Consider the following 119235-nt stretch of genomic DNA (forward strand, 5'->3'; position numbering starts at 1 on the left):
TAGTTCCCCAGAAGAGTTGAGTCAGTCACTTCTGTTTGTAAGTATCACAACTGGAGAAAGCGGGAGCAGGTGAGTCCAGCTGTGTATTGACAGGGGTCCTGTTGTATATTGACAGTCCAGTGTTTTTTTGGCTTCAATCGAGTGATCAGGGACGTGCAATTAGTTTTCCTTCACAGAAAATAAATTCGTGCAACACATTGGAGAGAAAATATCTTCAGTTATCAGATTTACAACAGAAGTGCAACGCTATTTGGCTGGCAGCCACACAAGTAGGCTAAATTAGATTACAATGAAAAAGCAAGGTATTTTTATTGCATATTTCTGTTTATTATAAAGAATGTAACCAGCTACTTTTCCTAATGTTTTTCTTAAAGTTAGAAATTACAATAAGCATTTTAGATCTGCGTTTACAAAACAAAGCAAGATATTTCTTATGAGTTCAATATTTTTTTTCCTGCATGAAAAATGAAGAATTCTGAAAGTTAAACTAAGTTATCTAAGTGGCTGGATTAATAAGGTGACGGGGGAATCATATTGTGTTGGTTTTCTGCCATGTTTGAGAAGTCAAAGCTCTTTGGATGAGTTATCTGTACAGCTGCCACTGCTAGCTTTTCAGCCTGTCTGCACCTCCCCCTTGCCCTAGCGACCAGACTCCACAGACACAGCATGTAAAAATGCTGCTCCAGAGCCAGTACTGTTCATTTGCTCAATGTCTCTCGTTCACATTTGCTTGTAAATGTCCAAACTCACCAAAAATTACATTCGGTAGCTCCTACCTATATATGTATAACTTTATGACTCCCTTTGACAGTTAATTTGACATACCAGAGCTACCTACACCTTGTGAATTTACCCCAAAACATAGACAAACAGGTGTAATTGTGTTTATTTCAGCTAAATACTTCCATGTATAGAGGAAAACCGACAGAAATACAGCAGTTTATTCATTTGTGGCGTCTTTGAGGCACACTTATAATAAAATCCTCCTATTGGTCTGTTAAATACACAATAAAATAACATTTCCGGCTTGAATAAAAGCAAAACTTCATAAAATTTTTTATCTTCAAAGACACACAAAGACAATCAGAATATATACTGAACAAAACGAAACATGTAAAGTCCCATGTTTCATGAGCTGAAATAAAAGATACCATATATATTGTTTAAATTCCTTTTTGTGAGCATTTCTCCTTTGTCAAGATAATTCATCCACCTGACAGGTGTGGCATATCAAGAAGCTGATTAAACAGCATGATCATTACACAGGTGCTGGGGACAATAAAAGGCCACTTTAAAATGTTTAGTTTTGCCACAGATGTCTCCAGTTTTGAGGGAGAACGCAATTGTCATGCTGACTGCAGGAATGTCCACCAGAGCTGTTGCCAGATAATTACATGTTAATTTCTCTACCATAAGACATCATTTTAGAGAATTTGGCAGTACGTCCAACCGGCCTCACAACCGCAGACCACGCCAGCAGACCACGCCAGCATCTGGCTTCTTCACCTGCGGGATCGCCTGAGGGGGGAGGAGGGGTGCTGAGGAGTATTTCTGTCTGTCATAAAGACCTTTTGTGCGGAAAAACACATTCTGATTGGCTGGACCTGGCTCCAGTGGTGCAGGCAAGGGTGCAGGCCCACCCATGGCTGCACCCCTGCCCAGTCAAGTGAAATCCATAGATTAGGGCCAGTTGAATTTACTTAAATTGACTGAATTCCTTCTATGAACTGTAACACAGTAAAATCTTTGAAATTGTTGCATTTATATATTTGTTCAGTATACATGAAAAAGGCTTGCTGGAGTAGTCAGTTTGATATGATTTTACATAAAGTCAGTGTTGCCGACAACTTTGGCATACGTGTAGAAATCCCTTGTGTTAAAACATACATTTAAAAAAATTATAATAAACTAACAATTAAAAAGTTGAGAGAGAAACAGTGTAAAAGGCGTGTGTAGATGTATAAATAGCTACTTGCTGTATAAAGAACATGTGTTGCTATGGTAATCGGCCCCAGAGGTCAGTTCTCGCTCATTAAGCCACAGTCATGAATATTGCAATGTTAAGGCAAGCTGTTCTCATGCACGGGCCATTTTGGTCCACTGATCTTTTACATCACACTAGGTTACACCAACTGCTCTGTTGTTGCACACTACCAAAATATAGAGCTTTGTAGATCCGATAGCATGTAACGGCTTGCCTAAATCTGATTCTCCATTTCAAGTGGGGACCCCTTAGGAATTCTAGCTCAATACAACTGATTCAACAAATCAAGCCTTTGATTTGTTGAATCAGGGGAGTTAGTGCTAGGCTAGAACCAAAATGGTCCCCCCAAGGAATGGATTGAGAGACACTATCATAAGTGCATCCTAGACCAGTACACATATCGTCATCTTCTGTTTGCATGGCACAGTGGTAGATCCCATGACTAAACGGGTTGCTGGAATATGATGACACTGGGTGGCAGAGACTAGACCCCTCCCTCCCTTTTCCTTCTCTTCGTGTTCTACTCTCAGTAGGGCTCTGCCTTCAAACTCCGATATAGACAGCAAGTAAACACCATCCCCACAATCTGAGAGAGAGAAGAGAGAGAGGAGATAAATACACACACACACACACACACACACACAGTTGAAGTCGGAAGTTTACATACACTTAGGTTTGAGTCATTAAAACTCATTTTTCTACCACTCCACACATTTCTCCACAACAATTGTATACAGACAGATTATTTCACTTAAAATGCACTGTATCACAATTCCAGTGGGTCAGAAGTTTACATACACTAAGCTGACTGTGCCTTTAAACAGCTTGGAAAATTCCAGAAAATTATGTCATGGCTTTAGAAGCTTCTGATAGGCTAATTGACATAATTTGAGTCAATTGGAGGTGTACCTGTGGATGTATTTCAAGGCCTACCTTCAAACTCAGTGCCTCTTTGCTTGACATCATAGGAAAATCAAAAGAAATCAGCCAAGACCTCAGAAAAAAATTGTAGACCTCCACAAGTCTGGTTCATCCTTGGGAGCAATTTCCAAATGCCTGAAGGTACCACGTTCATCTATACAAACAATAGTATGCAAGTATAAACACCATGGGACCAAGCAGCCATCATACCACTCAGGAAGGAGACGGGTTCTGTCCTAGAGATGAACTTACTTTGGTGCAAACAACAGCAAAGGACCTTGTGAAGATGCTGGAGGAAACAGGTACAAAAGTATCTATATCCACAGTAAAACAAGTCCTATATCGACATAACCTGAAAGGCCGCTCAGCAAGGAAGAAGCCACTGCTCCAAAACCGCCATAAAAAACCCAGACTATGGTTTGCAACTGCACATGGGGACAAAGATCGTACTTTTTTGAGAAATGTCCTCTGGTCTGATGAAACAAAAATAGAACTGTTTGGCCATAATGACTATCGTCATGTTTGGAGGAAAAAGAGGGAGGCTTGCAAGCCGAAGAACACCACCCCAACCGTGAAGCACGGTTGTGGGGGTGCTTTGCTGCAGGAGGGACTGGTGCACTTCACAAATTAGATGGCATCATGAAGTTGGAAAATGTTGTGGATATATTGAAGCAACATCTCAAGACATCAGTCAGGAAGTTAAAGCTTGGTCGCAAATGGGTCTTCCAAATGGACAATGACCCCAAGCATACTTCCAAAGTTGTGGCAAAATGGCTTAAGGACAACAAAGTCAAGGTATTGGAGTGGCCATCACAAAGCCCTGACCACAAAGCCCTGACCTCAATCCTATAGAAAATGTGTGGGTAGAACTGAAAAAGCGTGTGCGAGCAAGGAGGCCTACAAACCTGACTCAGTTACACCAGGTCTGTCAGGAAGAATGGGCCAAAATTCACCCAACTTATTGTGGGAAGCTGGTGGAAGGCTACCCGAAACGTTTGACACAAAGTTAAACAATTTAAAGGCAATGCTACCAAATACTAATTGAGTGCATGTGAACTTCTGACCCACTGGGAATGTGATGAAAGAAATAAAAGCTGAAATAAATAATTCTCTATTATTCTGACATTTCACATTCCTAATATAAAGTGGTGATCCTAACTGAACGAAAACAGGGAATTTTTACTCTGATTAAATGTCAGGAATTGTGAAAAACTGAGTTTAAATGTATCTGGCTAAGGTGCATGTAAACTTCTGACTTCAAATGTACATGTTTCAGTTGGTGCCAGCACATTTCAACATATATGTCTGAGGCCACATAAGAATACATGCTTAAGTGTGTCAGTGTCCACATAATTCAGAATGAAACTCAAAAATTACTTTGGGTTGCTTTACACTTCTACAATTACCCCTGAATTTCCAGAGACCAGAATTTCCAGAGACCAGGGCAAGGATTCTGATGTTTATGGTGGCCATCTTGGGTTATCTCTGTGCTGTAAAACAGTGAAATGGCTTCTTTTTGCTAACCTGTACACAGGCGATGCCCACGCCCACCGCTCCAATGATCTTCAGGTGGTCCAAAATGAAGTTTTCCAGTTTAGTGATACAACCCCCCTGGAGAGAGAGGAAAGGTGCGTGTGACTTTCAAGAAGACTTTCACTCTTGATGGGTGCTGCAGCACCCCCTGAAAAATCTGAATTAAAAAGTTATATTAACAATAAAAAATATATACTGGTACTGTAGAATTGTTTTGTTTTACTAAAGTAGTGCACTGGGCCTTTACTAGTATTAGTGGACCGATATAGATCTCTGTAGCACGGGCAAAAACATATTTTCAGCATCTGGGCTTTGTCAAAAAAGGTAGTTGTATAATTAAGAACAGTATCTTGCAGGTTTCAATAGTTGGAATTGTAATAGTCATTGCCCTGTCTCTTTCTCTGTAATTGTCATTCTAATGGTATCCATCCAGAAAGTACAAAACCCTGTCCTCAAACATTTACATCAAAGGGTGCATTATGGGCAAAAGACACAAAACATCCACATCAAATATTTTAATGCAGTATTAATTTACCATCCTTACAAACCACTTTACATAGGCTGGTCATCTAGGTGTGTACCTGTATCACCATGAACAATGCACAACAGAGAAATTGAGTACAATGAGACATCAAGTGGTTTGTGATGATGTGGCTCAGTTGGTAGAGCATGGCACTTGCAACGCTAGGATTGGGGGTTCGATCCCAGGGGGGGACCAGTACGAAAAAGTATGAACATTTATGTACTCACTACTGTAATTTGCTCTGGATGAGAGCATCTACTAAAATGTAAAAGGACTGAATAGACCATTTCAGTTTACAAATAGAAATAAGCTGCATTTGCAAAGTATTTCAAGAAACTAGAAAACATATATCAGGCAAGTATTTTTATATTCCACATGTATTATCAGATTACAGTGGTGTAGAGTACTTAAGTAAAAGTACAACTTAAGTAGTTTTTGGGGGGGTATCTGTATTTTACTATTTATATTTTGACAACTTTTACTCCACTACATTCCTAAAGAAAATAATGTACTTTTAACTCCATTCATTTACCCTGACACCCAAAAGTACTTGTTACATTTCGAATGCTTAGCAGGACTGGAAAATGGTCCAATTCACGCACTTATCAAGAGAACATCCCTGCTCATCTGTACTGCCTCAGATCTGGCGGACTCACTAAACACAACTGCTTCGTTAGTAACTGACTGTCTAAGTGTTGAAGTGTGCCCCTGGCTATCCCTAAAAAATAATAATAATTGTGCCGTCTGTTTTACTTAATATAAGCAATATGAAATGATTTAAACCTTATACCTTTACTTTTGATTCTTAGCTAAATTTAACCCCCACCCCACCCAACGAAAAAAATGACAGGACACCAACCCCCAAACTACTTCCCGCAGCTATGATCTTGATACACAAACCTGAACTCAAGCAGAATTTGCACTAGGAATTGCAAGCACAATAACACTCAACGACACCAGCTGCTCTCAGTATCGGACACTCACCTCCACCTTGTAGATGTTTGATGGGTGGTCCCTGTGGCCGCAGCCCAGCGTCTGGGTCTTACAGCAGCTGTCCGGCACCAACCTGCCATCCGCCTCATTGGTGCGGATCCACACGCTCTCGCCCCAGTCCGACGAGCTGTTGCTGCCACAGCACTTAAACTGGCGGGAGAGGGAGAGGAGGAGGAGGGCAAACAGGGTGGCGGATGTTTTTCCAGTTGCCTTGCAGTTGTTTCAGAAGACGAGCTGAATGATATTCCGTTCATGAACCAAATCCTTATACAAAACAACGGGCTATCTTTCAAATCACAAGGTTTCATAATGACGAGTTACATGTAGGGCTATAACATACTGCAACCACGCATAATGAAAACACATAACTGTGCCAGCGGAAATAATAGTAGATTCAATGAAAGTTAAAATAAAATAAAAAGATTATTAATGCACATTGGAGAAAATCGACTAATTCCCACATGAATATTTCCAAAAACTTCCAACCAAACTCTTCAAGTCTGCCTTCTCTTACTTCCTGCTGCAGCTTGTCCACTGCTTTGGTGATGTGCTCCTGCTCTGGCTGCCTGTACTTCTGCACCATGGTCTCCCGCAGGTTCTGTTTCAGCTCCTCATTGAGCTGCAGAGGAAGACGGGACACAGGGGATATGAGAGAACGGACACAGTAAACATGACCTTGGTCAGACTACAACACAGCTATCCAGCAGACGGTAGAAATAGAAGCATATACAATACCGAGGAAGGGGAAACTACGGTATTTGAGCGCAGGATTTTGTTCTAGCCTAACTCTAACACACCCTGTTGATGACTTAAATCAGGTATGTTAGCACTAAGCTGGAACAAAAAGGGACATTGTCTTTCTGAATAGGAAGCATGTACATTGAGAACAAGGTAGTGGGAGAAGCAGACATAAGCTCACCAATGACTGTGAATCTTCTATCAGTAAAATAATACTTGAAGGAATGTAATTCCTCTCATTGTCGATTTAATCGAATGGAATGATCCACTGTATCAAAGGTCCAGAATAGCTAAAAGTGTAATTACAGAAGGAACTCCTCTTGAAAGGGGAAAGGATACACATGAAGGTAAGAAGAAGTACATTTTCATTCATTTATAACAGTAGCGCAAAACTTAGGCAAGAGCATGGGCCTACATCTAGCTGGTCCACAGTTGCTATGGCAACCACAGAATGTAGAGCCAAGTCAGAACGTAAAGGACAGATCAAGGGAATAAATGAACGAGGGACAGAGAGGGGGGGAGGAAGAGAGAGAAATATAATAGGTTTTTATTTGACCTGTTGACAGCGTGGGAAACACTGCAGCAGTGAGATGAAATCAGGGTGAAAGGCCTTAGGAACATGAGCAGACAATTACAGTTCAAATGATACACAACCAGCTGGTAGGATAACATTCCTTCAGGTCTAACATCTACACAGCAGGGGTATGTGGTAGTGACAAGGATAGTAGTGGGAATCACATCTTAGTGATATTATCACAATACAAAAATGCTACAACAAGATGTGGCAGGCGTGGGAAAGCAGAGCGGGAGAGAGAGAGAGAGAGAGAGAGAGAGAGAAAAGCAACAGATGGAGAAAGAGAGTCGGGAATTATCCGTGAACCTTCCCTTGTTTGGGTTTCAGTTTGTACAAACAAACAAACACTCTGTCTCTGGGCAGGCTCTGGGAATAGATAGTGTTCCTGGCGGTGGAATCAGGTGGTGAGTCAAGTCATTCATTACCTGCTGGTAATAGATGTAGGCCAGGACACCGGCGAGGATCTCCAGCAGGAAGACACACAGCAGCAGGACAAAGTACTGTGGGGAGACAATGAAAGGTAGGGGATTAGGTTGAAATGGATTTCCCCTGGCCCTCTGTTTATGGACTTCACAGTTAAAACAGGCAAATCTAATTTAGACGAGCTGGAGTTCAATTTAGCAGAGCTGTCGATTTGGTGGTACTGGGGGTCACCGTTGTCGTTTTGTTATTTTGAGAAAATGAACTAAGAATGTTCGCCAATCATAGTTTTAATTTGTGGCGTATTGATTATGTGGTGAAATGTCAACGGAGCCGTACAAACAGTATGCCGCCCTTAAAGGGATGCTTCAGGATTTTGGCAATGTTGTTATAAATAGCAGATGCAATTTTTTCCAGTAACATTTAAAACAAACACATAAAGTAAAAGTGCTGCCACCATGCCGAACTTGCCGGTCGCCATCTTGTGCAACCCAAGATTACCTCGTGAATAAGTCAAGGGGTGTGAATACTTTCTGAAGGCACTGTAGCAATAACCGATTGCCCTCTTAATATGGGAATAAAAAAATAAATCAAATCCCCTGTCCCTTTTAAGAAGGAAGCACAGTCCTTGTCTGTTCATTTAGGAATGTAGCGGTCCAATAAAATTTTAAACCCTTAGTGCTTAATGTAGATACAAAAATATCCCATCAACTCGTGTGTAGCTCTGGAAGGATTGATTAGGTACTAGCAATATGTTCATAGCTCTACCTTGCCCTCTAACAGGCTAGGTGGAATTTTCACTTGGTACCCATCAAATCCTTACAAATCTACACAAGAGCCAAGCTGGTAAGGGTAAGATCCTAGGGGGTCTGTGGCAGTATATTGTATGTGGTCCTTCAATGTGTGCTCTGCATTTGCCCTGCAAATGGACTACATTTAAACTGTATGGATGCCTTGTACTTTGAGGGAGGCCATTTCCTTTCAGTCACAGAGTTAGATTAGAGTTTTATCTCCCATCTGATTTAAGCAGACACAGGAGGTAGGGCACGGGCAGGTCTGCATTCACCGCCAAGTTCCTTTAGCGTTAGACAGACGGGGAGATCAAATATCGGGGAAAACCTTGACCCAAATCTCCTGGCTCACCGCTGATCTTTGGTGTTAAGTGGAGTTGGTCTTTGTCTTTTCTCAAAGTGGCTCTGATCTTGAAGGCTGAGTAAGCGGACTGATCAATGCCTGTTGATGCGGTCACAATGGTGTTGAAGAAACACACACAAACACACTAGGGTTGGGCGATATTACGATCGCGTAGGCTAAACCATCGCCTGTCACCTCACGATGTCGTCACCATCGACAATGGCTGTCAATCATCGTGATATGACAGACGATGGTTGGCGCCCTGCAGGAAAGAACGGTGTCTCGCAGTGCAAAGCAGGGCAGCACACAAGTGACGTTCCGTGTAATTTGCCTATTCCTACTTGCGATTACCTTTTTAATATGTGATACAGAATGCTAGAGAGCAATGTAGGCCAGACAGAGCGGAGAATTCCGCCAAAGAAGCGCATAATGTCCAATATTGTTCCTTTCTCTTTCTGTTGGATGCATGGACTTTACACTATAGCTTAAACGTATTCATTTTTTTAATGTATAAATGTACACTCCTTGACCATCTTGTGTTAAGCCGCTAAAAAAAAAACGCAGCCGATATTCCCTTCTCTCTCTCCATTCGATAGGCTATATGAATATGACTGAAGGCTACGCTTCATCGTTTTATGCAATGGCTATCTCCCCAAAAGTGATTTGAATAGCCTAAAAAACGTAACGTAGACAGGGGACGAATAACGATCGAGAACAAACAATATCAATAGCCTATAGAAAAATCGAATTACAAGTTTAATCAAGTTGCGGGCGGGGAAAATCCTTCCAAGTGTGGTTGAAAACCAAATGGCCAATAACCTATCCTAAAAGCTTTATTTCAAGTTAAAGTTATGAACAGTTGGCTTGGGCGGTATACCGTATATACCTTAAACAGGGGTATTTGGGAAAAAAAGCCACGGGATAGTTTTTCAAAACCATCAAGACAACTTATTTGAAGTTTTTCAATAAACTGGAATATTTGTAGCTACTTTAAGTTAATACCTCCAGTCAATTTGTGCAATAAGTTAGGAGATAAAGCGTTCTTCATTTGACCCGTCACATTATTTTATATTATGAAGCTTACCATAGTACCCCAGAACAGTCGTGTTTGTTTGTAAAAAGCCTAGGCTATTCTCAATAAAAGTTTTATGATAGAACAAACTAAATTATTTGTAAAAAAAATAAGGAAAGTGGTGCTAGGGTACACAATAATAGGACTTCGTAGATAGAAGGTGCTCTTTGGTAAAAGGGGTCAATTTGTCATCAAAAAGAAAGGAGGATCAAGGCACTCTTCATATAATGAATTAAAATACCTTTATTTGTACGGCATGTTCAATGGAACAAAGATTTAAAAACTCCAGCGCAGTTCAGCTGCATGGCCGGAGATACGCTGAAACAAAGTCTTCTTTCGAACCAAGCATTTTCCACCCCTGATTGAGGGAGTGGTTACAGAACAGCCAAAATTCATTACACAACACCTTGTAAACAACACTATACATTCGAAAGTGAAAAAAGATATGTTATCAAACTGCACATCAAGGTCAGAAGCATTAGAACTAGAAAAAAATAAGTAGTTGAATTGAATAGAAGTGGACCAAATAGTGAGAATAGAGAGCCATACATTTCATACACTGAACAAAAACAAACGCAACGCAAAGTGTTGTTCCCATGTTTCAAATAAAAGATCCCAGAAATGTGGTTCTCATATCTATTTGAAAACAATATTTAATTTTTATTCTTTTATGAGGTAAATAAAGCACTAATTATCCAGTTCTGAAGACGGTAGACCAGTCATATATACAGTTAAAGTCGGAAGTTTACATACACCTTAGGCAAATACATTTAAACTCAGTTCTTCACAATTCCTGACATTTAATCCTAGTAAAAATTCCCCGTCTTAGGTCAGTTAGGATCACCACTTTATTTTAAGAATGTGAAATGTCAGAATAACAGTAGAGAGAATTATTTATTTCAGCTTTTATTTCTTTCATCACATTCCTAGTGGGTCAGAAGTTTACATACACTCAATTAGTATTTGGGAGCATTGCCTTTAAATTGTTTAACTTTGGGTAAAACGTTTCAGGTAGCCTTCCACAACCTTCCCACATTAAGTTGGATGAATTTTGGCCCATTCCTCCTGACAGAGCTGGTGTAACTGAGTCAGGTTTGTAGGCCTTGCTCGCACACACTTTTTTAGTTCTGCCCACAAATGTTCTATAGGATTGAGGTCAGGGCTTTGTGATGGCCACGCCAATACCTTGACTTTGTTGTCCTTAAGCCATTTTGCCACAACTTTGGAAGTATGCTTGTGGTCATTGTACATTTGGAAGATCCATTTGTTACCAGGCTTTAACTTCCTGACTGATGTCTTGAGATGTTGCTTCAATACATCCACATAATCTTCTTTCCTCGTGATGCCATCATTTTGTGAAGTCCACCAGTCCCTTCTGCAGCAAAGCACTCCCACAACAAGATGCTGCCAAACATAACGATGGCCATTATGGCCAAACAGTTACATTTTTGTTTCATAAGACCAGAGGACATTTCTCCAAAAAGTACGATTGTTGTCCCCATGTGCAGTTGCAAACCGTAGTCTGGCTTTTTTTAATGGCGGTTTTGCAGCAGTGGCTTCTTCCTTGCTGAGCAGCCTTTCAGGTTATGTCGATATAGGACTCGTTTTACTGTGGATATAGATACTTTGTACCGGTTTCCTCCAGCATCTTCACAAGGACCTTCGCTGATGTTCTGGGATTGATTTGCACTTTTCGCACCAAAGTACGTTCATCTCTAGGAGACAGAACGCGTCTCCTTCCTGAGCAGTATGACGGCAACGTGGTCCCATGGTGTTTATACTTGCGTACTATTGTTTGTACAGATGAACGTGGTACCTTTCAGGCGTTTGGAAATTGCTCCCAAGGATGAACCAGACTTGTGGAGGTGTACAATTTGTTTCTGAGGTCTTGGCTGATTTCTTTTGATTTTCCTATGATGTCAAGCAAAGAGGCACTGAGTTTGAAGGTAGGCCTTGAAATACATCCACAGGTACACCTCCAATTGATTCATTATGCCAATTAGCCTATCAGAAGCTTCTAAAGCCATTGCATAATTTTCAGGAATTTTCCAAGCTGTTTAAAGGCACAGTCAGCTTAGTGTATGTAAACTTCTGACCCACTGGAATTGTGACAGTGAATTATAAGTGAAATAATCTGTCTGTAAACAATTGTTGGAAAAATCACTTGTGTCATGCACAAAGTAGATGTCCTAACCGACTTGCCAAAACTATAATTTGTGAACAAGAAATTTGTGGAGTGGTTGAAAAACGAGTTTGAATGACTTTCCGGCTTCAACTGTATACTGTAGATATGGGTCTGCGGTAGATTGCTTCCATCCAGCCCACGTCACTACGGTAACACAGCCCATTCCTCATCAGACAGTCACTGCTCCATCCCAGCACGCCACACTTACACACACACGCTCCATGCTAACCCTCCTCCACCAGAACGCAATATTAGAAAAGATGTGCCTGCAATTATCCTCTGGCTTTCAACAACATTATCTTTCATCCAGTTGCATTCGATTTCCTCACTGTAGCCTACTTTAATTTAAGCAGTTTTTTTTCCATACTTATAAATATATAATTTGGGGGGGTTGGCCAATAGGGGGCGATAGCATCGTATATCACAATGTTTTATTGGTACATAATCATGATAGGAAAAGACTGATATTGCCCAACCCTAACACGCACACAGAGAGACACACACACACATTGTTTTGAATTATTTTTGTTGTATTAATGCTATTTAATCTCTCCTCAGACTAATATTATTCTGTTTGTCCTGTGGGTACCTTTGCCACTGTTCCACCCCTTGTGTGTTGCGCTGTCATGGTGTATCACACCTGTGATATACATGGAGTTTGACAGAAAGGCGATATAGTTGCCGAGGCAAACATCGGAGGTAGTTCACACAGATTCGAGCTCCTTCAATGGTCTCCTTCTGCTCTCTCACTCTCCTTCTGTGCTCTCCTTCTGCGAGCTCTCTCCTTCTGTGCTCTCCTCCTGCGAGCTCCCTCTCTCCTTCTGTGCTCTCCTGTGCTCTCCTCCTGCGAGCTCTCTCTCTCCTTCTGTGCTCTCCTCCTGCGAGCTCTCTCTCTCCTTCTGTGCTCTCCTTCTGCGAGCTCTCTCTCTCCTTCTGTGCTCTCCTTCTGCGAGCTCTCTCCTTCTGTGCTCTCTCTCCTTCTGTGCTCTCTCTCCTTCTGTGCTCTCTCTCCTTCTGTGCTCTCTCTCCTTCTGTGCTCTCTCTCCTTCTGCGAGCTCTCCTTCTGTGCTCTCTTTCTGTGAGCTCTCTCTCCTGTGCGCTCCTTCTGCAAGCTCTCTCTAGGCATAGGCTAAAGATGCAATAGATAGTATAGAATACAGTATAAACACTACAGTTCAAAAGTTTGGGGTCACTTAGAAATGTCCTTGTTTTTGAAAGAAAAGCAAATTTTTTGTCCATTAAAATAACATCAAATTGATCAGAAGGCCAGCATCCCGGAGTCGCCTCTTCACTGTTGACGTCTATTTTGTATCTCTGACAGAGTAGAGATATTCTTCCAATTTGTATTCTCTTTTGAGCAATTTAGTTAATTCTGTGTTTTTGTTACATTTTTCAAATTTGTCAAATAGGTTGTCAATTTGGTTCTGTTTTTTTTTATTTTTTATTGTGTGTTCTAGGGAGCTGAGTTTTCTTGCATACTTTTTTGGTTTAAAAGTAAAGTCTTCTGATGGAATTATTCCATAGCGACTTTCAAAGTGATCTTCCCAAATGTTGCCATTTTAAATGGCTAGGTCCTTTCTCTATTTTCCATTTACACCATTTCATTTCTCCCAGAACTGGTTTCCATCAATGGAGTCTTCAAACCTCTGAAAGAGTGTTCTCAAAATTCTTACATCATAGGTTTTGATGGTATTCTTTCAATGTGTCACAATATTGTTGCCGAACGTCTCTATCTTGTAACTGGTGATGTTTTCTATTTGACAAAGATCTACAGTCCCTGCCGCTGACAAACGTCCCCAAAGCATGATGCTGCCACCACCATGATTCACCGTAGAGATGGTGCCTGGTTTACTCCAGACGGGACGCTTGGCATTCAGGCCAAAGAGTTCAATCTTGGTTTCATCAGACCAGAGAATCTTGTTTCTCATGGTCTGAGAGTCTTTAGGTGCCATTTGGCAAACTTCAAGCGGGCTGTCATGTGGCTTTTACAGAGGAGTGGCTTCCGTCTGGCCATTCTACCATAAACGCCTGATTGGTGGAGTGCTGCAGAGATGGTTGTCCCATCTCCACAGAGGAACTCTAGAGCTCTGTGAGAGTGACCATTGGGTTCTTGGTCACCTCCCTGACCAAGGCCCTTCTCCCCCAATTGCTCAGTTTGGCCAGATCTAGGAAGAGTCTAGGTGGTTCCAAACTTCTTTCATTTAATAATGATGGAGGCCACTGTGTTCTTGGGGACCTCCAATGCTGCAGAAATGTTTTGGTACACTTCCCTAGATCTGTGCCTCGACAATCCTCTCGGAGCTCTACGGACAATTCCTTCGACCTCATGGCTTGGTTTTTGCTCTGACATGCACTGTCAACGGTTGGACCTTATATAGACAGGTGAGTACCTTCCAAATCATGTCCAATCAATTGAATTTACCACAGGTGGACTCCAATCAAGTTGTAGAAACATCTCAAGGATGATCAATGGGAACAGGATGCAGCTGAGCTCAATTTCGAGTCTCAAAGCAAACGGTCTGAATATTTATGTAAATAAAGTATGTTTTTTATTTTTAATACATTTGCCAAAAAAATCTTAAAACCTGTTTTCTCTGTCATTATGGGGTGCTGTGTGTAGATTGCTGTAGATTTTTATTTATTTAATCCATTTTAGAATAAGGCTGTAACGTAACAAAATGTGGAAAGTCAAGGGGTCTGAATACTTTCCGAAGGCACTGTATATCTATATATTATTTGGTTAGAGTAAAGTACATAGGAAAATATATACACAAATATATAACAGGACAATCCAAATGTGTGTGTGTGAGAACCCCCCCCCAAAAACTACAGAATCTTATTTTTTATTTTAGATAATAAAATAGAAAAGGTGTGTGTGTGTGTGGAATAATATATTTTTTAAAGGTTGTGGTGTGTGTGTGTGTGTGTGTGAAATACATAAACACAAAAATAAAATAAAAAGGGTTGTGTGTGTGGGTGTGCGTGTGTGTTTTCCAGCAGTTGATGTGTCAGAGGATATATTAAGTATGGTATTTCTCTTGTATTGTGTGTGTGGTTGATGCACCCCCACAATACTTAGACTAAGCTCACCAACCATGCCCAACGCAAGACTACATGTTGTGCTGTTTGTGTTTCAACAAAGAGCATTCTTCAGTAGCAGGAAAGAAAGATTATATAAATAGTAAACAATAAAATTATAACATATGTGACAAGTGTTGACTAAATCTACATGTCATTTTAATTTATAGAATGAATGTTTTCTGATAAGGTCCAATACATTGGCTTTTGTCTAATCTAGGAGTTTGCACATAAGCTTCAGCAGTTGACGCACCTCTCCGATGGCTGAAGGGTCGATATGTCGCTTACCGGAGTTATCCACTATCATTTCTTATGACCGACAACAAATCGAACACCAGATGGGAAGTTACCTACCTCAATTCAGGCTTCAACTTCGACTCATCTGCCCTGGGCTCTTTGTGTACCCACGACCCAATCTACCCAAGACGAAACGCAGGAGAGAGGGCGTCCTTATGAAACAAGCAAGCATACAAGGCCCTCCCTCGTCCCCCCTTCAGCAAACAGATCATGACTCTATTCTCCTGCTTACTGTTTGCAAACAGAAGCTCAAACAGGAAGTACTTGTGATACGCTCCGTAGAGAAATGGTCCACCGAAGCGGAGGCTATGATGCAGGACTGCTTTACTAGCACTGACTGGAATATATTCTAAGACTCCACCAAAAGCATCAACGAGCTAACCACCTCTGTCACCGGCTTCATTAGGAAATGCATCGCCGACGTTGTCCCCACAGTGAAGGTTCGATACTTCCCCAATCAAAAGCCCTCGATTAACAAAGAAGTACATGCTAAGCTAAAGGACAGAGCTACCGCACACAGGGCTATCGCAGACAACCCCGAGGCTACGGCTTAGGAACGTGAACAAAAAGTCTAGGTACAACATCCGCAAAGCCATCAAACAGGCAAAAGGATGATATAGGGCCTCCCGAGTGGCGCAGTGACCTAAGGCACTGCATCGTAGTGCTAGCTGTGCCACTAGAGATTCTAGGTTCGAGTCCAGGCTCTGTCGCAGCCGGCCGCGAACAGGAGACCCATGGGGCAGCGCACAATTGGCCCAGCGTCGTCCGGGTTAGGGGAGGGTTTGGCCGGCAGGGATGTCATTGTCCCATCGCGCACTAGCGACTCCTGTGGCAGGCCGGGCGCAGTGCATGCTGACACGGTCGCCAGGTGTACGATGTTTCCTCCGACACATTAGTGCGGCTGGTTTCCGGGTTAAGTGGGCATTGTGTCAAGAAGCAGTGCGGCTTGGTTGGGTTGTGTTTCGGAGGATGCACGGCTCTCGACCTTCGCATCTCCATGAGACAATTGGATACCACGAAATTGGGGAGAAAAGGGGGTAAATAAGTATGAAGAATACAATTGAACAAAGCTCAATAAAAATTATATTTTCTCCAAACGATTTGAGGGAGTGGGCAAACAAAGCTATTTTGTGTTGAGCAGTTAACAAAGAAATAGGTATTCAGATATGCTTAATTTAGAGTTATTAATGTAACTTTAGTTGTTCTACAAACGTTGGGCTATATGTTTTGATTTAATACATTGTAAGGCTGCATGATGTGACTAAAGATGTTTTGAAAAAAGTTGTTTGAAAGGTTTTTTGCACAGGCTGTACATCAGTCACTCATTCACAATTTGACTTGCACTTGATAATGCCTAGAATTTCACAGCGGCATCCCCTTTGTATGGCCGTAATGCACCCTAAAAACATTCATGCCCTTTGCGGCCAATGGCCGTTGTGCCCTTCTCCCTAAGTGCTGCACACTCCATCACGTGATCGGGTCTCTCTCACAGGCTACAAGTGAAGACAGACACATCGGAGACGCAACTGCGCGCATCCTTATCCAATTCCGAGGTGCATATTGAAGACATTGGAAGAACTGTCCACATTTACTTTTCGTCAGCCAACAAGATGTGTAGGCTTAACGAACAGCAAAAGCACTAGCCTATGTCAATCTACTATCCCCCATAGTACAAAGGTCGACCTATTCTATGCGAGAAATAAATATTCCAAACTTAGTCTGACAGTTGTGGGATGCGATAGATCAAATTAATACAACCACAAGTATCAAAAAAACTTTTTTATGCAATGTGGCTGATGCAACAGATCAGAACTTTTAGCTTGAAATGTTTATAAACTATTAGGCTATTTCTTTACATTGCAATGCGCACATGGTAGTAGGCTATAAGCGCAAATGTTTTATTAGCGCAAAACACCATTATCAAAAGTGACAGCAAATGCAATTATGCATGTAATACTTTTATTATAAAAGCGCATTATGGTGAAAAGGATCTTCCCCAAACTTGAAACTCACTCGCTGCTTATATATGCCAGTTAGGCAATACATCCCTTGTAAAGCAGATTAACGTTCTTAATTTTAAGAAATTATTTGGCCACTTTAGTTGTGATACAAACCTTATTAAAACATAGAGGCCTATGGGCTAAGCTACATGAGGTGTGCGACTATGATTAGAAAAAGTCGCCAAAAAAAAGGCATTGTTTCTTATGCTGGGCATCATTCACAAGTGATAATATATAATTCACAAGTGATAGGCTAATATTGTCAACCATCAGACTATTCTTGATTTAATCTTGTCTTTACATATACTAAATAAAATGTGTTAAATTTGTTTTGATTTAGAATGGACCATTATCATGCACCTGTATCGAAACAGGAGCAGGGGGGAAAAATACATGTCATCTATGCACTTAAATAGCGAATGGAGGACAGTTCTCCCCGTGGTTTATTTCATGCCAGCCAGGTAGGCTATAGTTCTCTTGTAAATATGTGCTTAATATTAGGAAAGTTGAGAAATAAATATTTTAGTCCTAGCCTATAGAAAGCTGATCCTCCTCTTTTTACTAGGGGCCATCACTCTGTTTTCTCCCGCAACTGCATAGCCTATTGAAATGTTGAACAACATGAGCTCATGGACTCTCATGAAGTGTTTGATTAGATTTGAGTACATTTGCATTGATGTCAGAGTGATTAGAAAAACAAGAGTGCTGAGTACCAGGTAGTTAGCAAGTTTGGTAGGCTACTAATGACCATCAGCAGCATCAGAGCTTGGAGAAGCCTAATTACCGTGATTAAACGATCACGTGGTATTTGACTGCCTTCATGACTCATGACCACCGGTGTGGCGGTAATACGGTCACCGCAACAGCCCTAGTAACAACACCTCTGCCATGCTGACCCTCAACATGGGCCTGCCCTGGGGTGTGCTTAGCCCCGTCCTCTACTCCCTGTTTACCCACGACTGTGTGGCCACACACGACTCCAACTCCATCATCAAGGTTGCTGATGACGCGGTGGTGGTATGCCTGATCACAATCGATGAGACAGCCTACAAGGAGGAGGTCAATGACCTCTCTGTCAACGTCAGCAAGACCAAGGGGCTGATCATGTACTACAGGGAACAGTGGGGGTGTACACCCCCATCCACAGGGCTGCAGTGGAGAGGGTCAAGAGCTTCAAGTTCCTCTGTGTCCACATCACTGAGGACCTAACATGGTCCACTCACACCAGCACAGTCGTGGAGAAGGCCCTCGACCGGAAGGCCCAACAGAGGGTGATGCGAACGACCCAGCACATCACTGGGGGTGATCTCCCAGTCATCCAGGACGTACATGCCAGATGATATTTGAGAAAGGCCTAAAAAATTGCCAAAGACTCCAGCCACTTGAGACATGGACAGTTCTCCATGCTCCCGTCCGGCAGGCGGTACCAGTGCATCAAGGCACAGACCAACAGATTTTATTCCCTGGCCACAAGACTTAAATGGCTAACAACGACTGATCTCCCTCTCCCACAGCCTAGCCCCACTTACTATGCCCATCCACAGGTCTCTACCCATTTATACACACACACATTCACTGTCACGCACATACTCACACACACATTCACTGACGCTTTTCAGACCTGTTTCTATGTATATCCTGCTACCAGTCACTTTTATGTATAAACCTACCTCAACCACCCCAGTCTCCCTGCACATTGAATAAGGTACTGGCTCTGACATGTATATACTTGCATTCTTGTGTTTGAGTTTCTTACGTGTTTATTATATTCTTGATTATTATCTATATCATTCTTATCACTACATTGTTGGGGAAGAGCTCTCAAGGTAAGAATTTTACACCTGTTGTGTCCTGTGCATGCCGCAAATAAACTTTTATATATGTTACGGTGTGGAGGATTGGAAGTTTGCGTCCCGGTTGGAACAGAATTTCCACTTGTGTCACACGTGTGTGTGTGTGTGTGTGTGTGTGTGTGTGTGTGTGTGTGTGTGTGTGTGTGTGTGCGCAAATGTTTGTGCATAATTGAGGGTCACCACTCACCACTCTCAGCAGCCTCCTCTGCTCCTTGAAGGTGGCGCAGCAGCCCAGCACTCCCGTCACCATGACGATGGCCCCGGCTAGGATCAGGATGTAGGCGGAGGCGGCGTAGGTCGCGGAGGAGAGCAGGCTGATGTAGTCGCTCTTCTCCACCAGCGTCCAGATGCCCACCGCCATCACCACGCCCCCTGCCAGCTGGGAGGACAAAGATTTCACATTGTAGAACTGCATAAGTGTTGCTCTCCACTTTCTGGAGGACCAAGTTATGAAATCAGTGGAATCAAAATTCTGCCGTTTGATTACAAATATGCAGACGGAGTCGAAAAGAGAACACACAAGACTGTTGTATAAAACACCTGTCTCCGGATTATATCTTCAAACTAAAGGGCAACCATGGCATCCGTGACAGAGCGGGAGAAGTGTCCATCCATGTATACAGTTAAGATAGTTGTTTTCAATTCAAGTTTAAAGTGTACTATTACCTAGCTAGCTAAAGTTAGCTGGCTGGCTCACTAGCTAAAGTTACGAATAATATAACTACACAGATCATGCACGTATCTCAGAGCCATTTGTATTGCTAGTTATAGCTAACATTTAACCTGGTTGGTTAGCTACCTGCAGATTCATGCAGGGTAGTAACGTTATGAGTTGGGATTGTGGTTCATGTCTAAACAAAAAAGACTCCACTATGCAAGTAACCATTTTATTACAAATAGAATGTTCATGATGTCACTGTGACAACTGCCGATAGACGTGACTGGTAAATTCGCTCTGGCTATCTACTTTGATTTCAGAGCACTCTCTTCTGTGTGCCAGAGCGCAGAATAACTGACGAATTTACGAACGATCAACATCCATTGAATATGGCCAGTGTCAGTAAACGTTGGCCAAAAAAGCGTAAATAAATTGTTGCCAGCAGCACAGTTGCAGTCACCAATGCTCTGGATAACATAAAAACAGCCTAACCAGCTCTGCTAGGGTGAGTAAAATGGTCAGTGAGCTGTTCTCTCATTTGTGTGGAAGTAGCTAGCAAACTATCCAACATCAGCCAGTTAGCTTGGGTGCCTGACTGCTGTCGTTAGTTCAGAATGATCGGATCAATCCTAGGCCTCAGCCAGATGTGAATCCTTAAAGAGATGGGTGGGACTAAGGCTTTAGAGGGTGTGAACGATGGTGAATAGGTGTTGACAAAGTGCTTTCCAGTAGGTGTACCTAAACATTCAAGGGCCATTTTCGCAAATACATTTGCTGAAAGATCTAAAATCCTGTTTTTGCTTAGTCATTAAGGGGTGTTGTATGTAGATTGATGAGGGAATTGTTTTTATTTTATACATTTTAGAATAAGCCTGTAACATAACAAAAAGTGGAAAAAGGGGTCGGAATACATTCCGAATGCAATGTATGCTAGCATGGAGGTTTAAAAACCGACAGCTGCATTTGCATATTAGCCAATACATATGACATAGCCTACACATATAGCATACCTTGCAATAAAATATTCTCTAAAAACTGTTGTACAATGGGCTCCGCAATAAGATAACCAGAGTTTGGTTTCTAAACCAGAGGAGTCCTCAAATAGCAGCTGGTCAATACCATGGTTGGCATTGCATGATGTCGGATGCATTGGAATATAAGCAATAGAGAATGATAAAGAGCCTGTAGGATTATTGAAAAAGGAGTTGAGAAACTAATGTTTGAGTTTCAAATACTAAAATGTTCAGTATGTTTACATGCACACTAATAATTTGATATTAATCTGATTATGGCATTAGTCATGTAGACACCTTACTCTGCTTATCTTAAATCACATAAGGTCATAATCGAAGTAAGCATATGCTGATTAAAACCAGTTTTTCTGAGCAATCTTTTGAATTATTAGGACATGTAAACACCTAAATCAGAGTTACAGTGGCTTGTGAAAGTATTCACCCCCTTGGCATTTTTCCTATTTTGTGCCTTCCAACTTGGAATTCTTTGGGGGTTTGTATTATTTGATTAACACAACATGCCTACCAACATGCCTACCCCCCCCCCCCCCGCCCCAAAGTCAATACTTTGTAGAGCCACCTTTTGCAGCATTTACAGCTGCAAGTGTCTTGGGGTGTCTCTATAAGCTTAGCAAATCTAGCCACCGGGATTTTTGCCCATTCTTCAAGGCAAAACTGCTCCAGCTCCTTCAAGTTGGATGGGTTCCGCTGGTGTACAGCAATCTTTAAGTCATACCACAGATTGTCAATTGGATTGAGGTCTGGCCTTTGACTAGGCCATTCCAATACATTTAAATGTTTACCCTTAAACTACTCGAATGTGCTTCTGAAGTATTCTTAGGGTCATTGTCCTGCTGGAAGGTGAACCTCCGTCCTCATGCTCAAATCTCTGGAAGACAGAAACAGGTTTCCCTCAAGAATTTCACTGTATTTAGCACCATCAATCATTCCTTCAATTCGGACTAGTTTCCCAGTCCCTGCCGATGAAAAACATCCCCACAGCAGGATGCTGCCACCACCATGCTTCACTGTGGGGATGGGGTTCTCGGGGTGATGAGAGGTGTTGGGTTTGCGCCAGACATAGTGTTTTCCTTGATGGCCAAAAAGCAAAATTTTTATCTCATCTAACCAGAGTACCTTCTTCTATATGTTTGGGGAGTGTCCCACATGCCTTTTGGCGAACACCAAATGTGTTTGCTTCTTTTTTTCTTTAAGCAATGGCTTTTTTTGGCCACTCTTCCGTAAAGCCCAGCTCTTTGGAATGTACAGCTTAAAGTGGTCCTATGGACAGATACTCCAATCTCTGCTGTGGAGCTTTGCAGCTCCTTCAGGGTCATCTTTGGTCTCTTTGTTGCGCCTCTGATTAATGTCCTACCTGCCTGGTCCGTGTGTTTTGGTGGGCGGCCATCTCTCGGCAGGTTTGTTGTGGTGCCATATTCTTTCAATTTTTTTATAATGGATTTAACGGTGCACCATGGGATGTTCAATGTTTCTGATATTTTTTTATAACACAACCCTGATCTGTACTTCTCCACAACTTTGTCCCTAACCTGTTTGGAGCTCTTTGGTCTTCATGGTGCCGCTTGCTTGGTGGTGCCCCTTGCTTTGCGGTGTTGCAGACTCTAGGGCCTTTCAGTACAGGTGTATCCGTTATACTGGGTTTATCACAGTAGAACTGGTGAGGTTAATGTGTACAATCGTGGCCAAAGGTTTTGAGAATGACAAATATTAATTTCCTCAATTTACTGCTTCAGTGTCTTTAGATATTTTTGTCAGATGTTACTATGGAATACTGAAGTATAATTACAAGCATTTCATAAGTGTCAAAGGCTTTTATTGACAATTACATGAAGTTGATGCAAAGAGTCAATATTTGCAGTGTTGACCCTTCTTTTTCAAGACCTCTGCAATCTGCCCTGGCATGCTGTCAATTAACTTCTGGGCCACATCCTGACTGATGGCAGCCCATTCTTGCATAATCAATGCTTGGAGTTTGTCAGAATTTGTGGGGTTTTGCTTGTCCACCTACCTCTTGAGGATTGCCCACAAGTTCTCAATGGGATTCAGGTCTGGGGAGTTTCCTGGCCATGGACCCAAAATATCAATGTTTTGTTCCCTGAGCCACTTAGTGATACCTTTTGCCTTATGGCAAGGTGCTCCATCATGCTGTAAAAGGCATTGTTTGTCACCAAACTGTTCCTGGATGGTTGGGAGAAGTTGCTCTCAGAGGATGTGTTGGTACCATTCTTTATTCATGGCTGTGTTCTTAGGCAAAATTGTGAGTGAGCCCAGTCCCTTGGCTGAGAAGCAACCCCACACATGAATGGTCTCAGGATGCTTTACTGTTGGCATGACACAGGACTGATTGTAAGCGCTCACCTTGTCTTCTCCGGACAAGCTTTTTTCCGGATGCCCCAAACAAATGGAAAGGGGATTCATCAGAGAAAATGACTTTACCCCAGTCCTCAGCAGTCCAATCCCTGTACCTTTTGCAGGATATCAGTCTGTCCCTGCTTGCTGGACTTTCTTGGGCCCCCTGAAGCCTTCTTCACAACAATTGAACCGCTCTCCTTGAAGTTCTTGATGATCCGATAAATGGTTGATTTAGGTGCAATCTTACTGGCAGCAATATCCTTGCCTGTGAAGCCCTTTTTGTGCAAAGCAATGATGACGGCATGTGTTTCCTTGCAGGGAACCATGGTTGACAGAGGAAGAACAATGATTCAAAGCACCACCCTCCTTTTGAAGCTTCCAGTCTTATTCGAACTCGATCAGCATGAGAGAGTGATCTCCAGCCTTGTGCTCGTCAACACTCACACACACCTGTGTCAACTTCTTATGGCTGCAAGGGCAGTATTGAGTAGCTTGGATGAAAGGTGCACAGGGGTGCCCAGAGTAAACGGCCTGCTCCTCAGTCATAGTTGCTAATATATGCATATTATTATTAGTATTGGATAGGAAACACTCTGAAGTTTCTAAAACTGTTTGAATTATGTCTGTGAGTATAACAGAACTCATATGTCAGGCAAAAACCTGAGAAAAAATCCAAACAGGAAGTGGAAATTCTGAGGCTGGTCGATTTTCAACCAAGATCCTATTGAAATCACAGCGAGATATGGATGAGTTTGCACTTCATACGGCTTCCACTAGATGTCAACAGTCTGTAGAACCTTGTTTGATGCCTCTACTGTGAAGGGGGGCTGAATGAGAGGGGAATTAGTCAGGTCTGCCATGACCTGACCATTCTTTGACCATGCGCGTTCACATGAGAGGGAGCTCTGTTCCATCGCTCATCTGAAGTCAATGTAATTCTCCGGTTGGAACGTTATTCAAGATTTATGTTAAAAACATTCTAAAGATTGATTCAATACATCGTTTGACATGTTTCTACTGACTGTTACGGAACTTTTTGACATTTAGTCAGCTTTTAGTGAACTCGCTTCCTGACTTTGGATTTGTTTACCAAACACGCTACAAAAATAGCTATTTGGACATAAATGATGGACATTACCGAACAAAACAAACATTTCTTGTGGAAGTGGGAGTTCTGGGATTGCATTCCGACGAAGATCAGCAAAGGTAAGTGAAGATTTATAATGCGTTTTATGAGTTTTGTTGACTGCACAATTTGGCGCGTAACTGTATGGCTTGCTTTTGTGGCTGAAAGCTGTTTTCAGATTATTGAGTTTTGCCGTAAATCTTTTTGAAATCTGACACAGCGGTTGCATTAAGAACAAGTGTATCATTAATTCTATGTAAAACATGTATCTTTCATCAAAGTTTATGATGAGTATTTCTGTTATGACGTGGCTCCGGATATTTTGGAGGCATTTCTGAACATGGCGCCAATGTAAACTGAGGTTTTTGGATATAAATATGAACTTAATCGAACAAGACATATATGTATTGTGTAACATGAAGTCCTATGAGTGTCATCTGATGAAGATCATCAAAGGTTAGTGATTAATTGTATCTCTATTTCTGCTTTTTGTGACTCCTCTCTTTGGCTGAAAAAATGGCTGAATTTGTCTTTGAGTTGGTGGTGACCTAACAATCGTTTGTGGTGCTTTCGCTGAAAAGCCTATTTGAAATCGAACACGTTGGTGGGATTAACAACAAGATTACCTTTAAAATGGTATAAGACACATGTATGTTTGAGGAATTGTAATGATGAGATTTCTGTTGTTTGAATTTGGCGCCCTGCACTTTCACTGGCTGTTGTCATATCGATCCCATTAACGGGATTGCAGCCATAAGAAGTTAACGAGAGAATCACTGACATGATGTCAATTGGTCCTTTTGTGGCAGGGCTGAAATGCAGTGGAAATGTTTTTGGGGGATACAGTTCATTTGCATGGCAAAGAGGGACTTTGCAATTAATTGCAATTCATCTGATCACTCTTCATAACATTCTGGGGTATATGCAAATTGCCATCATAGAAACTGAGGCAGCAGACTTTGTGAAAATTAATATTTGTGTCATTCTCAAAACATTTGGCCACGACTGTAGAGCAAGGGACTAGAGCGCAAGTGATCTTGCGAGAACACTCGGCTTGGTGAAGTTCAAATTATAACGTGTAATGTTTTGATAAAAAAAATTGATAAATGAGGTAAACAGGTATACCTTGGGTTACTATTGTGAGGTGTTATTGTGAGTGTTTTGATATTCCTGGTACTTAGAAAATACGAGGTAAGATTGGATTTTTGGGACCGTGTTACATAGTTAGATAGGAGACGTGGGTACTCCGTAGGTAGTTTTGCACATTTAGATATAGATTCTTACATCTACCACAGTAATCGCAGCAGGCGATATCCCAGTGTGGACACAACACTTGTTTTGGGACCACTAATTAGGCAATATTTTGATAATGGTATGGGTTTCCCTGTTCATATAGACAGGGTTTGATATCTGAAAACAGCACTAACTGGTTTTCCCTCTTGCCCGTCTCATTCCCCTGTGTGTCCTGTGTTTGTGAATGTGAGTGTGGAAATAAGTGTTAAATCTGAAGTTTAGATAAGATATAGAAATGAGTAAAATAAGTTGATTTCAATTTGGATTCGATATGTAGCGTTATCTATAATTTCTGGAAGTCTAGAAAACCGTTGAGGATATGTGTGGAGCATTAATCCCATGAACGGCCGGGCAGCGCCCGGGAAACTAACGTTTTTTTTGGGTTCCACTGGGAGTACGGCGATGGAGAGTCATTGAAAACGCACATGGAATGGTTAATGTGAGTACCTAAGATTTCCTACGTTATACATGGACTCTGTACACGAACCAATTAAACTATAACCGCTTATGGGATTTTCTCTGTCCGGGTAATACATTTAAATAAAATAGCCAATACGGCTTGAAGTTTTTTGGGGGACAATGATGAGATCACCGGAAAGGGTATCTCCGATTGTTTACTTTAGAAGGTGTCTATTCCACTTAATGGAACACCATTATCTGATGTGTTTTGAGTAGGATTCTTTCTTCCAGGACTGATGGAAGTCCACTACAGTATGTATGTTAAGGGAGCTCCCACATTAAATAAGGCCTGGCAAATTGTTTGTTTTTACCCTATATTGTGAATATTTGTTATTGTTTTTAATGCCATGTCTGCCTTATTGTGAGGGGTCCATTTCATTTGGTTTTAGTGGGTTTTTCACAGATTAGAGCTGAGATATCTAAAAGGGGCACAATTTGAAGTGTAAAAAAATGTGTAAATTGAACACGTTAATTATTTTTGATAAGACATGTACTGAAGAAATTACTGTAACCTGGGATACGAAATGTATGAAATGTTTGACTGTTTTTAAATAATTTGTCTAATCGGGAAAGAAACGCTTATTTGAAGGGTTTGAATGACCTCTGACCTGACATTCTAGTGTGGTTTGATCGCCCTCACTGGAAAGCCAAGAGACATTGGGTGATGATTTAAAGGTAATTTGTAATACTGATTTGAAGGTCATTTGTAATACTCATAATGACAGAGAAGTTTATAATTAATAGTTATCTGTGTGATTCGGACCACGAAAAGGATAGACCTGTCTCTAGTCTATTTTTCTATTCCTTGAATCAAGTTATGGGTAGAAAAAAAAAAAAAATCTATGGAGTTAATGGTAGTAATTTTCATTTGATTTGCCGTGTTGGTTTTTAAACATTAATCACGTTGTGAGTCATGTGTCAAAATGGGGGAATTACCAGTCCTTCGAGGTTTTTGGATTGAAGTTCACACCTCGAGCGATATATGAAGTGTATTGAGTGATATATGAAGGAGTGTATTGTTGCGTTGTTTGTTTGTTTCGATACAAAGCTCACCAGATTGCATCTGCTGGATGCTCAGGATTTCTCCCTAAGGATTAGGCCTCTAACTCCCTGACCCGGTGACTCCGGCGGTTAGGTCGACACTGTGATAGGGGAGTATAAGCCAATTTGAGAAGGAAAATTCAACAGTGTTGTTATTTTCTTTGACATTGGTCTTAGAAATTTGCATTGAGAATATTGGTTGTAGTAATAATTTGGCATACAGTAAACCATTTGTTTGGATTTCTTGAAATCAGAATAGCCCAAACTAAAATAGTTGTTCTGATCTATCCTCTTTTGAGATTATGGCAAAGGTAACTACAGATGGTATGCATGGAAGGGACAATTTGACCAAAATTGGACCTCAAAACCTTCTCTAACCGGCTGAAGAAATGGTGTTCAATACGTCCATGTCCTGCACCACTTCTATTGAGAGACCTGAGTCCAAGCCAGCAACCTGTACACAGCATCCAGTCGAAGCTGTCAACTGCCTTTTCTCTCGTCCTTTTCTCCAAGGAGTGCGACAGTAGTCCACGTGGAGTGAGCATGGAGAGAGATCCGTTCCAAAACTTCTCATGTTGCTGGTATACTGGTTGGCAAATGGACAAGACATAATGGGTAGTAAAGGTGGTGGCGGCTCAGGTGAGACATTGAAATTGAGACATTATCATGGGCCATCCACTTTGAACTGTGAAGCTATCTGAAGAAGACAATGAAGAGACACCAGAAGACTGAGTGCTCAGGGAAAGGGGGGGGGGGTTGATCAAATGTGCCTGTAATTGATTTAGACTTGTCCAAAATTGTTATTTAGGGGGTATCAGGTTGATTGTGGAAGTCTACACACTGCTAAATGTATAGTAATTTAGACTAAGAATGCATTGAGATACTGATCTGTAATTATAGTCGTGATGAGAAAGTTAACCACTAGAATTATAAGATTCATATTTTGTATGTTAATATAAATGTACATTCTGTCAGTGTGGATGTGTGTTAAATTGAGGGTTTTAACTTCTGTTCTACCACTCAATGTGAATCACTGAGCAATGTCATCCTAAAAATGTGGGTTGGATAATTGTGTTTTGATTATGATTTGTTAACTGAATGACTTTTAAAAGTGACTAATTGATTTGAGTAAATTGTTAGTATGGTAATAACTAAATTCAGCAAAAAAAGAAACGTCCTCTCACTGTCAACTGCGTTTATTTTCAGGAAACTTAACGTGTAAATATTTGTATGAACATAAAATTCAACAACAGACGTAAACTGAACTAGTTTCACAGACATTTTACATTTACATTTTTAGTCATTTAGCAGACGCTCTTATCCAGAGCGACTTACAGTAGAGTGCATACATTTTATTACATTTTTACATACTGAGACAAGGATATCCCTACCGGCCAAGAGCAGACGCTCTTATCCAGAGCGACTTACAGTAGAGTGCATACATTTTATTACATTTTTTTTTTATACATACTGAGACAAGGATCCCTACCCCTACCGGCAAACCCTCCCTAACCCGGACGACGCTATGCCAATTGTGCGTCGCCCCACGGATCTCCCGGTTGCGGCCGGCTGCGACAGAGCCTGGGCGCGAACCCAGAGACTCTGGTGGCGCAGCTAGCACTGCGATGCAGTGCCCTAGACCACTGCGCCACCCGGGAGACTGAATAAGTTACACAGACATAAACTGAATAAGTTACACAGACATGTGACTAACAGAAATTGAATCATTTGTCCCGGAACAAAGGGGGGGGGTGGGGGTCAAAATCAATAGTAACAGTCAGTATCTGGTGTGGCCACCAGCTGCATTAAGTACTGCAGTGCATCTCCTCCTCATGGCCTACACCAGATTTGCCAGTTATTGCTGCGAGATGTTACCCCACCCTTCCACCAAGGCACTTGCAAGTTCACGGACATTTCTGGGGGGAATGGCCCTAGCCCTACTCTCCGATCCAGCAGGTCCCAGACATGCTCAATGGGATTGAGATCCGGGCTCTTCGCTGGACATGGCAGAACACTGACATTCCTGTCTTGCAGGAAATCAGGCACAGAATGAGCAGTACGGCTGGTGGCATTGTCATGCTGGAGGGTAATGTCAGGATGAGCCTGCAGTAAGGGTACCACACGAAGGAGGAGGATGTCTTCTTTGTAACGCACAGCGTTGAGATTGCCTGCAATGACAACAAGCTCAGTCCGATGATGCTTTGACACACCGCCCCAGACCATGATGGACCCTTCACCTCCAAAATCGATCCCGCTCCAGAATACAGGCCTCGGTGTAACGCTCATTCTTTCGACGATAAACGCAAATCCGACCATCACCCCTGGTGAGACAAAACCCAACTCGTCAGTGAAGAGCACTTTTTGCCAGTCCTGTCTGGTCCAGCGACGGTGGGTTTGTGCCCATAGGCGACGTTGTTTCCCAGTGATGTCTGGTGAGGACCTGCCTTACAACAGGCCTACAAGCCCTCAGTCCAGCCTCTCTCAGCCTATTGCGGACAGTCTGAGCAATGATGGAGGGATTGTGCGTTCCTGGTGTAACTCGGGCAGTTGTTGTTGCCATCCAGTACCTGTCCCGCAGGTGTGAAGTTCGGATGTACCGATCCTGTGCAGGTGTTGTTACACGTGGTCTGCCACTGCGAGGACGATCAGCTGTCCGTCCTTTCTCCCTGTAGCGCCGTCTTAGGCGTCTCACAGTACGGACATTGCAATTTATTGCCCTGGCCACATCTGCAGTCCTCATGCCTCCTTGCAGCATGCCTAAGGCACGTTCACGCAGATGAGCAGGGACCCTGGGCATCATTCTTTTGGTGTTTTTCAGTCAGTAGAAAGGCCTCTTTAGTGTCCTAAGTTTTCATAACTGTGACCTTAATTGCCTACCGTCTGTAAGCTGTTAGTGTCTTAATGACCGTTCCACAGGTGCATGTTCATTAATTGTTTATGGGTCATTGAACAAGCATGGGAAACAGTGTTTAAACCCTTTACAATAAAGATCTGTTATATGAGTGGCGCAATTCATGTATTATGGATTGATTGTTATGTCGATTGTGACATGTGTAAAGAAGTTGTGTACCAAAGATGTTGACATTATTCTCAGCATGCCCTGGTGGATGGAGAGGGTGAACTCTGATCCTGAGAGTGAAACTGATCCTAATCTATTTGACCTATATCCATTACCAAATTGCAATTTTTGATGATAATGATAATACTCAGGAACTATAGCAGGTTTATGCTAATGGGACATAGAGTCCATAGGTGTCGCCTTATGAATAGCGGGATCATGATGCTTGTCCTGGGTCATGTTCATTAGGCACTAACTTCAAACATTTTAATTAGAACGATAGTCACAACCTGAATTTATCCAACAAGATAATGCTAATTTCAGTTTCTTCAGATGGTGCGATCGGGATGGAAAAGGCTGTTTCTACCATGCTGACCAATGGGAGTATGCTCAGTATCAACATGATGATTTTGTTTCATACCGACTTAGACTGCAGAGAATTTATTAGCGATATTTTAAAATGTCTTTTTAAGATGAGAGAAGTCTCAAAATGGAGGATTGTACTCCCTCATCTGTGTCTGTGGGACTGAGTTGGGCCTCTGGGGCTTGAGCTGATAGTTGACTTGGTGATAAAACCTAAAGTCTGCATTCCATAGACAAGATGTGGTGGGTGGAACTGAGATAGCGATAACCTGCAGGAGTAGAACAAAACCCTCATTGTTCCTAATCATCCTGGCACCTGGGCTGGTGGTAAAACAACACCAAGTGCAGATAAGCCACTTTGGGTTCATCTCGTGGTTATGACCAGCCATTATTAAGCATTTTTAGTGTCAGATATATAAGAACCAGGTTTCCTCTGGAAGGTATTGTTTGAATAATTGTCCAAGTGTCTCTCAGTATACATGAATTTCCACAACAATACATAGTACTAGTCAAAAGTTGACACGTACTCATTCCAGGGTTTTTCTTCATTTTTACTATTTTCTACATTGTAGAATAATAGTGAAGACATCAAAACTGTGAAATAACACATATGGAATCATGTAGTAAGCAAAAGTGTTAAACCAAAATATACTTTATATTTGAGATTATTCAAAGTAGCTACCCTTTGCCTTGGCATTCTCTCAACCAGCTTTATGAGGTAGTCACCTAGAATGCATTTCAATTAACAGGTGTGTCTTGTTAAGTTCATTTGTGGAATTTATTTCCTTCTTAATACATTTGAGCCAATCAGTTGTGTTGTGACAAGGTAGGGGTGGTATACAGAAGATAGCCCTATTTGGTATAAGACCAAGTCCAAGAACAGCTCAAATAAGCAAAGGGAAATGACTGTCTATCATTACTTTAAGACATGAAGGTCAGTCAACGCAGAAATGTCAAGAACTTCAAAAGTTTCTTCCAGGGTTGTCACAAAAATCATCAAATGCTATGATGAAACTGGCTCTCATGAGGACCGCCATAGGAAAGGAAGACCCAGAGTTACAGTGGAAAGAAAAAGTATGTGAAACCTTTGGAAATACCTGGACTTCTGCATACATTTGATCTGATCTTCATCTAAATCACAACAATAGACAAACACAGTCTGCTTAAACTAATAGCACACAAACAATTAGACATTTTCATGTCTTTATTGTACACACCGTGTAAACATTCACAGTGCAGGGTGGGAAAATGATGTTATCCCTTGGATTTCATAACTGGTTGACCCTCCTTTGGCAGCAATAACCTCAACCAAACGTTTTCTGTAGTTGTGGATCAGACCTGCACAGCGGTCAGGAGGAATTTTGGACCATTCCTCTTTACAAACTGTTTCAGTTCAGCAATATTCTTGGGATGTCTGGTGTGAACTGCTCTCGAGGTCGTGCCACAGCATCTCAATCGGGTTGAGGTCAGGACTATGACTGGGCCACTCCAGAAGGCGTATTTTCATCTGTTGAAGCCATTCTGTTGTTGATTTTCTCTTGTGTTTTGGGCCATTGTCCTGTTGCATCACCCAACGCCTGCTGAGCTTCAATTGGCGGACAGACATTTTTCAGGAGAATGTTAGCTGTCTTGATAAACTTGGAACTGTATTTTTTCGGCGATGATAGCAAGCTTTCCATGTCCGAGGCAGCAAAGCAGCCCCAAACCATGATGCTCCCTCCTCCATACTTTACAGTTGGGGTGAGGTTTTGATGTTGGTGTGCGTGCCGTTTTTTCTCCACACAGTGTTGTGTGTTCCTTCCAAACAACTCAAATGTAGTTTCATCTGTCCACAGAATATTTTGCCAGTAGCGCTGTGGAACATCCAGGTGCACTTTTGCAAACTTCAGACGTGCAGCAATGTTTTTTTTGGACAGCAGTGGCTTCTTCCGTGGTGTCCTCCCATGAAAACCATTCTTGTTTAGTGTTTTACGTATCGAAAACTCGTCAACAGAGTTGTTAGCCTGTTCCAGAGATTTCTGTAAGTCTTCTGCGGACACTCTACGATGCTTCTTAACCTCATTGAGCATTCTGAGCTGTGCTCTTGTAGTCATCTTTGCAGGACAGCCACTCCTAAGGGAGAGTAGCAACAGTGTTGAACTTTCTCCATTTATAGACAATTTGTCTTACCATGGACTGATGAACATCAAGGCTTTTAGAGATACTTTGTAACCCATTCCAGCTTTATGCAAGGCAACAATTCTTAATCTTAGGTCTTCTGAGATTAAGAATTGTGGTTCACATCAGGCAATGCCTCTTCTTATAGGGCAAGACAGCTCTAACCTACATCTCCAATCTCGTCTCATTGATTGGACTCCAGGTTAGCTGACACCTGACTCCAATTAGCTTTTGGTCATTAGCCTAGGGGTTCACATACTTTTTCCAACTTACACTGTGAATGTTTAAATTATGTAGTCAATATAGACAAGAAAAATGCAATCATTTGTGTGTTATTAGTTTAAGCACACTATGTTGGTCTATTGTTGAAGTAGTTAGCTAGGCCTATTTTATGAAGATCAGATTTGAAATTTGATGTCCAATGTATGCAGAAATCCAGGTAATTCCAAAGGGTTCACATACTTTTTCTTGCCACTGTAGCAACATGGTCTAGGAAAAGGCGCCAATTCAACAGCGACCACTATCCATTGCGGGAGAAAGTGCATGTTATAAAAACAATATATATTCTTTGTATTAGTGTTGCACCATTGTTCTTATGTAATATAACCATATACATGTCTTAGACTGATGTACAGTGCCATCCCCACGGCCTTCACAATGGAACAGTCCACTACTGCTTAACTAAAGAAATCTCGGTCGACCAACAGCCTATTGACCAAACAATCGACCAGCCGACTAAATGGGATGAACCCTATAAACCAGCTCCTCCCTTGACATAGATCGATCATCTCGAAAACCAAGGCAGATAGCTTGCTACAGCCCACCACCTACAGTGGCAAACAAATGAACCACTGCCACCTTCAATCCTTATAGCCATTCATCCTTGTGCAGTATTAAATACTGTGGAATAGTTACCATGAGTATTAATTAAAATGCCAGTATTTGGAGTATATTCTTCTTCAAAACACAACATCATAATTCCCTCTAGAAGTGTAGGCCTATATCAACTTAGAAAATATATCCCAGTTTGAATATTATGACAAGCGGTTAAATCGACCGCATAAAACATTTACACTTGTACATCAGCAGATGTTGCAGCACTGCGCCAAAAAACGTGTCCCCGTGCCAACTCAATCACTTACACAGCTACTGATCTCCTTGTAACGCAGGGTCATTCATTCACTAAGGGAGCAGAGGAGATGGGTGGCAATACACTCGATGTCAATGACTTTCAGTCTGTGATACATACACAAACACAAGCGCAGTCAGTCATGCTGATGTTAAGATACTGTACTCTGTAAGACCCCCCCCTCCTCCCACTGCCCTTCCAGATTCTGCCATTAAGCTCCTGAAGGTGCCTGTAATAAGCTACACCAGTCGGCAACTTTTCCATTTCAAGTGCCAAGTTATCGTACAATTTCTACTTATCGGAGTGCAAGTTCAGATTTTTTTTACCTTTATTTAACTAGGCAAGTCATTCTTATTTACAATGACGGCCTACCGGGGAACAGTGGGTTAACTGCCTTGTTCAGGGGCAGAATGAGAGATTTTTACCTTGTCAGCTTGGTGATTCGATCCAGCAACCTTTCGGTTACTGGCCCAACGCTCTAACCACTAGGCTACCTGCTGCCCCATTTTTATGGAACACTTTCATTTATTTTAGAATAAAGTCTTCATCTCAAAATCAATGTCATGTGGTTAATCAAAATCCAATCTAAATGAAAACGATTTAAATCTTATTTAAAAAAATGTTTAAGCTTTATTTAACTAGGCAAGACAGTTAAGAACAAATTCTTATTTTACAATGACGGCCTATCCAAGCCAAACCCTGCCCTAACCCGGACGACGCTGGGCAAATTGTGCCACCCTATGGGACTCCCATAGAACTAGGGTCTGTAGCGACGCCTCTAGCACTGAGACGCAGTCCCTTAGACCGCTGCGCCACTCAGGAGCAAATTGCCAATATGTAAAAATAGCCTACATAAAACCAACAAATAAAAACAATGCAGCCTGCAGGTAGATGATATCCTATAAATCACATTGGCTACACATGGCCTGTCTTCAAGGAACTTGAAACATAGTATAAAATATTCTGGGCCCTCGGAGAGTTTCCTGCAACAGTGAGTTCGAGACAGAAAGACACAGCAGTAGACTATTTGCGCAAGGGATAAGAAGTAGTCAGCTAGGCCTATTTTATGATGTTTCCACCAGATCAGAGCATGACATTCCTTTCCGCTTTCATGCTGAGTGGTTATCGAAAAGGAGAGAGCTGGAAAGATTTTTCAAATAGGCTACATTGAGGAACTACGGTCATTCGCAATGGATGTAAAAACAGACTGTTTACTTTCTGTTTGAGGCCCTATTTGGTAAAAGACCAAGTCCATATTATGGCAAAAACAGCTCAAATAAGTAAAGAGAAAAGACAGTCCATCATTACTTAAAAGACAGTCAATGCAGAAAATGTCTAAGTTTCTTGAAGTGCAGTCGCAAAAACCATCAAGCTCTATGATGAAACTGGCTCTCATGAGGACCACCACAGGAACGGAAGACCGAGAGTTACCTGTGCTGCAGAGCTCAAGTAACAGACATCTCAACAACTGTTCAGAAGAGTGAGCGAATCAGGCCTTCATGGTCAAATTGCTGCAAAGAAACCACTACTAAAGGACACCAATAAGAAGAGACTTGCTTAGGCCAAGAATCACGAGCAATCTTGATATTTTAGATTTTTGGTTCCAACCGCCGTGTCTTTGTGAGAAGCAGAGTAGGTGAACGAATGATCTCCGCATTTGTGGTTCCCACCGCCAAGCATGGAGGAGGAGGCGTGATGGTGTTGGGGTGCTTTGCTGGTGACACTGTCAGTGATTTATTTAGAATTCAAGCCACACTTAACCAGCATGGCTACCAAAGCATTCTTCAGCGATTCTTCATCCCATCTGGTTTGTGCTTAGTAGGACTATCATTTGTTTTTCAACAGGTCAAAGACCCAAAATACACCTCCAGGCTGTGTAAGGGCTATTTGACCAAGGAGAGTGCATCAGATGACCTGGCCTCCACAATCACCCGACCTCAACCCAATTGAGATGGTTTGGGATAAGTTGGACCGCAGAGTGAATGAAAAGCAGCCAACAATACTTTTTTTAGTTACTACATAATTCCATCTGTGTTATTTCATAGTTTGATGTCTTCACTATTATTTTAAAATAGTAAAAATAAAGAAGAACCCTTGAATGAGGTGTACAAACTTTTGACTGTTACTGTATGTGTACACACACACACAAAAATGTGCATCTGTCCTGACTCTAAATTCCTAATCTAGCCCTCATATCATCATGGCCACCTAATCATCCCCAGCATCCAATTGGCTCATTCTTCCCCAGGGTGGGCAACAATAACAAGCTAACCACGTGAAATCTGTAGGCTACCGGTAAATTCTTTTTCATTATTATTATTATTTTATGGAGCACTTACAAAAACTGTCATAAAACAGTTGTTTTACAGATACAGTACAGATTTGACTGAGTTACAGATCATATAAGGCAGGGGTGTCAAACTCAAATACCCAGTGGGCCAAAATGTAAAACCTGAACAAAGTCGCGGGCCAACATTGAACAAATGAACCTTTTAATATGGACCCAAACAAGTTTTGCTTTAACATTGAATATGGAACAAGCATCGCTTATTACCATACAATATATAATTTAATAGTGGAGACATGCAAAATCGAATTTCAAATGAAAAAACACATCAATGGCATTCATTTATTAAATAAATGAAATGTAAATAAAAATCGTATGCCTCTTTTCTATTTGCAGCCTTCTGATTTAAATACCAAAATATTTTTTTTTACAAATAAAATGATAATAAATCAATCAACCATTCAAGCCCATGCCTTGTAGCAAGAAAAAGTGCACAAAGAAAACGTTAATTATTGCACACTGATCTAATCTGATGTGCCCAAGCCAGATACCTGGCATCTCTTCTTGGATGCTAGTTCATCAATGTCTGGGCTCAGGCTCTGAGCTGAAGAAATCCTCAGTATCGAGCGAAGGTGTTCATCAGTCAGACGTCTCCTGTGAGTTGTTTTGGTCATCTTCATCGAGGAGAAAAGTTGCTCGCATAGATAAGTGCTGCCGAACATGGAGAGCATCTGAGCAGCTTGGGTGCGGAGCTGAGGCATTGTGTCAGGGATGAACCGTGGAAACTGTGCGGCGCCCACAGCATCATACTTTGACTTCAGCGTGTCGTTGCACTGGAGTTCAATCAGCTCCATTTGGATGTTGGTTGGTGCATTTTCCACATCAACTGCGAAGGGATTACTAAGCAGTTCAAACCTACATTTCTGGACATCGAAGTCGGCAAATCGCCGGCTAAACTCAGCGGCGAGAACACTGAATTTTTCAGCAAACTGTGCGCATGGGAACACGGCGGTAGAGATCTGCGCTTTTATGGTTTGGCAGCAGGGAAAATGGCAATGGTTTCCTTGCAGCATCTGATTCTCCCACAGGCACAGTTTAGTTTTAAAGGCCCTCACTGCAGCGTACATGTCTGTGATGATGCGCCCCCGCCCCTGAAGCTGCAGGTTCAGCGCATCGAGATGGCTCGAGATGTCACAGAGAAAGATATTCTGCCTCCCACTTGTCCAGAAAGCTCCTGTTTTCTGCCTTTCTTTTCGCCATTTTTGGGAAGGGATAGCGCGCTGACAGTTGTAGCGTCTATGTTGCTATGACTACTGTCACAGAGGAGAGGGCGTTTCTGGGTCCTGTCCTGATTGGCGCGCGAAAACAACAGCAGAGCATTATGGGATTCGTAGTATTAGCGGTGAATGCGCTGTATAATACCGGCGGGCCAGCTCTAGTAGTAATTTGGTATTGTCTCGCGGGCCAAATATAATTACCCCGCGGGCCAAATTTGGCCCGCGGGCCAGAGTTTGACACCCATGATATAAGGGAATCAGTCAATTGAAATCAATTCATTAGGCCCTAAACTATTGATTTCACATGACTGGGCATGTGAAATCACATGAGCATACCTGCACGCACACACCAACGACTGTATATATGAATGGTCAAAGTCATCAATCACGTGACAATTCATTCCTACGTGAAGTCTCAATTGCACATTTGAAGTAGGGTTAAGATGTCGTCTCATAGATACATAACATGTGCGGTTTGAGCTACTCCAGGAAGTGACGTTGCAGGCTAGTTCAGTGCTGCCCCCTCTCATTGAGTATCTCAAGTTGAAGGCCGACTGGGGTACTGCAGGCTGCCATTGGAAACTAAAGAATCATTATAAATCCTTCAGTGTGCGATTTTAAAATAAATCGGTTCAAGGACATACACCTGATGTAATAGAAGCAATTATTGGTACCATGATTGTCTTAAATTATTTTTAAATATGTACACAAAGATTGCCATTTTCTCATTCACTATTATGGGGGATCCTGTTTTCTGTAAACAATGCCTGCAATACCACGGCCAGCCTTGAACTTTGTGGCTTAAATGAGGGCGGCAGTTGTTCCCTCCTGGCACAAACACACGCACAGGAAGTAAAGGTAATTTTAGACAAGCATAAACGCATGCTTAATAAGATAGTGTCTTGGACACACAGTGCTTAATATCAATACCATTTGAAGATTAAAGAGGAAATGAAACCCCAAAAAATATTCTCTGGTTGAAAACGGCCTAAATATAAATATATACAGTGCCTTCAGAAAGCATTCATACCCATTGACTTATCCCACATTGAGTTGTGTTACAGCCTGAATTCAAAATTGATTACATGTATTCTTTTCTCAACCATCTATAGAAAATAACTCATAATGACAAAGTGAAGACATGTTTTTAGAAATTGTTGCTAATTTATTGAAAGTGAAATACAGAAATATGTCATTTAAATAAGTATTCACACCCGAGTCAATACATATTAGAATCACCTCTGGCAGCGATTACAGCTGTGAGTCTTTCTGGGTACTCTCTAAGAGCTTTCTACACCTGGATTGTACAATATTATCACATTATTAATTAATTTATTATTCAAGCTCTGTCACGTTGGTTGTTGAACATTGCTAGACAGCCACAATCAAGGCTTGCCATAGATTTTCAAGTAGATTTAAATCAAAACTGTAACTATTTTTTGCAGTTTTACTTTAGTGCCTAGCAAATAGGATGCATGTTATTATGTATGTACAGGCTTACTTCTTTTCAAGCTGTCATTTAGGATGGTATTGTGGAGTAACTACAATGGTGTTGATCTATCCTCAGTTTTCTCCTATCACGGTGGTGGGTTCTGTCAGAATATGTTATTGTTAGACATCAGGGATCCTATGGGAAGGAGAAGGGCAACAGTCTGGTACAAGTCAACAGGACAGCTGTGAGTTGGGGAGTAGTGCGGAACTTGGGCAGAGGTCAGGTCAGGTCAGATGAAGTGAGGAAGTTCTGTCAAGCAACAGAGGTGTATTGCTGTTCAGATGTGTAAGGACACTCAGCATAGGAGGAAGGGTTAAATACCAGCACTTGTGTGAATAAACTTGGTCTGAGCTTTTCATAGTTGTCTGTGAGTTTTTTACTCTGTTAAATTACAACCTAAAAGCCATTAAACGCAGTAACTGTTTTAAAGTCACCATTGGCCTCATGGAGAAATCCCTGAGCTGTTTCCTTCCTCTCTGACAACTGAGTTAGGAAGGACGCCTGTATCTTTGTAGTGACTAGGTGTATTGATACACCATCCAAAGTGTAATTAATAACTTCAACATGCTCAAAGAGATATTCAATGTCTGCTTTTTATATTTTTACCCATCTACCAATCGGTGCCCTTCTTTGCGGGTCATTGGAAAACCTCCCTGGTCTTGGTTGAAATTCACTGCTCGACCTTACAGATAATTGTATGTGTGGGGTACAGAGATGGGGACGTTATTCACAACTCATGTTTAACACTATAATTGCACACAGAGTGAGTCCATGCAACTTACTATGGGACATGTTAAGCACATTTTTATTTCTTAACTTATTTAGGCTTGCCATAACAATGGAGTTGAATACTTGACTCAAGACAATACAGCTTTTCATTTTTATTACATTTGTAAAAATGTTCAATATCATAATTCCACTTTGGCAATCAAGGAGTGTGAATACTGTCTGAAGGCACTGCATTAGATATATTAAATAAGATTTTACAGAGGAAGAAATACAGTAGCTGCTGCTAACTTAAACATCGCCCCGACATAATGTTATCTTGACACTGACAAAATTGTAAAGGAACAGAATCATAACTAGTAGAATTCTCAATTTCCCGATGGATTCTCAATTTCCCAGTGGATTCCCCCCAGTGTGGCTGACTAGCTGTTCAGTCTAGCGGGCTGGGTAACAGTTGTGCGATAAGGAACGTGGGATGGAATGCCTGGTGGTGTTGTGTTGGTCTGTAGACACCGGAAAGATACAAAATACCATATTTCTCAGAGGGGTTGTCTTCCCAGCATGAAAGTCACATGCAGGCAGACAGACTCACCCAGAAGAGGAAGTTGAATGTGAATAGGAGGTACTTCAGACAGACGGTTCCGCATGTTTCCTTCTTCTCGTCGTACGCTGTCGCTGGTGCCCCCATGCTGTCGGAGAAAGAGAGAGGTGGATTTGAAATGTTCAAACAGTTAACCTTGTATCCATTGTTTCTTTTAGGGACAGTTTCCCCAGACACAGAATAATCCTATTTTTGCTATCACAGATCGTTCTGGCAATTCTCAAATAAAAACTTTATTGGAGTAAGGATGTTTAAACATGCTTTTTGCATTCGTATCACAAACCATTATTGAGAAAATGCCTTTTTTTGACATATACAGGCCTCCTTTAAGGCCCTATCATCCGTGAACCATACATGGTAGGAACAACATCTTGGTGTCATTATACTCCTTATAGTGTGCTCTAAAATATGGAGTATGTCTATACTATGAATAAATCTATTTAACATTTTTTATTTCAATGTAAAAAATATTATTAATAGCTCAAGTGAACTTTTTGATTTTGCTTATTTTTAGACAATGTTTGGAACAATATAAGTGTGCCTATTAAGCCAACCAAAATATTTAAAAAATATATATTTAACATATACAGTCCTAATTTTGATGAAATATACATTTTTCATGGGAAGTTGAGAATACATACAATATTATTTAATAAGATAATAATATATGAAAAGTCAGCAATGGGCTTTAAACCCATGGGTGTTCCAAATAAGCCCACCTCTTAAATAATCTATTTGAATTCATTTCCAAATGTTCAAATCTTAAACTGACATTTCTTACGTACAATTAGATTATATTCTAAAGTTAAAACTGATCATGACTTTTATCATGAAAGTAGCACTCATAACAGGGTCCAAACATATCCACAGAGATCAATGTGAAATCAGGCTTTTGTTCTTGCCAACCAGTACACATCTGATTCAACTAATCATAGACTTCAATCAAGAAATTATTACTTGAATTGGGTGTTATTGCTTGGTAAAAATAATCTGCAAAAAATACACTTTCTGGATAAGAAGCCACACACAAAGACCGTAACACACACATTTCTATGAATTAACTGAGAGCTCATTCACATTTCCTGCACTGCTATTTTTGTTAATTAGTTCAACTTGACTTCCTAAAGCCTATCTGAAAAAAGTTTCAAATTTCCCTCTCTACTGTTGTATTACAAAGGTAAAAACAGAAATCACCTGGACGAATGATGACAATATAACAATGCCCCCAACCAAAAGTGCATGCGTAGTCACGTAATAGTCATCTTCTCGTCCCTCATTTGTTAGCATTTCTGTCCACCACTTGTAGGTCTTCTATCCCTGATATCCCTGAACCCTGATCTAATTCTTCTCTCTATGCATCAACTACTACCTGTCCACTCAGAACGTCTTGGAGTGCACAAGTTTCTAATTGTTCCTAATCTTGGCAGATAGCAAGCTGATCATGGCTAGATGCATAACTGTAGTTTGGGTTTTAATCAACTTAAATCTTAACAAAAATACATGTATGCTTGTACTAGTAGAAAGAGGAGGAAGGGAAGCGCTACTAAGGTACACAATAGTACATGTTGGTAGACAGAAGGTGCTCTTTGGCAAAAGGGGTGAATTGGTCATCAAAAAGAAAGGAGGACCAAGGCACTCTTCATATAATTAATTAAAATGCCTTTATTAGTATGGCATGTTCAATAGAAACAAAGTTTTAAAAATCCGACGCGTTTCGGCTGCATGGCCTTCGTCAGGGAGTACAAAGAAATAATACAATGTCCTCTTTTGAACAGCTTTTCCAATTAGCCCTAATTAGAAGAGGGAGTGGTTACAATGTTGATTGGACACACCTAGTAAGCAATACTATACACATTAAAAAGTGAAACACTGAAGCTGTTATCATAAAAATACAACTCCAAGCTAGAAGTATCAGGACACTTAGAAAGGTAGTTCTAACCTTAAATATGACTGGGAGAAGTGTCAAGAATAAGACAGCAATATATTCCATAGTACACTAGAACATAGCAAAACATGAACAACAACAGTCTTGCCCCCATAGCTGAGGGCAATTGAGCAAAATGTCCACTAGATGACAGCAAATGGACCCATCACAACCCTACAGGAAGGGTGAGAAATCCATACCGTCATTTAAACCAGGGTATTTAGTGGCCTGTAGTTTGTAAATCCAAAACCTTTCCCTTTGGTTTAACTGTTTAAGACGGTCCCCTTTTCTAATAGAGGCCGGAACATGATCAATACCCATAGCTTGTAGGGAGGCAGGGTTGCCATGGGGTAGTCTTCATTGCCTACCCGTATGGCCTACTTGTGTTCCGCTAAGTGGTCTTGAAGGCGTCTCTTTGTCCGTCCAATGTCGAACACCTTGCACTGTGGACATTCCAATCTATAGATGACATGAGTGGTTTTGCAGTTCATGAAATGCTTGACATAATACTCCATTTTGGAAGCGGTGTCAACAAAATACTTTTTCTGTGCAATATTTCTGCAATGGTTGCACTGGTTACATTTAAAAGAGCCCTTGGGTTTGTGGTCAAGCCACGTTTTTTTGAGTGTCACCCGGAAGATAACTGTGGACTAATTTGTCATTTAGGGTAGGACATCTCTTAAAGCTTATGACTGGTGGTTCAGGAAAGACTTGGCGTAGTAGCATATCACTTTGGATGATTCCCCAATTATTTTTTATGATTATTTTAATGTTCTCTGCTTCAGTGCTGTATTTTGTAACAAAATACACACTCTCTGATGTATCACGAGGCACTCCCCTTCGCAACAAGTTCTCTCTGTCAAGTAATCCAGCACTTATACCTGCATCTTTCAGGACCTGAACGCTGTAGCCCCGATTCAAGAAGCGATTCTCCAATTCAGCAGATTTGACACTGTAGTTGGTTTCCTGATCGCAAATTCTGCGGACTCTTTGGAATTGCCCATATGGAATATTCTCTTTTAGCCTTTTGGGGTGAAAGCTGTCTGCCCTCAGAATGGTATTCCCATCTGTAGGCTTCCTAAAGATTGATGTGTGCAAACAACCTTTGTCATTTTGACTAATGTCGAGGTCCAAAAAATGAATGTTATCCTTGCTGTATTCCATAGTTAGTTTGATGTTAGGGTTAATGCTGTTAAGATATTGGTGGAAGGAAATAAGTTCATCTTCTGAGCCGGACCAAAACAGGCAAACATCATCAATATAGCGTCCCCAACATATAATACGGTCAAAGAAATGGTTATTAGAAGGATCCAAAATGAAGTCATTTTCCCATTTACCCAAGTACAAACCAGCGTAGGAAGGGCTGCAGCAAGCTCCCATGGCACATCCTTTGACCTGTTTAAAAATACGGTCCTGAAAGATAAAGATGTTATGATTAAGAGTCCATTCAGTCAGTGAGACAATGAATTCTGTGGGAGGCATCTCAGTTTCAGGTCGGGTACTCGAGAAATGGTGCATAGCTGCCAAACCTTGTTCATGTTCAATGGTGGTGTATAGAGACTCCACATCCATGGTGACTAAAAAGGAAGTCAAGACAACAGGAAGTAAACAAAGTAACTAGTAGCTAGGTTAGTGGTTTCCAATCTCTGGAGTAAAGTAATAGTAGAGTCTGAGTCACTTTAGGGAAGTAAGCAAGCAGAATATCTGGCCAAAATGAGGTGCATTGTATTCAGGTGCAATAACGTCCCATTTTTGCTCTTTTCCTGTCCGAGATAAAGCTTTGTGTCAGGCAAAGCTGCAGTCCATCCGACATCTTGATTATGGTGTAGATACGAACTCTGAAGTGATCCAACAACTGCAGTTGTCCGTGTGCAGTGATCACTTTAATCTTGGGACCGTTTGAAACCGGGTTCTATTCCCAACTGAACCAATTGATCAGTTCAGTAATTGCCTAAATTCAACATGCCTGATCTTCTAGCTCGGTTAAATCAAAAACATGAAGTGCCTGCGGCACTCCAGGAATAGGGTTGCCTACCCGTTCTAGATGGTAGCGGGGTGAAGAGGCTGTAACTCAGGTGACGGAGGTCCTTGATGATCTTCTTGGCCTTCCTGTGACACCGGTGCCAGACAGGAAGCTCTCAATGGTGCATCTGTAGAAATTAGAGGCCAAGCAGAATTTCTTCAGCCTCCTGAGGTGTGAAGGGACCATTTCAGGTCATCAGATATGTCCATGCCAAGGAACTTGAAGCTTTGACCCTCTCCATTGCGGCCCAGTCGATGTCGATGGTGGGAGTGCACTCTCTGCTGTCTTCTGTAGTCCACGATCAGCTTGTTTGTTGTGTTAAGGGAGCGGTCATTTTCTTGGCACCAATCCGCCAGGGCTCTCACCTCCTCCCTGTAGGCTGTCACTCGAACAGGGAGTACAGGACGGGGCTGAGCACACACCCCTGTGTGGCCCCAGTGTTGAGGATCAGCGTGGTGGAGGTGTTGTTGGCTACCTTCACCCCTTGGGGTCAGCCCGTCAGGAAGTCCAGGACCCAGTTGAACAGGGAGGGGTTCAGACCCAGGGCCCTGGGCTTAGTGATGAGCTTGGAGGGCACTATGGTGATGAAGGCTGAGCTATAGTCAATAAACAGCATTCTTACATACAGTTGAAGTCGGAAGTTTACATACACCTTAGCCAAATACATTTAAACTCAGTTTTTCACAATTCCTGACATTTAATCCTAGTAAAAATTCCATGTCTTAGGTCAGTTAGGATCACCACTATTTTGAGAATGTGAAATGTCAGAATAATGGTTGAGAATTATTTATTTCAGCTTTTATTTCTTTCATCACATTCCCAGTGGGTCAGAAGTTCACATACACTCAATTAGTATTTGGTAGCATTGCCTTTAAATTGTTTCACTTGGGTCAAACGTTTCGTGTAGCCTTCCACAAGCTTCCCACAATAAGTTGGGTGAATTTAAGGCCCATTCCTCCTAACAGAGCTAGTGTAACTGAGTCAGGTTTGTAGGCCTCCTTGCTCACACATGCTTTTTCAGTTCTGCCCACACATTTTCTATAGGATTGAGGTCAGAGTTTTGTTATGGCCACTCCAAGACTTTGTTGTCCTTAAGCCATTTTGCCACAACTTTGGAAGTATGATTGGGGTCATTGTCTATTTGGAAGACCCATTTGCGACCAAGCTTTAACTTCCTGACTGATGTCTTGAGATGTTGCTTCAATATATTTACATAATTTTCCTCCCTCATGACGCCATCTATTTTGTAAAGTGCACCAGTCCCTCCTGCAGCAAAGCACCCCCACAACATGATGCTTCCACCCCCGTGCTTCACGGTTGGGATGGTGTTCTTCAGCTTGCAAGCCTCCCCCTTTATCCTCCAAGCATAACGATGGTCATTATGGCCAAATAGTTATATTTTTGTTTCATCAGACCAGAGGACATTTCTCCAAAAAGTATGATCTTTGTCCCTATGTGCAGTTGCAACCCGTAGTCTTGATTTTTTTAATGGCGGTTTTGGAGCAGTGGCTTCTTCCTTGCTGAGCGGCCTTTCAGGTTATGTCGATATAGGACTTGTTTTACTGTGGATATAGATACTTTTGTACCTGTTTCCTCCAGCATCTTCACAAGGTCCTTTGCTGCTGTTCTGGGATTGATTAGCACTTTTCGCACCAAAGTACATTCATCTCTAGGATGAGCGGTATGATGGCTGCGTGCTCCCATGGTGTTTATACTTGCATACTATTGTTTGTACAGATGAACGTGGTACCTTCAGGCGTTTGGAAATTGCTCCCAAGGATGAACCAGACTTGTGGAGGTCTACAATTTTTTCTCTGAGGTCTTGGCTGGTTTCTTTTTATTTTCCCATGATGTCAAGCAAAGCGGAACTGAGTTTGAAGGTAGGCCTTGAAATACATCCACAGTTACACCTCCAATTGCCTCAAATGATGTCAATTAGCCTATCAGAAGCTTCTAAAGCCATGACATAATTTTCTGGAATTTTCCAAGCTGTTTAAAGGCACAGTCAACTTAGTGTATGTAAACTTCTGACCCACTGGAATTGTGATACAGTGAATTATAAGTGAAATAATCTGTCTGTAAACAATTGTTGGAAAAATGACTTGTGTCATGCACAAAGTAGATGTCCTAACCGACTTGCCAAAACCATAGTTTGTTAACAAGAAATGTGTGGAGTGGTTGAAAAAAAGAGTTTTAATGACGTTGGATTGACCATACAGCACCTTTAACTCATCAGTCACGTCCAGACCTGCCCTCTCCTCTTCCTCCGTCTGTCTCTCCCACACACACAGGCCGTACCAGAGTGTACTAATCTAAGCTTTCTGTAATAGTAAGAGCCTTATCTACACCACTCGTGCACACACACACACACACACACGACAGCCTTCTCGAGCATACTGTAACAGGCTACTGCCGACCAGCATAGGGAAGAGGTTACAAAGCAAACAACAGCTGTGGAATGAAGACGCATTTGCATTGTGCTGTAGTGAACTGTTTGAACGGGCTTATATTCACTATAACACTGAGCACAGCAGCATCATGCGTTCTCATGCTGCATGATACGACCATTACCATCTTATACTGCGCGAGAGTGCATACTTAATTCATGTGACCAATAACATATTTGGATTGATTTCATAAAAAGGTCATATCTATAACATTATCTCTCTATATAGGAGATCAAAAGTTGGCCTGAACATATATAGTCAACACCCCAATGAGTTACACGCTGAGTCACTGAGTTCATTCGTGTCTGTGGATGCCCTTTCAGGTGGGTTGAAGAGCATAAAACCAGTGAGATCATACAGAGTTTATATCCACAGGCAAAAGGAGGGCACAGTCAACAAAAAATACGGTAAAGTAAAAATTGTCACACACATGGCCCACAAAAATGATGTGGGCATGACTAGAACTTGCTGACATTAACATCCCTATTACACTTGTGTGTCTCCAAAAACAAAATGTTAAACGTACAGTAGCCAAAGCTATTTCTGGTGGAATAACTTTTCTGGCATCTAATATAGAGAACTCCATATCCAGCAACTCATTAAGTAAGCACACCATGCTTACATTTGGCATTAGCAGACAATGTAGGTTACATCATCAAGCGTTCATGGTTTTACAGTGTGTGTAGGCCTATATTTGTGTGGGGGTCTGTCGACTGAACCAGCCCTGTGTCTGTTGACCATCTGTTAGGGTGGACCCCTTTAGTGTGTCCCTGTCGATTAAATTCAAACAAACCTTTGACAGGAACTCATCCTTGTATTATGTACATAAATGGGGCAGCTGAGTAAAGAAAACTAATGTGTACAGGAGGAGCACAATACACTAAAGAGGTCCAACTTAAATTCCTAATCTGAGACATACAAAATGAAAGGCTCTTTCAATACGCAGGGTTCAACACTGAAAACGTACATGGATGTTCACATTTTGAACACTGAAATCCCCTTTTTCCTTAAACCTTAATTGAGTCGCCTACCGCTCAATACAAGACCGCTGACAAGCAGAAATACCCCAGACATACCACGCCTGTATGAAATAGGCTCACAACTTAACCCCAATGAGTAATCACTGACTTGTCTCCTGTGCATGACAGATCATTCAAGTATTTGAAGGCCTTGAACCCTTCCAGTTCCAGACATGTTAAGGACTTGACAGAAGAAACCATGTTCCTTCACATTCGTATACTTTTATATTGGCTATAGGCCTACACGTGTTTAGTCAAACTATTATTCATTAGATTAATGATAAATAAAAGCCATTATAATAATTAATACATAGGTTTTGGGGTATTTTGCAAACGACTGGCATATTAAGAAATGGCGCTGAAGGAGATGACTGCCGTTTTACGATCCCGTAACCAATTGTGATATTGTGTATGTTTTTTTGCGTTATTTGTAACTTATTTTATACATAATGTTTCTGCCACCGTGTCTTATGACCGAATAGAGCTTCTAGAAATCAGAACAGCGAGCAACATTCACACGGCCGCAGGGCCAGACGGATTACCAGGATGTGTACTCCGAGCATGCGCTGACCAACTGGCAAGTGTCTTCACTGACATTTTCAACGTCTCCCTGTCTGAGTCTGTAATACAAAACATGTTTCAAGCAGACCACCATAGTCCCTGTGCCCAAGAACACTAAGGTAACATGCCTAAATGACTACCGACCCGTAGCACTCACGTCTGTAGCCATGAAGTGCTTTGAAAGGCTGGTCATGGCTCACAACACCATCATCCCGGAAACCCTAGACCCACTCCAATTTGCATACCGCCCCAACAGATCCACAGATGATGCTATCTCTATTTCACTCCACACTGCCCTTACACACCTGGACAAAAGGAACACCTATGTGAGAATGCTATCCATTGACTACAGCTCAGCGTTCAACACCATAGTGCCCTCAAAGCTCATCACTAAGCTAAGGACCCTGGGACTAAACACCTCCCTTTGCCACTGGATCCTGGACTTCCTGACGGGCCGCCCCCAGGTGGTAAGGGTAGGTAACAACATATCCGCCACACTGATCCTTAACACAGGAGCCCCACAGGGGTGTGTGCTCAGTCCCCTCCTGTACTCCCTGATTACTCATGACTGCACGGCCAGGCACGACTCCAACACTATCATTAAGTTTGCCGATGACACAACAGTGGGAGGCCTGATCACCGACAACGACGAGACAGCCTATAGGGAGGAGGTCAGAGACCTAACCGTGTGATGCAAGGACAACAACCTCTCCCTCAACGTGATCAAGACTAAGGAGATGATTATGGACTACAGGAAAAGGAGGACCGAGCACACCCCCATTCTCATCGACGGGGCTGTAGTGGAGCAGGTTGAGAGCTTCAAGTCCCTTGATGTCCACATCACCAACAATCTAACATGGTCCAAGCACACCAAGACAGTCGTGAAGAGGGCACAACAAAACGTATTCCCCCTCAAGAGACTGAAAAGATTCAGCATGGGTCCTCAGATCCTCAAAAGGTTCTACAGCTGCACCATCGAGAGCATCCTGACTGCTTGGTATGGCAACTGCTCATTCAAATGTATTTGTTAAGCCACATTGTACTCCTGAACTAATTTTAACTTGCCTAAACAAAGGGGCTGAAAATTTACACAACGACTATATTTTAGTTATGAATTGTGTATTTACCCCCCCAACAAACAAAAACATCTTACACTTTGACATTAGTGTTTTGTGTAGATTTCTAACACATTAAAATGTAACGAATTCCAAAAGGTGTGAATACTTTTGCAGGACACTGTATGTGTGACCATATACAAAATGTGAGCAAAGTTTGAAATGATTTAACGTTTTAGTCAAATATTATATCCGTTTGGGCTTCTTGCGGTCAATTTGCAGTCTACGAATTACTTACAACTATATGTTCCGCCCATAGAGGAGGGAGTAAAATGTAGGCAAGCAATAAACTTTTCATGACGAAGTTTGCAAAGAGATTTATTTATAGACTAATACACTTGAAACAAATAAGCAAACCGAAAACTGCAGAGATTACTAGTGCCTCCCCTGCGATCAAACCGCCATAAAAATTAAAAATATATAACGCAGCCTAACGTGATCATTGACAGCTGCCTTGAAGGACACACACACAAAATGCTTTCTGCTACTAAGATCTGTGAAATGTAGGCTAAACTGACAACGGAGTGAAGAGCGGAAATCTCCACTAACAAGCAAGTCTGACAGGGGGAGATTTAGTTGATGATCCCTGTTCTAAAGAATTTTTGGCGTACCTAATCACAGCAGTTGACTGCGTATCTCCGATTCACAAATAATATATAATTGCTGTGTTCCTGTGAGCTAACCTAGCCTACATGCTAGCTAGACAACAATCACTTTGCCGCAGTAATACATTCAAATTGACATTTAAACCCTGCTTGGTATCACTAAAATAATAAATAAATAGGTTGCCTTATAATTCCAAAACGGAACGTTTAAATTAACTTTTCTGTGAATTGCAACATTGTGGCTGTCGAACATGTTAATGTTCTACAAAGTAACAAGCTTGAAGCTGCTGCTCCGTACCTACCTGCGGCTGTGTTGTTACAAGTATCAAGGCGTTGATGTATCCAAAATAATAGATAGACGTTTAAAACTCTATTTTTCAGGGATTCCTTCAATTGTCCAAACCAAAGAGGGGAAGGGCAAAATGCTAAACTTGTGATTAGCTTGTCCACTGGAGTCTGTGACTGTACAGTAGGTCGTGTCGACTCCACCCCAATCACCTTGCTTTTTTCTGCCCTGAGGCAGTTATGTTCCTGGTTGCTGCTTTGCGAACGGGAAACGGATTTGCGCTGAGTCAGAGTTTTTAAACGTATGCCAAACAAAAAATATTGATTTCAAAGTTTACCAAACCATAGGCTACAACTCTATGCACAAGGACTATGTTTAATAATGTTCACTGTAAATGTTAGTTAAACATATTTACTGGAAGAGCTGTGTACTCCATTCTGTGTGTTCCCGTTTTTTCTGAAAACTCAGTTAAATATCTGCTCTGAATTATGATTCAAGGATGTCTGCAGGAAGAATGGGGTGTCCGCTGGCTATGACATGACACATTGACTTTGAAAAAATCTATTTTGCTTATTGAACTATAGTAAGTGAACTGGATTTTCACCAAGTAACATAATTGAGGTAACTGAATTTCATCATGGGTCCCTGATTTATACTACACAGAAATGCATAGTTATGAATGTCATTCTCTTCATGGTGATGTATCCTAAATAGGTACACAAAGGTAAAAATATGCAATATCCTCCTTTGCATTTTTGGGTATTATTCTACACACTGGCTATTATTTTAATGAGCTCTGCCCCCAAACAATACCAAATTTGGTTGGTCTGGTTCGGACCAAATCTGAACCAATCATAGACATCTATGTTTCACAAGTTTGGACATCCAAGTACAGCAAAGTAGAGTACAGTGTGTCTCTTCATAAACACATAGTGAAGGAAATCACAACCTTTTGCTCACCTGATATAGAATACCTCATGTTAAGCTGCAGACCCTTTAATCTACCAAGAGAGTTGTCATCCATATTCATCACGGCTGTATACATCCCTCCACAAGCCAACACCACTTTGGCACTCAACAAACTGTATAAACAAACAAGAAACCGCTCACCCAATACAGTACATTATAGTGTACTCAACTCCAGTGTGCTCTGCTGTGTACTGTACTGAACTCTACTTCGTAGTACTTTACTGTACTGTGCTGTCCAAACTTGTGAATCCAACTGTGGTTTGTGACTACTATGATTTCCCATTGTAGCCAATTTAACTGCAGATACAGATTTTTCGGAAATTCGAATACCGATTTGGTTTGAGTTTTAATCACTAATTAATTTATAAACTAAATTGAATCAGTAAAAACACCATAACTAATTGATAGTTCTACCTTTACTTGTTATTTCTGTGAACTTTCATTATCCTGTTTTTAATTTTTTATAAATTTGCAAAAATTTATAAACCAGATTTTGCTCTGTCATTATGGGGTATTGGGTGTAGATTGATGAGGGGGAAAAACGGACATTTTAAAATAAAGCTGTAATGTAACAAAATGTGGAAAAAGGGAAGGGGTTTGAATAGTTTCCGAATGCAATGTATATACTTTTTCTGGTAGATGTTTTCTAAGACCCCCGTTTCCATCTGTTTGACCGGAAATCAAAGCCTTTGCTTATTCCACATTTTTAGGATGGAAAATGGTTGAAAAATGTATTTTCCTTAATTATTTAATGATATAGACTCGTAGCCTTCATTTGACACCCAAATTTGACATGCTCCTATGAACTTCACATGTTGGTGCTAATGGGTCATTTTACATGGAAATTACTTGCTACTGATTTATGATCTTTCAAAAAGGTAACAAAATATGATATCCTAAAAGTAAGCAGGCGAACACAAAATACATTTATGGTCAATCGAAAAAGCATATGCACCTAACCATATAAAGAAAATGATATAAGCGGGTATGGGAGCCAACAGTTGGAACTGAGTATGATGGCATCTTCATAATTATTGGGACTGACCTTGTGCACATTCTTTTTTCTTTAGCCTGACATCCCATATCATATCATTATGCTCTATGTTAATTTAATTTCAAAAGAGACAGATTTGTTTTATTGTAAAATTAGACTGACTTGAAATGGGGTAACATATTGCCTATGTGCAACAATGTTTGAACGCTAAATGCACTGTACACAGCCTACGAATCGTCAAGTCTAAACGTTGTATTACCACTAGATGGCAATGGTTTACATTTGGGTCGGTTTCATGTTATGCATTACCGTAGTATTGTAAATAGGGCCGGCTATATATTCAAAGTTACTGTCAGCGTCATCTGAGATGTGAGGATATTACGTTTTAGATATTTGCAAACAGACCTTCAAATACCACATCACATTTGAAAACCCCATGAAGATACCCTTTTATTTATCTTACTTTAATTTTGATCTATTAAATGATAATAGCCCAATTGTTCCTGTTGCAATACAAAAGAGTCGTTGAAGTAGGGCCTAGGCTGTTTTCATATTACATTTGGAGCGCAATATGTTTGCAATAGAAAAAGGCTGCAGAGGTTTGTTCCATAGTACAAAAATTCACGCCCTTCTATTATGGATGTAGCGGGGGAAAAACCTGTCACCAAGGGAGACGCGGAGGTTGCGTATGTGCCAATGGTCTGTGCACTGCTGTGTTGTGGATGGTCGGGAGAGTTTGCGTAATTTGGAGAGAATTACGCGTGGGTAGACGCCACGTAGAGAAATCTTCAACATCTCAAAAAGGGACATTTCAGGTACTAGCTTCATTTTATCATGTGTTTTAATTTCAATATTGTGCTTTTCAGAATATCTTAAACTTGACACTACTGCTCACCATTTCCTGTCGACAACAAGCTGTCAGGTTGCTTCTTAAGGAGATTAACTACCTAGCCCATACAATCTTTTTGTTGCTAAGGCTTTGAAAACACGGCAGAAGCCGAAAAGCAAAATTTGACAACATCATTATCAGGTACAATGTCAATATAAGGTTGTAGGCCGAACAAACTCAAATATACTAAATCGAACAAAAATATAAATGCAACATGTTTCATGAGCTGAAATTAAAAATCCCAGACATTTTCCATATGAACAAAACTCTTATTTCTCTAAAATGTTGTGCACAAATTTGATTACATCCCTGTTAGTGAGCATTTCTCCTTTGCCAAGATCCTCCATTCACCTGACAGGTGTGGCATATCAAGAAGCTGATTAAACAACATTATCATTACACATGTGCACCTTGTGCTGGGGACAATTAAAGGCCACTTTTAATGTGCAGTTTTGTCACACAACACAATCCCACAGATGTCTCAAGTTTTGCCGGAGTGTGCAATTGACATGCTGACTGCAGGAATGTCCACCAGAGCTGTTGCCAGAGAATTTAATGTTAATTTCTCTACCATAAGCCACCTCCAACATCGTTTTAGAGAATTTGGCAGTACGTCCAACCGGCCTCACAACCGCAGACCACATGTAACCACACCAGCCCAGGACCTCCACATCTGGCTTCTTCACCTGCGGGATTGTCTCAGGAGGGGGAGGTTTGGGGAGTATTTCTGTCTGTAATAAAGCCCTTTTGTGGGGAAAAACTAATTCTGGTTGCCTGGGCCTTGTTCCCCAGTCTGTGGTCATGGCTGCCAAGTAGGTGGGCCTATGCCCTCCAAGGCCCACCCATGGCTGTACCCCTACCCAGTCATGTGAAATCCATAGATTAGGGCCTAATTTATTTATTTCAATTTCCTTATATGAACTATTACTCAGTAAAATCTTTGAAATTGTTGCATGTTGCATTTATATTTTTGTTCAGTATACATCGACATAGTTTAACAGCACAATGACAATAGTAAACCTTACTTGTGGCTTGGCTAGATGGCTTGTTTTTTGGCTTGTAACCAGCAGCTTTTGGCTCCCTATTTACACAGTCAAATGTTTGGTTGTTTGAATGAGAGTTGCTATTCATCTTCCAATCAGAAGGGAAAATTAATTAAATCAATACATCAAATATGTAATTACAATCTTTGTCTTATGGCGTCAACTTTCCGTATGTATAAAATTATAATGATGATACAAAGTGCAGCCTATTATTATTCTTGGGCACAGTTTATTGGAAGTTAGACTATGTCACTGTGCTACTGTGAGTCAGTTTACTAGGTAACAACTATAGCAACAGTTTGCGCATCAGACCAGCAAGGCTTGGCCTAGAGTCTTCAGTGTGTGAAACTAGTCCTAATCCACCTCACACCTGCCACAGTGTGAGGCTATAAATATGTCGATTGCATCTCAGGTCATTAAAGTCCATCTGGAGTCATTAGGAAGTTTTTGAAGGCTGGCTCACAGGATGCCATCACAGCAAGTGTAAGGACTATAGTACTCTACCTGGCTTTGTCACAAGCTGCAGTAGCACCAACACTCAATAATTGGTTGATTGTATCAGTATGAGACAGTGGACGCTGCCTGTCTACTCAACAAGCAGACATCTCTGCGTTTACACAAGCAGCCCAATTCTGATATTTTATTCACTAATTGGTCTTTTGACCAATCAGATCAGCTCCGAAAAAGATCTGATTTGAAAAGATCTGATGTGATTGGACAAAAGACCAACTAGGCTTTGTTTACACAGGTAGCCTAATTCTGATCTTGTGCTACTTAATTGGTCTTTTGTCCCATCAGATTGGATATTTTGCCACTAATTGGGAAAAAGATCAGAATTGTGCTGCCTGTGTAAACACAGCTTTTGACTGGCCAAGAATGATATGACTAGGGCCCTGTGTTTTGCGCGATCATGTGATATAGCAAAATGTTATCCTGTATTTTAAGCCGTATCCAGAAATTAGAATTACACCACAAAACGAAAGCAATTGTCTGAAAAGAATACGAGACAGTTTCATGAAAAGCTATAAATAAAGGTTCAAATCCAGGCATTGCGTAACAGTGTATTTGCGTTTTGGTATATCAGAAGTATATTCATTTTCAATGGAACGCTGTGTTTGCCCTTGCAGCATTTCATTGCATCGTTCTGTGTTCTGTGTGGTGCATACGTTGGATATATCCAACGGATTCATCAAATTGTATGTGTAGATTTGACAGAAGTAGTAGCAAAAGGGGAACGTTGAACGTCTGCTGCATACATATCCAGTAAAAGTTGGATTACAAATTTACAAATTAATTTTTCGCAGCATTGATGCAACGACGCTGTTGGTCTGATCGAGGCAATAGAGTTAGTGGTCATGAAGCGTCAGTGACAATTGTAGAGTGAAGTTATAGGCATGGTATACCTCCCGGGTGGCGCAGTGGTCTAGGGTGGCGCAGCTAGCACTGCATCTGCGCCACCAGAGTCTCTGGGTTCACGCCCAGGCTCTGTCGCAGCCGGCCGCAACCGGGAGGTCCGTGGGGCGACGCACAATTGGCATAGCGTCGTCCGGGTTAGGGAGGGTTTGGCCGGTAGGGATATCCTTGTCTCAGTATGTAAAAAAATAAAAAAATGTAATAAAATGTATGCACTCTACTGTAAGTCGCTCTGGATAAGAGCGTCTGCTAAATTACTAAAATGTAAATGTAAAAAAATGTAAACCATGCTGAAATGGCTTATTAAACTGAACAAAAATATAAACGCAGCAATTTCAAAGATTTCACTGAGTTATAGTTCATATAAGGAAATCAGTCAATTGAAATAAATTCCTTATGCCTTAGTCTATGGATTTCACATGACTGGGAAAACAGATATGCATCTGTTGGTCACAGATACCTTAAAAAAAAAAGTAGGGAAGTGCATCAGTTAACCAGTCAGTAGCTGGCGTGCCTCAAGTAGCACGACACATCTCTTTCGCATAGAGTTGATCAGGCTGTTGATTGTGGCCTGTGGAATGTTGACCCACTCCTCTTCAATGGCTGTGCAAAGTGGCTGGAAACAGCTCTGGTGAATATTCCTTCAGTCAGCATGCCAATTGCATGCTCCCTCAACTTGAGACATCTGTGGCGTTGTGTGACAAAACTGCACATTTTAGAGTGGCATTTTATTGTCTCCTGCACAAGGTGATATTGATATTGCTGTTTAATTAGCTTCTTGATATACCACACCTGTCAGGTGAATGGATTATCTTGGCAAAGAAGAAATGATCACAAACAGGGATGTAAGCAAATTTCAAACATTTGAGAGAAATAAGCTTTTTGTGAGTATGAAACATTTCTGGGATCTTTTATTTCAGCTCATGCATTTATATTTATATATTTTTTCAGTGTTGTTTGTGAATATGCTGGTACTTTTTCTCTCCAAAATCCACCACACAACTTGGTCCCACTGCTGCCAGCACCATACCAATTTAAATCACAATTTATGCCAAGCAGTCAATCTGTGATGGATAGGACTCAGACCAGATAATAGCCCGGTGTGGTCATTATTATTACTCTTGGAGGCCACAGCACTTGAAGCCTTGATTCCCAGGCAGAGTGAATGCAAGACTACAGCGTAAATCCTAGTTAAAGAGCAAAACTGTAGGTATCATTGTACTGAATGTCATGACTATGTAAAGTAAGAGGTCATATGCCAACATCATCATTGTGTTGCACATTTTAACTCCTATCTTTGGCTGGGAAAATGGCTGTGTGTTTCTTGGACTTGGCGGTGATCTAACATAATCATAGGCTGTGTTTTCGCTGTAAAGCATTTTTTAAATCGGTCACGATGGGTAGATTAACAAGATGTTTATCTTTCATTTGCTGTATTGGACTTGTTAATGTGTGAAAGTTCCATATTTCGGAAAAATATTTTTGAATTTCCCGCGCTGCCTTTTCAGCGGAATGTTGTCGAGGGGTTCCGCTAGCGGAACGTGTGTCCTAGAAAGGTTAACAGAAGTGATCAAGTTCTGAAGATCATTGGGACTCAGAGATGGTCTGCTTTATGCTATAGCATGGCCTACTGGATTAAAACCATTGACCTAGCTTAGGCCACTCCAGAGAAGCCTAAACATAACCATGACCCCATTGACCTATACATTAGTTAACCCTTTAATGGATTTTGAAGGAAAACTGGTGTAAGAAATATGGTGGAGAAAACCTATCTTCTGTCCTTACTTCTGTGAGCATGGCATTGGGCAGCATAACACACAGTCATAATCCTTTCACCTGTGTGAAACACACCCAGCGGGTGACAGCGGCGGTGAGGTTGCCATTGTGCCACTCCGACCAGACAAGTGACTTTTACAAGGTGCAAAAGGTCAGGTCTTGTTAATTGTGTCGAGACGGGCCAGTTTACTTTAACTAATTACGTTACAGTATGTGGTGCCTAAACCAACCCTGTTAAGAAGTGATCTTAGTTTAGGCAGACAGTGCCAGTCAGACCTCGGTCAATTCTATTTGTTGTTTTTTTTTCAGTTACTTTAGGTGCACTTGGTTTAGCTCACCTGGTGTCAGTGTCGGATGGGGAGGGTTTGCACTTTTAGAACTATCCCATGGGTGCTATTGTGCCTGGAAAGCCTAATCAGGCACACCTAAAGTATTGTACACACCTACGGAAATACAGCATAATTTAGACCCAAATATGATGCCAGTTCTTGTTATTTGTATCTTGTCAGCCATGGAATATTTAGGGCCAAATCGTCAACATAAAGTATTTGCATTTTTGTATCTCACGTGTTTACACTTGACACTTACATGTGACATCTGCTATTAGAATATGATGATTGCATTGAAAAGACAGGTCTGAAAGTCGCTTTGTGGTCTGATTGTGTTCAGATCTGGCTGACCACTTCTGGAGTTGGTCAGAGACGCATTGTGTGCGGATTTCTCCTCAGCCTGATTGCATCCAGACTATCGGAAGCGCATACAGTGGGCGACGTCATCGGTGGAATAGGCCAAATATAATAATAACACAACATCAACTGATAGGTACTGCTAAATACTGTAGCCAACTAGCCAACTAATCTCTCTGGGAAAAACGTTCCTAGCGTGTGAGGAATGTGTTTGCTGGCCTCATAAATGCTAGCAAATATTTAGAAAAAAAACCTGTTTTGTTTGGCTAGAGTTATGCTAACCTGTTGCGATCCCTTTAGAATTGCTAGCTTGCTAGCTAGCTACAGAGGTTAGCTGGCTATTTAGCTACAGTAGGTAGCTACTGCCATCAGTTGTTGTGTTATCATATTTAGCCTATTCCACCATTTGTAGAATGCATACTGGCATTTGAAAATAGTGCGGGAAAAGGGAATCCGGATGCGGTAGACACATTTTAAATATAGGTGTAGATGCATGACGCGTTCGGAATTCCGTGATCAGAGCGCTATGATCAGAATACTAAAGCTGCATGAATTGTCAAGTCTAGGCATGGCCTTATAGCTCTACATCCACACATGTCATGTCACATTTAGGCCAGTTTAGGGTATTCATATTTTGGGAAATTAAAAACAGACTGATTTAAGATGCGTATGATTGAACCACTCAACATGCATCATAGTCAGTGGCGGTTCTAGCCTGTATGGTTCCCTGGGCGAACCCCCCCTTCAGCACCATTCTGCACTAACTGTCATTTTTATTCAGACATTTGGGCCAATACAAATAAATAATCATAACATTTTAAAACTATATAAACATAAAAATATATACAAAAATAAGACTCATAAATTTCAAAAAGTAACAAAGACAAATATAAACAAATTGTAGTATATAAATACAAATAAAAAAGCTAATTGAACTATTACACTATTACCCTATTGCTAACAAAACACAAATAAAACTAAATTTCACAAATCCTATATCACACAAATACACAAATAGAATAACACACTTATAAAGAAGAGAACCTGGTTTATTTGGTAGCATTTCGGAGTGTAACGGATTTGACTAATTGCATTAGTACTGTACAAAGTTAGAGGTGCGCTATTTGATAGATTACCCGCTCCACCTATCTCGGGCTTCCAGTGGGGAAACCTGAGGTCAACCTGGCATCTTGCCACCCCTGGCAAGATGCTGCCCTAGGCGGCTGCCCATGTTGTCTATACCTAAATCCGCAACTGAACATAGTCATATCAAGTATTTTGAGTAACCCTTTGTGTGCGTGTGTTTTTGTGTTTGGGAAACAGACCTACGCACCGTAAAGAAGGGGAATAGTTCAGACAGTGAAGATTACGCCACTCAGTGGGTTACACCTGTCATTTGCCTGCTTGCCTTCCTGACTGCCTGCCTGTCTATGTAACAGTCTTTCCCCTCCAGTGACCTTGTGTAACACTACAATATGTAAAAACAAAGTTGGATCAACCAAGACTATTAATCCCTCTCATCAATCAAATTTATTTATAAAGCCCTTCTTACATAAGCTGATGTCACAAAGTGCTGTACAGAAACCCAGCCTAAAACCCGAAACAGCAAGCAATGCATGTGTAGAAGCATGGTGGCTAGGAAAAACTCCATAGAAAGGCCATAACCTAGGAAGAAACCAGGCTATGAGGGGTGGCCAGTCCTTCTGGCTGTGCCGGGTGGAGATTATAACAGAACATGGCCAAGATGTTCAAATGTTCATAGATGACCAGCAGGGTCAAATAATAATAATCACAGTGATTGTCGAGGGTGCCTCAGGAGTAAATGTCAGTTGGCTTTTCATAGCCGATCATTCAGAGTATCTCTACCGCTCCTGCTGTCTCTAGAGTGTTGAAAACAGCAGGTCTGGGACAGGTAGCACGTCCGGTGAACAGGTCAGGGTTCCATAGCCGCAGGCAGAACAGTTTAAACTGGAGCAGCAGTACGGCCAGGTGGACTGGAGACAGCAAGGAGGATATAACACCACCCACTTTGCCAAAGCACAGACCCCACACCACTAGAGGGATATCTTCAACCACCAACTTACCATCCTGAGACAAGGCCGAGTATAGCCCACGAAGATCTACGCCACAGCACAACCCAAGGGGGGGCGCCAACCCGGACAGGAAGATCACGTCAGTGACTTAACCCACTCAAGTGACGCACCCCTCCTTGGGACAGCATAGAATAGCACCAGTAAGCCAGTGACTCAGCCCCTGTAATAGGGTTAGAGGCAGAATCCCAGTGGAGAGAGGGGAACCGGCCAGGCAGAGACAGCAAGGGCGGTTCATTGCTCCAGTGCCTTTCCGTTCACCTTCACACTCCTGGGCCAGACTACACTCAATCATATGACCTACTGAAGAGATGAGTCTTCAATAAAGACTTAAAGGTTGAGCCCGAGTCTCCGTCTCTCACATGGATAAGCAGACCATTCCATAAAAATGGAGCTCTATAGGAGAAACCCCTGCCTCCAGCTGTTTGCTTAGAAATTCTAGGGACAGTAAGGAGGCCTGCGTATTATGACCATAGCGTACGTGTAGGTATGTATGGCAGGACCAAATCAGAAAGATAGGTAGGAGCAAGCCCATGTAATGCTTTGTAGGTTAGCAGTAAAACCTTAATCAGCCCTTGCCTTAACAGGAAGCCAGTGTAGATAAGCTAGCACTGGAGTAATATGATCAAATTTTTGGGTTCTAGTCAAGATTCTAAACTGAAGTTTATTTAGTGCTTTATCCGGGTATCCAGAAAGTAGAGCATTGCAGTAGTCTAACCTAGAAGTGATAAATGCATGGATAAATTTTTCTGCGTCATTTTTGGACAGAAAGTTTCAGATTTTTGCAATGTTAAAAAAGATGTCCTTGAAACAGTCTTGATATGTTTGTCAAAAGAGATATCAGAGTCCAGAGTAACGCAGAGGTCCTTCACAGTTTTATTTGAGACGACTGTACAACTATCAAGATTAATTGTCAGATTCAACAAAAGATCTCTTTGTTTCTTGGGACCTAGAACAAGCATCTCTGTTTTGTCCGAGTTTAAAAGTAGAACATTTGCTGACATCCACTTCCTTATGTCTGAAACACAGGCTTCCAGGGAGGGAAATTTGGGGGCTTTAGCATGTTTCATCGAAATGTACAACTGTGTGTCATCCGCATAGCAGTGAAAGTTAACATTTATGTTTCCGAATCACTTCACCAAGAGGTAAAATATATAGTGAAAACAGTAGTGGTCCTAAAATGGAGCCTTGAGGAAAACCGAAATTTACAGTTGATTTGTCCGAGGACAAACCATCCACAGAGACAAACTGATATCTTTCCGACAGATAAGATCTAAACCAGGCCAGAACTTGTCCGTGTATACCAATTTGTGTTAACAATCTCTACAAAAGAATGTGGTGATCGATGGTATCAAAAGCAGCACTAAGGTCTAGGAGCACGAGGACAGATGCAGAGCCTCGGTCTGACGCCATTAAAAGGTAATTTACCACCTTCACAAGTGCAGTCTCAGTGCTATGATGGGGTATAAAACCAGACTGAAGCGTTTCGTATACATTGTTTGTCTTCGGGAAGGCAGTGAGTTGCTGTGCAACAGCTTTTTCTAACATTTTTGAGAGGAATGGGAGATTTGATATAGGCCGATTAGTTTTTAATATTTTCTGGGTCAAGGTTTAGCTTTTTCAAGAGAGGCTTTATTACTGCCACTTTTAGTGAGTTTGGTACACATCCGGTGGATAGAGGGCTGTTTTATTATGTTCAACATAGGATGGCCAAGCACAGGAAGCAGCTCTTTCAGTAGTTTAGTTGGAATAGGGTCCAGTATGCAGCTTGAAGATTTAGAGGCCATGATTACTTTCATCAATGTGTCAAGAGATATAGTACTAAAACACTTGAGTGTCTCCCTTGATCCTAGGTCCTGGCAGAGTTGTGCAGACTCAGGACAACTGAGCTTTGGAGGAATACGCAGATTTAAAGAGGATTCCGTAATTTGCTTTCTAATGATCGTGATCTTTTTCTCAAAGAAGTTCATGAATTTATCACTGGTGAAGTGAAAGCCATCCTCTCTTGGGGAAGGCTTGCTTTTAGTTAGCATTGCGACAGTATCAAAAATAAATTTGGGATTGTTCTTATTTTCCTCGATTTAAGTTGGAAAAATAGGATGATCGAGCAGCAGTGAGGGATCTTCGATACTGCACAGTACTGTCTTTCCAAGCTAGTCGGAAGACTTCCCGTTTGGTGTAGCGTCATTTCGGTTCCAATTTTCTGGATGCTTGCTTCAGAGCTCGGGTATTTTCTGTATACCAGGGAGCTAGTTTCTTATGGCAAGGTTAAATTGAGTTCCTCAGTTAGGTGGTTAACTTAGTTTTGTACTCTGACGTCCTTAGGTAGGTGGAGGGAGTCTGGAAGGGAATCTAGGAATCTTTGGGTTGTCCGAGAATTTATAGCACAACTTATTTATTTTCTCCCCAATTTTCGTGGTATCCAATCGCTAGTAATTACTATCTTGTCTCATCGCTACAACTCCCGTACGGGCTCGGGAGAGACGAAGGTCGAAAGTCATGCGTCCTCCGAAGCACAATCCAACCAAGCCGCACTGCTTCTTAACACAGCGCGCCTCCAACCCGGAAGCCAGCCGCACCAATGTGTCGGAGGAAACACCGTGCACCCGCCCCCCCTTGGTTAGCGCGCACTGCGCCCGGCCCGCCACAGGAGTCGCTGGAGCGCGATGAGACAAGGATATCCCTACCGGCCAAACCCTCCCTAACCCGGACGACGCTAGGTCAATTGTGCGTCGCCCCATGGACCTCCCGGTCGCGGCCGGCTGCGACAGAGCCTGGGCGCGAACCCAGAGACTCTGGTGGCACAGCTAGCGCTGCGATGCAGTGCCCTAGACCACTGCGCCACCCGGGAGGCCCATAGCATGACTTTTGATGATCCTTGGTTTGGGTCAGAGCACATTATTTGTTGCGATTGCAAACGTAATAAAATGGTAATCCGATAGTCCAGGATTATGAGGAAAAACATTAAGATCCACAACATTTATTCCACGGGACATAACTAGGTCCAGAGTATGACTGTGGCAGTGAGTAGGTCCGGAGACATGTTGGACAAAACCCACTGAGTCGATGATGGCTCCGAAAGCCTTTTGGAGTGGGTCTGTGGACTTTTCCATGTGAATATTAACGTCACCAAAAATGTATAGGAATGAGATAGGAACTCAGTGAGGAACGCTGTATATGACCCAGGAGGCCTGTAAACAGTAGCTATAATAAGTGATTGAATAGGCTGCATAGATTTCCTGACTAGAAGCTCAAAAGACGAAAACGTATTTTTTACATTTAAAAAAAAAAGAAGTGTTATTGTAAATGTTAGCAACACCTCCGCCTTTACGGGATGCGCGGGGGATATGGTCACTAATATAACCAGGAGGTGAGGCCTCATTTAACACAGTAAAGTCATCAGACTTAAGCCATGTTTCAGTCAGGCCAATCACATCAAGATTATGATCAGTGATTAGCTCATTGACTATAACTGCCTTGGAAGTGAGGGATCTAAAATTAAGTAGCCCTATTTTGAGATGTGAAGTATCACAATCTCTTTCAATAATGGCAGGAATGGAGGAGGTCTTTATTCCAGTGAGATTGCTAAGGCGAACACCGCCATGTTTAGGTTTGTCCAACCTTGATCGAAGCACAGACACGGTCTCAGTGGGGATAGCTGAGCTGACTACACTCACTTGTCTTCTTCTCACACTATTTCCACAAAAAACATCTGGGAAGGAGGATAGATTTCCTTTCTCTATAGAGTATGACTATATATAAAAACTCTACCTGTATAATTTCATTCTGCTGTTTAAGGTATTACTGATGATTTATTTTTTTACCACTGTATATTGTTTACTCTCTGCTCACTCTGTTTTTCTCTACTACAGAGTCTCTGTTGAATATAGCTGGGGAATGGATTTACAGCCAGTAGAAAGGTGATGCGGGTAGAACACCCTATTGGAAAGCGGCTGTCGCCTTTGCCTGTAGGTGTTCAAAGCTAACACCATGCCATAAGGAACTGTGTGCTACAACGATTTTACTGTGGGCTGGAACTATTCTTTTGGGCTGGAAAGACCCTCTCCACTTTCAACATGCTGATAGCTAACAATAGCATTTTCAGAGAGCTCTTCCAATGTCTCTGGCCGACAGCAGGCCTCCGAGCTCCTCAGTCAGTGGAATAGTCCTTAATTAGGAACAACAAACACACTGCACCGCCATCTGCTCTACATAAATAGATATATTGGACACATCAAGCTGCCGTGGAGAGGCTCAAGCCGGCAGCTGGCAGCTGGCACTTCTGCATGTGTGCACCTGTGTCTGTATAGTTAGTGTGTATGTTACCCTGTCTGCATGTGTGTGTGAATGTTCGCCACCTTGGATCCTGCTCGGAGCCACACACAGCCCGGGCGCCCAGCCTTCGGCCCGGAGATGCTGCAGACCAACAACTACTCCCTGGTGCTACTGATCCAGCTGAGCCTGTTGACCTTTGACCTGTTCGTCAACTCCTTCAGCGAGCTGCTGAGGGCCGCGCCCGTCGTCCAGCTGGTGCTCTTCATGTAAGACGCGGGGAAGGATGGGAAAGCCAGGGGGTAGACTCTGATGTAAATTCATTATTTAAAGCTTCTTCATTTAAGAGGTAGAAAGGGTGGGAGAAAAGGGGGATTGACACAATGTAAAAAGCAGTGTTTCTCAACTCTGGTCCCTCAGCACAGTGTGTGCGCGTGTTCATTTGTGTGTCTTCATTCGTTTAACGTAACTGTAACTAAATGGAAGCTTCTCTCTCTCTCTCTCTCTCTCTCTCTCTCTCTCTCTCTCTCTCAGTATCCAGGACATAGCCATCCTGTTTAACCTGATCATCATTCTGCTGATGCTGTTCAACACCTACGTGTTCCAGGTGGGCCTGGTGTCCTTGCTGCTGGAGCGCTTCAGGGCCCTGCTGCTGCTCTCTGCCCTCTACCTGACCCTCAGCATCTCCCTACACTCCTGGATCATGGTACGCTGTGTGTGTCACTTAAAATCTAAGTTTATTCGTCACATACACAGTTTACAGCAGGTATGAAAGGTGCAGCGAAATGATTATGTGTTAGCTCCCTCAATGCAGTACATTAGTCAATATCAACAACAAAAAGAGTCAAGTCAAAAATAACAAGTAAGAGAGATAATATGCATAGTAATAATGGACTGTATTTACACTGCATTTACAAATATGAAGTGGGCAGTGAGGGACTTGGTCTAGCAGTGGAATAAATAGTATTTAATAGAACAGCAGCGTTGACTGTGTGTTGCACTTGTACTTGACTTTCTTCCCCCCCTACTAGCACCGACTTTGTGATTAGCTACTTTATTGAGGTAAAATATATTTACTATGATTGAGATATGACTGAGATATGTGATTGTCCCACCATCACTAACTGTATGTCACTCTGGATAAGAGTGTCTGCTAAATGACTCAAATGTACAAATGTCAAGTGGGTGCTTGTGTGTGTGTCTATGGATGTGTTTGTGTGGGTTGGATGTGTGGGTAATCAGTGCAAATAATCTCTAAAGTGCAGATCATCTTTGAGGTGAAAATAGTCTCTAAGGTGCAGGTCTGTGCAGGCAGACAGCTAGGATTAGCTGTTCAGCAGTCTGATGGCCTGGTGGTAGTAGCTGTCTCAAAGCCTGTTGTTCTGAGACCCGATGCTCCGATACCGCTTGCCAGGTGGTAATAGAGTGAATAGTCCGTGGCTCAGTTGACCAGAGTCCTTGACGAGCTTAATGGCTTCACGTTTTCTGTAGGCCTCAGAATCGTTTATTACACGTGTATTGTAATTTACTATCAAATTATGGTTTATTATATGTTTTAGTGAAAGAATGCTATCCCTCAAACTGTATGGTGTATTGGGTTGTGTCTATCTCTGCAGAATCTACGCTGGCTAAAATCAAACCGCTATGTGTGGACTGATGGTCTCCAAGTGCTTTTTGTCTTCCAAAGAATAGGTGAGGCTGTCTTTGATCACACACTTACTGAAACGCATTTTAGGAAACCTTTTAGGCCTGAAACGCAATCCATCTTGGGTGCCTTCATTGAATCAAATAAGGTAGAGATCAGTGCTACATGGCAAATACTTATTGAAGATGGGTAGTACTACATCAGCCATGCACAAACACACGCACACCCAGCTCTCATACTGTTTATTGATATAGCGTAGTAGATAGGTACCAAGTTGACCCTTGAGTGCCATATGGGTCTGATTTTCATTCCCTTTATCTCCTAATTGGTTAAGAGGATTTATTGTTTGTTGTCTTTTCTGTTTCAAAACCAAATGACTTCAGTATTTCATTGGCGTGTAATGTGTGTTTGTGTGCAGCGTCCGTGTTGTACTACTACTTCTACAAGCGCACCACAGAGTACCTGGGTGACCCTCGGCTCTATGAAGACTCGCCTTGGCTCAGAGACGCCTTTGCCAATGCCAGGGCCCGCCAGTGAGCAAAGAGCAGTGTGTGGACATGAAACTGGTATGGACAGATCCAAAATAAACCCCTCCCCGTCCCGCGGACACAGAGAGGCACTGCTACAGGACACAGAGAGGCACTGCTACAGGACACAGAGAGGCACTGCTACAGGACACAGAGAGGCACTGCTACAGGACACAGAGAGGCACTGCTACAGGACACAGAGAGGCACTGCTACAGGACACAGAGAGACACTGCTACAGGACACAGAGAGACACTGCTACAGGACACAGAGAGACACTGCTACAGTGCGTGCAGAGCTGAAATAGACGCTTCAGTGCACAGGCCTGAGCTAATATGGAGGGGAAAACCAGAGGGAAGACCTCTGTGCTCTATCAGACATGGGACAACTTTAACAAGGAGGGTCAAAAATTTGATTCTGCTTGGATACAGCAAGCCACTTTACAGATCAAGCCAGATGTACAGGCAAACTGGTTTAGGGCCTTGATTAATGGACAGAATGTTATACCAAGATGACTTTGATGCTAACATGTGGGAACTCATAGTTTGATGTGACATTGACACAACAAGTTGTATTCTTTTCACACTTTGAAACTAGGTTTGTCTGTGTCATCTATCAATGTAATTATTATGTGTTGTTTTTCATGTGGGATGATTTGTGAGTTTGTGTGCCAGATTTTCTTGTGAAGATGACTGGAAAAGAAAAACCAATAATGTTTTATGTGTTTTAAAATGCTTACTTCTTTCCCTGCTTTTTGTACAAATGTATTAAACAAAACCCAGACAGTACATACACTGATAAACCGTGTCTGTGCTCGGTATGCACACACATGCGCTCAGCATAAGCACACATTTATGTGACACATCAATTTACGTCACAAGCTCTCAGCATTGTGACTGAGCTTACCTTTTTCTTATGACCCTATGCAGTCATTGCATTGACGTAAACCCACTGGATTAACAGATGGAAAAAGACAAACCGTTAAACAGTCATATGCATGCAAAATCTCCCAAAACAATTTGGGTGAATAGAATGTATGCTGGTCAGATACAATATGTCTCAGAATAGGGGACTAAAGACCTACGTCAGTCTATATATTACTGAAGGTAAAACTGGATGTGTCAGTCAATTTATCACCACATCTCTCCTAACCCACCCCATAAATAGTGCTCGACAGTAAAAATACACACCAATACACAGTACGCATGCTTGCTTTCAAGAAGCCACAGACAGGGATCTATTTTTATACCTGGGATTAATCAGGGATTTAGTCTTTAGCCTATAGTCCACAGGCCAGTGTTTTTGACAGCAGTGATGTCACCTCAGGCCATGTGTTTACGAAGGTGTCAGCAAGGATGGTGGATGAACCAAGATGTCTTACTCAGGCAGTTTACCATTGGAAAAAATGGTCAATGTTCCTTTCTGTGTAAGTGGGTGTTCCCTCTCTCGCGTGAGTATGCTTTCCCGTGTGAGACCAATGGCTCTGGTCTACTTATTGTCCTCTCCCCGCTCTCCCCATACACCCTGACTAGAAAAAATTTGCAAGGGAAATGTCTCGCTTCTGGCACCCCATCCGTGGGGCGGGAACAATAAGTAGACCGGAGTGGCCCGTCCCCCAAATAATTGAGGCAGGTGTCTCGCTTTCTCTACCATCTCTGGTGTCAGTCCTATGTTAACCTAACTGGGTGTGCACACACACACAGTACTAGAATGCCTGCCACTTTGACCATTATCGATTTGGATTGATACAGTAAGTAGATTAAGTGTCTCTTACAGGGGCATTTTGCTTGATCAACCGTGAGCAACAATGCCATGGCTCTGAAAGATCTCTAGTCCTCCTCAGTCACTTGGCTCTCTGCTGCTGAGGTTGACAATTTAAAGACTGATGTGAAAAAACGTCATATTACAGCGGGGTAAGCCAAATAATTGAAGTTATGGAACCCTCTTATGTCCAATGCAGATGGACAGTGCACCGTATTATACAAATAAACGCACCAACGACAAATCGACTTCCGAGCCACATGGGGCGCTGTGAAAGTAAATATCAATCTAGAGCTTTTAGCAATCCACTTCCGCTTGTTTTTTTTAATAATAATTTTAATATCCATGGTTTCAACACTTGAGAAGGACTGATACAATTTCGCTGGTGTTTTTATTCTGTCTTGTAACGCCATGTCGTATAATTACGTGGTAACAGCGCAGAAACCGACGGCAGTCAATGCCTGCATCACCGGTAAATGTGTTGTTCTTGTTTCTTGTTAGCTTCGCGCACCTCATCCACTAAAATGTTAAGCTCCCGCGCGAGAAGCCAAGCTACAGGCACTTGCAGGCCCCCTTTGATATTGTTTTGCCAGCAAGTCTATCAAGTCCATTAAATAGCAATTTTGAATAACCATCCACGGTATGGGACATGGAGTTTGCATCGACTAATATCATATGGCTATTTATCAATTGTCATTCAAGTGAACACAAGATAGCACGAGTCAGTGGGTACTCCTGCTCAGCCAGGATGTGTTGAAGCCAACGCTAGCTATCTTCAGCTGTTTGTTGATGTCAATTTGTTTGCTACCTAACGTCAGTCAATTGGATTGTTATTAGCTTCTTGTTTAACAGTTTGCTAAGAGTCTTAGACAGGTTTGTAACTAAATTACACAGGTAGCAGACAGGCCACTGCAGTGCCAGTCAATATGTCCACCTAAATAATAAATTGGCAAATTATACAATCAGGGACACTGCATAGTTACGAATGTAGGGCAATTTACTTAGCTAGCTAACGTTATCCTTTAACTGCCTGCATTTATTTGATTGCCAAAATATTGGTGATAGCTAGCAAACTATTCAATGTATTACTTTCTAGGTTAAAATCACGTGTGATTAAAAACAAAACTTAATTTAAGGCATTATGACACTGACAAACAAATCCCATATTATTAATTTAATAAATCACGCTATCAATACAGTGCAATTTAGTGCATATTTAGTGAGTAAAAATGGTCTGCTTAGCTAGACAAGTATGCCAGTTGTATTCCTAGTAGATAGAAAAACATACTTGAACTCCAGAAATGTGCCTTTTCAAAATACAGGAACGAGATCTGCTAGTCATACGGAAAGCACTCCCAAGAACTACTCATTTAACTATTAGAAAAAGTTAGTCCGACTGACTAGACCACCCTCTCTTCTCCAGGCCACTTCACCTCTGCGGAGGACCTGAATCTGCTCATAGCTAAAAACACACGCCTGGAGATCTATGTGGTCACAGCGGAAGGGCTCCGGCCTGTCAAAGAGGTGGGCATGTACGGCAAGATCGCCGTCATGGAGCTCTTCAGGCCAAAGGTGAGTCTACTACTACCTGTATGTTTGTGTGTGCATGTTAGTCATTTCAATAGAGAGAGGACATTTTGAAACAGGGAGGTACTACCTGAACTTGTTCAATAAGAACACAGAATTATGTTTTACATTGCAGAAGGTTCCACTACGGTGTGCCCTTCTGAACAAGACCCTGGTTTCTTTCTGTAACTGCCATACAAGTTATAAACTTATGCTGAACTTGAACATGGACATATGTTTTCACTGGCTTCATTGGAGAGGAACCTTTTGTCTGTTTTGACTCCAGGGCGAAAGCAAGGACCTGCTGTTCGTTCTCACTGCCAAATACAACGCCTGCATCCTGGAGTACAAACAGAACGGGGAGAGCATCGACATCATCACCCGCGCCCACGGCAACGTGCAGGTAGGAGAAAAATAAATAGGAGCATAGCCAGTGTCTTTGAGCTGTTGGAGATCAAAGTATGTTCTGCATAACCACAACAGGAATAGTCTGCGGACTGAAACAATAGGATGCCGTGAAACTCCTCTTAACTTGACCAACTTATTTATTTTTGCATAGGACCGCATCGGGCGTCCCTCGGAGACGGGCATCATCGGCATTGTAGACCCTGAGTGCCGCATGATCGGCCTGCGGCTGTACGACGGCCTCTTCAAGGTGATCCCGTTGGACCGGGAGAACCGAGAACTCAAGGCCTTCAACATCCGCCTGGAGGAGCTGCAGGTCATCGACGTCCACTTCCTGTACGGCTGTCAGGCGCCCACAGTCTGCTTCATCTATCAGGTAGGGAGGGGAGGAGGTAAAATTGGGTGGGGGAGGGACAGGTAGGAAGTGGTGGATGAAAGGGGTACAATGTTGGAGTGGTTGTGTGAATGCATTTATATGGGTGTATGTTGAGGGGGTGGTTGGGGAGGAGTTGGAAAAAATGCACGAGTAGGAATTTCATGCTGTTTGAGAGGTCAGAGGGGATGTGTATATGAGACAGTAGTGCTTGTCCGGTGAAAGGGGGAATGTGTGTTTTAGTTAGCAGAAATGTTGTGTGAATATCTGCGAGTGTCAGTCTGATTGTATCTGTGTGCTTGTGCTGTAGGACCCTCAGGGACGGCATGTAAAGACCTACGAGGTGTCGCTGAGGGAGAAGGAGTTCAACAAGGGGCCGTGGAAACAGGAGAACGTGGAGGCTGAGGCTTCTATGGTCATCCCAGGTGAGAAAAGATAATGTTCAGGCAGGTTTAGACAATGGTCATCAGGGCCGTGATCCAATCCTCATGAGATTTACTCTATTCTGATGTTCGAAACTCTTAGATTAGTGTTTAAAGATCACTTCCACTGGAAATGCAGCGCCCAAGGGTCCTCTTCTACTTCTTCCTCTTCTAGCGTATTTGAATGCGACTCCCTTGTTGGTTGCTTGACTTGGTGGTTAATGTATTTGTCTTTCTGTTTTAGTCCCAGAACCATTTGGGGGGGCTATAATCATTGGACAAGAATCGATCACTTACCACAATGGGGATAAATACTTGGCCATCGCACCTCCCACCATCAAGGTAAGGTCAACCTAAGTCAAAACAATGCAGAGTCTTTCAACTCTTTTCCAACATCATGCACCTTCATAGCAATGATGAATTGGATATAGAGTACGTCACTTCTCCAGATGCTCAAAGCACTTTACGTAGATCAGAGGGAAACTCCCCTCATCCACCACCTCTGTTCCCTTTTCCCCAACAGCAAAGCACCATTGTCTGTCACAACCGTGTGGACCCCAACGGCTCGCGCTACCTGCTGGGGGACATGGAGGGCCGCCTGTTTATGCTGCTGCTGGAGAAGGAGGAGCTGATGGACGGGGCCGTGGTGCTCAAGGACCTCCGCGTCGAGCTGCTTGGAGAGGTACGTGTTGTAGGCCTTCTGTCTCTTTCCCGTGGTCTGTCTCCCTGGCTCTGTGTTTCTGGTTGTTTTCTCTTTTTTTGTGGTCTGTCTCATTTCTTCTCAACGTCTCTGTCTTTTGTTCTTTTTATCTGTCCTTCTCTCCATATAAAGCCTTCTCTCTTGTTCTTTCTGATGTCTCTCTTGCTTTTTCTGTTTCCCTATGATCTCTTGTTCTTTTTATCTGGCTCTGTCATCTCATATCTTGCTTTCAATGATGTCTCTTGAACTCTCCATTTTCTCTGCTTCTTTCCTATTTGACATTCAACCTCTGCATTACACAATTGAGTCTCAATGGCAGAATTATCCTTGAGTGTGTAAAAAATGTGGTAGTGTACACCGGGCACTTTTTGTAAGTTGATGACATATGAGATGGGCTCAAGAGTAATGTCTGTGTCCCTCCCTCCCTCCCTCCCTCCCTCCCTCCCTCCCTCCCTCCCTCCCTCCCTCCCTCCCTCCCTCCCTCCCTCCCTCCCTCCCTCCCTCCCTCCCTCCCTCCCATGCAGACGTCCATTGCAGAGTGCTTGACCTACCTGGACAACGGTGTGGTGTTTGTGGGTTCCAGACTGGGCGACTCTCAGTTGGTCAAGGTAAGGCTGGACCGGACATAAAGGAAACACCTCGATGAATGTAACCCCCGTAAAGTGTTGGTTTTAACAATAAAACATAAATGAGAAGAAAACAATTGTGTGCCCCAATGGGTAAAAATTGTACAGCTCCAGAAAACTGTTTTTACAAGGTGCTTTTTGAGTATGGTAGAGTGTACTATAGCACTTGCAGACAACAAAGGGGATGATTCAAAGCGGCCGCGGTCATCCCCCTCTTCAAAGGGGGAGACACTCTAGACCCAAACTGTTATAGACCTATATTCATCCTGCCTTTTCTAAAGTCTTCGAAAGCCAAGTTAACAAAAAGATCACTGATCACCATTTCGAATCCCACCGTACTTTCTCCACTAGGCAATCTGGTTTCCGAGCTGGTCACGGGTGCACCTCAGCCACGCTCAAGGTCCTAAACGATATCATAACCGCCATTGATAAAGACAGTACTGTGTAGCCGTCTTCATTGACCTGGCCAATGCTTTCGACTCTGTCAATCACCGCATTCTTATTGGCAGACTCAACAGCCTTGGTTTCTCAAATGACTGCCTCGCCTGGTTCACCAACTACTTCTCTGATAGAGTTCAGTGTGTCAAATCAGAGGTCCTGTTGTCCGGACCTCTGGCAGTCTTTATGAGGGTGCCACAGGGTTCAATTCTCGGGCCAACTCTTTTCTCTGTATATATCAATGATGTCGCTCTTGCTGCTGGTGATTATTTGATCCACCTCTATGTAGTCGACACCATTCTGTACACATCTGGTCTTTCTTTGGACACTGTGTTAACTAACCTCCAAACGAGCTTCAATGCCACACAACACTCCTTCTGTGGCCTCCAACTGCTCTTAAATACAAGTAAAACAAAATGCATGCTCTTCAACCGATCGCTACCCGCCCGCCTGACTAGCATCACTACTCTGGATGGTTCTGACATAGAATATGTCGACAACTATAAATACCGAGGTGTCTGGCTAGTCTTTAAACTCTCCTTCCAGACTCACATTAAGCATCTCCAATCCAAAATTAAATCTAGATTCGGCTTCCTATTACGCAATAAAGCCTCCTTCACTCATGCTGCCAAACATACCCTCGTAAAACTGACTATCCTACCGATCCTTGACTTCGGCGATGTCATTTACAAAATGGTCTCCAACACTCTACTCAGACTGCATCCAATTTGCTATCACAGTGCCATCTGTTTTTTCACCAAAGCCCCATATACTACCCACCACTGCGACCTGTATGCTCTCGTTGGCTGGTCCTCGCTACATATTCGTCGCCAAACCCACTGGCTCCAGGTCATCTATAAGTCTTTGCTAGGTTAAGCGCCGCCTTATCTCAGCTCACTGCTCATCATAGCAACACCCACCTGTAGCACGCGCTCCAGCAGGTATATTTCACTGGTCATCCCCAAAGCCAACACCTGCTTTGGCCGCCTTTAATTCCAGCTCTCTGCTCTCTGCTGCCGCCTTTAATTCCAGCTCTCTGCTGCCAATGACTGGAACGAATTGCAAAAATCACTGAAGTTGGAGACTAGAGGTCGACCGATTATGATTTTTCAACACCGATACCGATTATTGTAGGACCACAAAAAGCCGATACCGATCAATCGGACGATTTAATTTTTTTTTTTAAACATTATTTGTAATAATGACAATTACAACAATACTCAATGAACACTTATTTTAACTTAATATAATACATCAATAAAATCAATTTAGCCTCAAATAAATATTGAAACATGTTCAATTTGGTTTAAATAATGCAAAAGCAAAGTGGTGGAGAAGAAAGTAAAACTGCAATATGTGCCATGTAAAAAAGCTAACGTTTAAGTTCCTTGCTCAGAACATGAGAACATATGAAAGCTGGTGGTTCCTTTTAACTTGAGTCTTCAATATTCCCAGGTTAGAAGTTTTAGGTTGTAGTTATTATAGGACTATTTCTCTCTATACCATTTGTATTTCATATACCTTTGACTATTGGATATTCTTATAGGCAATTTAGTATTGCCTGTGTAACAGTATAGCTTCCATCCCTCTCCTCGCCACTACCTGGGCTCGAACCAGGAACACATCGACAACAGCCACCCTCAAAGCATCGCTACCTATCGCTCCACTCGGAGCGAGTGACGTCACCGATTGAAACGCTATTAGTGCGCACCCCGCTAACTAGCTAGCCATTTCACATCGGTTACACTAGCCTAATCTCGGGAGTTGATAGGCTTGAAGTCATAAACAGCTCAATATTTTAAGCATTGCGAAGAGCTGCTGGCAAACGCAGGAAAGTGCTGTTTGAATGAATGCTTACGAGCGTGCTGCTGCCTACCACTGCTCAGTCAGACTACTCTATCAAATCATAGACTTAATTATAACATAATAACACACAGAAATATGAGCCTTTGGTCATTAATATGGTCGAATCCAGAAACTATCATTTAGAAAACAAAACGTTTATTCTTTCAGTGAAATACGGAACCGTTCCGTATTTTATCTAACGCGTGTCATCCCTAAGTCTAAATATTGCTGTTACATTGTACAACCTTCAATGTTATGTCATAATTATGTAAAATTCTGGCAAATTAATTACGGTCTTTGTTAGGAATAAATGGACTTCACACAGTTCGCAACGAGCCAGGTGGCCCACAACTGCTGCATATACCCTGACTGCTTGCACGGAACGCAAGAAGTGACACAATTTCCCTAGTTAAAATAAATTCATGTTAGCAGGCAATATTAACTAAATATGCAGGTTTAAAAATATATACTTGTGTATTGATTTTAAAGAAAGGCATTGATGTTTATGGTTAGGTTTGGTGCAACGACAGTGCTATATCATCACCCGTTTGGCGAAGTAGGCTGTGAGAAATTAACAGGCACCGCATCGATTATTTGCAACACAGGACACGCTAGATAAACTAGTAATATCATCAACCATGTGTAGTTAACTAGTGATTATGTTAAGGTTGATTGTTTTTTATAAGTTTAATGCTAGCTAGCAACTTACCTTGGCTTCTTGCTGCCCTCACGTAACAGGTAGTCAGCCTGCCACGCAGGCTCCTCATGGAGTGCAATGTAAGGCAGGTGGTTAGAGCGTTGGACTAGTAACCGGAAGGTTGCAAGATCGAATCCCTGATCTGACAAGGTAAAAATCAGTCGTTCTGCCCCTGAACAAGGCAGTTAACCCACCAGTTAACCCACCTAGGCTGTCATTGAAAATAAGAATGTGTTCTTAACTGACTTGCCTAGTTAATTAACGGTGTAAAAAATACATTTTTCAAATTCGGCCAAGTCGGTGTACAAAAATACCATTTTCCGATTGTTATGGAAACTTGAAATCGGCCCTAATTAATCGGTCATTCCGATTAATCGGTCGACCTCTATTGGAGACTCATATCTCACTCACTAACTTTAAGCATCAGCTGTCAGAGCAGCTTACCGATCACTGCAGCTGTACACAGCCCATCTGTAAATAGCCCATCCAACCAACTACCTACCTCATCCCCATATTTGTTTTGTTTTTCTGCCCTTTTGCACACCAGTATTTCTACTTACACATCCTCATCTGCACATTTATCACTCCAGTGTTTAATTGCTAAATTATAATTACTTCGCCATTATGGCCTATTTATTGCCTTACCTCCTTACTTCATTTGCACACACTGTATACAGATTTTCTCTATTCCGTTATTGACTGTACGTTTGTTTATTCCATGCGTAACTCTGTGTTGTTTTTGTCGCACTGCTTTGCTTTATCTTGGCCAGGTAGGAGTTGTAAATGAGAACTTGTTCTCAACTGGCCTACCTGGTTAAATAAAGGTAACATAAAAATTGCCCACTAATCAAAAGGTACAGATCAAACCAGTTTTGAAATTCAAGAGTGTAAGAAAGGATAAGCAAGCATCACTATTTTTTTCTGTACTGCGTGGTGGACATCATCCCCTTTGTTTCAAAGACAAATAAGTATGGTCAAAGTCCACTTTTTATTTATCTGGAGTTGTCACATTATTGTTATGGCTTGTAATGGAAATGATTATTCCCCTCCAGCTCAATGTGGACAGTAACGACTCAGGGTCGTACGTGGCGGTGATGGAGACCTTCACCAACCTGGGGCCCATCGTGGACATGTGTGTGGTGGACCTGGAGAGACAGGGACAGGGCCAGCTGGTCACCTGCTCTGGAGCGTTCAAGGAGGGCTCCCTCAGGATCATCCGGAATGGTATCGGGATCCATGAGCACGCCAGCATCGACCTGCCAGGGATCAAAGGTCAGTAGGAGGGCTTCTGGGCCCTCTGGGGGGGGGGGGGGGGGCGCTGCTCTCTGGACAAATCCCCAATCAACCCTTAGCCCCTATCCCCCTGGACAGTTGAAGATCTGATGGAGTTGAATTGGTATAAGCAATATATGGTAGTTCCTCTACCTCTGATAAATTAGGGCCAAATTCGAGCTGGCTTGAATGGAATTCTCAAATTCAAGCTGGGTGGAGGGAAACCCAGGCCAGCCCAGTTTCACAACTGGTGCCAGCTCAATTAGAATCCGGGCTGGTGACGCCGTTACTATACAGCCACCAAGCTGATCACTGCTGGATGCTGACTCAACATTTAGCTAGCTTGTCTGGGCTTGTTGCTGTCAGCTAGCACATGGACATGCAGTAGTCAGACATGACACGAGTTACCACCATAGCTGGATCCTTCATTCATTTTTGCACCACACAAACTTTTAGGAGAACAGTCAGCCCTAGAATGCCAGCTACCTAAAGCATTAGCTTGCAAATCAGTTGAAACTAGCTAACATGTGCTAGCAGGAATTTTAGCTGACCAGGTTGTATTTAATGTTCGTTAGCTACATCATATCAAACCTGTCGTCTGGTTTGCTTGGTTAGCTATTAGCTAGCTAATAGCCAATGCCATGGTAAGCAAGGTTGGAATTAAGCTAGCTAGCTAGCCTCTTGTATGTAAATCCCATATATTTGGGGACCCTATTAGATTTTTAAAATGTAATTCAGTCTGGTATTAGAACGGTAGCCCCTATCTGCGGAAAGCTGAGTGTCTTGGCTATTGATCTGTGCCTTAAAATCATTGGTGTGACTTACTACTGTGACTTACTACTGACTCCAATTGCTCTTAAATACAAGTAAAACTAAATGAATGCTCTTCAACCGATCACTGCCTGCACCTGCCCGCCCGTCCAACATCACTACTCTGGACGGTTCTGACTTAGAATATGTGGACAACTACAAATACCTAGGTGTCTGGTTAGACTGTAAACTCTCCTTCCAGACTCAAACATCTCCAATCCAAAGTTAAATCTAGAATTGGCTTCCTATTTCGCAACAAAGCATCCTTCACTCATGCTGCCAAACATACCCTTGTAAAACTGACCATCCTACCGATCCTCGACTTCGGCGATGTCATTTACAAAATAGCCTCCAACACCCTACTCAATAAATTGGATGCAGTCTATCACAGTGCCATCCGTTTTGTCACCAAAGCCCCAAATACTACCCACCACTGCGACCTGTACGCTCTCGTTGGCTGGCCCTCGCTTCATACTTGTCGCCAAACCCACTGGCTTCAGGTCATCTACAAGACCCTGCAAGGTAAAGTCCCCCCTTATCTCAGCTCGCTGGTCACCATAGCAGCACCCACCTGTAGCACGCGCTCCAGCAGGTATATCTCTCTGGTCACCCCCAAAACCAAATCTTCCTTTGGCCGCCTCTCCTTCCAGTTCTCTGCTGACAATGACTGGAATGAACTACAAAAATCTCTGAAACTGGAAACACTCATCTCCCTTACTAGCTTTATGCACCAGCTGTCAGAGCAGCTCACAGATTACTGCACCTGTACATAACCCATCTACAATTTAGCCCAAACAACTACCTCTTCTCCTACTGTATTTATTTATTTATTTTGCTCCTTTGCACCCCATTATTTCTATCTCTACTTTGCACATTCTTCCACTGCAAATCTACCATTCCAGTGTTTTACTTGCTATATTGTATTTACTTCGCCACCATGGCCTTTTTTTTAGCCTTAACCTCCCTTATCTCAACTCATTTGCTCACATTGTATATAGACTTATTTTTCTACTGTATTATTGACTGTATATTTGTTTTACTCCATGTGTAACTCTGTGTTGTTGTATGTGTCGAACTGCTTTGCTTTATCTTGGCCAGGTCGCAATTGTAAATGAGATCTTGTTCTCAACTTGCCTACCTGGTTAAATAAAGGTGAAATAAAAAAACGACATATATGAGCATACGAATGTATAAGGGCAGGCTGTGCCGATGATCTCATTTCAAGATGGTTGCTACCTACAATCCGGTTAGAGTTGTGAAGCATTAACGAAATGCACACGGAATACGTTGATTCACACCGAAAGCTGGGACTCCACAGATCACGAGGATGTCTTTTTTTGTCTGCCTGTGACCTACCGTTATTGATCACCAGCCCCGAGAGACAAAATATTGATTTTACACAACGTTTTAACCTAACAGCAAACATCTTACAAGATAAGCTTCGATTTGGCCTGTGTTTGAGCTATAGCTACTTGGGGGGTGTGACATTAATCCTTAGGTTGGTAGGAACAAATGTAGCCTATTGCCAATGGTATCTGATGATGAATGACTTAATGGCAACATCGAATGTCCGAGTGACTATCTTTGTTTATGAAAAATATGATAAACACTTGGATATCCTCTGTATGTCCCTTGACACCACCACAATGTTTAAGAGAGGTTGCTGTTCTAGAAATGTAGTTTTCTATAGTGAACAATCGCTTTTGGGCACATCCAGTGTGCCAAAACAGTACAATTACCACATTCGGACACTTGTACCCTTGATACCACATAACATCACCACAATGTTTGAGTGAGGTTGATATGGTAGCAATTGTGTTTTTATACTTAACAAATAGCAGTTAGGGATTGCAAATATGTAATAGCACAGGAATTATCTCATTTACAGATGTGCCACTTTGGAGAGGTTTAGGGACACTTGGAAATGTCCCGTGACTACACCTGACACCACTTACTAAGATATCTGCCCATTTCTCATTAGGTCTATCAATCCCATTTTCTTCTGATATTGTTCACATGTTGTGGAAGCCATGTGATGTTATTCCAGCTCTGGGCATCAATAATTCACTAATAGCTTGTCAATGAAAGATTAGTTTCAAAATATTTATTTTATTTTGTGTGTGCTTGATCTTGTGTATTCTGAACTATGTAACTCATATCTTCTAATAATTTCCTCATCTCCCATATGTCTTTTTCCCAAATACACAAGTTTTGGCACGTCAGAATCATGTAATTACACATGAATAGCAGTTACTTTTGGGTATGTCGATTTATGCGGAAATCTACATTTTCCCATTACATCTAAGAGGCTAGCCTGTTATGCTAGCGAAGACACTAACCGTTTAGCTAGCTAGCTAACACCAGCAAGCTAAATACATGGCTCTGAGTCTGGCTGGCACTGTCAGGAGTATGGGATAATGTTAGTTACAGCATGGTGAGGGAGAATTAAATTCTTCAACGTCATGCTAGCTAGCAACATTAGTGAAACCAGCTGCAGTCACATATTGGCTACCTAGCAACATGACATCATTTCTGCAGGCAGGGGAAATGCAATTTGAGCTAACCCACCAAGGCCAGCCCAACCTGGGTTGACTTCAAAGTGCCAATGGAAATGGGGCTTCAGTGGGATTTTCTCCATATTGTTTGCATCTGTCTAATCTTTGCCGTTTATGATTGTCGTTTTTTTTTTTTATCGGCCTCTTACTCGTGAACACGCTGATGAGACGCAATTAGTTTACTTGGGCAATCAATGAGGCCCCGATAGTTTCTTAAGGTTTTTGTTCTCTATCGGGGCCCACCAGGACTAAGCTACAGCGTTGACTCCTTTCTAGTTCAGGGTCCTGTTCACTAGGCACCTAAATGGAAGAAAACAGACTAAAACCGGGAGGGACTACCTGGACTTAATCCAATAGTAGTCCAAATAAGAAGCTCATTCTTGTTTTCTGTTGCAAAATACTTTGAAACATTTACTGTTGTTTGCCCTAATGAAACACCACCTAGATAATAGAGTGCTGCTTGTTTTCTAGTTCAGTGGAACACTTGATGTTTATTTTCCTCCATATCTTTTGTTGTTGTCCTCCCAGGTTTGTGGCCCCTTCGCTCGGAGGCTGGGAGGGAGACAGACGATATGCTGGTCCTGTCTTTCGTCGGCCAGACAAGGTGAGACAAACCAGTGGTGGCCTTATAGAAAGGTTCTGCACGTGTTGACCACAATGCAATCACCCCCTGTCCAATCTGGTGAAGCCTTGCCTAATGCCACCATATCTTGTTTATATGATCGAGTTGTTGATTTGACCCCTATTATAACAAAAGGGAGAATAGACAGACAAAACAAAACATTTATTTAATTTCGAGTGTCAGACATTGTTGACATGGATTGATTTTTATACCAATTATAACAATATAAGGAGTTTACAAAGGTTGAAATGATCAAATGCATGAAGAAGCTGTTGGTCGCTAAATCCGGCGAATACTAGGACGATGAAATATCGGGCAGCTGGATCTTGTCTGAGCGGTTGACTGTGAATGTCCTCACTTACTATTACACTTAAACTGATTCACTAAGATCTTCCCACTATAGTGCTGTCTGGTCAGAACATGTTGGGGTCCATACTGAACACTTGGTCACCACCACGCAAACGCAGACACAGCTGGTTCTAAAAGGGGAAACAATACAATCATTAGAAGATACTAAAATACATATACATATGCAATATAACAATAAGCAGATGAGAAAACTGTGGCATAATATAAACATATGAATGAATTCAATAGGATAGCATCTAGACATCATTAAAGAATATACTTGGCCAGAGAGGTAGAAGGCCTAAGGCCATGGAGCGTCATGGCTGGCCTGGCTTGGATCTTAATTTAGGGCTACTGCGCATGTGCTGGGGCACAGAAAGAGCATTCTGGAAACTTCTAGAATCTGTAGAAGGGTTCCAGCTACTACACAAGTAACACAGTTGTTCAGCTCTTTCTTGCAACGGCATGTATAACACTTTCTAACTTGAGGTGTCTAGGGCGGAGCCCTGCATTGCGTCCAAGCATCCTTATTGGTTGGAAAAGCCAAATGATTGGCATGCCTGAAAGCCAATCATATTGAGTGAGCCAGCACTTTTTACAATGTAAATTGCTTATTTACACTGAATAAAAATATAAATGCATCATGCAACAATTTCAAAGCGTTACAGTTAATTTAAGAATCAGTCAGTTGAAATGAATGAATTAGGCTCTAATCTATCGATTTCACATGACTGGGAACACAGATGCCTTTTAAAAAAAAATAAGTAGCAACGTAGATCAGAAAATCAGTCCGTATCTGGTGTGACCACCATTTGCCTCATGCAGCGCGACACATCTCCTTTGCATGGAGTTGATCAGGCTGTTGATTATGGCTTGTGGAATGTTATCCCACTCCTCGTCAATGGCTATGCAAAGTTGCTGGATATTGGCCGGAACTGGAACACGCTGTCATACACGTCAGTCCAGAGCATCCCAAACATGCTCAATGGGTGACGTATCTGGTGAGTGAGCAGACCATTTTCAGCTTCCAGGAATTGTGTACCGATCCTTGCGACATGAGGCTGTGCGTTATCATGCTGAAACATGAGGTGATGGCAGCGGTTGAATGCAGGGCTCAACATTAAGTTTTGTCCGCGGTAAGTGAAATAAATAGTTGTACAACCAGAATGTAGATTTCTGTTGAAAAAATCACAACATCAAACAATTACTCTGATCATAATCGGATCAGGCGGCTGCACTGCCACAGGGCAGTGCGTGCTAGGCATTCTGAGTAAATTGCCTATATTCCTATTTGCTATATCCCATTTCAATTCATGTTATATTTACACAAAGCAAGAGAATAATATATATGTGAAATGAACAAAAGCCTAATCCTACTAACTGAAATATCATAAAACAATTAAGACAAATTATAGTTATGAGGAGTATTTTCTGAGATATTCTAAAAGTATTTAATGTCCTAAAGTTTGCAGCTTTTAAATCTGAATAATTATGAAATTTGGAGTCTATACTATTCTCATGTTTATTTTGAGTGACATTTTAGGCCACAAGAAGTGAAATTGAGTAGACAATAACACGATGGAGAAATCAAATGAGGAGTCAAAGGGAAACTTAGGATACAGCTGAGGAATGCTAATGAAAGAAATGCATAGTTGGCCGATTTCCGTATTATTCTAGCAATGTGCAACCTACAACAACACATATAGTAGTCTAGGCCTAATAAGAGAGGAGGATGAGGTAAAAATGGGAATCAGTTTATAATTATCAAGTTCTGAGGACAGCAGAGTTGCTCTGCAGCCCACGATGATTTAAAACCCAGCACCGCACAGCCAGCCGGGCACTTTGACTGTGACACTCGCTCCATCTACGAGCTTCATCTTTGTACTCCACTCATTTTCAGTCACCCCTTTGGCCGATGGTCTTACGGACCGTTGTTGTTGAGTCAAGTGACTTCAGGTTTCGGACAAGTAAAAAAATATGTCCTACTTGTCCAAAGGACAAGTGACAAAAAAAAGTTAATGTCAAGCCCTGGAATGGCAGGACAATGAGCCTCAGGATCTTTTCATGGTATCTCTGTGCATTCAAATTGCCATTGATAAAATGCAATTGTGTTCGTTGTCTGTAGCTTATGTCTGCCCATGTCATAACCCCACTGCCACCATTGGGCACTCAGTTCACAAAGTTGACATCCGCAATCCGCTCACCCACACGATGCCATACACACTGCCCGGTAGTTTTTTTTAAATATATTTTTTTATTTTTTATAAATTTTACCCCCTTTTCTCCCCAATTTTCGTGGTATCCAATCGCTAGTAATTACTATCTTGTCTCATCGCTAGAACTCCCGTACGGGCTCGGGAGAGACGAAGGTCGAAAGTCATGCGTCCTCCGAAGCACAACCCAACCAAGCCGCACTGCTTCTTAACACAGCGCGCCTCCAACCCGGAAGCCAGCCGCACCAATGTGTCGGAGGAAACACCATGCACCCGCCCCCCTTGGTTAGCGCGCACTGCGCCCGGCCCGCCACAGGAGTCGCTGGAGCGCGATGAGACAAGGATATCCCTACCGGCCAAACCCTCCCTAACCCGGACGACGCTAGGCCAATTGTGCGTCGCCCCACGGACCTCCCGGTCGCGGCCGGCTGCGACAGAGCCTGGGCGCGAACCTGGTGGCACAGCTTGCGCTGCGATGCAGTGCCCTAGACCACTGCGCCACCCGGGAGGCCCCTGCCCGGTACAGTTTAACCGTGATTAATCCGTGAAGAGCACACTTCTCCAGCGTGCCAGTGGCCATCAAAGGTGGTCAAGACCGTGGTGAGGACGATGGACACGCAGATGAACTTCCCTGAGACAGTTTCTGACAGTGTGCAGAAATGATTCTGTTGTGAAAACCCATCAGCTGTCTGGGTAGCTCGTCTCAGACCATCCCGCAGGTGAAGAAGCCGGAAATGGAGGTCCTGGGCTGACATGGTGACACGTAGTCTGCAGTTGTGAGGCCAGTTGAACGTACTACCAAATTCTCTAAAATGACATTGGAGGTGGCTTATGGTAGAGAAATTAACGTTTAATTCTCTGGCAATAGCTCTGGTGGACATTCCAAATTTTGTGCACAAAATTTGAGAAACATTTTGTGCATATGGAACATTTCTGGGTTCTTTTATTTCACCTCATGAAACATGGTACCAACACTTTTTTATATTTTGGTTCAGTATATAATAAGTTGTTCTGTGTTTGTGTGTGTCCTCAGGGTGCTGATGCTAAGCGGGGAGGAGGTGGAGGAGACTGAGCTGCCTGGCTTTGTGGACAACCTGCAGACCTTCTACTGTGGCAACGTGGCCCACCAGCAACTCATCCAGGTATACACAAACACACACACACTAATTATGAGGGAAAAAATCGATAGTTACATATTGGGATACTATTTTTGACAATATATGGTATAATTTTGACTATCGCAATATAATTTTTTCGCTAATTGGCTGTACCTGCACAAACTCCTATTTCCATGACTGATCAGAACTTTTCTCATGGCCCTCTTATCCCTCCGAGGCAGACGTACGGTGAGCAATATGTTTGGAACATCGAAACGCAATACAATCGCAGTATTGATTCGCAATAGGGTGCCTAGAAAATATTTATACCCCCGGACTTATTCCACATTTTGTTGTTACAGCCTGAATTCAAATTTGATTAAATTGATTGTTTTACTCACCCATCTACACACAATACCCCATAATGACAAAGTGAAAACATGTTTTACATTTTTGGGGCTATTTTATTGAAAATGAATTACAGAAATATCTCATTTACATAAGTATTCACACTCCTGAGTCATTACTTTGTAGAAGCACCTTTGGCGGCATTTAAAGCTTTGAGTCATCTCGGGTATGTCTATCAGCTTTGCACATCTGGATTTGGGCTCCATGCTGGCTGGGAAAATTCCTCCACGAGAGGTTGAAAACCAAATGGCCAATAACCTGTCCTCCTACAAGGCCTATCGTAAAAGATATGTTAGTTATGAACAGTAGCTTATTTCCCAAATATTCGAACCAAGAAGATATCCTAAAGTTGTGGCTTTCAAAAATAACAAGAATGAAAGTCGATTGCCTCGGGCCTAGGAATAGGCTATTCTCAATCACAGCTTTATGAGAGATGGGACAAACAATATTATTTATTGTTCTATTATTTTGAGGCAAATTTAGCAATTGTTATCCAGTACTGCAGACTGCTTCTATCCAGCCCATGATGTAGGCCTATAACCTAGCTCACTACGGTAAGACAGCCCGTTCTTCATCAGACAGTCACTGCTCCATCATGTGCGTCTGCCACAGACACGCACACACACAAACCGGTGCCACGAGGAACAAGGGCACCCTTGCAATTTTTCTTTGGAGCAGAATCTTCTGTTTTCTCTGCAAAACTGATTGAATGGCTTTTTTTTTTAACCCAAGAGACACCTGACACTTACCACAAGTGAGAAATTACACATAAACAAGAATCACTTGCCATAAACCAAATTTAATTAGAATTTTGAATAATTTAATCCACACCATTTTTTACTTTGAAAAATCAAATTATCAATTTTTTTGTGCTGTTCTAAATCAAACAAATACACGTGTGAACACAAAGTTTTCAAATAGTGAATCGTACAAAGGTGCTGATATATTTATGTACGCGTGTGTGTGTGTGTGTGTGATTCAGATCACGACAGGCGGTGTGCGTCTGGTAATGCAGGACAGCAAGGCCCTGGTCTCTGAGTGGAAGGAGCCGCAGGGCCGGAACATCAGCTTGGCCGCATGTAACTCCTCCCAGGTGGTGCTGGCCGTGGGCCGCGCCCTCTACTATCTCCAGATCCTCTCTGGGGAACTCAAACAGATCAGGTACACACAACTCAAATCCATTTTGACTTTATTTGTTGTTAAACAGCACCAGAGACTTGGTGAGCCCCATACCAACTGATTTGTAAATACGTGTGAATTAAAGTTAAATCAACAGAAGAAATGACAGTGCCTTCAGAATGTATTCATACCCTTTGACTTACTCCACATTTTATTACAGCCTGAATTCAAAATAATTTAAATTAATGGGGTATTGTGTGTAAATTGATCGACACACAATACCCCCATAATGACAGTAAAACATTTCTGTATAATTATTTTGAAAATGGATTGAAAATGAAATATAAGTAAGTAAAAGTAATTCACAACCCTGAGTCGATAGTTTGTAGAAGCACCTTTGGCAGTGATTACGGCTGTGAGTCTTTCTGGGTAAGTCTCTAGCTTTCCACACCCGGATTGAGTAACATCTGCCCGTTTATTATTTTCAAAATTCTTCAAGCTCTGTCAGATTGGTTGTCGATCATTGCTTGACTAAAATGTTCAGGTCTTGTCGTAGATTTAAGTCAAAACTGTAACTTGGCCACTCAGGAACATTCACAGTGTTCTTGGTAAGCAACTCCAGTGTAGATTTGGCCTTGGGTTTTAGGATATTCAAGGATTCACGGGGCTATCATCTCAAGTAACACAGCAGATGCAACGCATTGAATATTTACATTCACTCATTTTGAAATGAATTTTGTAACTTTGTCCCAGAAGCGTTTAACTGCAAGGCACTCCCACATAATTTGAAGGAATGTGCCTATCTGATTTAGGGGACACAGTGAACAGTTGGGAGTTGGGACCATTTTCATTCTAAAACTTTTCCTTGGTGTTAAATACGGTCTGTGAACAAACTTTTTAAAAGATTGATGGTTCGTATTACGGGATGGCAAGGTTGTATTTTTCAAAATTCTGTTCCAGTTAAGGGTTGTTCAGAATCACTTATCTGTGGATCATACTTTTTTATTGGCTAGCTCAGCATATGAGCTTTCCAAAAGTTTTTTAAAAATATATTATAGTGATCGGTCCTTTCGGGAGCCTAGATAAATGATTTATAAATTCCATAATTGGATAGTTCAGTAGTTGTGTTTCCCAAGGGACTCCATAGGCCAACATAGCTGACTTAAGTTTAAGGGGGGGGGGGTTACCTGGTAATGTGTTGTCTTACAAAACTTTGAATGTCCTCAAACCATTGCTATCCGTGATATCTGCAAGGGTACGGATTCCACATGTGAAACATTGGGGGGGGGGGGGATGCAAAATGCTGCCCTCCAAATCGCAAGGCATTATTGACTATGAGCATGCCATTTCGATTACCAGTTAAATTGTTTTTCAAGTTTGTGCTAAAGAGAAATTAGGTGAGCAATAATAAAGCGTAGTTTAACATTGTTTAAGGGATATGTCAGTTAAGACCTCCTCTTCCAGTGCAATAGGATACATCATATTTCTCTCCATACTCAGCCAGTGGGGGGTAGAAGAATCATGTCTAAACAAATTTAGGATGGGACGAAATGCTAGTGCCTGGAAATACAATTTATTGTTTGGTATGGATAGTCTTCCTACTTCTTTCCCTCTTCGCAATTTTTAAAAATGTTATCTCGCTTACCTTGCCATATACATTTTGAGACCGCTCTGGATTTTACCCCATTAGCCAGAAGGGGGAGACAAGGCAAGCATTGAACTACAGAAATTCCGCCATGGCAATAAATTCATTTTGACAATAAGATATTCTGCCGGTTAAAGCCTTCATTTGGAGATGTCATTATTCTATAGCAGGGGTGCACAACTCAGGCCCGTATGTCCACAAGGGCTGCGCCACATTGAGTTGCCATGAATAGAGCCAACATGATTCCTTGTTCTACATAACATATTTCTCTACGAACGTTCCAAAATCGTGAGTCCTGCTGAATGCACACCTGGTTTTAGTTTCTACCTGGTACTTAATTGGTACTGTGTTATGATTGGCTGGAAAGTGTGCACAACTGTTTCCAAGGTAGAAATCAGTCCACTGTGTTCTTGGTAAGCAACTCCAGTGTAGATTTGGCCTTGTGTTTTAGGTTATTGTCCTGCTGAAAGGTGAATTAATCTCCCAGTGTCTGGTGGAAAGCAGACTGAACCAGGTTTTCCTTTAGCATTTTGCCTGTGCTTAGCTCCATTCGGTTTCTTTCTTTAAAAAAATGTTTTATCCTGAAAAACTCCCCATTTCTTAACGATTACAAGCATAACCATAACATGATGCAGCCAACTCTGCTTGAAAATATGGAGAGTGGTACTCAGTAATGTATTGTTTGCCCCAAGCATAACACTTTGTATTCAGGACAAAAAAATTAATTGCTTTGCCACATTACTTTAGTATTATTTGATCAATTTTAGAGTAAGGCTGTAACGTAGCAAAATGTGGAAAAAGTGAAGGGGTCTGAATACTTTCCGAATGCACTGTATGTACACATACACACACACCACATTGAACCCAGTTGGAGTCAGCTCTACAGGCCATCACCATGCCCGAGCTAGTCTTACACTGCTGGCCAAGGAAGGCTCTACTAATGTGGTCTGGTCCAGCAAACACTGTTGATGCTGAGCTGTAGCAAAAGCCAGTGCTTTTGAGCACCTATAAAAGCACTTCATAAATCAAATTCCATATGAGGATGTAGTGAGATACCCAATGGGTTGGACTATTCTCTTCTTCACGCATCTTGAAAAAACGTATAATAAAAACGTAGAAATCAATCCGGCATCATTAACACAATGGAAAAATCCAATGATTTATTATTGAAATCGCATGGGCGACCGAGGAAAAACAAATTGGTACAATTTAAGGCGTATAATGCAGACATTAGGGATGGGGGGGTTGTGAGCATGCCGGTCTGGCAAGGTGAGATGTAGCCGTTGTTTGTGTGTGTCTGTAAGTTGTTTGTATTTGGAGTAAAAATAAAATAAATAAATATTAGTGCTAGTCATTTGTTTTGTTGAAATAATTGAATACAAAAATGAATCCAATCCCATGCCCTTCTCTCTGTCCCCCCTTAGCACGGTGGAGATGGAGCATGAGGTGGCCTGCCTAGACATCACGCCCCTGGGGGAGGGCGGAGAGTCGCCCCTCTGCGCCGTGGGCCTGTGGACGGACATATCGGCCCGGGTCCTCAAGCTGCCCTGCTTCACCGCCCTGCACAAGGAGATGCTCGGAGGAGGTGAGAGGTGGATGGAGATTCAACAGTGTACTTAATGTGATAGTGAGGGAGGAATGGATGGATAGATGGAGCAACTGATTTGAACCTTTTGTGTAGCCAGGTAAGTCTGTGTAACTTTGAGAAAAAGCCAATTCCCCACTGGGGATGGGTACGAGTACGCGGTTCAAGGTTTTGTATTTGGTAACTATTAATTGACAACATTTTAATAAATGCAACTATTTAGCAGGTTCAATTTATAAGCACTGACAACACTTCTAATGCTAGGATGTGTTTGTTGTTTGGAGTCTGTCATTGAAAATATTAGTTTAGTTTTCAGTTGAGTATCAGAACAACCAGTAATTGGAGCAACTGTTATTGCATCCCCATTTAACGCTAACACGCCAGCATGCAAAATTATATTCCAGAGTACTCGAACCCAGACATTCTTTCAAATGCCCATCCCTAATGTCCGCCCACTGTTTTGTTGCTCCCGCACATGGTGTTTTAATAAAGCTTCTCAAATATCAACATTTTTATAAGGATGTCATGATTGGGAGCAGCAAAGAATTGGCCACACATTCTCTGTATTGGACATTCTCTTTGTCCTTCTGTTGTTATTTTTGGATATGTTTATAAACCCCTCCTATTCAAAGCCTGTGTAACTTGGCCATGAAAGGGGAGGGAATCCTAAGGGACAGAAGCACTCTACTGCTGGGTCCACACGTCCTAGATCCATTTGCAATGTTGCACAACCGCGTGGAAGATGTTATTGTGGGACCTAGCTGTCAATGCCTTCTTATTTGTTCTCGGAGGATGAATAATAGTTGTTTTGAATTGACAGTGGAATTCTGCTGCTATTCTGAAGCTTTTCACACATTTGATGCGATTTTGTGTGTGTGTACAGAAATTATCCCTCGCTCCATCCTGATGACGACGTTCGAGGCCAGCTACTACCTGCTGTGTGCCCTGGGAGACGGAGCGCTCTTCTACTTCGGCCTGGATCTGACCTCAGGTCAGGCTGCTGGAGAAACACATACTTCTGTTGCCTTTTGTTTGAGTCCAATTTTAATAAAAATTCCAGACAGTTAACTGCACCGTCATCTAATTCATTGATAGAACAAATTAGGTTAAGATGTGTCAAATAGGAGGCTGTTCATTGTGTCTTCACAGCTGCAGTTCGATTCTGCTTCAGAATTCTGAAAATGTATTGAAAATGTCGAACTCTTCATTGGAAATACAATGAGTGTGCAGAACATTAGGAACACCTTCCTAATATTGAGTTGCACCCACACCCACTTTGCCCTCAGAACAGCCTCAATTGGTCAGTGCATGGACTCTACAAGGTGTCAAGCGTTCCGCAGGGATGCTGGCCCATGTTGACTCCACCCTCTGAATGGGACAAATACACAATCCCCTTCATGTGCGCTGATTAAAGTGGATTTAACATGTGACATCAATAAGAGACCTGGTCAGTGTATGTCATGGAAAGAGCAGATGTTCCCAATGTTATTAAAAATGGAAAGGGTTTTGGATTGGAATTTCCACTTATCTCCTGAATAGACTGACTTGAAAGTGCACTTACCCCTGGCAAGTTTGCAAACTTATTGTTAAACTGTTGGCATTGACCCTGTTGTGTTGCCAACAGGCGTGCTGAGCGAGCGTAAGAAGGTGACTCTGGGCACCCAGCCCACGGTGCTGAGGACCTTCCGCTCCCTGTCCACCTCCAACGTGTTTGCCTGCTCCGACCGGCCCACCGTCATCTACTCCTCCAACCACAAGCTGGTCTTCTCCAATGTCAACCTCAAGGAGGTCAACTACATGTGTCCGCTCAACTCCGAGGGCTACCCCGACAGGTTAGTTAGTCAGTCACGCGCGTCTCAATAGTCCAAAGTGGCATCCTTAGCACTTCTTCTCCGTTTTGGACTGATGTGGGACGAATTCAACAGGTTTAAACAGAAACCTTTTTTTCCCCCTGTCATCTGTCCTGTGTTTTCAGACCAGTGCAAGTGGTGGAGAGGAGACGTTGATTATTTTTCTCATTCAACGACTGTAAAGAAAGAACAGGAATGATTGCAAAGCTAGAAATAAATATGTAACTTATCTGTTGTTGGTGTGTGGTTGTAACCTGCATTTCTGTGTCTTTGGCAGTCTGGCTCTGGCCAACAACAGCACTCTCACCATCGGGACCATTGACGAGATCCAGAAGCTCCACATTCGCACGGTTCCCCTCTACGAGTCTCCCAGGTAAGAGGGAGCAACACCAGTAGAAATAGTTACAGAGTAGAAGTATATCTATCCGGTGGATTTACCCTCAGGTAAATCAAGAGTGAAATATTTATTTCAGTTTCTTTTTACTCTTTCTGCTCTGTCACTCACTCCCCCCTCCTATCTCTCCACTTTATTCTTGAACCCTCCCCCTCTCAGGAGGATCTGTTACCAGGAAGTGTCTCAGTGTTTTGGGGTGCTGTCCAGCCGCGTGGAGATGCAGGACGCCAGCGGGACCACGGCAGCAGTGCGCCCCAGCGCTAGCACTCAGGTAGCTTCACACCATCTGGTATTTCAGTGTACCACTGCCAAGATCTCCTGTTCTGGGGCCTGTAGTCATAAATATTCTCAGAGTAGGAGTGCTGATCACAGATTAAGACCTTTTGAAAATGGGCCATGAGCCTTGTTTCCCGTATTCAACGGTGTTTTCCTGATGCATCGCGACTTAAGTGCAACTGCGTGTTTTGTGGAAGAACAGTCCGGAAATATCTGTGAACTTCGCTCTATATGAACTGAAGCATCAGCATTCAGAGTTACTGTATTTTATTTAGCAGTTTTAGTGCAATTATGTTTTTTGGGGGGGAAATGACTTGAATGTTAGGGGTGCACTTCGCTTGGCTGACAATGTGTCCAGATGACTTAGTTTAGTCTAGGTTTATTGCACAAAAAACAAGAAAAGAGAAAAAAAATATTTACAAGAACTTGTAGGTGAGGAAGAACCTACTCCCCTTTTCCCCTAGCCTTGTGGGTGTGCATAGTCTGGGTTTTCATATTTTCCCACTTTCTCTGCCTTTCATATCTCCTCTCTCCCTACCTCTCCCCAGGCTCTGTCTAGCAGTGTGAGCTCCAGTAAGCTGTTCCCCAGCAGCACCTCCCCACACGAGACCTCCTTCGGGGAGGAGGTGGAGGTGCACAGCCTCCTGGTGGTCGACCAACACACCTTCGAAGGTAAGTTCCCCCCTTTAAAAACGTCTTGATTAAAGAGAACATTTGAGTTAATTAATGGTGATTGTACTGGTGATTGATAAGCTGTTGATTGTACTCCTGAGGAGCACACCAAATTCTCACTTTTTTGTGGTGATTGTCCTGTATTGCGTGATTTTCACATGTGTGTTCGTCCTCCCAGTGCTCCACGCCCACCAGTTCCTCCAGAGTGAGTACGCCCTCAGCATGGTGTCCTGCCGCCTGGGCAGGGACCTCTCGGTCTACTTTATCGTTGGCACTGCAATGGTCTACCCAGAGGAGGCCGAGCCCAAGCAAGGTCGCATCATCGTCTTCCACTACACTGACGGTGAGGGCTAACTTTCTTGAGACGGTGAGGGCTGTCTTTCTTCCATTCTCATTGTTCTCGCTCTCGTTCCCATCATTCTTCTCCTGTTATTCTCTCACCCCCCCATCTTTTATATACTCCTGTTTTTTTTGCTCGCGCTCTCTCACACTTTCTTCTACAGTCTCTTTCTTCCCCTCGTCTTTTTCTCACTCATTCTCTCACCTTTTTCTCACTCGTTCCACGCCTCTTCCTCCCTTGATAGTGCCTGATAGCACCTTCCTATCGATAATCATCTCAGTCATGAAGATGAATGACTCAGAGTGAACAGGTGCTGTGAAATACAGTATCAGAGAGCTGTAACACGAGCCTGAAAACCAAACTGATGTGCTGCTTTTCTCCATTTGTTTCAAAGAATTGCCTGGAATCCAAACCATTATGCTCAGTTTCACCTTTCTTTCACAGTGAAACAAATGGTTAAACAAAACATATCCGTTTGGATTTCAGGCTACTGCAGCACCAGCCCTGACACCCGACTGTTATTTCTCTTCTTCTGTGTAGGTAAGCTGCAGACGGTTGCAGAGAAGGAGGTGAAGGGAGCCGTCTACTCCATGGTGGAGTTCAATGGCAAACTGCTGGCCAGCATCAACAGCACAGTGAGCATTTCACTTTTGATGGTTTGAAAGTAGATGTTTTTAAGGCCAGCTCCTATTTTACAGGCTACAGTTGTAGATACTCACATGGAGGGAAATGTTTACGTCCACTTAAATTTAAAACTTTCACGATGTCTCTCATTACCATTAATGCATCACTAAGTGAATATTTGATTTAAGGGAAAGTTAGGATTCGCCCCATGGTACTTGGCATAAAAAATACGAAGATAATTAAAGGAGACATTCTGCGGTTTAAGTTTTATTTCTCAATCCTGACGTTAAAATGAGTTGAAAACACCTTGGTGTTGCTGCCTTGTCAAATTCCGTGCTTAATCTACAATGGACCGTACTGACCCGTAATGGCTGACACAGTGAAACTGTAGTTATGGGACCCACAACCATACGGAAAGGGTGTTAGGGATAATTTATGTCTATCCAGTAGTATTCTTTCCAATAGAACGTTGGAATCTAAAGGAACATTGAAGGGGGTATTTCTTGTAATTGTATGATATGCATGTCTCCTACAAACACAACCGTGGTGCTTTCGAGTCCGCGTTACTCCGAAACTACACTGCAGCGTCCAGACTCTGCTCCTCGACAATTGCGCATGTCAATATCAACGCATCATCAATGTGCGCCCGCCCCAGGTGCGTCTGTACGAGTGGACCGCTGAGAAGGAGCTGAGGACTGAGTGTAACCACTACAACAACATCATGGCACTCTACCTGAAGACCAAAGGGGACTTCATCCTGGTGGGAGACCTGATGAGGTCTGTGCTGCTGCTGGCCTATAAACCCATGGAGGGCAACTTTGAGGAGGTAAGGAATGATACTAAGAAAGGCCCTGCCGGTGTCCCAATTTTCCACCCTATTTCCTTAAGAGGATGGTGGATGTGCTCAATGCCACACTTTGAGGAGGAGGGTGTAGAATTGGAACACAGACTGGGGACAGGCTTTATAAGGTCTAAATGACGATTTGTTTGATTTTGCTCATAGACAGGTTTTTTTCCCCCTTGGAATACAGCATCCTCCAAAATATAGATTTGAATGCTTTTATTTTGTCGCCCTCATTTCTCATGGGCTTTATCAAGGAGGATTCAACACCAAACACTTGCAATGAATAAGAACTTGAGTGATGAGTTGGAACCATTGTTTGTTATCAATAATTGCACCTCTTGGATGAATAAAGTTTAGTGAATGGAATTGAATTGAGGCACTGGTGATACGCCTGCTTTTCACCTGTCACTCTTCCCAGATCGCCCGTGACTTCAATCCCAACTGGATGAGTGCTGTGGAGATCCTGGACGATGACAACTTCCTGGGGGCGGAGAATGCCTTCAACCTCTTTGTGTGTCAAAAAGACAGGTGAGGTGGAGTCTTGACCTCTTTCTGGAATCCTCTCGCCTCAGAAGGAAGAGACCTCTAATACGGTTTAGGAGGCAAATAAGTAGCATGCGTAGAATCGCAGAAAGACTCATTGAGATGGAGCCCGGCCTAGACATGTCCTCACTCTCTCACCGCCATCATCCATAAGCCGTCATGTTAATCATCCATGATCACTGAATTCCATTGACCTTTATCTTTCTCTCACGTGTTTGTTGATGCCACCGTTTCTGTCTCCTCTCCCTCGTTCTTCCTCCCGTGCTGTTTCGCTTTTAGACGTCAAATTTGCATTCTGTTTGTCACCATCTTATTTCTTACTACCTCTTCCCTCACGCGCTCGTTTTTTTCCTTACTCATTGCCACTCATCTACATCTGTTGCTATTGCTTTTCCCCATTTTATATTTTTCTGCCTGCCTCTGTATCGTTCGCTTTATCTCTTTCTCTCAATTATAATAAATTCAATGCTACTTTATTGGTATGGAATAAATGGGTACACATTGCCAAAGCAGAAATGTATGAATAAACGGGTACAATAATTAGCACAAAAAGTGTAATATTTTTGACTCTCTGAAATGTAGCTTTCGTAGAATGAAATGAATGGGTACACATTGCCAAAGCATGAAATAATTAGGACCAAAATAGAAGTTGAGCTCTCTCCCTCTCTCTCTCTCCCTTGGCAGCGCGGCCACGACAGACGAGGAGCGACAACACCTCCAGGAGGTGGGCGTGTTCCACCTGGGGGAGTTTGTCAACGTCTTCTCCCATGGGTCACTGGTGCTGCAGAACCTGGGCGAGAGCTCCACCCCCACGCAGGGCTCCGTGCTCTTCGGCACCGTCAACGGCATGATAGGTAATGGTCCACCAGTGCCACATGCCAGGGGTGTATTCACTAGAAACGAAATGGAAGCAAACGGGATGCAACAGGGAGGGCCTAACCTGAATTTGTACAATAAGAAACACTTGTTTTTTCCATTGCAAAACATTTAGCTATGGTTTGTTAGTTTGCCGTAATGAATACACCCCAGGGTTGTAGTTGTAGTATGCATTAGCACAAAACATTTTGAGACCGCAAGAGAGAGATCTGTGTTCTTATTGGACATGTTTCTGTAGCAGCACTTGGGTTTCAAAATGTTGTTTTCCTGGTGCCTACTGAACCAGTACTGATGCCGATTTCAAGGTCCCGAATTCCCCCGTGTCTTTTTCTTAGGCTATGTACTGTTACAGCGAAGCGGTGCACTCTACAGATTTTCCTCGGCCACATAAGCACCCATCTTAAGGATGAGAGGTGGGAAGCAGTGGAGAGGGGACGCATCTGCTAGTCATTTCCAAGTGACTTCCAAAATCAAAGTCAATTTACTTTCTCAATTTCTTTCATAGCTGTGGTAATAAAGAAAGGGAAATGATGATTGGAGTGTTCACTGAAGTTCTGCAATGACTATTCCCCCGCAAAAAGCTGCACAACACATTTGTGTTCGTGGACGACAACATGTTCAGTAGGCACAAATTGGAGAGAGAAAAAAAATGTCACCTTCCCTCAGTCAGACAACCCACACTCAAATTCCCTCATCTTCCATCTTTTCTCCTTCACTAGGTATGAGTGGCGAGCACCACGAGCGTATCGATCTGCACATATCTTTTTCGGTTCTCCTTTTATTTTCTCCCATAAATGACAAGCCATCCGTCTTGTGTCTCTAGGTCTTGTGACCTCTCTGTCCGAGGGCTGGTACAGCCTGCTGCTGGACCTGCAGAACCGACTCAACAAGGTAATCAAGAGCGTGGGCAAGATCGAGCACAGCTTATATCCTTTCCTTCTGGTGTGTGTGTGTGTGGACCTGCCCCTATGTATCACATTGAAAGTGCCTTTTCAGAACCGGTGAGCCACCACTGTCATGGGTGGCAAAACTTGGTACCACCGACCTCGACGTTCGCTGTCAGAATGGTAATGGTTGTTTTAACATGCCTAGCCCGTAAATGGATGAATGACAAGGCCCCGTGTTTTACCGTGTCATGCGTGAATGAAGCGACGGCCTGAAGTTGACAAGTAGCCGTGTGTATGTGATACGGGGAAGTAACAATAGGGTTGACGGCCTTGGAATTTTGGATAACGGTAATTGGCCAGCCAAATAACCGCTGTCACTGTAATAACCATTCGAATAGGCACTCCTTCGCTCCTAACTGCAGGTGCTGCCATAAAAATAGAATGAATAGAACAGGCGTCCCAATTCAAGTCAATGATAGCATAATGGGTGGCCATTGCGAGGCGCAAAGCAGGAAGTGTCGCCATAAATATGTGCTGTGATTTGTTGATTTAAACTCAACTGAACTTACATTACAAAAACGACATTCTATTCCATGAGCCACATCAGTTAACATAATTTGAATCAACATTCTTCATTACCATGGAAATTATTGCATCACAATACCAGTGAGTGGCGCAGCGGTCAAAATCACTGCATTGCAGTGCTGAGGCGCCAATACAGCCTGGGGTTCGATCCCGTGACCGGGAGCCCCATAGGACAGTGCGCATTTGGCTCAGAGCTGACCGGGGTAGGGGAAGGTTTTGCCGGAGGGCCTTCCTTGGCTCATCGCGCTTGAGTGACTCCTTGTGACAGGGCCGGGCACCTGCAAGCCGACTTCAGTCGTCAGTCAAACGGTGTTCCTCTGAAACATTGGTGCAGCTGACTTCAGGTCTGTGTGATAAGTACAGGTCATGTTTTGGAAGATGCATGACTCAACCTTCGCATCTCACGAGCTCATTTGGAAGTTGCCGCGAGCCAAAGACTAATTCGGAGAGAAAATGTAGTTAAAAATATGCTTTTGGCCATACCACCCCGAACACACCTGATCTCAGTAGCTAAGCAGGGCCAGGCCTGGTTTGTACTTGGATGGGAGACCGCCTGGGAATACCAGGTGCTGTAAGCTCAAAGAGAAAAGAAAACAATACCAGGCAGCCATTGCGTGTACCCATCATTTTACCAGTCAAATTGCAAGGGTTAGAGCTTCCAAGCCCGTTCTATTGACTTCTGTTCACTATTTCTGTGCTGCTGCTGCTGCTGCAGGGAGGGACTGTTGCCTAGGCAACCAAAGACTTGTTTGCTACAACACTTGCTTGTTTCAGCAAGGAGCAACAAAGTTACATCATGTTAGGAGTCCATGTTACCGCAGAAACGGACTCAACCGCACAAATTCCCGGCTGTCCCGTCTTCAGTCAGCGGTTCGTTCTTATGACTGTTGTTTTATTTTCAAGACAGTCTTCATCCATAACCGTCAGTTTCACGCTTATACAGTAATTGTGCCAGCCCTAAGAATCACATGTCTGAGAGACATGGTGGTCAGTCTAAAATCACTTACACTCTACTTTCCTTTGAAAAAGGTGCCAGTTCTCATTTCAGGGGCTGCTACTCATTTAAATTATTCAGTACAGGTGCTCATATTTTAGAGTGAACATTCTATGAGTACTCAAACCCCCCAAAAATGCAGGTTCTGGTACTCAAAAGGACAGAGTTCCCAATAAGAGGAGTGGTTTTGCTGTAGGGATGTGTGTGTGTGTGTTATTTGTCTTCCTTGACTCTGGCACCTGGAGGTCCTTCCATACGGAGCGTAAGACTGAGCAGGCCACGGGCTTCATCGACGGGGACCTCATCGAGAGCTTCCTGGACCTGGGCCGCGCCAAGATGCAGGAGGTGGTCAGCACGCTACAGGTACGGACACGCATACACACTCTCACACATACACGCTTTCACACAGACACACACACACTCGTTCACACTCTCTCTCTCACACACACTTCTTGGAATGCAGTGACGCTTGATAAAGGTACCACTTAGATGCATGTGTCCCATAGCTGTGCGGGTTAATGCAAACTACTGGGCCAGTGAGCTGAAATAACACCCTCTTCTGCGTTTCAGATTGACGACGGCAGCGGCATGAAGCGCGAGGCCACCGTGGACGAGGTCATAAAGATTGTGGAGGAGCTGACGAGGATCCACTAGCCCCCCTCCCACTCAGACTCCGGCCATTACGGAGGGGAGTGGGGTGGAGGGAGGGAACCGGGGGGAGGGGTGGCTAGAGCTCTGTAAATACTTATAAATAAATAAAAAGGTGTTTGCATGACCGTCCTCCGGACTTCAAATGAATTGACAATGTTTTTTAAAATCTGATTCCACCTCAATTCTTCCCAGGTGCTTGGATAAACAAAATGGCCTATCGACCATAACGATGACAAGCAAAGGGACTGGTTAGAAGGCCATACGTTATGGAGGAGAGAGGGGGGGGCGGTGGCCAAATCACTGCAGTGCGAGGAAAGATGACTCATGGATTTGACAGAGATCCACTAAAGTTAGATAACGATACCTTAGCTATTTTGTCATTGGCGTTTCTCCATGTTTATTTTAATAAAGGTTGCTTTAGTACTGTGTACCTCTGAGTTCAGGTCTCTGATCTTTCCACAGAATGACGATATTCATTTAATTTTCACTTCTGAGCATTAACTTAAGTCGGTTTCAAAGCATGTCTAAAGTCCTACACCACAGAATAATTTCAAAAGCAATTTATAGAAGCGCACATGCCAACCAACAATAACATATTCTATTATCGAATATGTATGCACTCACTACTTTAAATAGCTCTGGATTAAAGCATCTGCTAAATGACAAATGTATCACTGCGTGACTTAAACAATGTCACTGAGTGCAGTAATGGTCCTTTGTGCTAAATTACTACTACAATGCACTATGAACTTTTTTGTTGTTGGATTGTCTCCTATAGATTAATTATTCTCTTAATTCTGTTTTGACTGTGGGGACACGTATGGCATAAGAAAGGGGTGAAAGATTTATTAGCAAAGTCAAGAGTATTTGTAGTTAGTCATGGTGCATATTGTGACCAGTGTGCAGAGACCTCAGGGTTCCAAAGGAACCAGAATGAGCTGTGCTTGGGCTATGAGATAAGTACTTAGCTATAATTATTACATGACAGTTATCTACAGAGTTTCTGGGCTACCAGGTTGTAATTCTGGTCAATCCAATGATTAATTAACTGCCTGGGAGAAGGCTGGAATTGAATAGCACTGGGCCCGTATTCATTTAGCATTTCGACTCATCTATTTTTGATGTGGTCTAAAAGGAAAAACTGATCCTAAATCAGCACTCCGACGCTTGATACATACGGTCCCTGATGTCGGCTAGACCCTTGCCGGAATTACATCTACAAAGATGGTGGTGCGAGGCTGCCAGCAACCAACTGATGCCATTGAACAGAGAAGCACTACTGTCGACAAGAGAGGAAACTGGACCACATGTCCACTGTAGCTGAAGAAGTACTTAAATGTATATGTAGTTACACAGGCTCTTAGGAAACCCCAGAGAGGCATTATCTGCCGACGTCAGCTGTACACCAGAACGTCCGTAACATCCTCCGCCAGGACCAAACCTCTTTGTTAATTGTTATGGCTGCAGGGGCAGTATTGAGTAGCTTGGATTAAAGGTGCCCATAGTAAACTGCCTGCTCCTCAGTCCCAGTTGCTAATATATGCATATTATTATTAGTATTGGATAGAAAACACTCTGAAGTTTCTAAAACTGTTTGAATGATGTCTGTGAGTATAACAGAACTCATATGGCAGGCAAAAACCTGAGAAACAATCCAAACAGGAAGTGGGAATTCTGAGGTTTCAACCAAGCCCCTATTGAATACACAGTGGGATATGGATGAGTTTGCACTTCCTACTGCTTCCACTAGATGTCAACAGTCTGTAGAACCTTGTCTGATGCCTCTACTGTGAAGTGGGGCCGAGGGGACAGGAATTAGTCAGGTCTATCATGACCGGACCATGCGCGTTCACATGAGAGGGAGCTCTGTTCCATCGCACATCTGAAGTCAATGTAATTCTCTGGTTGGAACGTTACTTAAGATTTATGTTAAAAACATTTTAAAGATTGATTCAATACATCGTTTGACATGTTTCTACTGACTGTTACGGAACTTTTTGACATTTCGTCTGCTTTTAGTGAACACGCTTCCTGACTTTGGATTTGTTTACCAAACACGCTAACAAAAATAGCTAACGTTATTTGGACATAAATGATGGACATTACCGAACAAAACGAACATTTCTTGTGGGAGTCCTGGGAGTGCATTCCGACGAAGATCAGCAAAGATAAGTGAAGATTTATAATGCTTTTTATGAGTTTTGTTGACGGCACAATTTGGCGGGTAACTGTATGGCTTGCTTTTGTGGCTGAACGCTGTTCTCAGATTATTGAATATTGTGCTTTTGCCGTAAAGCTTTTTGAAATCTGACACAGCGGTTGCATTAAGAACAAGTGTATCATTAATTCTATGTAAAACATGTATCTTTCATCAAAGTTTATGATGAGTATTTATGTTTTTTGACGTGGCTCTCTGCAATTTCTCTGGACATTTTGGAGGCATTTCTGAACATGGCGCCAATGTAAACTGAGGTTTTTGGATATAAATATGAACTTTATCGAACAAAACATATATGTATTGTGTAACATGAAGTCCTATGAGTGTCATCTGATGAAGATCATCAAAGGTTAGTGATTCATTTTATCTCTATTTCTGCTTTTTGTGACTCCTCTCTTTGGCTGGAAAAATGACTGTTTTTCTGTGATTTTGCGGTGACCTAACATAATCGTTTGTGGTGCTTTCGCTGTAAAGCCTATTTGAAATCGGACACTTTGGTGGGATTAACAACAAGATTACCTTTAAAATGGTATAAGATACATGTATGTTTGAGGAATTTTAATGATGAGATTTCTGTTTGAATTTGGCGCCCTGCACTTTCACTGGCTGTTGTCATATCATCCCGTTAACGGGATTGCAGCCATAAGACGTTTTTAATTATGTACTTTGCTCAAGGTCATGTCAACAGATTTGTCACCTAGTCGTTTCGGGGATTCAAACATTTCAGCTACTGACCCAACGCTCTTAACCATTGGGCTACCTGCCATCCGATATGGATGAAAATACCCTCAAATTAAAGATGACAGTCTGCACTTTAAATCAAACAGCATGCCTCATTAGTTTTCTCTCTAGGCAGGTTCTCCCTTGTCTGTCAGTGGTTTGTTTTGAAGACGAACATGTGAACATACCTTACAGCAGCTGAGGGGGTGATCCTAGCCTTGTTGCGTCTATCATCCGATGAAAGCGATGGGAACTTATCCATTTTGATTGAGGTATTGCAGCCCTTTGGCTTTGAAATGATAGTGACTATGAGGTTATTAACCCTCATTGCTCCTATAAATCGCTCTGGATTAGCGCATCTGCTAAATGACTAAAACGTAGAAATTACAGCACTTTTTGAATATAGCCCGCCCGCCTCTCCCTCCCCACAAATACCAAAGTATTTGGACAAAACTAACTTGTGTATTAAAGTAGTCAAAAGTTTGTTTGGTCCCATATCCCTAGCAAACAATGACACGCTTGGGACTCTAGAAGCTTGTTGAATGCATTTACAGTTTGTTTAGGTTGTTTCTGATTGTTCTGTGCCCAATAGAAATGCATGGTAAATAATGTATTGTGTCATTTTGTAATCACATTAGAAACATTCTACTCTTATTTACAATTAAACACTTAATGTGGATGCTACCATGACTACAGATAATCATGAATTCATTGTGAATAGTGATGAGTGAGAAAGTTAGGCACAATGATCATACCCCCAAGACATACTAACCTATCACCATTATCGATAACAGGGGAGGTTAGCATTTTTTGGGGGGGGTATGATATACAGTGGGGAGAACAAGTATTTGATACACTGCCGATTTTGCAGGTTTTCCTACTTACAAAGCATGTAGAGGTCTGTAATTTTTATCATAGGTACACTTCAACTGTGAGAGACGGAATCTAAAACAAAAATCCAGAAAATCACATTGTATGATTTTTAAGTAATTAATTTGCATTTTATTGCATGACATAAGTATTTGATCACCTACCAACCAGTAAGAATTCCGGCTCTCACAGACCTGTTAGTTTTTCTTTAAGAAGCCCTCCTGTTCTCCACTCATTACCTGTATTAACTTCACCTGTTTGAACTCGTTACCTGTATAAAAGACACCTGTCCACACACTCAATCAAACAGACTCCAACCTCTCCACAATGGCCAAGACCAGAGAGCTGTGTAAGGACATCAGGGATAAAATTGTAGACCTGCACAAGGCTGGGATGGGCTACAGGACAATAGGCAAGCAGCTTGGTGAGAAGGCAACAACTGTTGGCGCAATTATTAGAAAATGGTAGAAGTTCAAGATGACGGTCAATCACCCTCGGTCTGGGGCTCCATGCAAGATCTCACCTCGTGGGGCATCAATGATCATGAGGAAGGTGAGGTATCAGCCCAGAACTACACTGCAGGACCTGGTCAATGACCTGAAGAGAGCTGGGACCACAGTCTCAAAGAAAACCATTAGTAACACACTACGCCGTCACGGATTAAAATCCTGCAGCGCACGCAAGGTCCCCCTGCTCAAGCCAGCGCATGTCCAGGCCTGTCTGAAGTTTGCCAATGACCATCTGGATGATCCAGAGGAGGAATGGGAGAAGGTCATGTGGTCTGATGAGACAAAAATAGAGCTTTTTGGTCTAAACTCCACTCGCCGTGTTTGGAGGAAGAAGAAGGATGAGGACAACCAAGAACACCATCCCAACCGTGAAGCATGGAGGTGGAAACATCATTCTTTGGGGATGCTTTTCTGCAAAGGGGACAGGGCGACTTCACCGTATTGAGGGGAGGATGGATGGGGCCATGTATCGCGAGATCTTGGCCAACAACCTCCTTCCCTCAGTAAGAGCATTGAAGATGGGTCGTGGCTGGGTCTTCCAGCATGACAACAACCCGAAACACACAGCCAGGGCAACTAAGGAGTGGCTCCGTAAGAAGCATCTCAAGGTCCTGGAGTGGCCTAGCCAGTCTCCAGACCTGAACCCAATAGAAAATCTTTGGAGGGAGCTGAAAGTCCGTATTGCCCAGCGACAGCCCCGAAACCTGAAGGATCTGGAGAAGGTCTGTATGGAGGAGTGGGCCAAAATCCCTGCTGCAGTGTGTGCAAACCTGGTCAAGAACTACAGGAAACGTATGATCTCTGTAATTGCAAACAAAGGTTTCTGTACCAAATATTAAGGTCTGCTTTTCTGATGTATCAAATACTTATGTCATGCAATAAAATGCAAATTAATTACTTAAAAATCATACAATGTGATTTTCTGGATTTTTGTTTTAGATTCCGTCTCTCACAGTTGAAGTGTACCTATGATAAAAATTACAGACCTCCACATGCTTTGTAAGTAGGAAAACCTGCAAAATCAGCAGTGTATCAAATACTTGTTCTCCCCACTGTATGATATTTATACCTTGAACTTTGTTAATCATCATTATTCCCATTCTTGTGGGAAGCTGCTATAGACCAAGTGCCAACAGTAGTATCTGGATAATATGGTTGATAATGCATGTGATAGCAACAGAGATACACTATAGAACCAAAAGTATATGGACACCTGTTCGTCGAACATCTCATTCCAAAATTATGGCCATTAATATTGAGTTGGTCCCCCCTTTGCTGCTATAAAAGCCTCCACTCTTCTGGGAAGGCTTTCCACTAGATGTTGGAACATTTGATGCAGGGTCTTGCTTCCATTCACCCTTGAGCATTAGTGAGGTCGGGCACTGATGTTGGGTGATTAGGCCTGCCTCGGAGTTGGCGTTCCAATTCACCCCGCAGGTGTTAAATGGGGTTGAGGTCAGGGCTCTGTGCAGGCCAGTGAAGTTCTTCTACACTGATCTCGACAATCCATTTCTGTATGGACCTCGCTTTGTGCACGGGGGCATTGTCATGCTGAAACCGGAAAGGGCCTTCCCCAAACTGTTGCCACAACGTTGGAAGCACAGAATAGTCTAGAATGTCATTGTATGCTGTAGCATTAAGATTTCCCTTCACTGGAACTAATGGGCCTAGCCCAAACCATGAAAAACAGCCCCAGACCATTATTCCTCCTCCACCAAACTTTACAGTTGACACAATCCATTAGGGCAGGTAGCGTTTTTCTGGCATCCGCCTAACCCAGATTCGTCCTTCGGAATGACAGATGGTGAAGCGTGATTCATCACTCCAGAGAATGTTTTTCCACTGCTCCCGAGTCCAATGGCGGCGAGCTTTACAAGAATCCTGCCAACACTTGGAATTGCGCATGGTGATCTTAGGCTTGTGTGTGGCTGCTTGGCCCTGGAAACCAATTTCATGAAGCTACCTACGAGCAGTTCTTGTGCTGACGTTGCTTCCAGAGGTGTGTTGCAAACTAGGACAGAATTCTTGCACACTTCAGCACTCGGTGGTCCCGTTCTGTGAGCTTGTGTGGCCTACCATTTTGCGGCTGAGCCGATGTTGCTCCTAGACGTTTCCACTTCACAATAACAGCACTTACAATTGACCGGGGAAGCTCTAGCAGGGCGCATACATTTTATGAACTGACTTCATAAAAGGTGGCATCCTATGACGGTGCCACATTGAAAGTCCTGATCTCTTCAGTAAGGCCATTCTGCTAATGTTTGTCTATGGAGATTGCATGGCTGTGTCAATTTGATACACCTGTCAGCAACAGGTGTGGCTGAAATAGCTGAATCCACTCACTTGAATGGGTGTCCACATACTTTTGTACATATAATGTATATTTTCTGGGTGATTTTAAGTATTGACTGGCTTTCATCAAGCTGCCCACTCAACAAAAACCTTTAAACTGTAACCTGAACCAGGTTGTAGGTACTGGTTATCAGTCAATATAACCAGGGTTGTTACAAACAGCACAGGAATGAAGTCAACATGGGTTTATCACATCTTTACTAATGCTGCAGGAATTTGCTTTTAAGCAGTATCCAAATCCATCGGATGTATTGATCACAATCTAGTATCTATATCTAGGGAAACCAAAGTTCTGTGGTGTGTAATGAGAAGCAACCAGATGCTGCTCTTGACACGTTCATGAAATGGCTTATTCCAATTACTAATAAGCATGCACCCATAAAGAAAATGACTGTGAAAACTGTTAAACCCCTGTGGATTGATGAGGAAAAATTGTATGGTTGAGAGGGATGAGGCAGAAGAAATGGCAAATAAGTTTGGCTGCACAACCAATTGGCAAATGTACTGCAAATTGAGTATCCTGTATCATGTGACTAAACTGAATTAAAATAAGAAATGATATTATGAAACAAAAAAAATTCTATAAAGAATGATAGTAAAAAGCTTTGGAGCCTTAAATGAAATGTTGGGCAAAAAGGCAAACTCAGCTCCATCATTCATTGAATCAGATGGCTCATTCATCACAAAACCTATATTTAATGATTTTGCCAATTACTTTAATGATTTTTACATTGGTGAGATTAGAAAACTTTGGCATGACATGCCAGCAACAAACGCTGACACTACACATCCAAGTATAACTGATCAAATTATGAAAGACGAGCACTGTCATTTTGAATTATATAAAGTGAGTGTGGAAGATGTGAAAATATTGTCTATTAACAATGACAAGCCACTGGGGTCTGACAACTTGGATGGGAAATTACTGAGGATAATAGCGGATGATGTTGCCATTACTATTTGCCATATCTTCAATCTAAGCCTGCTAGGAAGTGTGTACCCTCAGGCCTGGAAGGAAGCTAAAGCAATACCGTCATCCAAGAATAGTAAAGCCCCCTTTACTGGCTCAAATAGCTGACCAATCAGCCTGTTACCAACCCTTAGTAAACTTTTGGGAAAAATTGTGTTTGAACAGATACAATGCTATTTTACTGTAAAGAAATTGACAACAGACTTTCAGCACACTTATAGTGAAGGACATTCAACAAGCACGGACGGCACTTACACAAATGACTGATGATTGGCTGAGAGAAATTGATGATACAAAGATTGTGGGAGCTGTTAGACTTAAGTGCAGCTTTTGACATTATCATAGTCTGCTGCTGGAAAAATTTATGTGTTACACCACCTGCAATTATTTCTAAACATTTTGGGGGTGGGTGTTGAAATTTGACCCCCTTTCTCTCCACAATTTCATGATATCCAATTGCGATCCAATCTTGTCTCATCGCCGCAACTCCCCAACGGGCCCAGGAGAGGCTAAGGTTGCGTCCTCCGAAACATGACCCGCCAAGCTGCGCTGCTTCTTAACACCAGCTCGCTTAACCTGGAAGCCAGCCGCACCAATGTGTCGAAGGAAACACTGTTCAACTGACGACTAAGGTCAGCCTGCCACAAAGTCGCTCGAATGTGATAAGCCAAGGAAAGCCCCCGGGCCAAACCCTCACGACACTGGGCCAAATGTGCGCCACCCTATGGTACTCCCGGTCATGGCTGGCTGTGACACAGGATGGGATCAAACCCCAGGCTGTAGTGACGCCTCAACACTGCGATGCAGTGCCTTAGACCACTGTGGCACTCGGGAGGCCTACCCCCTGCTATATTATGGATAAAGAGTTACCTGTCTAACAGAACACAGAGGGTGTTCTTTAATGGAAGCCTCCCCAACACAAGGGCAGCTGTCTAGGCCCCTTACTTGTTTCAATCTTTACTAATGACTCAACACTATACAAGTCAGCTACTACAGTGAGTGAAGAGCTGCAGTTAGTTTTAGAATCGGTGGCAAGGTGGTCATAAATAATATGGAAATTGAGCAACTTGAGGTGACTAAACTGCTTGGAGTAACCCTGGATTGTAAACTGTTGATACAACAGGAGCTAAGATGGGGAGAAGTCTGTACATAATAAAATGTTGCTCTGCCTTTTTAACAACACTAACAACAAAGCAGGTCCTACAGGCCCTAGTTATGTTGCACCTGGACTCCTGTTCAGTGTGATCAGGTGCCACAAAGAGGGACCTCGGAAAATTACAATTGGCTCAGAACAGGTCAGCATGGCTGGCCCTTAAATGTACACTGAGAGCTGACATTAATAATATGCATGTCAATCTCTCATGGCTCAAAGTGGAGGAGAGATTGACTTCATCACTACTTGTTTTTGTAAGAGGAGTTGACATGCTGAATGCACTGAAGTGTCTGTTTAAACTACTAGCACACTGCTCGGACACTCATGCATACCAGAGGTCTCTTCACAATCCCGGAGTCAAGAACAGACTCCATAGAGCCGTGACTGCATAAAGCCATTACTACATAGTACCATGGCTATATGGAACTCGATTCCACATCAGATAACTGATGCAAGTAGTAGAATCAGATTTTTTATGTGAAGAGATGCACACAGACAAGAACAGACACACGCATACAATACGCACACACAAGCTAGCACACGCACTCTACACACACGTAAATTGTAATATTGTTGTATGGTGGTATTATACATTTTGTATTGTAGATATTTAGTGGCGTAATAATGTTATATGATGTACTGTTTTTATCTTGTGTTTTGTGTGTGGACCCCAGGAAGAGTAGCAGCTAATGGGGATTGCTAATAAATACAAAAATACAAATATTCACAGTTCTTGTTTATCTGTAATCATGGTAGCAGAAAATAATCTGAAACACAATCAGAACAAACTGCAAATGCATCCAACAAGTTTGAGTCACAAGCATGACGTAGTCATTGCGTGCGAGGACTATGGGACCAAATACTAAACGTTTGACCACTTTAACACACATAAGTGAATTTCTCCAAAACTTTGGGTTGCCTAAAATGGGAGAACAACGACTATGTACAAATAGTGCTGTAATTTCTAAACAGTTCTCCTGATATCGATGAAAATTCTATCAATTCAAATACTTTTGGACCTCACTGTATAATAGGCATATTTTCAGAATTTACCACGGTTGTATCAAGTTTCTTTTTAAACATCCTCAATGACATCTATAATTCTAGAGTTTGATTAAGATCTATCTAATCTATTTGATGTAGGGTTTTTTCAGCTTTGTGCACAAGATTTTTGAACCCCCCCAACATCAAACTATCCATAATGATATAGAGATTTGAGAGATATTATTATGGGAATTCTGGTGCAATCCCAGAAAGGTTGGGGGAAGGCTACTAAAACATTTCTGCAGCATTGAAGGTCCCCAAGAACACAGTGGCCTCCATCATTCTTAAATGGAAGAAGTTTGGAACCAAACTGAGCAATATGGGGAGAAGAGCCTTGGTCAGGGATGTGAACAAGAACCCTCTGTGGAGATGGGAGAACCTTCCAGAAAGACTCCACCAAATCAGGCCTTTATGGTAGAGTGGCCAGACGGAAGCCACTCCTCAGTAAAAGGCACATGACAGCCCACTTGGAGTTTGCAAAAAGATACCTAAAGACTCTCAGACCATGAGAAGCAAGATTCTCTGGTCTGGTGAAATCAAGACTGAACTTTTTGGCCTGAATGCCAAGCGTGAATACGGTGAAGCATGGTGGTGTCAGCATGCTGTGGGGGTGTTTTTCAGCGGCAAGGACTGGGAGACTAGTCAGTATAGAGGGAAAGATGAACGGAGCAATGTACAGAGAGATACTTGATGAAAACCTGCTCCAGAGCGCTCAGGACCTCAGACTGGGGCAAAGGTTCACCTTCCAACAGGACAACAACCCTAAGCACACAGACAAGACAACGCAGGAGTGACTACGGGACAAGTCTCTGAATGTCCTTGAGTGGCCCAGCCAGAGCCCGGATTTGAACCCGATCTAACCTCTCTGGAGAGAACTGAAAATATCTGTGCAGCGACGCTCCCCCTCAGACCTGACAGAGCTTGAGAGGAACTGCAGAGAAGAATGGTAGAAACTCCCCAAATACAGGTGTGCCAAGCTTGTAGCATCATACCCAAGAAGACTCGAGGCTGTAATCACTGCCTAAGGTGCTTCAACAAAGTACTGAGTAAAGGGTCTGAATACTTATGTAAATGTTATAATGGTGTATCGTGTGACGATTGATAATACTTTTTGTTTTTACAGTAAGGCTGTAACGTAACAAAATGTGGAAAAAGTCAAGGGGTCTTAATACTTTCATAATGCACTGTAAATATGACCTTATATTCAACAATGTGAGCTGAGGTGAGGCACATCTCTTTAGTTGAGATCTTTAGTTCTAAGAAATTAACTCTACGTTAATTATGACTGTGTTGTGTAGTTCAGCTTACAGTAGATGACTAAGGGTTAATGTTTTGGGGCGGCAGGTAGCCTAGTGGTTAGAGCGTTGGGCCAGTAACCAAAAGGTTGCTAGATCGAATCCCCGAGCTGACAAGGTAAAAATCTGTCGTTCTGCCCACTGTTCCTAGACTGTCATTGTAAATAAGAATTTGTTCTTAACTGACTTGCCTAGTTAAATAAAAATGTTTGTGAATATTACATGTACTGTTCTGAGAGTTGAGGTACATACAGCAAATATCAAATTTGACTACAAGTCATTGTCATAATTAGCTTGGATGTTTTGTGAATACCCACAAAATACTCAGTGACGGCCTGCTTTGTCAATTGCTTTCAATATTACATTTGGCGGCAAGACTACTGACTACTGATGGAATAAGCTTGTCCTAATAGTCAGGCTGAGTTTTATGGTCTGATAGTTATTCCACATAACCATAAAAACAACAAGTGGATACACAATCCATTTATATGCAGATGAATCCATTTATATGCAGATGAATCCATTTATATGCAGTCTTATACTCAGCTGGCCCCTTCCCGGATTTTGTGTTAAATGCTCTAAAACAAAGCTTTCTTAATGTCCAACAAGCTTTCTCTGCCCTTAACACCTCCAAAACAAAGGTAATGTGGTTTGGTAAGAAGAATGCCCCTCTCCCCACAGGTGTGATTACTATCTCTGAGGTTTTAGAGCTTGATGTAGTCACCTCATACAAGTGCTTGGGAGTATGGCTAGACGGTACACTGTCCTTCTCTCAGCACATATCAAAGCTGCAGGCTAAAGTTACATCTAGACTTGGTTTCCTCTATCGTAATCGCTCCTCTTTCATCCCAGCTACCAAACTAACCCTGATTCGGATGACCATCCCACCCATGCTAGATTACGGAGACATAATTCATAGATCGGCAGGTAAGGGTGCTCTCGAACGGCAAGATGTTCATTACCATTCGCCCATCAGATTTGCCACCAATGCTCCTTATAGGACACATAACTGCACTCTATACTCTGTAAACTGGTCATCTCTGTATACCCATTGCAAGACCCACTTAGGCCTCACTCCCCCCTATATGAGATATCTACTGCAGCCCTCAGCCTCCACATACAACACCCGTTCTGCCAGTCACATTCTGTTAAAGGTCCCCAAAGCACACACATCTTTTCAGTTCGCTGCAGCTAGCGACTGGAACGAGCTGCAATAAACACCCAAACTGGACAGTTTTATCTCCATCTCTTCATTCAAAGACTCAATCATGGACACTCTTACTGACAGTTGTGGCTGCTTTGCGTGATGTATTGTTGTCTCTACCTTCTTGCCCTTTGTGCTGTTGTCTGTGCCCAATGATGTTTGTACTAGAGGTCGACCGATTATGATTTTTCAACGCCGATACCGATACCGATTATTGGAGGACCAAAAAAAGCCGATACCGATTAATCGGGCGATTTATATTTATTTTTATTTGTAATAATGACAATTACAACAATACTGAATGAACACTTTTATTTTAACTTAATATAATACATCAATAAAATCAATTTAGCCTCAAATAAATAATGAAACCTGTTCAATTTGGTTTAAATAATGTAAAAACAAAGTGTTGGAGAAGAAAGTAAAAGTGCAATATGTGCCATGTAAAAAAGCTAACGTTTAAGTGCCTTGCTCAGAACATGAGAACATATGAAAGCTGGTGGTTCCTTTTAACATGAGTCTTCAATATTCCCAGGTAAGAAGTTTTAGTTTGAGGGAATTATAGGACTATTTCTCTCTATACCATTTGTATTTCATATACCTTTAACTAGTGGATGTTCTTATAGGCACTTCAGTGTTGCCAGTGTAACAGTATAAGCTTCCGTCCCTCTCCTCGCCCCTACCTGGGCTCGAACCAGGAACACATCGACAACAGCCACCCTCGAAGCATCGTTACCCATCGCTCCACAAAAGCCGCGGCCCTTGCCGAGCAAGGGGAACAACTACTCCAAGTCTCAGCGCAAGTGACGTTTGAAATACTATTAGCGCGCACCCCGCTAACTAGCTAGCCATTTCACATCGGTTACACCAGCCTAATCTCTTGGAGTTGATAGGCTTGAAGTCATAAACAACACAATGCTTGAAGCATTACGAAGAGCTGCTGGCAAATGCACGAAAGTGCTGTTTGAATGAATGCTTACGAGCCTGCTGCTGCCTACCACCGCTCAGTCAGACTGCTCTATCAAATATCAAATCATAGACTTAATTATAACATTCCGATTAATCGGTCGACCTCTAGTTTGTACCATGTTTTGTGCTGCTACCATGTTATGCAGCTGTCATGTTGTGTTGTCATGTGTTGCTGCATTGCTATGTTGTTGGCTTAGGTCTCTCTTTATGTGGTGTTGTCTCTCTTGTCGTCTCTTGTAGTGTTTTGTCCTAGATATATATATATTTTTTTATCCCAGCCCCCGTCCCGGCTGGAGGCCTTTGGCCATTCGGTAGGCCGTCATTGTAAATAAGAATATGTTCTTAACTGGCTTGCCTAGTTAAATAAAATAAAAAAATATGTAACCTTCACTAACTACTGTTCTATGTAATACAGTGAGATGGAAACACTCACCAGCCCAAATGGCTCTGCAGATGTGACCACAGATGGGTTTCAGCAGATACAGTTGAAGTCGGACGTTTACATACACTTAGGTTGGAGTCATTAAAACTCGTTTTTCAACCACTCCACACATTTCTTGTTAATTAACAAGCTATAGTTTTGGCAAGTCGGTTAGGACATCTACTTTGTGCATGACACAAGTCATTTTTCCAACAATTGTTTACAGACAGATTACTTCACTTATAATTCACTGTATCACAATTCCAGTGGGTCAGAAGTTTACATACATTCAACGTAGCCACCTTTCAGCGTTGCACCAGCTGTCATCAAAGCAAAGGGTGGCTACTTTGAAGAATCTCAAATATAAAATATATTTTGATTTGTTTAACACCTTTTTGGGTTATTAATTGATTCCTTATTTCATAACTATTATTCTACAATGTAGAAAATAGTAAAAATAAAGAAAAACCCTTGAATGAGTAGGTGTGTCCACACTTTTGACTGATACTGTATATATCCCCAAAATAATATGGGGGACTACAAAGATACAGGCGTCCTTATTGACTCAGTTGTCGGAGAGGAAGGAAACCGCTCAGGGATTTCACCATGAGGCCAATGGTGATTTTAAAACGGTTACAGAGTTTAATGGCTGTGATTGGAGAAAACTGAGGATGGATCAACAACAATACTAAGATAATTGAAAGAATACAAATATTCCAAAACATGCAACAAGGCACTAAAGTACAAAAAATGGGGGAAAGCCAACACAACACATCACTGAGCACCACTCTTCATAATTAAAGCATGGTGGTGGCTACATCATGTTATGGGTATGCTTGACATTGACAAAGACCAGGGAGTTTTTTGTTGTTGTTGATACAAATAAATCAAATAGTGCTAAGCACAGGCAAAATCCTAGAGGAAAACCTGGTTCAGTCTGCTTTCCAACAGACACTAGGAGACAAATTCATCTTTCAGCAGGACAATAACAAGGCCAAGTATACACTGGAGTTGCTTATGTAACAGTTTAACTTTAGTCCGTCCCCTCGCCCCGGGCGCGAACCAGGGACCCTCTGCACACATCAACAACAGTCACCCATGAAGCATCGTTACCCATCGCTCCACAAAAGCAGAGCAAGGGGAACCACTACTTCAAGGTCTCAAAGCGAGTGACGTCACCGATTGAAACGCTATTAGCGCGCACCACCGCTAACTAGCTAGCCATTTCACATCGGTTACACTTACCAAGACAACCTTGAATGTTCCTTAGTGGCCTAGATACAGTTTGGATTGAAATCGGCTTGAAAATCTATGGAAAGACTTAAAAAATGTCTGTCTAGCAATGACGATTACCAACTTGTCAGAGCTTAAAGAATTTAAAAAAGAATGTGCAAATGTTGTACAATACAGCTGTGCAAATCTCTTAGAGACATATCCAGAAAGACAGCTACTAAAGGTGATTCTAACATGTATTGGCTCAGTGGTGTGAATACTTATGTAAATGAGATATTTCTGTATCTAATTTTCAATAAATTTGCAAAAATGTCAAAACGCGTTTTCACTTTGTCATTATGTGGTATTGTGTGTAGTTGGGAGAGAAATCTATTTTGATTTCAGGCTGTAAAAACAAAATGTGGAATAAGTCAAGTGGTATGAATACTTTCAGAAGGTACTGTATGTGTTGGGCTTTATATAGTGAATAGAAACGTAAACATGAAACAATTTCAAAGATTTTACTGAGTTACAGTTCTTAGAAGGAAATCAGTCAATTTAAATAAATTCATTAAGCCTTAATCTATGGCATAAGGCCCCTCCCAGATACGATCCTGCAGGTGGAGAAGCCGGATGTGGAGGCTCTGGGCTAGCGTGTTTACACGTGTTCTGCGGTTGTGAGGCAGGTTAGATGTACTACCAAATTCTGTAAAACAACATTTGAGGCCGGTGATGGTAGAGAAATTAACATGTAATTATCTGGCAACAGCTCTGGTGGACATTCCTGTAGTCAGCATGCCAATTGCACGCTCCCTCAAAACGTGAGACATCTGTGGCATTGTGTTGTGTGACAAAACTGCACATTTTAAAGTGCCCTTTTATTGTCCCCAGCACAAGGTGCACCTGTGTAATGATCATGCTCTTTAATCAGCTTCTTGATATGCCACACTTGTCAAGATTATTTGGCAAAGGAGAAATGCTCACTAACAGGGATGTTAACACATTCGTTCACAAAATTTGAAAGAAATAAGGTTTTAAAGTATGGAACATTTCTGGGATTTTTTATTTCAGCTCATGAAACATGGGACCAACACTTTACATGTTGCGTTTATATTTTGCTTCAGTATAGATTGTTTATTTGTATGTAGTGGGCTTTAGCTGAGATCTTTACAGAGTCAAGTATATTTGTCCAGGTCTAAATTGTGCCTTAACTAGTTCCTTGATTGCCATCTAAGAGCCAACATCTTTTTTTGTGTCAGCGCTGCCTGCCCGTAGTAATCGTCTCTTATCGAGAGATTCAAGGAGCTATCGTCTTAAGTAACACAGTAGATGCAATGCATTGAATATTTACATTCATGCACTTCGAAATGAATTTTTGAACTTTTTCCCACAAGCATGTAACTACATGGCACTCTGACATCATATGAAGGAGTCTGCCTAACTGATTTAGGGGACACAGTGAACAGTTGGGAGTTGGGCCCATTTTCACCCTAAAATGTTTTCTTGGTGTTAAATACAGGATATGAACAAACTTAAAATGTATAAGGTTGACGATTCGGATTACGGGATGCCAAGGTCATATTTCTGCATATTCTGTTCCAGTTAAAGGGTTGTTTGGATTCATTTAGATCTGTGGACCATACTTTTTTAATGGCTAGCTCAGAATATGAGCTTTCCAAACTTTTTTTATATATATATATATATATATATATATATATATATATATATATTATAGTGATCAGTCCTTTCGGAAGCCCAGATAAATTATTTATAAATCCCATCATTGTAAATAGCTGAACTAAATTGTAAATATAAAGACACAAAAGGAGTTACCTGGTAATGTGTGTTTTCCAAATCTTGGAATGTTCTCCAACCATTACTGTCAATCATATTAGCAAGGGTACAGATTCCACATTTGGACCATTGGGGGGGATGCAAAAGGCTGCCCTCCAGATCGCAAAGCATTATTGAATATGGGCATGCCATTTCGATTACCAGTTACATTGTTTTGCTATTTTGTGCCAAATAGAAAGTGTGAGCAATAATAGGACCAAAATGTAGGTTAACATTGTTTAAGGGATATGTCCATTGCAATAGGAGACATCATATTTCTCTCCATACTCAGCCAGTGGGGGGCAGAAGAATCATGTCTAAACAAATTTATGCTAGTGCCTGGAAATACAATTTAAAGTTTGATATGGATAGTCTTCCTATGTCTTTCCCTCTTTGTAAGTTTGTTAATTTTATCTTGCTTACCTTGCCATATACATTTTGAGACCACACTCTGGATTTTATCCCAAGAGCCAGAAGAGGGAGACAAGTGAAGCATTAAACTACAGAAATTCCGCCATGGCAATATATTCATTTTGACAATAAGATATTCTGTCGGTTAAAGCCTTCATTTGGAAATGTCATTATTCTATAGCAGGGGTGCAGAACTCAGGCCCGTATGTCCACAAGGGCTGCACCACGTTCAGTTGCCAAACGTTGTCGATAGAAATGCCACGAATAGAGCCGACAAGATTCCTCGTTCTACATGTCAGAGGCATGTTTGTTCTACATAACATATGTCTATCTTCCAAAATTGTGAGTCCCGCTGAACGCGCACCTGATTTTAGTTTCTATCTGGTACTTAATTGGTACTGTATTGTGATTGGCCGGAGAGTGTGCACCACTGTTTCCAAGGTAGAAATCAGTCCCTATAAAAAAACAATGACGGAAATCTGCATGCAGCAATCAAGGAACAGAGCTGTGCACCATGTAGCTTAGGGATATACTACTGTTAGACACCTTTTTACAAATTAAGTGGTTGTAATTAACGAACACTGACAAAATATTGGGAAAGCAACTCTACTAGATGACCTCAGTCTCCAGAACAATACCGTGGATGTCCTCCCAGGCCAATCATCTTCGTAGATACAAGCAGACTGTGAAACATCCCCAGTTCAACCATTGTCATGTTTGCACTCCGAGTCAGCTCTCCGTCTTTAATGTTTCATTAACTGTCAGCGGCTTCGGAGAGACGAGAAAACGAGGTAGTGGAGAGGCGATAGAGGATGACCGCGAGCGCACGTATATGTTTTATTGATCAAGTGCGGGAAGGGAGAAATGCAAGCGAACATGGGGATGAATTATGGATCCGCTGAGTGGAGGGAGAGGTTTGCAGAAAGTAGGTCTATGATGAACTCAAAACGCAATAGCGGAGGTCTCCAAGAGGTGGGGGGAGAAAACCATGTGTGGACATTTGTTCAAAGGAAATAACATATAGCCCTTTTAATATGTGAAACATTTTAGTATAACCTTTAGGGTGCCTGTAGTGACTGGGGGAGGTTTAGGCGTACTGCAGTTTGGTGGTCATGCAATGGGTTTTGAGGCCCTAAAGTAAATGTATACTGAACAAAAATATAAAAGCAAAATGTAAAGTGTTAATTTCATGAGCGATGGCAATTTTAATGCAGAGATACTGTGATGAGATCCTGAGGCCCATTGTCGTGCCATTCATCCGCCGCCATCACCTCATATTTCAGCATGATAATGCACAGCACCACATCGCAAGGACCTGTACACAATTCCTGGAAGCTGAACATTTCCCAGTTCTTCCATGGCCTGCATACTCACCAGACATGTCACCCATTGAGCATGTTTGGGATGCTCTGGATTGCCGTGTACGACAGCGTGTTCCAGTTCCCGCCAATATCCAGCAACTTTGCCATTGACGAGGAGTGGGACAACATTCCACAGGTCACAATCAACAGCGTTATCAACTCTATGCAAAGGAGATGTCACGCTGCATGAGGCAAATGGTAGTCACACCAGATACTGACTGGTTTTCTGATCCACCTTTTTTAAAGGTATAGTATCTATGACCAACAGATGCATATCTGTATTCCCAGTCGTGGAATCCATAGATTAGTGCCAAATGAATTTAATTTAATTGACAGATTTACTTATATGAATTGTAACTCACATTTGAACAAAAATATAGTTTAACTTAAGGAAGTGAAATGTAATCACCAAAGCGTGTTATAACTTACTACACCCTAGATAAGATATTTATAAATATGTATGTAGGCTATATATTATAGGTACTTAGGTTTATTCGTTTTATTAGTAGTTTAGCAGTATTTTTTATTCGTTTTAGGCCTATTAGTAGTTGTACTAAACATTTTTATGCTGTTACGTTTTTTAATTATTATTCAATTGTTATTAACCAGTAGTTGCCTTAATGTTATTGTTACTAAGTATTGCTTTTTGTTTATTTTATTTGGACACCTTAAACATGAGATGGTGCACCTCATTTCATTCTGCAAAATTTTGTATAAATAATACCTAAGAAAAATGAGGGGGAAAATTTCAAATTCATACTTTTGAATGCTAATATAAAATAGGCTATATGAATTTGTCTATTTTCCATTGTTGGTCAATATGACATGCCTAAAAGATCAAATGGAAATGTGTCAATTTAGTGTATTTTCATCCAAATATCCAAATAAATTTTTTCAATTACCACTCATTTTTACCATTGAAGACATTGTTATAGTTAACCTCACTGCCTGTTAAGTCCTAGAAATGTAGAGATATGTATGTTGCTGATGTAAAAAAATATTATTCTAACTCTAATCTTTTCTCCCTTACTTATGTGTGCGTGTGTGTGCCTGCGTGTGTGTGCATGCGCGTGTGTGTGCGTGCATGCTCGTGTGTGCGTGCATGCTCGTGTGTGTGTGCATGCATGTGTGCGCATGCGTGTGCGTGCGTGTGTGCGTGCACGCCTGTCCAGTCAAAAAATGTTGTTTAACACTACCACTGGCTAGCGTTTAACTGTAGTATCTGAAGACGTAGGAGGTTTTCCCATATATATATTTAAAATTGTATTTGTTTTGGGGGGGGGGTAGATCAGGTTTAATATTGTAGCTTCCATCAATGTAATTGTCTATATCATTTCCAATCCCCCATATAATTGTTTTGTGTGTGTGTGTATATATACAGTATATATATATCTCGTCCAAAGGTTTGGGGTCACTTAGAAATGTCCTTGTTTTTGAAAGAAAAGCAAAACATTTTGTCCCTTAACATCAAATTGATCAGAAATACAGTGTAGACATTGTTAATGTTGTAAATGAATATTGTAGCTGGAAACGGCTGACTTTTAATGGAATATCTACAGAGGCCCATTATTATCAGCATCCAATGCCACATTTCAAATGCTAAACTTGGATTAGCTAACAGGCTAATTGTTCATTAGAAAACCCTTTTGCAATTATGTTAGCACAGCTGAACACTGTTGTTAAAGAAGCAATGAAACTGGCCTTCTTTAGACTAGTTGAGTATCTGGAGTGTCAGCATGTGGGTTTGATTACAGGCTCAAAATGGCCAGAAACAAAGACTTTCTTCTGAAACTCATCAGTCTATTCTTGTTCTGAGAAATTAAGACAAATTGCCAAGAAACTGAAGATCTGGTACAACACTGTGCTGTGTACTACTCCCTTCACAGAACAGCACAAACTGTCTGTAACCAGAATAGAAAGAGGAGTGGGAGGTCCCGGTGCACAACTGAGCAAGAGAACAAATACATTAGTGTCTAGTTTGAGAAACAGACGCTTCACAGGTCCTCAACT

General features: G+C 42.1%; 3 protein-coding genes and 1 pseudogene across 4 annotated transcripts; 3 read left to right on the forward strand and 1 right to left on the reverse strand.

Annotated features, from left to right (window-relative positions):
- Positions 1-870: 870 nt before the first annotated feature.
- LOC139562823 (CD151 antigen-like) lies at positions 871-50606 on the reverse strand. Its single transcript, XM_071380936.1, has 8 exons — positions 50355-50606; positions 40350-40446; positions 19493-19684; positions 7692-7766; positions 6469-6573; positions 5946-6104; positions 4430-4516; positions 871-2570 (listed from the first exon to the last, which is right to left on the reverse strand). The coding sequence occupies exons 2-8, from the start codon at positions 40443-40445 to the stop codon at positions 2511-2513; spliced, it is 774 nt and encodes a 257-aa protein (XP_071237037.1). The 5' UTR covers position 40446; positions 50355-50606; the 3' UTR covers positions 871-2510.
- A 2339-nt stretch (positions 50607-52945) lies between these two features.
- Positions 52946-67442, forward strand: LOC139562825 (transmembrane protein 138-like). 2 transcript variants are annotated; one of them, XM_071380938.1, is made up of 5 exons: positions 52946-53116; positions 64071-64739; positions 65005-65176; positions 66087-66162; positions 66534-67442. In XM_071380938.1, exons 2-5 carry the CDS (start codon positions 64546-64548, stop codon positions 66650-66652), a joined length of 561 nt encoding a protein of 186 aa, XP_071237039.1. In that variant the 5' UTR covers positions 52946-53116; positions 64071-64545; the 3' UTR covers positions 66653-67442. The 2 variants fall into 2 exon arrangements, with proteins under 2 accessions (XP_071237039.1, XP_071237038.1); XM_071380937.1 differs by lacking the exon at positions 52946-53116 and adding an exon at positions 56191-56530.
- Positions 67443-68716: 1274 nt separating this feature from the next.
- Positions 68717-99113, forward strand: LOC139562826 (DNA damage-binding protein 1-like). Its single transcript, XM_071380939.1, has 26 exons — positions 68717-68873; positions 69825-69973; positions 70254-70370; positions 70527-70748; positions 71056-71170; positions 71412-71509; positions 71691-71849; positions 72392-72475; positions 76526-76745; positions 80639-80714; positions 84327-84435; positions 85781-85959; positions 88987-89147; positions 90031-90138; positions 90772-90979; positions 91275-91370; positions 91551-91662; positions 92216-92339; positions 92518-92682; positions 93220-93314; positions 93959-94129; positions 94566-94675; positions 95375-95544; positions 96390-96492; positions 98272-98395; positions 98603-99113. Exons 1-26 carry the CDS (start codon positions 68813-68815, stop codon positions 98684-98686), a joined length of 3420 nt encoding a protein of 1139 aa, XP_071237040.1. The 5' UTR covers positions 68717-68812; the 3' UTR covers positions 98687-99113.
- Positions 97508-97616, forward strand: LOC139563367 (5S ribosomal RNA; annotated as a pseudogene).
- Positions 99114-119235: the final 20122 nt, after the last annotated feature.

The sequence above is a fragment of the Salvelinus alpinus genome, chromosome 33 (genome assembly GCF_045679555.1).
Source record: "Salvelinus alpinus chromosome 33, SLU_Salpinus.1, whole genome shotgun sequence".
NCBI lineage: Eukaryota > Metazoa > Chordata > Actinopteri > Salmoniformes > Salmonidae > Salvelinus > Salvelinus alpinus.

Excerpts from the sequence above, each read along its gene's own strand:
- LOC139562823 (XM_071380936.1), bottom strand. The coding sequence starts at position 40,445 with ATGGGGGCACCAGCGACAGCGTACGACGAGAAGAAGGAAACATGCGGA. Across the intron at positions 6,574-7,691 it reads CCTACATCTATTACCAGCAG|CTCAATGAGGAGCTGAAACA; the intron begins GTAATGAATGAC and ends CTTCCTCTGCAG. Across the intron at positions 2,571-4,429 it reads TGGGCATCGCCTGTGTACAG|ATTGTGGGGATGGTGTTTAC; the intron begins GTTAGCAAAAAG and ends TCTCTCTCTCAG.
- LOC139562825 (XM_071380938.1), top strand. The coding sequence starts at position 64,546 with ATGTTCGCCACCTTGGATCCTGCTCGGAGCCACACACAGCCCGGGCGC. Across the intron at positions 64,740-65,004 it reads GTCCAGCTGGTGCTCTTCAT|TATCCAGGACATAGCCATCC; the intron begins GTAAGACGCGGG and ends TCTCTCTCTCAG. Across the intron at positions 66,163-66,533 it reads TTTTGTCTTCCAAAGAATAG|CGTCCGTGTTGTACTACTAC; the intron begins GTGAGGCTGTCT and ends GTTTGTGTGCAG.
- LOC139562826 (XM_071380939.1), top strand. The coding sequence starts at position 68,813 with ATGTCGTATAATTACGTGGTAACAGCGCAGAAACCGACGGCAGTCAAT. Across the intron at positions 80,715-84,326 it reads TCTTTCGTCGGCCAGACAAG|GGTGCTGATGCTAAGCGGGG; the intron begins GTGAGACAAACC and ends GTGTGTCCTCAG. Across the intron at positions 84,436-85,780 it reads CCCACCAGCAACTCATCCAG|ATCACGACAGGCGGTGTGCG; the intron begins GTATACACAAAC and ends TGTGTGATTCAG.